Source organism: Oncorhynchus keta, chromosome 35, assembly GCF_023373465.1.
Source record: "Oncorhynchus keta strain PuntledgeMale-10-30-2019 chromosome 35, Oket_V2, whole genome shotgun sequence".
NCBI lineage: Eukaryota > Metazoa > Chordata > Actinopteri > Salmoniformes > Salmonidae > Oncorhynchus > Oncorhynchus keta.
The window spans coordinates 5035947-5180125 of NC_068455.1; the positions used below are offsets into that span (position 1 = coordinate 5035947).

At 44.4% G+C, this 144179-nt stretch overlaps 3 protein-coding genes, 1 long non-coding RNA gene, 1 pseudogene and 3 gene segments (V, D, J or C); 5 read left to right on the plus strand and 3 right to left on the minus strand.

Annotated features, from left to right (window-relative positions):
• Window positions 1-4681: 4681 nt before the first annotated feature.
• On the minus strand, window positions 4682-43049 carry LOC127915622 (pleckstrin homology domain-containing family D member 1-like). Its single transcript, XM_052495842.1, is given in 16 exon segments — window positions 4682-4785; window positions 4788-4844; window positions 5080-5223; window positions 7989-8036; window positions 8039-8132; window positions 9917-10049; window positions 13094-13110; window positions 13563-13736; window positions 13912-14005; window positions 15180-15327; window positions 15548-15639; window positions 17040-17116; window positions 19712-19801; window positions 19974-20067; window positions 39388-42738; window positions 42862-43049. Coding segments are annotated over 15 exon segments (1521 nt in total). The 5' UTR covers window positions 39543-42738; window positions 42862-43049.
• Window positions 43050-47393: 4344 nt separating this feature from the next.
• Window positions 47394-70534, minus strand: LOC118380384 (zinc transporter ZIP9-like). Its single transcript, XM_052496110.1, has 7 exons — window positions 69381-70534; window positions 68025-68133; window positions 59996-60202; window positions 58662-58730; window positions 56716-56801; window positions 49062-49196; window positions 47394-48876 (listed from the first exon to the last, which is right to left on the minus strand). Exons 1-7 carry the CDS (start codon window positions 69480-69482, stop codon window positions 48640-48642), a joined length of 945 nt encoding a protein of 314 aa, XP_052352070.1. The 5' UTR covers window positions 69483-70534; the 3' UTR covers window positions 47394-48639.
• Window positions 70535-80154: 9620 nt separating this feature from the next.
• On the plus strand, window positions 80155-81162 carry LOC127915623 (T cell receptor beta variable 18-like). The segment is given in 2 exon segments: window positions 80155-80619; window positions 80804-81162. Coding segments are annotated over 2 exon segments (408 nt in total).
• Window positions 81163-85623: 4461 nt separating this feature from the next.
• Window positions 85624-88409, minus strand: LOC127915746 (uncharacterized). Its single transcript, XR_008091947.1, has 2 exons — window positions 88303-88409; window positions 85624-86702 (listed from the first exon to the last, which is right to left on the minus strand). It is a non-coding gene; the product is annotated as an uncharacterized LOC127915746 (long non-coding RNA).
• Window positions 88410-90374: 1965 nt separating this feature from the next.
• On the plus strand, window positions 90375-91467 carry LOC127915740 (T cell receptor beta variable 18-like; annotated as a pseudogene).
• A 19176-nt stretch (window positions 91468-110643) lies between these two features.
• On the plus strand, window positions 110644-111328 carry LOC118369109 (T cell receptor beta variable 14-like). The segment is given in 2 exon segments: window positions 110644-110790; window positions 110953-111328. Coding segments are annotated over 2 exon segments (375 nt in total).
• A 26387-nt stretch (window positions 111329-137715) lies between these two features.
• LOC118369110 (T cell receptor beta variable 9-like) lies at window positions 137716-139189 on the plus strand. The segment is given in 2 exon segments: window positions 137716-138669; window positions 138836-139189. Coding segments are annotated over 2 exon segments (387 nt in total).
• Window positions 139190-140777: 1588 nt separating this feature from the next.
• The window catches only part of LOC127915743 (M1-specific T cell receptor beta chain-like), a 37512-nt gene continuing 34110 nt past the window's right edge, over window positions 140778-144179 (plus strand). Inside the window, exons 1-4 of the mRNA XM_052496161.1 lie at window positions 140778-140837; window positions 141016-141167; window positions 143466-143570; window positions 144076-144134. Of these exons, the coding sequence (XP_052352121.1) occupies window positions 140789-140837; window positions 141016-141167; window positions 143466-143570; window positions 144076-144134 (365 nt within the window). The 5' untranslated portion in view covers window positions 140778-140788. The remainder of the gene's footprint in view (window positions 140838-141015; window positions 141168-143465; window positions 143571-144075; window positions 144135-144179) is intronic.

Below are 144179 nucleotides of genomic sequence, written 5' to 3' on the forward strand. Positions count from 1 at the left end.
AACTATGTCCTACAGAACACTACAGTTACCAAGAGAACTATGTCCTACAGAACACTATGTAACTATGTCCTACAGAACACTACAGTTACCAAGAGAACTATGTCCTACAGAACACTACTGTTGCCAAGAGAACTATGTCCTACAGAACACTACAGTTACCAAGATAACTATGTCCTACAGAACACTACTGTTGCCAAGAGAACTATGTCCTACAGAACACTACAGTTACCAAGAGAACTATGTCCTACAGAACACTACAGTTACCAAGAGAACTATGTCCTACAGAACACTACAGTTACCAAGAGAACTATGTCCTACAGAACACTACAGTTACCAAGAGAACTATCTACAGAACACTACAGTTACCAAGAGAACTATGTCCTACAGAACACTACTGTTACCAAGATAACTATGTCCTACAGAACACTACAGTTACCAAGATAACTATGTCCTACAGAACACTACAGTTACCAAGAGAACTATGTCCTACAGAACACTACTGTTGCCAAGAGAACTATGTCCTACAGAACACTACAGTTACTAACTATGTCCTACAGAACACTACAGTTACCAAGATAACTATGTCCTACAGAACACTACTGTTGCCAAGAGAACTATGTCCTACAGAACACTACAGTTACCAAGAGAACTATGTCCTACAGAACACTACTGTTACCAAGAGAACTATGTCCTACAGAACACTACAGTTACCAAGATAACTATGTCCTACAAAACACTACTGTTACCAAGATAACTATGTCCGACAGAACACTACAGTTACCAAGATAACTATGTCCGACAGAACACTACAGTTACCAAGAGAACTATGTCCTACAGAACACTACAGTTACCAAGATAACTATGTCCTACAGAACACTACTGTTGCCAAGAGAACTGTCCTACAGAACACTACAGTTACCAAGATAACTATGTCCTACAGAACACTACAGTTACCAAGATAACTATGTCCTACAGAACACTACTGTTGCCAAGAGAACTATGTCCTACAGAACACTACTGTTGCCAAGAGAACTATGTCCTACAGAACACTACAGTTACCAAGAGAACTATGTCCTACAGAACACTACAGTTACCAAGAGAACTATGTCCTACAGAACACTACTGTTGCCAAGAGAACTATGTCCTACAGAACACTACAGTTACCAAGATAACTATGTCCTACAGAACACTACTGTTACCAAGATAACTATGTCCGACAGAACACTACAGTTACCAAGATAACTATGTCCGACAGAACACTACAGTTACCAAGAGAACTATGTCCCCTACAGAACACTACAGTTACCAAGAGAACTATGTCCTACAGAACACTACTGTTGCCAAGAGAACTATGTCCTACAGAACACTACAGTTACCAAGATAACTATGTCCGACAGAACACTACAGTTACCAAGATAACTATGTCCTACAGAACACTGACCTAATGTAGGGGGTCATGTAGGGTTCTCATATAGGGGTCTAATGTAGGGGGTTATATAGGGTTCTAATGTAGGGGGTCATATAGGGGTCTACTGTATAGTACCAGACCAGAACAAGGCCTCGTTTAGGGTTAGGGTTATAGAGCTATAGAGTATTATACAAGACCAGAACAAGGCCTCGTTTAGGGTTATAGAGCTATAGAGTATTGTACCAGACCAGAACAAGGCCTCGTTTAGGGTTATAGAGCTGTAGAGTATAGTACCAGACCAGAACAAGGCCTTGTTTAGGGTTATAGAGCTATAGAGTATAGTACCAGACCAGAACAAGGCCTCGTTTAGGTTATAGAGCTGTAGAGTATTATACAAGACCAGAACAAGGCCTCGTTTAGGGTTAGGGTTATAGAGCTGTAGAGTATAGTACCAGACCAGAACAAGGCCTTGTTTAGGGTTATAGAGCTATAGAGTATAGTACCAGACCAGAACAAGGCCTTCTTTAGGGTTAGGGTTATAGAGCTGTAGAGTATAGTACCAGACCAGAACAAGGCCTCGTTTAGGGTTATAGAGCTGTAGAGTAAAGTACCAGACCAGAACAAGGCCTCGTTTAGGGTTATAGAGCTGTAGAGTATAGTACCAGACCAGAACAAGGCCTCGTTTAGGGTTAGGGTTATAGAGCTGTAGAGTATTGTACCAGACCAGAACAAGGCCTCGTTTAGGGTTAGGGTTATAGAGCTGTAGAGTATAGTACCAGACCAGAACAAGGCCTTGTTTAGGGTTATAGAGCTGTAGAGTATTGTACCAGACCAGAACAAGGCCTCGTTTAGGGTTAGGGTTATAGAGCTGTAGAGTATTATACAAGACCAGAACAAGGCCTCGTTTAGGGTTAGGGTTATAGAGCTGTAGAGTATAGTACCAGACCAGAACAAGGCCTTGTTTAGGGTTATAGAGCTGTAGAGTATTGTACCAGACCAGAACAAGGCCTCGTTTAGGGTTAGGGTTATAGAGCTGTAGAGTATAGTACCAGACCAGAACAAGGCCTCGTTTAGGGTTAGGGTTATAGAGATGTAGAGTATAGTACCAGACCAGAACAAGGCCTTGTTTAGGGTTATAGAGCTGTAGAGTATTATACAAGACCAGAACAAGGCCTCATTTAGGGTTAGGGTTATAGAGCTGTAGAGTATAGTACCAGACCAGAACAAGGCCTTGTTTAGGGTTATAGAGCTGTAGAGTATTGTACCAGACCAGAACAAGGTCTCGTTTAGGGTTAGGGTTATAGAGCTGTAGAGTATAGTACCAGACCAGAACAAGGCCTCGTTTAGGGTTATAGAGCTGTAGAGTATTGTACCAGACCAGAACAAGGCCTCGTTTAGGGTTAGGGTTATAGAGCTGTAGAGTATTGTACCAGACCAGAACAAGGCCTCGTTTAGGGTTATAGAGCTGTAGAGTATTGTACCAGACCAGAACAAGGCCTCGTTTAGGGTTATAGAGCTGTAGAGTATTGTACCAGACCAGAACAAGGCCTCGTTTAGGTTAGGGTTATAGAGCTGTAGAGTATTATACAAGACCAGAACAAGGCCTCGTTTAGGGTTAGGGTTATAGAGCTGTAGAGTATTATACAAGACCAGAACAAGGTTTAACACAGCTTTAATAACAAGGCATTTTGTTTCATTACTACAACAATATTAAGTTTTGCTGCCCAAATACATGAGGACATCTTTCCACAGGGCCACGTGTTGAGTAATATTGGTTAATCTTTTCCACAGGGCCACGTGTTGAGATATATTGTTTGTGTTGTCTTGCCAACTCCTATGGTCATTACCTAGCCTGGTCCCAGATCTGTGTGTGCTGTCTTGCCAACTCTTATGGTCGTTACCTAGCCTGGTCCCAGATCTGTGTGTGCTGTCTTGCCAACTCCTATGGTCATTACCTAGCCTTGCAGTGTGTGTGTGTGTGTCGACTTGCAGTGTGTGTGTGTGTGTGTCGACTTGCAGTGTGTGTGTGTGTGTCGAACTGCAGTGTGTGTGTGTGTCGACTTGCTGTGTGTGTGTGTGTGTGTGTGTGTGTGTGTGTGTGACTTGCAGTGTGTGTGTGTGTGTCGACCTGCAGTGTGTGTGTGTGTGTCGACTTGCAGTGTGTGTGTGCCGACTTGCAGTGTGTGTGCCGACTTGCAGTGTGTGTGTGTCGACTTGCAGTGTGTGTGTGTGTGTGTGTGTGTGTGACTGTGTGTGTGTGTGTGTGTGTGTGTGTGTGTGTGTGTCGACTTGCAGTGTGTGTGTGTGTGTGTGTGTGTGTGTGTGTGTGTGTGTGTGTGTGTGTGTGTGTGTGTGTGTGTGTGTGTGTGTCGACTTGCAGTGTGTGTGTCGACTTGCAGTGTGTGTGTGTGGGTCGACTTGCAGTGTGTGTGTCGACCTGCAGTGTGTGTGTGTGTGTGTGTGTGTCGACTTGCAGTGTGTGTCGACCTGCAGTGTGTGTGTGGGTCAACTTGCAGTGTGTGTCAACCTGCAGTGTGTGTGTGTGTGTCAACTTGCAGTGTGTGTGTCGACCTGCAGTGTGTGTGTGTGTGTTGACTTGCAGTGTGTGTGTGTGTTGACTTGCAGTGTGTGTGTGTGTCGACCTGCAGTGTGTGTGTGTGTGTGTGTCGACTTGCAGTGTGTGTGTGTGTCGACTTGCAGTGTGTGTGTCGACCATATGGTTGATTTACAATTTAATTCCTATTTTAAAGGGTACATCTTTGGGGTTACCCAGGGTCAGGTTTAAGGCTTCTGCCTGTACTGTACTGTAAACCATCACATTGTCATATCGTGTTGGTTCAATAACTACATGCATTATTTTTCCGACCGTCCTCCAAGCTGTAGGACAGTAAATAGAGCTGCTGTATCTTTAACAATAAACATGAATTTTGTTTGAATAAAAATATTTTGCATAAAAGTATTGTAATGCAGTTTGAACACAACCAGGCTGTTGAAGAGATGACATCATATTGAAGAGATGACATCATATTGAAGAGATGACATCATATTGAAGAGATGACATCATATTGAAGAGATGACATCATATTGAAGAGATTACATCATATTGAAGAGATTACATCATATTGAAGAGATGACATCCTAAAGATAATCCCGACCCAGCTACAACACCGTGGGAGCAGACGACAGGACTTGACACTATTACACTCTCACACACACACACACACACACACACACACACAATCCCTCCTCCCGCACCATCCCTCCCTATCTCTGTCAGTCATCTTTCTTGGCGGAGGTCTCCTGGTCGTGGCGTGTGATGATCTTGTAGACGCTCTTCCTGAAACAGCTGTCGGAGGTCAGTCGCCGGGCAGTCTCCTCAGGTCCTCCATGCTGGCGCCATCGCCACGGGCAACCACGAATGACTGGGAGTGTTTCACTGCAGAGGAAAAGACATGAGTGTGTGTGTGTCACAGGAAGTTGGTGGCAACTTAATTTGGGAGGACGGGGTTGTGGTAATAACTGGAGCGGAATGAGTGGAATGGTATCGAACACATCAAACACGTGGTTTCCATGGTTTCCCTGTGTTTGATGCCATTCCATTCACTCCGGTCCAGACATTATTATGAGCCGTGCTCGACCTCAGCAGCCTCCATGCGTATGTGTGTACTCACACCAGTGGTGTTTGGAGGCGCGTCTCTGGATCCGACAGCTCTTAATGCGTCGTGCTGTAGCCTTGTGGAGATACACAGCATTCTTCATTATAGAAGGGAGCTTGGCCTCGATCTCTGCAGCACAGATACACTCCTCAAAGAACCCTGGGTGAAGAACACACACACACACACATATCCCATGTAGCTATACTGGACAAAAATTACAAAAACACGTAAAAGGTTGGTCCCATGTTTCATGAAATAAAAGATCCCAGAAATGTTCAAGAGTTTGTGCACAAATATGTTTACATCAAATATGTTGTTGTTGGTGAACATCGCTGTTAGTGAACATTTCTCCAAGATAAGACAGCTGTGTGTGGTGTGGCATATCAAGAAGCTGATTAAACACATTTTGGGCTGGGGACAAAAAAAAGGCCACTCTAAAATGTGCAGTTTTGTCACACAACACAATGCCACAGACGTCTCAAGTTTGGGTGCAGCAAGCAATTGGCATTTCTCTACCATAAGCCGCCTCCAAACGTTACTTTAGACAATTTAGCAGTACGTCCAACCGGCCTCAAAACTGTAGACCTCATATAACCACGCCAGCCCAGGGCACATACGGCTTCTTCACCTGCGGGATCGTCTGAGACCAGCCACCTGGTCAGCTGATGAAACTGTGGGATGGTCTGAGACCAGCCACCCAGACAGCTGATGAAACTGTGGGATGGTCTGAGACCAGCCACCCAGACAGCTGATGAAACTGTGGGATGGTCTGAGACCAGCCACCTGGTCAGCTGATGAAACTGTGGGATGGTCTGAGACCAGCCACCTGGTCAGCTGATGAAACTGTGGGATGGTCTGAGACCAGCCACCCAGACAGCTGATGAAACTGTGGGATGGTCTGAGACCAGCCACCCAGACAGCTGATGACACTGTGGGATGGTCTGAGACCAGCCACCCAGACAGCTGATGACACTGAGGGATGGTCTGAGACCAGCCACCCAGTCAGCTGATGAAACTGAGGGTTTGTACAACCAAAGAATTGTCTCAGGGAAGCTCATTTGCGTGTTCGTCGTCCTCGCCAGAGTTTTGACCTGACTGCAGTTCGGAGTCGTAACCGACTTCAGTGGGGAAATGATCACCTTCGATGGCCACTGGCATGCTGGGGAAGTGTGTTCTTCACGGATGAATCCCAGTTTCAACTTTTATTGAGCAGATGTCAGACAGCTTATATGGCGTCGTGTGAGTTAGCTGTTAGCTGATGTCAACGTTGTGAACAGTGTGCCCCATGGTGGCGGTGGGGTTATGGTATGGGGCAAAGCTACGGACAATGAACAGAATTGCATTTTATCGATGTCAATTTGAATGCACAGAGATACCGTGACGGGATCCTGAGGCCCATTGTCATTCATCCACCACCATCACTTCATGTTTCAGCATGATAATTCACAGCCCCATGTCACAAGGATCTGTACACAATTCCTGTAAGCTGAAAATTTCCCAGTTCTTCCATGGCCTGCATACTCACCAGACATGTCACCCATTGAGCATGTTTGGGATGCTCTGGATCGACATGTGCGACAGAGTGTTCCTGTTCTTGCCAATATCCAGCAACTTCGCACAGCCATTAAAGAGGACTGGGACAACATTAAACAGGCCACAATCAACAGCCTGATCCACTCTATGCGAAGGAGAAGCGTTGCAAAGGAATGAGATACTGACTGGTTTTCTGATCCAGGTACCTGTGACCAACAGGGCCCTGATCTGTTTCACCTGTCTCTGTGTTTGTCTCCACCCCCCACCAGGTGTCTCCCCCCGTTATTCCCTGTGTATTTATACCTTAGTTTTCGGTTTGTCTGTTGCCAGATCGTCTTGTCCCGTCAAGTCCTACCAGCGTGTCCCCGTGTTTCCTGTGATCTAGTTTTTGTTTTCCCCCGTCTTCCCAGTTCTGACCTTTCGGCCTGTCCTTAACCTGATTCTGCCTGGTGTCCTGACTCTGATTTGGATTACGACTCTTTGCCTGCTGTCCTGTACCTGCCTGACTCTGATTTCTGCTGTCCTGTACTATAAAAAAAACAGACTCGTACTATCCACCTCCTGTATTTCAACCTGGGTCTTAGCCTGAGTTGTGATAACAGACGTATATCTCCATTCCCCATCATGTGAGATCCATAGATTAGGGCCGAATTAATTCATTTCAATTTGACTGATTTACTGTAAACTCAGTAACAATATTTTAAATTGTTGCGTTTACATTTTTGTTCAGTGTAGTTATGTTCCTCGCAGCACTCAGTAGTTGCTAGGACACTAAATATGACAGAAATAATATACTGTAGCAATAACTTGTTCTACCCAGGAGGAGGCAGGACAACTACACACATTATGAATTATCCTGGGTTAACTGAACCCTTTATGAATTATCCTGGGTTAACTAAACCCTTTATGAATTATTCTGGGTTAACTGAACCCTTTATGAATGATCCTGGGTTAACTGAACCCTTTATGAATGATCCTGGGTTAACTGAACCCTTTATGACTTATCCTGGGTTAACTGAACCCTTTATGACTTATCCTGGGTTATGACTGGGTTAACTGAACCCTTTATGAATGATCCTGAGACCCTTTAGAATATCCTGGGTTAACTGAACCCTTTATGACTTATCCTGGGTTAACTGAACCCTTTATGAATGATCCTGAACTGAACCAGTGATGTTTATGGCTGTGTGTTTATCTATGACTGTGTGTGATTTAGATGTGTTGTAAAGTGGCTGTTCCACTGTGTCATAAGGTGTATGTTTGTGTGTGCGTGAGCGTGCTAAATGACTTAAATGTGCGTGCGTGCGTGCGTGCGTGCGTGCGTGCGTGCGTGCGTGCGTGCGTGCGTCGTGCGTGCGTGCGTGCGTGCGTGTGTAGTAAGTGTAACTCACTCCTGAGGTTGTTGACGTCTCCCTTCATCTTGTCATCCTTCTCTTTGAGCGTTCCAGAGAGCTCAGACCTTTCTCCAGGTTCCGTAGAGCCTCCTCAGCCTGCTTCAACCTCCGCTCCAGCTCCATACGAGACTCAATCTCCACCTGGGACACAACAGGAGGTCAGGGCCCGTATTCACAAAGCATCTCAGAGTAGGAGGCCTGATCTAGGATCTGCCTTTTGGATAATTATGTCTTCTGTGACTAGGGGGCAGTATTTTCATTTTTGGAAAAATAACGTTCCAGTAGTAAACGGGATAATTTGTCAGGACAAGATGCTAGAATATGCATATAATTGACAGCTTAGGATAGAAAACACTCTAAAGTTTCCAAAACTGTAAAAATATTGCCTGTGAGTATAACAGAACTGATATTGCAGGTTGAAAGCCTGAGAAAATCCAATCTGGAAGTGCCTCATGTTTTGAAAGCGTTGCGTCCCTATTGAGCAGCGAATGGGCTATCAACCAGATTACTTTTCTCCGTATTCCCCAAGATGTCTACAGCATTGTTACGTAGTTTTACACATTTATGTTGAAGAATAAACGTAAGTGGCAACATTGTGCAACTGGTCACCTGATGGCTCCCAGAGTGATTCTCGAGTAAAATACAGAGGTAGCCATTATTCCAATCGGTCCTACTGAAAAACCAATTGTCCCGTTGGATATATTATCGAATAGATATTTGAAAAACACCTTGAGGATTGATTATAAACAACGTTTGCCATGTTTCTGTCGATATTATGGAGCTAATTTTGAATATTTTTCAGAGTTTTTGCGACTGCAATTTCCGGCCGATTTCTCAGCCAAACGTGAAGAACAAACGGAGCTATTTCGCCTACAAAAATTATATTTTTGGAAAAAGGAACATTTGCTATCTAACTGGGAGTCTCGTGAGTGAAAACATCCGAAGCTCATCAAAGGTAAACAATTTAATTTAATTGCTTTTCTGAATTCCGTGACCAAGTTACCTGCTGCTAGCTGGACAAAATGCTATGCTAGGCTATCGATAAACTTACACAAATGCTTGTCTAGCTTTGGCTGTAAAGCATATTTTGAAAATCTGAGATAACAGGGTGATTAACAAAATGCTAAGCTGTGTCTCAATATATTTCACTTGTGATTTTCATGAATAGGAATATTTTCTAGGAATATTTATGTCCGTTGCGTTATGCTAATTAGTGTCAGTCGATGATTACGCTCCCTCATGCGGGATAAGGGAGTCACTATTAATTAACAATGAAAAATAAAATCTCTTCATGAGACTCCCAGTTAGATAGCAAATGTTCCTTTATAGCTCCGTTTGTTCTTCAAGTTTGGCTGAGAAATCGGCCGGAAATTGCAGTCACGAAAACGGCAAAAATATTCCAAATTAGCTCCATAATATCGACAGAAACATGGCAAACGTTGTTTATAATCAATCCTCAATGTGTTTTTCAAATATTTATTCGATAATATATTGTCCATCGGGACAATTAATTTTTATTTTTTTATTTTTCAGTAGGACCAATTGGAGTAATGGCTACCTCTGTATTTTACGCGAGAATCTCTGGGGGCATCAGGTGACCACTTGCGCAATGTAGCCGCTACGGCTATTCTTCAATATAAATGCGTAAACTATGTCACAATGCTGTAGACACCTTGGGGAATACGTAGAAAGCGTAAGCTGGTTGATAGCACATTCACAGCTCAATAGGGACTCATTGGAACGCAGCGCTTTCAAAATATGGGGCACTTCTGGATTGGATTTTTCTCAGGCTTTCGCCTGCAACATCAGTTCTGTTATACTCACAGACAATATCTTTACAGTTTTGGAAACGTTAGAGTAGCTCTGGTTAAAAGTAGTGCACTATGTAGGGAATAGGGTGCCATTGGAGAGGCAGTGTGGTTTACCTTGAGTTCCACCTCAGTTTGCTTCTTGTCCACAGTGAGCTGTGTGAGGGACTGCTGTAAAGTCCTGGACTGACAGGAGTAGAACTCTCTTTCCTGTTGCAGAACTGTGGCACGCTGCTCATTCTCTGTTTGCCTGCAGGGGGAGCCAGAGAACACAGACAGTCATGTTAAACTGTGTCACGCTGCTCATTCTCCGTTAGCCTGCAGGGGGAGCCAGAGAACAGACAGTCATGTTAAACTGTGTCACGCTGCTCATTCTCCGTTAGCCTGCAGGGGGAGCCAGAGAACACACAGTCCTGTGCACCCTCGACTTGCACGCACACACATAGTCTGTCAGAGGTACAAAACACACACACACACAGTAACATACAGCTAGAGCGCGCACACACACATTGCCAGACACACAGTTGGAGGAAAGGTACTGTGCATACTAACACAATCCTGCAGTCCCCATCCACAGCAGGTCAATACTAGGCTAAGTGTTTAAAAGCCTTCCGCCCTGGGCATTTATATCGCTTACCTCTTACCCAACCTCTTACCTAATGAAGGAATTTGGTAGGATAATGTATCACAAGGGGATGTTAACCTCTTCAACCTATGGGGGCGCTATGTCATTATTGGATAAAAAACGTGCCCGTTTTAAGCGCAATATTTTGTCACGAAAAGATGCTCGACTATGCATATAATTGCCAGCTTTGGAAAGAAAACACTCTGACGTTTTCAAAACTGCAAAGATATTATCTGTGAGTGCCTCAGAACTGATCTTACAGGCGAAACCAAGATGAAACTTCAAACAGGAAATGAGCTGATTTTTGACGCTCTGTTTTACTATCGTCTCCTTATATGGCTGTGAATGTGCTGTGAACGAGCTTATGCGCTCTGCCGTTCGTCCAAGATGTCTGCAGCATTGTGACGTGTTTGTAGGCATATCATTGGAAGATTGACCATAAGAGACTACATTTACCTGGTGTCCCGCCCGGTGTCCTGTGTCGAAATTATTGCGTAATCTGTAGGTCCACGCGCGTTCCATATTCTTCAGAAGAGAAAGTCAACTGCCACGAAGGATTTATCGTCGATAGATATGTGAAAAACACCTTGAGGATTGATTCTAAACATCGGTTTGCCATGTTTCTGTCGATATTATGGAGTTAATTTGGAAAAAAGTCAGTGTTTTAATGACTTATTATTTTTTCTTTTTTTCTTACCCAAACGCGATGAACAAAACGGAGCGATTAGTCAACACAAATAATATTTTTTGTAAAAACGGAGCATTTGCTATCTAACTGAGAGTCTGCTCATTGAAAACATCTGATGTTCTTCAAAGGTAAATGATTTTATTTGAATCCTTTTCTGGTTTTTGTGAAAATGTTGCCTGCTGAATGCTAACGCTAAATGCTACGCTAGCTATCAATACAGTTACACAAATGCTTGTTTTGCAATGGTTGAGAAGCATATTTTGAAAATCTGAGATGACATTAACAAAAGGCTAAGCTTGAGAGCAAATAGATTCATTTCATTTCATTTGCGATTTTCATGAATAGTTAACGTTGCGTTATGGTAATGAGCTTGAGGCTGTAGTCACGATACCGGATCCGGGATGGCTCGACGCAAGAAGTTAATATCAGACACAAGCACAAGCAATGATCTGTTATAGGACAGAAGAAAGTCGTTCTGTAGGTCCTAATTTCCAGGGAATGCCCTGTGGGAAATTACAGAGGGCCTTGTTGCAGAGCTCTGCATTGGGGACACTTGATTGAGAGACATCCTCATTAGGCTTCACGGTGGAGCTCTGCAGCGAGGCCCTTCATTGAGAGAAACCCTCAATAGGCTTCACCATGGGGCTCTTCAATGTGACTCCGCCTTGAGAGATACCCACATTAGGCCTCACTGCGGAGCTCTGCAGTTGGGCCCGCCATTGACAGATACACTGCATTTTTTTTATACAACACTCATGTCTTTGGCATCATTAAACTGAAGATTAATTATTATTATGTGATTAAACTACTTAATCATGTAAATGTAATTAACAAGGAAGTCGGGGAACCAAGGAAAATATTCAGATTACAACGTTAGAATTTTCCTAATATAACTTTCAGATATTTTAATAGTCTTAGTCTTCTGATTAATGAATTATTCATAGTCTCATTCCAAACGTCGTAAATTGTTGGGTATCTGCACGAACCCAGTCTTCACTATGAGTTATCCATTTATCAATTGTCTTACATAATTTATTTATTAACTAACTAAATCATCACAGAAAGGCATAAACAAACAGTAGATGGTTACAAGGAAATGAAAGCAGATGTGCCCTAGTGGGTTAAACCGGCATCGTGGCTTGATGTACAAAAGGGAAGTGGGGGTCAACTGAGTTAAGACGACACACAGTTGATAATTATAACAATTGAAATGCTAATAAATTGCGCATGAACGCTCACTCATTCGGGAATAATTAATAATTAATAATGCAATCAATATATATATTTACGCTCAGTGTGTCATTGTGATCTCTGTTGAAAAGTTTATTTCTGTCGGAGAGTTTGTCCGCCCTCTCTCTCTCTCTGCCGTGGTTAGAATGGATAGTTCAGAGTAACATTCATTCGTGTTGTTATAGAATAGATGTTTCGGCGGTTGTCGGTCTTCACGTTCAATGATACCAAATTCCTAGCTGCAGACTAGTAATTAATATCAAAGACTTGTTCTTATTCTGTCGGTATCAATAGTCTAAGAGTTTAACCACGTGGGATGGTTAAAAGATTCAGCAATCTACTCAAACCTTATTTCCCTCTGTGATAGAGGTACTGGTTTGTTCTCAACCCTTAGCCCTCTAGTAATGGAGGTAAGCTGGTCTGAAATGGGAAAACCCAGGTGTTTTCTTCGGAACATAGAAAGGGGCTGTTATACAACAATTAGATGTAAGCCTCATAACTGAGAATGTTGTATAAACAGGATTATGGTAATGTGGCTGTATTGTCCCTCATAGGTTTCACAAAATTGTACCAAACGGACCAGTTCGTAGCTCGTTACTTCACCGATCTTTTATACCTTCTCCAGAATATAAATGTTGTTCGGACCACTAGTTCTGTGAGGTGGAAGAAATTCCTTTGTTCTCTCTATGAAAACTCTCTCTCTCTCTCTATACTGTCTGGCCATGAGGAAGATTCTCCTCTAGAAATGTACAACCTCTCTGACAGAGCCTGGTGTAAGGAGTATAGAGAGGGAGATGGTGCTCACTGTACCCAAAGAGGGCAACGTCATGACAACACTCATGCCCTCTGGTCAACACCAGTTTCCCATCACATCCTGATCCCAGTTACTGGTGCTTGTCGTTGGTTTGTCTGTTGAGGAATCAATGCACTTTTCCACTTTAATGGTTTTTCTCACCCTCATTAAACTCTTAGGCGGCCACAGGGTAGTCAGCTGTGATCAGACACAGGCAGGCTAACTTTCTGAAGGCGGACCAGCCGGCCCGGTCACATTCAGGCTGAATCTGAGGTCAGATCCTCTCTAATTTATCTGCTGCTTAATGTGTCTTTTATATGGTAGGATAATTATTATTATTATTTTTTACCAACTTATGAACTTTTCACACAAGACTGGACAAAAATAAGATCCATGTTCCTGGTCCTCTCACCTCTCCTCAGCCTGCTCCTTCTCTCTGCAGTTCCCTCATCTGCTCTTCAATGTGTCTCAGCTCCGATCGCAGTCCCGTGTCACCAGGCTGCACCTCCTGCTCCTCGTCCTTCTCTGGATGCTCAGCCCCCTGCTCAAGCTCCTTCTCCCTCAACAACTCCAGGGTTCGCTGCTTCTCATGGGACAGCTCCTGGAGGACCAGATCATGGATGTAATGAAGGTGTGTGTGTACCTGAGTGTGTGTGTGTGTGTGTGTGTGTGTGTATGTGTGTGTGTGTGTGTGTGTGTGTGTGTGTGTGTGTGTGTGTGTGTGTGTGTGTGTGTGTGTGTGTGTGTGTTTTTCTCCTCAAGTTCATTTTAAATACCTCAATAGATTTCTGAAGAAGTGTTGTTAAACTGTTCAGCTCCTCTTTTTCAGACTCCACACCTTTCAGAGACTGTGCTGTGCCGTCCAAGTCCCTGTCAACAACACGGTACACCACACAGTGTAATAGCAACACTCTCCACACTGAGAGCATCAAACCCACAGCAGATGGACCTGAGGATCAGAGTCTTAAGGCTAAGAGTTTTCACAGCAGTTTAGTTAACGCAGTGGATAAAGACGGAGATACGAGCTACATTCCTTATATTAAATGCACTTTAAAAGTATTACATGCATCTTTCTTACTCATATGTGGGGATTACTGTATATTATTATTACTGTATATTATTATTACTGTATATTATTATTACTGTATATTATTATTACTGTATATTACTTAATACTATATTTAATTTATTACTGTATTTAATTTATTACTGTATATTATTATTACTGTATATTATTATTACTGTATATTACTTAATAATATATTTAATTTATTACTGTATTTAATTTATTACTGTATATTATTATTACTGTATATTACTTAATACTGTATTTAATTTATTACGGTATATTATTACTATATATTACTTATTACTGTATTTTATTATTACTGTATATAAATTAATGTATTTTATTTATCACTTTATTACTGTATATTATTTATTATTGTACATTATATGTTACTGTATATTATTTAAAACTAAATTATTTATTTCTGAAAAGTATTTATTACTGTATTTATTTATTTATGTATATTATCTATTACTGTATATTATTTATTACTGTATTCATTTATGTATATTATTTATGTATGTATATTATCTATTACTGTATATTATTTATTACTGTATTTATTTCTGTATATTATTTATTTATGTATATTATTTATTACTGTATATTATCTATTACTGTATATTATTTATTACTGTATTTATTTATTACTGTATATTATCTATTACTGTATATTATCTATTACTGTATATTATTTATTACTGTATATTATCTATTACTGTATGTTATTTATTACTGTATTTATTTATTTCTGTATATTATCTATTACTGTATGTTATTTATTACTGTATATGATTTATTACTGTATATTATTTATTACTGTATATTATCTATTACTGTATATTATTTATTACTGTATATTATCTATTACTGTATATTATCTATTACTGTATATTATTTATTACTGTATATTATTTATTACTGTATTTATTATTGTAAATATCCCAGTTTATGTTCTCCATAGCTCTCTCTTACAGTTTGATCTGATCCTGCTCTGCTCTAAGCTCCATCACCAGCTCCTCAAACTTCTGCTTCTCCTCCTCCAGAACCAGGTTCAGACGTTCCAGATGCTCCTTCTGTTCTCGCTGCAGGCTCAGTTCTTCTGTCTCCTCCATCAGCTTGTCTGGGGTGACAAAACAGCCTGATCACTTGTTGTATATGGCCATTGTCTCCATGTGGGACTGTAAGCATCAAAACTAAAGAACAAAATTACTTTCAGCCCCTCGGACCTGCCACCCTGACCCATACCTGCCCATGTCCCCTTTCACCCATTCCCTCCTCTCTCCCCTGAACCAGGCCTTATGCCTCCTGCCTACCCATGCCTCCACAGTCCCTCTTCTTACCCAGGTACTCTTGCTTCTCCTTGGCCAGCTGCAGTCCCTGGGCTTCCAGGCTCTCTATCATGGCTTCTCCCAGTTGGGCGTTCTTCCAGGTGCTGGAGGTTTTAGACACTAGATGTTTAACAGCTTTAACACAGCATGTGGCCATATAGGTTTTATACAGCATGATCACCACCAGTACCACACAACAGTAGGTCACATATTCCACTATACAATTGCAGACCTGTGCAGCTCCTCCATGCATGTTTGAAGAGACTAAAGTCCCCCTCTAAGGTGGACCCTTTACTTAGAGTTAGACTTATAGACTTAACCCCTGCTGCCCCTGATAAGACAGTTAGTGGGGTCAGTTGGATTTAAAGAGGCAGTGTGGTCAGTTGGATTTAAAGGGGCAGTGTGGTCAGTTGGATTTAAAGAGGCAGTGTGGTCAGTTGGATTTAAAGAGGCAGTGTGGTCAGTTGGATTTAAAGAGGCAGTGTGGTCAGTTGGATTTAAAGTGGCAGTGTGGTCAGTTGGATTTAAAGAGGCAGTGTGGTCAGTTGGATTTAAAGAGGAGGTGTGGTCAGTTGGATTTAAAGAGGCAGTGTGGTCAGTTGGATTTAAAGAGGCAGTGTGGTCAGTTGGATTTAATTGCCAAGAATAGACTGACGAGTTTCAGAAGAAAGTCCTTTGTTTCTGGCCATTTTGAGTTTGTAATCGAACCCACAAATGCTGATGCTCCAGATACTCAACTAGTCTAAAGAAGGCCAGTTTTATTGCTTCTTTAATCAGGACAACAGTTTTCAGCTGTGCTAACATAATTGCAAATGGGTTTTCTAATGATAAATTAGCCTTTCAAAATTATAAACTTTGATGAGCTAACACAACGTGAGTGATGGCTGCTGATAAATGTAGATATTCCATAAAAAATCTGCCATTTCCAGCTACAATAGTCATTTACTACATTAACAATCTCTTCACTGTATTTCTGATCAATTTGACGTTATTTGTTTACAGTTGCAGTTTGTACAGCTAGATTTAAAGAGGCAGTGTGGTCAGTTGGATTTAAAGAGGCAGTGTGGTCAGTTGGATTTAAAGAGGCAGTGTGGTCAGTTGGATTTAAAGAGGCAGTGTGGTCAGTTGGATTTAAAGAGGCAGTGTGGTCAGTTGGATTTAAAGAGGAGGTGTGGTCAGTTGGATTTAAAGAGGCAGTGTGGTCAGTTGGATTTAAAGAGGCAGTGTGGTCAGTTGGATTTAAAGAGGCAGTGTGGTCAGTTGGATTTAAAGAGGCAGTGTGGTCAGTTGGATTTAAAGGGGCAGTGTGGTCAGTTGGATTTAAAGAGGAGGTGTGGTCAGTTGGATTTAAAGAGGCAGTGTGGTCAGTTGGATTTAAAGTGGCAGTGTGGTCAGTTGGATTTAAAGAGGCAGTGTGTAGTTTCAGTTTGTTTACAGTTACATTTAAAAAGGCAGTTTGAACAGCTAGATTTAAAGAGGCTTTATGTCGTAAATAGTGACTCACACTCTGCCAGACTCCTGCAGCATCTCCAGCCACTGGTTTTGTTCTGCCTCATTCTCTGCAGCCAGGACAATGTTACCCTGAGGGAGTAATAGAGCATCATCACATGATAATATACAATAGCATACATTATCATCACATGATAATATACAGTAGCATACATTATCATCACTAGATAATATACAATAGTATACATTATCATCACATGATAATATACAGTAGCATACATTATCATCACATGATACACAGTAGCATACATTATCATCACTAGATAATATACAGTAGCATACACTATCACTAGATAATATACAGTAGCATACATTATCATCACTAGATAATATACAGTAGCATACATTATCTTCACATCATGCATATATCCTGTGTGGCTCAGTTGGGCATGACACTCATAATGCCAGGATTGTTGGTTCGATTCCCACGGGGGACCAGTACGAACAACAACAAAACAGTATGAAATCATATGCACTGAATAAGAGACTGCTAAATTACAAAAATGTAATTTAAAAAAAGATTACATCACAAACAGTAGCGTGCATTATCACATGAGATATACAGTAGCATGCATTATCACATGAGAAATACAGTACTATGCATTATCACATTGGATATATCGTAGTGTGCATTATCACATGAAATATACAGTAATGTACATTATCACATGAGATATACAGTAGTGTGCATTGTCACATGAGATATACAGTAGCACACATTATCACATGAGATATACAGTAGTACAGTAGCATGCATTGTCAAATGAGATATACAGTAGCATGCATTATCACATGAGATATACAGTAGTACAGTAGCATGCATTGTCACATGAGATATACAGTAGCATGCATTATCACATGAGATATACAGTAGTACAGTGACATACATTATCGCATGAGATATACAGTAGTGTGGATTATCACATGAGATATACAGTAGCATGCATTATCACATGAGAAATGCAGTACTATGCATTATCACATGCGATATACGGTAGTGTGCATTATCACATGCGATATACAGTAGCATGCATTATCACATGAGATATATACAGTAGCATGCATTATCACATGAGATATACAGTAGTGAGCATTATCACATGAGATATACAGTAGCACACATTATCACATGAGATATACAGTAGCACACATTATCACATGAGAAATACAGTACTATGCATTATCACATGAGATATACAGTAGTGTGCATTATCACATGAGATATACAGTAGTGTGCATTATCACATGAGATATACAGTTGTGTGGATTATCACATGAGATATACAGTACTATGCATTATCACATGAGATATACAGTAACATACATTATCACATGAGAAATACAGTACTATGCATTATCACATGAGATATACAGTAGTGTGCATTATCACATGAGATATACAGTACTATGCATTATCACATGAGATATACAGTAGTGTGCATTATCACATGAGATATACAGTACTATGCATTATCACATGAGATATACAGTGGTGTGCATTATCACATGAGATATACAGTAGTGTGCATTATCACATGAGATATACAGTACTATGCATTATCACATGAGATATACAGTAACATACATTATCACATGAGATATACAGTAGTGTGCATTATCACATGAGATATACAGTACTATGCATTATCACATGAGATATACAGTAGTGTACATTATCACATGAGATATACAGTAGTGTGCATTGTCACATGAGATATACAGTAGCACACATTATCACATGAGATATACAGTAGTACAGTAGCATGCATTGTCAAATGAGATATACAGTAGCATGCATTATCACATGAGATATACAGTAGTACAGTAGCATGCATTGTCACATGAGATATACAGGAGCATGCATTATCACATGAGATATACAGTAGTACAGTGACATACATTATCGCATGAGATATACAGTAGTGTGGATTATCACATGAGATATACAGTAGCATGCATTATCACATGAGAAATGCAGTACTATGCATTATCACATGCGATATACGGTAGTGTGCATTATCACATGCGATATACAGTAGCATGCATTATCACATGAGATATATACAGTAGCATGCATTATCACATGAGATATACAGTAGTGAGCATTATCACATGAGATATACAGTAGCACACATTATCACATGATATATACAGTAGCACACATTATAACATGAGATATACAGTAGTGTGCATTATCACATGAGATATACAGTAACATACATTATCACATGAGAAATACAGTAGCACACATTATCACATGAGATATACAGTAGTGAGCATTATCACATGAGATATACAGTAGCACACATTATCACATGAGATATACAGTAGCACACATTATCACATGAGATATACAGTAGTGTGCATTATCACATGAGATATACAGTAACATACATTATCACATGAGAAATACAGTACTATGCATTATCACATGAGATATACAGTAGCACACATTATCACATGAGATATACAGTAGCACACATTATCACATGAGATATACAGTAGTGTGCATTATCACATGAGATATACAGTAACATACATTATCACATGAGAAATACAGTACTATGCATTATCACATGAGATATACAGTAACTGCCTGATAAATACAGAGATGTAGATTTCAAGTGTCTATTATTAAAAAGTTTATATTACTGTCTAAGTGCTTACAGTGAAGTCGGCATGATTTATAACCATGGCGAATGGCATGCCCTGGTCTTCCTTCGGATCCACAACACAGCCTCCTAAAGGGATCACACCCTGGGACAGACAGGATGAATACAACATAATGCATCAACTTCTCATAGTTGTGGTATATATATATATATATATATATATATACACACACACGTCATCATACATATGAGATATAATGTGAGAATATTGCAGACCTTTTGAGGTTAACACATGCACCATGTTGAGTAAAGCTCACCTTGGGGTGGATGTTAAAGTGTTTGTTGGTCTCGAAGCTTCTCTTCTCATTCTCCGCATAGTAGAGCAGGAAACTGTCTTTGATGATGAAGAATCTAGGAGGATGGAGAAAGTGTCATTAGTTGGAGGAGAATGAGGTACGGCAAAACTGGGCTAAAAAAGGGGCAGATAGACAGGCAAGCAGAGGCCAATAGACTGCATCCTGACTGGATCATTCTGGATTACTATGTACTGTAGGTTAAAAAAAACAACCAGGCAAGCACCAGCCTAGATAACCCACGCCACCAAGTCATACTAGCAGAGTCTGACAGAGGTTTACTAGATAACCCACAACACCAAGTCATACTAGCAGAGTCTGACAGAGGTTTACTAGCTAACCCACAACACCAAGTCATACTAGCAGAGTCTGACAGAGGTTTACTAGCTAACCCACAACACCAAGTCATACTAGCAGAGTCTGACAGAGGTTTACTAGCTAACCCACAACAGCAAGTCATACTAGCAGAGTCTGACAGAGGTTTACTAGCTAACCCACAACAGCAAGTCATACTAGCAGAGTCTGACAGAGGTTTACTAGCTAACCCACAACACCAAGTCATACTAGCAGAGTCTGACAGAGGTTTACTAGCTAACCCACAACACCAAGTCATACTAGCAGAGTCTGACAGAGGTTTACTAGATAACCCACAACACCAAGTCATACTAGCAGAGTCTGACAGAGGTTTACTAGCTAACCCACAACACCAAGTCATACTAGCAGAGTCTGACAGAGGTTTACTAGATAACCCAAGTCACCAAGTCATACTAGCAGAGTCTGACAGAGGTTTACTAGATAACCCAAGTCACCAAGTCATACTAGCAGAGTCTGAGAGAGGTTTACTAGCTAACCCACATCACCAAGTCATACTAGCAGAGTCTGACAGAGGTTTACTATCTAACCCACAACACCATGTCATACTAGCAGAGTCTGACAGAGGTTTACTAGATAACCCAAGTCACCAAGTCATACTAGCAGAGTCTGACAGAGGTTTACTAGCTAACCCACAACACCAAGTCATACTAGCAGAGTCTGACAGAGGTTTACTAGATAACCCAAGTCACCAAGTCATACTAGCAGAGTCTGACAGAGGTTTACTAGCTAACCCACAACACCAAGTCATACTAGCAGAGTCTGACAGAGGTTTACTAGCTAACCCACAACACCAAGTCATACTAGCAGAGTCTGACAGAGGTTTAACTAAGTCGTGTCTTTACGATCATTAACTGAAGACGTATAGTTTTTATCAAAGATTCTCTGTAATTAGCATTTCGTGATGAACTAATCAGGCAAATGTAATTAATTAGGAAGTTGGGGCACCAAGGAAAATATTCAGATTACAAAGTTATAATTTTCCTAATATAACTTTTCAGATATTTTAATATCTGATCAATTAGTCTTCTGATTAATGACTTATTCTTTATTTTACCTCACGTTAGTCTCATTCCAAACGTTGTAAATTGTTGGTTATCTGCACGAACCCAGTCTTCACTATGAGTCATGCATACATCAATTGTCTTAAATAATGTATTTACTAACTAAGTAATTCACAGAAATGCATAAACAAACAGTAGATAGTTACAAGGAAATGATAACGAGTTTCCCTAGTGGGATAAACCGGCATCGCGGCTAGGTGTACAAAAGGAAAGTGGGGGTCAACTGAGATAAGACAACACACAGATGATAATAATAACAATTGAAATGCTAATCCTTTTCACATGAACACTCACTCATTCAGGAACAATTGCAATCAATACATATATTTACGCTCAGTGTGTCGTCGGGTCTCTCTCTCTCTCTCTCAGAGTGACATTCATTCATATCGTTATAGAATGGATGTTTCGGGGGTTGTCGTTCTTCGCGTTCAATGATACCGAATTCCTAGCTGCAGACTAGTAATTAATATCAAAGACTTGTTCTTATTCTGTCAGCATCGATAGTCTAAGAGTTTAACCACATAGGATGGTTAAAAGATTCTGCCATCTACTCAAACCTTGCCCCTCTCGTTATCGAGGTAAGCTGGTCTGCAACCTTTGTCCTCTCGTAATTGAGAGAAACATGGTCTGTTGAGAAATTCTCACGGTGGGAGTTTTATTTGGAAGAGCAGAAAAGGCTGTCTCATGACACCAGGTCCTAACTGTGCTCATGGGGGCGTGCCAGTGACTTAAGTGAAACTTTACACAGAAATACAATTCTCTCACATTACATCATTACATAGCATCCCATAATTTCACAAATAGTTTAATCCTTCCTCAATCATCCTGTACAACAATTAGATGTAAGCCTCATATCTGAAGCTATTGTATAAACAGCATTATGGTAATGTGGCCGTATCGTCTCCCATGTGTTTAAAAAAATTGTACCAAACGGACCAGTTCGTAGCTGGATTCTTTACCGATCTTTTATACCTTCTCCAGAACATAAATGTTGTTCGGACCTCAAGTTCTGTGAGGTGGAAGAAATTCCTTTGTTCTCTATGAAAACTCTACTCTCTCTCTATACTGTGGCCATGAGGAGATAATCTCCTCCAGGAATTTACGATCTCTCTCTGACCACAGCAGCCTGGGTGTAGGAGACAGGGGGGGGTAGGGGGATGGTGCATAGAAAAGGGCTGGTTATGTAGCTATAATGAACAAAAATGTAAACACAACATGTAAAGTGTTGGTTTCATGAGCTGAAATAAAAGTTTGCAGAAATGTTCAATATGCACAAAAAGCTTAGTTCTCTCAAATTTTCCGCCCTAATTTCTTTACCTCCCTGTTAGTGTGCATTTCTCCTTTGCCACAATAATCCACCTGACAGGTGTGTCATATCAAGAATCTGATTAAACAGCATGATCATTACACAGGTGCACCTTGTGCTGGGGGACAATAAAAGGCAACTCTAAAATGTTAAGTTTTGTTACACAACACAATGCCACAGATGTCTCAAGTTTTGAGGGCGTGTGCAATTGGCATGCTGACTGCAGGAATGTTAATTTCTCTACCATAAGCCGCCTCCAACGTTGTTTTAGAGAATTTGGCAGGGTATGTTCAATTGGCCTCACAACCGCAGACCATGTGTAACCACGTCAGCCCAGGATCTCCACATCTGGCTTCTTCACCAGCGGGATCCCCTGGGTGAGTGGGGTGCTCAGGAGTAATTCATTTTGTGGGGAAAAACTGATTCTGATTGTCTGGGCCTGGCTCCACCCACACCTGCACCTCTGCTCAGTCGTAGATTAGGGCCTAATCTATTTATTTCAATTGAGTGATTTCCTTATATGAACTGTAACTCAGTAAAATCGTTGAAAATGTTGCATGTTGCGTTTATATTTTTGTTCTGTATTTATTATGATAATCATTATCACTATCATCGTTAGCATAGCTGCCGTTAGCTAGCCAGCTACCCAACTTGCTAGAGTTACCTAAATAGCTAGCTACCTAGATAGCTCACGTTAGCCTGTCTCAATACTCGGATTTGGCTTGGAAACACGATAATATATATATTTTTAAAGAGAGAAGAATACTTAGTAAGAAAACCTTTTATCATCGTTGTGAGGTCCCCAGATTGACTTCAGATGCAGTAGAACTTTAGCCAGCTAACTAAGATGAATGGAACCACCGTATTTTAGCTAGCTAACATTAGCATTGCTAGCAATTTGCTAGTAACAGTAATGGAAACATGGCCATCTTTTTAAAAATACATTTGACAACATCATATGGTAATGTTGTTTCCTACTAATTATTTGTCTACTTTAGCAATGTCATTGTATTTCCAATCTCGAGCCAGTCAGTCTACATCGCATAGAAGTAGCTTCCAAATGAGATTTCTCTCATTTCTCGAGCTATGATTATATTTGAGGGATGTAGACAATCGTCAACCCTGTTTTTCTGTCAGACAGTGCACAGTTGGGTGCCAGATTTATCCCCTTGTCAGGAACAGATGACCAGAAGGAGCAAAGGTAATGTGACTGCAATGGTCATGAACAGATGCCAGATTGCAATGGTCATGAACAGATGCCAGAGACCTACCAGAAGGAGAAGAGGTAATGTGATTGCAATGGTTTTAGCGACCAACTAAAAATAATTTCATTCACTTTTCACTTGCTGTTTTTACAGCTTGTCAGGCAAGACCTCAGAATAAAAGTGTCATGCCACAGAAGTATCCTTGTGACACCTCCTCCATTGTTGCCAGAGTCTCCCTCGACTCCTATGATAGAAGTACCGTTGTGACACCTAGCCTGATGGAACCAGCCTGATCACCATATAATGTCCAGGGTATAACCTAGCCTCAAATCAAATCAAATCAAATCAAATCAAATTTATTTCAAATCAAATCAAATCAAATTTATTTATATAGCCCTTCGTACATCAGCTGATATCTCAAAGTGCTGTACAGAAACCCAGCCTAAAACCCCAAACAGCAAACAATGCAGGTGTAAAAGCACGGTGGCTAGGAAAAACTCCCTAGAAAGGCCAAAACCTAGGAAGAAACCTAGAGAGGAACCGGGCTATGTGGGGTGGCCAGTCCTCTTCTGGCTGTGCCGGGTAGAGATTATAACAGAACATGACCAAGATGTTCAAATGTTCATAAATGACCAGCATGGTCGAATAATAATAAGGCAGAACAGTTGAAACTGGAGCAGCAGCAGTCAGGTGGAATGGGGACAGCAAGGAGCCATCATGTCAGGTAGTCCTGGGGCACTGTCCTAGGGCTCAGGTCCTCCGAGAGAGAGAGAAAGAAAGAGAGAATTAGAGAGAGCATATGTGGGGTGGCCAGTCCTCTTTGGCTGTGCCGGGTGGAGATTATAACAGAACGTGGCCAAGATGTTCAAATGTTCATAAATGACCCAGCATGGTTGAAAAATCAAATCAAATTTTATTTGTCACATACACATGGTTAGCAGATGTTAAATGCGAGTGTAGCGAAATGCTTGTGCTTCTAGTTCCGACAATGCAGTGATAACCAACAAGTAATCTAACTAACAATTCCAAAACTACTGTCTTATACACAGTGTAAGGGGATAAGGAATATGTACATAAGGATATATGAATGAGTGATGGTACAGAGCAGCATACAGTAGATGGTATCGAGTACAGTATATACATATGAGATGAGTGTGTAGACAAAGTAAACAAAGTGGCATAGTTAAAGTGGCTAGTGATACATGTGTTACATAAGGATGCAGTCGATGATGTAGAGTACAGTATATACATATGCATATGAGATGAATAATGTAGGGTAAGTAACATTATATAAGGTAGCATTGTTTAAAGTGGCTAGTGATATATTTACATAATTCCCATCAATTCCCATTATTAAAATGGCTGGAGTTGGGTCAGTGTCAATGACAGTGTGTTGGCAGCAGCCACTCACACTGTTAGTGGTGGCTGTTTAACAGTCTGATGGCCTTGAGATAGAAGCTGTTTTTCAGTCTCTCGGTCCCAGCTTTGATGCACCTGTACTGACCTCGCCTTCTGGATGATAGCGGGGTGAACAGGCAGTGGTTCGGGTGGTTGATGTCCTTGATGATCTTTATGGCCTTCCTGTAACAACGGGTGGTGTAGGTGTCCTGGAGGGCAGGTAGTTTGCCCCCGGTGATGCGTTGTGCAGTCCTCACTACCCTCTGGAGAGCCTTACGGTTGAGGGCGGAGCAGTTGCCGTACCAGGCGGTGATACAGCCCGCCAGGATGCTCTCGATTGTGCATCTGTAGAAGTTTGTGAGTGCTTTTGGTGACAAGCCGAATTTCTTCAGCCTCCTGAGGTTGAATAGGCGCTGCTGCGCCTTCTTCACGACGCTGTCAGTGTGAGTGGACCAATTCAGTTTGTCTGTGATGTGTATGCCGAGGAACTTAAAACTAGCTACCCTCTCCACTACTGTTCCATCGATGTGGATAGGGGGTGTTCCCTCTGCTGTTTCCTGAAGTCCACAATCATCTCCTTAGTTTTGTTGACGTTGAGTGTGAGGTTATTTTCCTGACACCACACTCCGAGGGCCCTCACCTCCTCCCTGTATGCCGTCTCGTCGTTGTTGGTAATCAAGCCTACCACTGTTGTGTCGTCCGCAAACTTGATGATTGAGTTGGAGGCGTGCGTGGCCACGCAGTCGTGGGTGAACAGGAGTACAGGAGAGGGCTCAGAACGCACCCTTGTGGGGCCCCCGTGTTGAGGATCAGCGGGGAGGAGATGTTGTTGCCTACCCTCACCACCTGGGGGCGGCCCGTCAGGAAGTCCAGTACCCAGTTGCACAGGGCGGGGTCGAGACCCAGGGTCTCGAGCTTGATGACGAGCTTGGAGGGTACTATGGTGTTGAATGCCGAGCTGTAGTCGATGAACAGCATTCTCACATAGGTATTCCTCTTGTCCAGGTGGGTTAGGGCAGTGTGCAGTGTGGTTGAGATTGCATCGTCTGTGGACCTATTTGGGCGGTAAGCAAATTGGAGTGGGTCTAGGTGGAGGTGATATGGTCCTTGACTAGTCTCTCAAAGCACTTCATGATGACGGAAGTGAGTGCTACGGGCGGTAGTCGTTTAGCTCAGTTACCTTAGCTTTCTTGGGAACAGGAACAATGGTGGCCCTCTTGAAGCATGTGGGAACAGCAGACTGGTATAGGGATTGATTGAATATGTCCGTAAACACACCGGCCAGCTGGTCTGCGCATGCTCTGAGGGCGCGGCTGGGGATGCCGTCTGGGCCTGCAGCCTTGCGAGGGTTACAACGTTTAAATGTCTTACTCACCTCGGCTGCAGTGAAGGAGAGACCGCATGTTTCCGTTGCAGGCCGTGTCAGTGGCACTGTATTGTCCTCAAAGCGGGCAAAAAGTTATTTAGTCTGCCTGGGAGCAAGACATCCTGGTCCGTGACTGGGCTGGATTTCATCTTGTAGTCCGTGATTGACTGTAGACCCTGCCACATGCCTCTTGTGTCTGAGCCGTTGAATTGAGATTCCACTTTGTCTCTGTACTGACGCTTAGCTTGTTTAATAGCCTTGCGGAGGGAATAGCTGCACTGTTTGTATTCAGTCATGTTGCCAGACACCTTGCCCTGATTAAAAGCAGTGGTTCGCGCTTTCAGTTTCACGCGAATGCTGCCATCAATCCACGGTTTCTGGTTAGGGAATGTTTTTATCGTTGCTATGGGAACGACATCTTCGACGCACGTTCTAATGAACTCGCACACCGAATCAGCGTATTCGTCAATATTCCCATCTGACGCAATACGAAACATGTCCCAGTCCACGTGATGGAAGCAGTCTTGGAGTGTAGAGTCAGCTTGGTCTGACCAGCGTTGGACAGACCTCAGCGTGGGAGCCTCTTGTTTGAATTTCTGCCTGTAGGCAGGGATCAGCAAAATGGAGTCGTGGTCAGCTTTTCCGAAAGGGGGCGGGGCAGGGCCTTATATGCGTCGCGGAAGTTAGAGTAACAATGATCCAAGGTTTTACCACCCCTGGTTGCGCAATCGATATGCTGATAAAATTTAGGGAGTCTTGTTTTCAGATTGGCTTTGTTAAAATCCCCAGCTACAATGAATGCAGCCTCCGGATAAATGGTTTCCAGTTTGCAAAGAGTTAAATAAAGTTCGTTCAGAGCCATCGATGTGTCTGCTTGGGGGATATATACGGCTGTGATTATAATCGAAGAGAATTCTCTTGGAAGATAATGCGGTCTACATTTGATTGTGAGGAATTCTAAATCAGGTGAACAGAAGGATTTGAGTTCCTGTATGTTTCCTTCATCACACCATGTCCCGTTAGTCATGAGGCATACGCCCCCGCCACTCTTCTTACCAGAGAGATGTTTGTTTCTGTCCGCGCGATGCGTGGAGAAACCCGTTGGCTGCACCGCCCTGGATAGCGTCTTCCCAGTAAGCCATGTTTCCGTAAAGCAAAGAACGTTACAGTCTCTGATGTCCCTCTGGAATGCCACCCTTGCTCGGATTTCATCAACCTTGTTGTCGAGAGACTGGACATTGGCAAGAAGAATACTGGGAAGTGGTGCGCGATGTGCCCTTTTTCGGAGTCTGACCAGAACACCGCCGCGTTTCCCTCTTTTTCGTAGTCGTTTCCTTGGGTCGCTGCAAGCGATCCATTCCGTTGTCCTGTTTGTAAGGCAGAACACAGGATCCGCGTCGCGGAAAACATATTCTTGGTCGTACTGATGGTGAGTTGACGCTGATCTTATATTCAGTAGTTCTTCTCGACTGTATGTAATGAAACCTAAGATGACCTGGGGTACTAATGTAAGAAATAACACGTAAAAAACAAAAAACTGCATAGTTTCCTAGAACGCCGAAGCGAGGCGGCCATCTCAGTCGGCGCCGGAACCAGCCTGATCACCATATAATGTCCAGGGTATAACCTAGCCTGGTGGAACCAGCCTGATCACCATATAATGTCCAGGGTATAACCTAGCCTGAAGGAACCAGCCTGATCACCATATAATGTCCAGGGTATAACCTAGCCTGATGGAACCAGCCTGATCACCATATAATGTCCAGGGTATAACCTAGCCTGCTGGAACCAGCCTGAGCACCATATAATGTCCAGGGTATAACCTAGCCTGGTGGAACCAGCCTGATCACCATATAATGTCCAGGGTATAACCTAGCCTGGTGGAACCAGCCTGATCACCATATAATGTCCAGGGTATAACCTAGCCTGGTGGAACCAGCCTGATCACCATATAATGTCCAGGGTATAACCTAGCCTGATGGAACCAGCCTGATCACCATATAATGTCCAGGGTATAACCTAGCCTGATGGAACCAGCCTGATCACCATATAATGTCCAGGGTATAACCTAGCCTGATGGAACCAGCCTGATCACCATATAATGTCCAGGGTATAACCTAGCCTGATGGAACCAGCCTGATCACCATATAATGTCCAGGGTATAACCTAGCCTGGTGTGAACCAGCCTGATCACCATATAATGTCCAGGGTATAACCTAGCCTGGTGGAACCAGCCTGATCACCATATAATGTCCAGGGTATAACCTAGCCTGGTGGAACCAGCCTGATCACCATATAATGTCCAGGGTATAACCTAGCCTGGTGGAACCAGCCTGATCACCATATAATGTCCAGGGTATAACCTAGCCTGGTGGAACCAGCCTGATCACTGAGTTCACCATATAATGTCCAGGGTATAACCTAGCCTGGTGGAACCAGCCTGATCACCATATAATGTCCAGGATATAACCTAGCCTGATGGAACCAGGCCTGATCACCATATAATGTCCAGGGTATAACCTAGCCTGGTGGAACCAGCCTGATCACCATATAATGTCCTGGGTATAACCTAGCATGGTAGAACCAGCCTGATCACCATATAATGTCCAGGGTATAACCCAGCCTGATGGAACCAGCCTGATCACCATATAATGTCCAGGGTATAACCTAGCCTGATGGAACCAGCCTGAGCACCATATAATGTCCAGGGTATAACCTAGCCTGATGGAACCAGGCCTGATCACCATATAATGTCCAGGATATAACCTAGCCTGGTATGAACCAGCCTGATCACCATATAATGTCCTGGGTATAACCTAGCCTGGTGGAACCAGCCTGATCACCATATAATGTCCAGGGTATAACCTAGCCTGATGTAACCAGCCTGATCACCATATAATGTCTAGGGTATAACCTAGCCTGATGGAACCAGCCTGATCACCATATAATGTCCAGGGTATAACCTAGCCTGGTGGAAACCAGCCTGATCACCATATAATGTCCAGGGTATAACCTAGCCTGGTGGAACCAGCCTGATCACCATATAATGTCCAGGGTATAACCTAGCCTGGTGGAACCAGCCTGATCACCATATAATGTCCAGGGTATAACCTAGCCTGGTGGAACCAGCCTGATCACTGAGTTCACCATATAATGTTCAGGGTATAACCTAGCCTGGTGGGAACCAGCCTGATCACCATATAATGACCAGGGTATAACCTAGCATGGTAGAACCAGCCTGATCACCATATAATGTCCAGGGTATAACCCAGCCTGGTGGAACCAGCCTGATCACCATATAATGTCCTGGGTATAACCTAGCCTGGTGTGAACCAGCCTGATCACCATATAATGTCCAGGGTATAACCTAGCCTGATGGAACCAGCCTGATCACCATATAATGTCCAGGGTATAACCTAGCCTGGTGTAAACCAGCCTGATCACCATATAATGTCCAGGGTATAACCTAGCCTGGTGGAACCAGCCTGATCACCATAGAATGTCCAGGGTATAACCTAGCCTGGTGGAACCAGCCTAATCACCATATAATGTCCAGGGTATAACCTAGCCTGATGGAACCAGCCTGATCACCATATAATGTCCAGGGTATAACCTAGCCTGATGGAACCAGGCCTGATCACCATATAATGTCCAGGGTATAACCTAGCCTGATGGAACCAGGCCTGATCACCATATAATGTCCAGGGTATAACCTAGCCTGGTGGAACCAGCCTGATCACCATATAATGACCAGGGTATAACCTAGCATGGTAGAACCAGCCTGATCACAATATAATGTCCAGGGTATAACCCAGCCTGGTGGAACCAGCCTGATCCCCATATAATGTCCAGGGTATAACCTAGCCTGGTATGAACCAGCCTGATCACCATATAATGTCCTGGGTATAACCTAGCCTGGTGTGAACCAGCCTGATCACCATATAATGTCCAGGGTATAACCTAGCCTGATGGAACCAGCCTGATCACCATATAATGTCCTGGGTATAACCTAGCCTGATGGAACCAGCCTGATCACCATATAATGTCCAGGGTATAACCTAGCCTGATGGAACCAGCCTGATCACCATATAATGTCCTGGGTATAACCTAGCCTGATGGAACCAGCCTGATCACCATATAATGTCCAGGGTATAACCTAGCCTGATGGAACCAGCCTGATCACCATATAATGTCCTGGGTATAACCTAGCCTGGTGTGAACCAGCCTGATCACCATATAATGTCCAGGGTATAACCTAGCCTGATGGAACCAGCCTGATCACCATATAATGTCCTGGGTATAACCTAGCCTGATGGAACCAGCCTGATCACCATATAATGTCCAGGGTATAACCTAGCCTGATGGAACCAGCCTGATCACCATATAATGTCCAGGGTATAACCTAGCCTGGTGTAAACCAGCCTGATCACCATATAATGTCCAGGGTATAACCTAGCCTGGTGGAACCAGCCTGATCACCATATAATGTCCAGGGTATAACCTAGCCTGGTGGAACCAGCCTGATCACCATATAATGTCCAGGGTATAACCTAGCCTGGTGGAACCAGCCTGATCACCATATAATGTCCAGGGTATAACCTAGCCTGGTGGAACCAGCCTGATCACTGAGTTCACCATATAATGTTCAGGGTATAACCTAGCCTGGTGGGAACCAGCCTGATCACCATATAATGACCAGGGTATAACCTAGCATGGTAGAACCAGCCTGATCACCATATAATGTCCAGGGTATAACCCAGCCTGGTGGAACCAGCCTGATCACCATATAATGTCCTGGGTATAACCTAGCCTGGTGTGAACCAGCCTGATCACCATATAATGTCCAGGGTATAACCCAGCCTGGTGTGAACCAGCCTGATCACCATATAATGTCCAGGGTATAACCTAGCCTGATGGAACCAGCCTGAGCACCATATAATGTCCAGGGTATAACCTAGCCTGATGGAACCAGCCTGATCACCATATAATGTCCAGGGTATAACCTAGCCTGATGGAACCAGCCTGATCACCATATAATGTCCAGGGTATAACCTAGCCTGATGGAACCAGCCTGATCACCATATAATGTCCAGGGTATAACCTAGCCTGGTGGAACCAGCCTGATCACCATATAATGTCCAGGGTATAACCTAGCCTGGTGGAACCAGCCTGATCACCATAGAATGTCCAGGGTATAACCTAGCCTGGTGGAACCAGCCTAATCACCATATAATGTCCAGGGTATAACCAGCCTGATCACCATATAATGTCCAGGGTATAACCTAGCCTGGTGGAACCAGCCTGATCACAATATAATGTCCAGGGTATAACCTAGCCTGGTGGAACCAGCCTGATCACCATATAATGTCCAGGGTATAACCTAGCCTGGTGGGAACCAGCCTGATCACCATATAATGACCAGGGTATAACCTAGCCTGGTGGAAACCAGCCTGATCACCATATAATGTCCAGGGTATAACCCAGCCTGGTGGAACCAGCCTGATCACCATATAATGTCCAGGGTATAACCTAGCCTGGTGGAACCAGCCTGATCACCATAGAATGTCCAGGGTATAACCTAGCCTGGTGGAACCAGCCTGATCACCATATAATGTCCAGGGTATAACCTAGCCTGGTGGAACCAGCCTGATCACCATATAATGTCCAGGTTATAACCCAGCCTGGTGGAACCAGCCTGATCACCATATAATGTCCTAGGTATAACCTAGCCTGGTGGAACCAGCCTGATCACCATATAATGTCCAGGGTATAACCCAGCCTGGTGGAACCAGCCTGATCACCATATAATGTCCAGGGTATAACCCAGCCTGGTGGAACCAGCCTGATCACCATATAATGTCCAGGGTATAACCCAGCCTGGTGGAACCAGCCTGATCACCATATAATGTCCAGGGTATAACCCAGCCTGGTGGAACCAGCCTGATCACCATATAATGTCCAGGGTATAACCTAGCCTGATGGAACCAGCCTGATCACCATATAATGTCCAGGGTATAACCTAGCCTGGTGGAACCAGCCTGATCACCATATAATGTCCAGGGTATAACCTAGCCTGGTGGAACCAGCCTGATCACCATATAATGTCCAGGGTATAACCTAGCCTGATGGAACCAGCCTGATCACCATATAATGTCCAGGATATAACCTAGCCTGGTGGAACCAGCCTGATCACCATATAATGTCCAGGGTAGAACCAGCCTGATCCCCATATAATGTCCAGGGTATAACAGCCTTGATAGCCTGGTGGAACCAGCCTGATCACCATATAATGTCCAGGGTAGAACCAGCCTGATCCCCATATAATGTCCAGGGTATAACCCAGCCTGATGGAACCAGCCTGATCACCATATAATGTCCAGGGTATAACCTAGCCTGATGGAACCAGCCTGATCACCATATAATGTCCAGGGTATAACCCAGCCTGGTGGAACCAGCCTGATCACCATATGATGTCCAGGGTATAACCAGCCTGGTGGAACCAGCCTGAACACCATATAATGTCCAGGGTATAACCCAGCCTGATGGAACCAGCCTGATCACCATATAATGTCCAGGGTATAACCTAGCCTGGTGGAACCAGCCTGATCACCATATCATGTCCAGGGTATAACCTAGCCTGGTGTAAACCAGCCTGATCACCATATAATGTCCAGGGTATAACCCAGCCTGGTGGAACCAGCCTGATCACCATATAATGTCCAGGGTATAACCCAGCCTGGTGGAACCAGCCTGATCACCATATAATGTCCAGGGTATAACCCAGCCTGATGGAACCAGCCTGATCACCATATAATGTCCAGGGTATAACCCAGCCTGGTGGAACCAGCCTGATCACCATATAATGTCCAGGGTATAACCTAGCCTGGTGGAACCAGCCTGATCACCATATAATGTCCAGGGTATAACCCAGCCTGGTGGAACCAGCCTGATCACCATATAATGTCCAGGGTATAACCTAGCCTGGTGGAACCAGCCTGATCACCATATAATGTCCAGGGTATAACCCAGCCTGGTGGAACCAGCCTGATCACCATATAATGTCCAGGGTATAACCTAGCCTGGTGGAACCAGCCTGATCACCATATAATGTCCAGGGTATAACATAGCCTGGTGGAACCAGCCTGATCACCATATAATGTCCAGGGTATAACCCAGCCTGGTGGAACCAGCCTGATCACCATATAATGTCCAGGGTATAACCTAGCCTGGTGGAACCAGCCTGATCACCATATAATGTCCAGGGTATAACCCAGCCTGGTGGAACCAGCCTGATCACCATATAATGTCCAGGGTATAACCTAGCCTGGTGGAACCAGCCTGATCACCATATAATGTCCAGGGTATAACCCAGCCTGATGGAACCAGCCTGATCACCATATAATGTCCAGGGTATAACCTAGCCTGATGGAACCAGCCTGATCACCATATAATGTCCAGGGTATAACCAGCCTGATCACCATATAATGTCCAGGGTATAACCCAGCCTGGTGGAACCAGCCTGATCACCATATAATGTCCAGGGTATAACCAGCCTGATCACCATATAATGTCCAGGGTATAACCTAGCCTGATGGAACCAGCCTGATCACCATATAATGTCCAGGGTATAACCCAGCCTGGTGGAACCAGCCTGATCACCATATAATGTCCAGGGTATAACCAGCCTGGTGGAACCAGCCTGATCACCATATAATGACCAGGGTATAACCCAGCCTGCTGGAACCAGCCTGATCACCATATAATGTCCAGGGTATAACCTAGCCTGGTGGAACCAGCCTGATCACTATATAATGTCCAGGGTATAACCCAGCCTGGTGGAACCAGCCTGATCACCATATAATGTCCAGGGTATAACATAGCCTGGTGGAACCAGCCTGATCACCATATAATGTCCAGGGTATAACCCAGCCTGGTGGAACCAGCCTGATCACCATATAATGTCCAGGGTATAACCTAGCCTGGTGGAACCAGCCTGATCACTATATAATGTCCAGGGTATAACCTAGCCTGGTGTAAACCAGCCTGATCACCATATAATGTCCAGGGTATAACCTAGCCTCATGGAACCAGCCTGATCACCATATAATGTCCAGGATATAACCCAGCCTGGTGGAACCAGCCTGATCACCATATAATGTCCAGGGTATAACCTAGCATGGTAGAACCAGCCTGATCACCATATAATGTCCAGGGTATAACCTAGCCTGGTGGAACCAGCCTGATCACCATATAATGTCCAGGGTATAACCCAGCCTGGTGGAACCAGCCTGATCACCATATAATGTCCAGGGTATAACCTAGCCTGGTGGAACCAGCCTGATCACCATATAATGTCCAGGGTATAACCTAGCCTGGTGGAACCAGCCTGATCACCATATAATGTCCAGGGTATAACCCAGCCTGGTGGAACCAGCCTGATCACCATATAATGTCCAGGGTATAACCAGCCTGATCACCATATAATGTCCAGGGTATAACCCAGCCTGGTGGAACCAGCCTGATCACCATATAATGTCCAGGGTATAACCTAGCCTGGTGGAACCAGCCTGATCACCATATAATGTCCAGGGTATAACCTAGCCTGGTGGAACCAGCCTGATCACCATATAATGTCCAGGGTATAACCCAGCCTGGTGGAACCAGCCTGATCACCATATAATGTCCAGGGTATAACCTAGCCTGGTGGGAACCAGCCTGATCACCATATAATGTCCAGGGTATAACCTAGCCTGGTGGAACCAACCTGATCACCATATAATGTCCAGGGTATAACCTAGCCTGATGGAACCAGCCTGATCACCATATAATGTCCAGGGTATAACCTAGCCTGGTGGAACCAGCCTGATCACCATATAATGTCCAGGGTATAACCTAGCATGGTAGAACCAGCCTGATCACCATATAATGTCCAGGGTATAACCTAGCCTGGTGGAACCAACCTGATCACCATATAATGTCCAGGGTATAACCTAGCCTGGTAGAACCAGCCTGATCACCATATAATGTCCAGGGTATAACCTAGCCTGATGGAACCAGGCCTGATCACCATATAATGTCCAGGGTATAACCAGCCTGGTGGAACCAGCCTGATCACCATATAATGTCCAGGGTATAACCTAGCCTGGTGGAACCAGCCTGATCACCATATAATGTCCAGGATATAACCTAGCCTGATGGAACCAGCCTGATCACCATATAATGTCCAGGGTATAACCTAGCCTGGTGGGAACCAGCCTGATCACCATATAATGTCCAGGGTATAACCTAGCCTGATGGAACCAGCCTGATCACCATATAATGTCCAGGGTATAACCCAGCCTGGTGGAACCAGCCTGATCACCATATAATGTCCAGGGTATAACCCAGCCTGGTGGAACCAGCCTGATCACCATATAATGTCCAGGGTATAACCCAGCCTGGTGGAACCAGCCTGATCACCATATAATGCCCATATAATTCTGTTTTACATTTTTAATAAACTGAGGGATCTTACAGATAATTGTAAATGTGGGTTACAGAGATGAGGTAGTCATTCAAAAATCATGTTAAACACCATTATTGCACACAGAGTGAGTCCATGTAACTTATTACGTGACTAGTTAAGCACATTTTTACTCCTGAACTTATTTAGGCTTGACATAACAAAGGGTATGAATACTGATTGAATCAAGACATTTCAGCTTTTCATTTTTTATTAATTTGTAAAATATTTGATAAAACAGAATTTCAACTTTGACATTATGGGTTATTGTGGGTAGACCAGTGATGAAAAAAAAAATACAAATCTACATTTGATCCAAACAAAATGTGTAAAAAGTCGAGGGGTGTGAATACTTTCTGAAGGGAAAGCAGTATCTGCACATTAGCTATGATGTCTTTGTTTAATGCCGATACGGCGTGGAATGTTTTATTGATGCGATAGTGCTATTCTGTGTAAGGCTAAGTGGTACGTGGGGATCCAAGGACAAACAGGACTCGGTTGTTCCGATTGTTGATCATAGATAGCACTTAATGTAGTGCGGGAAAATCATGATGGATCTGAGCCAAGGGTTTGACTGTGAGCTTTTATCATGGCAGAAGTAGAGCACAACAGATTATTCTATTTGGGGGGACGAAGACAGTACTGAACTTGGAAGAGACCCGATCCCACAGCAGCCCAGTTGTCAGAGAGGAAATGGAACCATATTGTAGTTACTCAACAATACTCCACATATTGTAGTTACTCCACAACACTAACCTGATTGAACATTACATATTGTAGTTACTCAACAATACTCCACATATTGTAGTTACTCCACAATACTCCACATATTGTAGTTACTCCACAATACTAACCTGATTGAACATTACATATTGTAGTTACTCAACAATACTCCACATATTGTAGTTACTCAACAATACTCCACATATTGCAGTTACTCCACAATACTAACCTGATTGAACATTACATATTGTAGTTACTCAACAATACTCCACATATTGTAGTTACTCAACAATACTCCACATATTGTAGTTACTCCACAATACTAACCTGATTGAACATTACATATTGTAGTTACTCAACAATACTCCACATATTGTAGTTACTCAACAATACTCCACATATTGTAGTTACTCCACAATACTAACCTGATTGAACATTACATATTGTAGTTACTCAACAATACTCCACATATTGTAGTTACTCCACAACACTAACCTGATTGAACATCAGATATTGTAGTTACTCCACAATACTCCACATATTGTAGTTACTCAACAACACTAACCTGATTGAACATTACATATTGTAGTTACTCAACAATACTCCACATATTGTAGTTACTCAACAATACTCCACATATTGTAGTTACTCAACAATACTCCACATATTGTAGTTACTCCACAATACTCCACATATTGTAGTTACTCCACAATACTAACCTGATTGAACATTACATATTGTAGTTACTCCACAATACTCCACATATTGTAGTTACTCAACAATACTCCACATATTGTAGTTACTCAACAATACTCCACATATTGTAGTTACTCCACAATACTAACCTGATTGAACATTACATATTGTAGTTACTCAACAATACTCCACATATTGTAGTTACTCAACAATACTCCACATATTGTAGTTACTCAACAATACTAACCTGATTGAACATTACATATTGTAGTTACTCAACAATACTCCACATATTGTAGTTACTCCACAATACTAACCTGATTGAACATTACATATTGTAGTTACTCAACAATACTCCACATATTGTAGTTACTCAACAATACTCCACATATTGTAGTTACTCCACAATACTCCACATATTGTAGTTACTCAACAACACTAACCTGATTGAACATAACATATTGTAGTTACTCAACAATACTCCACATATTGTAGTTACTCAACAATACTCCACATATTGTAGTTACTCCACAATACTCCACATATTGTAGTTACTCCACAATACTAACCTGATTGAACATTACATATTGTAGTTACTCCACAATACTCCACATATTGTAGTTACTCCACAATACTCCACATATTGTAGTTACTCAACAATACTCCACATATTGTAGTTACTCCACAATACTCCACATATTGTAGTTACTCCACAATACTAACCTGATTGAACATTACATATTGTAGTTACTCCACAATACTCCACATATTGTAGTTACTCCACAATACTCCACATATTGTAGTTACTCCACAATACTAACCTGATTGAACATTACATATTGTAGTTACTCCACAATACTAACCTGATTGAACATTATGTCCTGAATACAAAGTGTTATGTTTGGGGCAAATCAAACAAAAACAAATGACTAAATACCACTCTTCATATTTTCAAGCATGGTGGTGGTGGCTGCATCATGTTAAGAGTTTTTCGGGGATGAAAATGCACAGGCCAAATCCTAAGGGAAAACCCAGTTCAGTCTGCTTTCCAACAGACACTGGGAAACAAATGGCTGTCTAGCAATAATCAACAACCAAATTTGACAAGAGTTTGAAGAATTTTTTTAAGAATCATTTGCAAATATTGTACCATCAAGGTGTGCAATGTTCTTAGAGATTTACCCAGAAAGACCCACAGCGGTGGTTGTCGCTGCCAAAGGTGAATCTAACATCTATCGAGGGGGATGAACACTTATCTAATCAAGATATATTCGTGTTTTTTAACCTCAGGGACTATGCTGTTGTCTAAAATGCCTTTTTTTTGTACACGATTGAAGTTGTTCATCTGTAAACCAAAGTTAACATTGTCATTCCCCCCTTCTATATACACTGCCAGTACTTGTGTCACCATGTCAGGCCCTACCTACTGCTAGGTAGAAATAACTAGGCAGGCCATACCTACTGCTAGGTAGAAATAACTAGGCAGGCCCTACCTACTGCTAGGTAGAAATAACTAGGCAGGCCCTACCTACTGCTAGGTAGAAATAACTAGGCAGGCCCTACCTACTGCTAGGTAGAAATAACTAGGCAGGCCATACCTACTGCTAGGTAGAAATAACTAGGCAGGCCATACCTACTGCTAGGTAGAAATAACTAGGCAGGCCCTACCTGCTGCTAGGTAGAATTAACTAGGCAGGCCCTACCTGCTGCTAGGTAGAATTAACTAGACAGGTGATAATGCCCTACCTGCGGGACCACTTGGCGGAGGACCGTCCGAAGGGCCTCTTCCAGAGCACCCCATGCAGCTGCACCTTGGTGCTAATGTCCAGCACTTCAGAGTCTGTCTGATCCATGGATGTCCAGTAGGAGAAGAGAGAGGGTTTGGAGGACGAGGAGAACATCGCTAACCCTCCTAACCCTTCCACAGAGGGGCGTGGAGTTGGACAAAATATCAATGGAACAAAAATAGAAATGAGGAATTAGGAAGTACACACACACACACACACCCAATAACACACACACACACACAAACACACACAGTTGTGGACACGACACACACTCACAGACAAAGTAACACACACATCCTGATACCAAACTCAGCGGGGTGGAATGATCAAGCTGCCAATACATCAGCATCAGCTGGAGGCAGACTACTGGACAGAGAGGAGGGGCAGAGAGGATGAAGAGAGAAGGGTGAGGGAGGGCAGGAGAGAGAGTGGGGGAGGGCAAGAGAGAGAGAGAGAGAGAGGGCAGGAGAGAGAGAGAGTGGGGGAGGGCAGGAGAGAGAGAGAGTGGGGGAGGGCAGGAGAGAGAGAGAGTGGGGGAGGGCAGGAGAGAGAGTGAGGGCAGGAGAGGAGAGAGAGTGAGGGCAGGAGAGAGAGAGTGAGGGCAGGAGAGAGAGAGTGAGGGCAGGAGAGAGAGTGAGGGCAGGAGAGAGAGTGAGGGCAGGAGAGAGAGAGTGAGGGCAGGAGAGAGAGAGTGAGGGCAGGAGAGAGAGAGAGAGTGGGGGAGGGCAGGAGAGAGAGAGAGTGAGGGCAGGAGAGAGAGAGAGAGAGTGGGGTAGGGCAGGAGAGAGAGACAGGGCAGGAGAGAGAGAGGGGGGGCAGGAGAGAGAGTGGGGTAGGGCAGGAGAGAGAGGGCAGGAGAGAGAGAGAGAGGCAGAGAGTGAGAGAGAGCGGCAGAGGCTTTAGAAATTAGTTTTAGTAAATCTGTTGCTAGGTCAATACATCCCTGTCATCTATCTCTCTCTCTCTCTCTGAGCAGCTTCCTGTAGAGAACAAAGTAGGGCAGGCATGTATCCCAAATGGCACTATTCTAATGTTGACCAGGGCTCGTAGGAGTGTAAACTGATGCTTGACAAGAACACGCACACTCTACTTTCTAGCAAAGAGCATGTTACATAGTAAAATGGAGATTGCGATATGCTATGGGTAAACTTACTGTGGTGTTAAAGATGTATACATCTGAATGGTTATAGCATGTATGCATATTTAGTGTGTGTGTTTTAATGGACAGGGTGTTCAAATCTATATGTCTCTGCAGCCATCCTATATGACCGCTATGGGGATTTGATGATGTTGATGAGGACAAGGCTGGAGATCACTCTGTCATGCTGATTGAGTTTGAATAACAGACTGGAAGCTTCAAAAGGAGGGTTGTGCTTGGAATCATTGTTCTTCCTCTGTCAACCATGGTTACCTGCAAGGAAACACGTGCCGTCATCATTGCTTTGCACAAAAATGGCTTAAAAGGCAAGGATATTGCTGCCAGTAAGATTGCACCTAAATCAACCATTTATCAGATCATCAAGAACTTAAAGGAGAGCGGTTCAATTGTTGTGAAGAAGACTTCAGGGCGTCCAAGAATGTCCAGCAAGCGCCAGGACCGTCTCCTAAAGTTTATTCAGCTGTGGGATCGGGGCACCACTAGTACAGAGCTGCTCAGGAATGGCAGCAGGCAGGTGTGAGTGCATCTGCACACACAGTGAGGTGAAGGCTTTTGGAGGATGGCCTGGTGTCAAGAAGAGCAGCAAAGAAGTCACTTCTCTCCAGGAAAAACATCAGGGACAGACTGATATTCTGCAAAAGGTACAGGGCTTGGACTGCTGAGGACTGGGGTAAAGTCATTTTCTCTGATGAATCCCCTTTCCGATTGTTTGGGGCATCCGGATAAAAGCTTGTCTGGAGAAGACAAGGTGAGCGCTACCATCGGTCCTGTGTCATGCCAACAGTAAAGCATCCCTGAGACCATTCACGTGTGGGGTTGCTTCTCAGCCAAGGGAGTGGGCTCACTCACAATTTTGCCTAAGAACACAGCCATGAATAAAGAATGGTACCAACACATCCTCCGAGAGCAACTTCTCTCAACCATCCAGGAACAGTTTGGTGACGAACAATGCCTTTTCCAGCATGATGGAGCACCTTCGACACAAGGCAAAAGTGGTAACTAAGTGGCTCGGGGAACAAAACATTGATATTTTGGGTCCATGGTCAGGAAACTCCCCCGACCTTAAAACCATTGACAACTTGTTGTCAATTCTTAAAGATGCGGGTAAACAAAAATCCACAAATTCTGACAAACTCCAAGAATTGATTATGCAAGAATGGGCTGCCATCAGTCAGGATGTGGCCCAGAAGTTAATTGAATGGGCTGCCATCAGTCAGGATGTGGCCCAGAAGTTAATTGAATGGGCTGCCATCAGTCAGGATGTGGCCCAGAAGTTAATTGAATGGGCTGCCATCAGTCAGGATGTGGCCCAGAAGTTAATTGAATGGGCTGCCATCAGTCAGGATGTGGCCCAGAAGTTAATTGAATGGGCTGCCATCAGTCAGGATGTGGCCCAGAAGTTAATTGAATGGGCTGCCATCAGTCAGAATGTGGCCCAGAAGTTAATTGACAGCATGCCAGGGCGGATTGCAGAGTTCTTGAAAAAGAGGGTCAACACTGCAAATATGGACTCTGCATCAACTTCATGTAATTGTCAATAAAAGCCTTTGACACTTATGAAATGCTTGTAATTATACTTCAGTATTCCATAGTAACATCTGACAAAAACATCTAAAGACACTGAAGCATCAAACTTTTGGCCACAACTGTACATACCGTAGGCTTAATGACAGCGGTGGAGAAAGTACCCAACTGTCATACTTGAGTAAAAGTAAAGATACCTTAATAGAAAATGACTCAAGTAAAAGTCACCCAGTAATATTCTACTTGAGTAAAAGTCTAAAAGCATTTGGTTTAAAATATACTTCAGTATGAAAAGTCAAAAGTATAAACAATTTCAAATTTCTTAACATTTATGGCACCAGAACACATAGGTAGGGCCTGCCTTTCAACATGGGTGTCCTGGTCACGTCTGGTGTGGGTGGACCAAATCAACCTGCGTGTCCTGGTCACGTCTGGTGTGGGTGGACCAAATCAACCTGCGTGTCCTGGTCACGTCTGGTGTGGGTGGACCAAATCAACCTGCGTGTCCTGGTCACGTCTGGTGTGGGTGGACCAAATCAACCTGCGTGTCCTGGTCGCGTCTGGTGTGGGTGGACCAAATCAACCCGCGTGTCCTGGTCGCGTCTGGTGTGGGTGGACCAAATCAACCTGCGTGTCCTGGTCACGTCTGTTGTAGGTGGACTAAATCAAGGGTGTCCTGGTCGCGTCTGGTGTGGGTGGACTAAATCAAGGGTGTCCTGGTCGCGTCTGGTGTGGGTGGACCAAATCAACCCGCGTGTCCTGGTCGCGTCTGGTGTGGGTGGACCAAATCAACCTGCGTGTCCTGGTCGCGTCTGGTGTGGGTGGACCAAATCAACCCGCGTGTCCTGGTCGCGTCTGGTGTGGGTGGACCAAATCAACCTGCGTGTCCTGGTCGCGTCTGGTGTGGGTGGACCAAATCAACCCGCATGTCCTGGTCACGTCTGTTGTAGGTGGACTAAATCAAGGGTGTCCTGGTCGCGTCTGGTGTGGGTGGACTAAATCAAGGGTGTCCTGGTCGCGTCTGTTGTAGGTGGACTAAATCAAGGGTGTCCTGGTCGCGTCTGGTGTGGGTGGACTAAATCAAGGGTGTCCTGGTCGCGTCTGGTGTGGGTGGACTAAATCAAGGGTGTCCTGGTCGCGTCTGGTGTGGGTGGACTAAATCAAGGGTGTCCTGGTCGCGTCTGGTGTGGGTGGACTAAATCAAGGGTGTGGGTGGACTAAATCAAGGGTGTCCTGGTCGTCTGGTCTGGTGTCCTGGTGGACTAAATCAACCTGGGTGTCCTGGTCGCGTCTGGTGTGGGTGGACCAAATCAAGGGTGTCCTGGTCGCGTCTGGTGTGGGTGGACTAAATCAAGGGTGTCCTGGTCGCGTCTGGTGTGGGTGGACTAAATCAAGGGTGTCCTGGTCGCGTCTGGTGTGGGTGGACTAAATCAAGGGTGTCCTGGTCGCGTCTGGTGTGGGTGGACTAAATCAACATGGGTGTCCTGGTCGCGTCTGGTGTGGGTGGACCAAAGCAACCCGCATGTACTGGTCACGCCTGGTGTGGGTGGACTAAATCAACCTGTGCACGATGGCGGACGAGCGGTACGGTCAGCACGTAAGGTTTAGTAACCGGGTGGTAGCCCGCTAGTGGATGGCTATTTAGCCTCTCTGTGTTAGTGGTGGCTGTTTAACAGTCTGATGGCCCTGAGATAGAAGCTGTTTTTCAGTCTCTCGGTCCCAGCCTTGATGCACCTGTACTGACCTCGCCTTTTGGATGATAGCGGGGTGAACAGGCAGTGGCTCTGTGGTTGATGTCCTTGATGATATTTTTGGCCTTCCTGTGACATCGGGTGCTGTAGGTGTCCTGGAGGGCAGGTAGTTTGCCCCCGGTGATGCGTTGGGCAGACCTCACCACCCTCTGGAGAGCCCTGCGTGGCCAGTTGTGGGATAGCTCAGGGGTGGGTTTGATCTGGCCAGGACAGGTGACCAAACAGTCAGAGTCGGGACACATTGACACCCATTCATTTTTATTTATTTAAATAAATCATAAAAACACAGTTTTGCAACAGATTGAACTTTTCACTATCAACAGATGGAAAAATGTCAGACTCCTTATGGAATGATCACATGACCCGAAGCATGATGTCTACTGCTAACCCCTGATGCCCCTCAACTCTCTCACACACACACACACACACACACACACACACACACACACACACACACACACACACACACACACACACACACACCTTTCGACTAGAACCAAGAAGCTTCAAGAGATATTATTATTTATTATTACATTACTATTTCACTAAGAACCAGTAGGGAGAATATCCCTTTAGAACAGACTTAGTTTGGTTCCGTGAAATCTCGTGAATAAAAAAAAAAACCTGTCTGCAGCTGAAGGTACTGCACGCACAACCACCTCCACAACCACAGAAGAAGAGAAGAGAGAGGGAATAACTGGGCCCAAAATCTGTCTTCTCCAGCAGGTGGTGTTTCGTATAAAAATGTTTCACTCACTAAACCAGGAGATTTTGTACAGAGGTTAATGAGTGTTAAATTTGGCTTAAAACAACAACAACAAAAAATATATAAGGCTTATTTTCAACGTGTGGTTTATTTGATCGAATAGGGGCATTGAGTGGCATCTCTTTCAATTGTTAGAGATGCCACTCAACCACCTGGTCAATATAATGGATAACTCTCGTGTGGGTAGACACGGAACACCAGAGCTCACAAAATGAACATGCTTATTGCTGAGATTTTATAACATTGATAAAACGACAGAAGATAAATTAAAAGCAAATCGAAAAAAAAAAAAGAAAAAAAAACCTAAAGTCATTACATCACAACTGCTGTTTTGTTTGACCCAAATGCAAATAACTAAGTCCCTCTTCACAGACAGACACTAGGTGATCCAGACAAAGCTATGAGTCTGAACATCTACCGACGACTGTCTGTTGGTCTACACTCCATGTTACTGGTCCCTCAGTTCAGAGTTCATTATAATGCATCCCTTGGTCTGACTACTAACTGAACAATGTCAAGTACCCTAAAATCACCCAGTCCTCCACCATTAAATAGACCAGTACCCAGGCCTCCACCATTAAATAGACCAGTACCCAGGCCTCCACCATTAAATAGAGCAGTACCCAGTCTACCACCATCAAATAGACCAGTACCCAGTCTACCACCATCAAATAGACCAGTACCCAGTCTACCACCATTAAATAGACCAGTACCCAGGCTTCCACCATTAAATAGACCAGTACCCAGGCCTCCACCATTAAATAGACCAGTACCCAGGCCTCCACCATTAAATAGACCAGTACCCAGTCCTCCACCATTAAATAGACCAGTACCCAGGCCTCCACCATTAAATAGACCAGTACCCAGGCCTCCACCATTAAATAGACCAGTACCCAGTCTACCACCATCAAATAGACCAGTACCCAGTCCTCCACCATTAAATAGACCAGTACCCAGTCTACCACCATCAAATAGACCAGTACCCAGTCTACCACCATCAAATAGACCAGCACCCAGTCCTCCACCATTAAATAGACCAGTACCCAGGCCTCCACCATTAAATAGACCAGTACCCAGGCCTCCACCATTAAATAGACCAGTACCCAGGCCTCCACCATTAAATAGACCAGTACCCAGGCCTCCACCATTAAATAGACCAGTACCCAGTCCTCCACCATTAAATAGACCAGCACCCAGTCTACTACCATTAAATAGACCAGTACCCAGTCTACCACCATCAAATAGACCAGTACCCAGTCTACCACCATCAAATAGACCAGTACCCAGTCTACCACCATCAAATAGACCAGTACCCAGTCTACCACCATCAAATAGACCAGTACCCAGGCCTCCACCATCAAATAGACCAGTACCCAGTCTACCACCATCAAATAGACCAGTACCCAGTCTACCACCATCAAATAGACCAGTACCCAGTCCTCCACCATCAAATAGACCAGTACCCAGTCTACCACCATTAAATAGACCAGTACCCAGTCTACCACCATCAAATAGACCAGCACCCAGTCTACCACCATCAAATAGACCAATACCCAGTCTACCACCATTAAATAGACCAGTACCCAGGCCTCCACCATTAAATAGACCAGTACCCAGGCCTCCACCATCAAATAGACCAGTACCCAGTCTACCACCATCAAATAGACCAGTACCCAGTCCTCCACCATCAAATAGACCAGTACCCAGTCTACCACCATCAAATAGACCAGTACCCAGTCTACCACCATCAAATAGACCAGTACCCAGTCCTCCACCATCAAATAGACCAATACCCAGTCTACCACCATTAAATAGACCAGTACCCAGGCCTCCACCATTAAATAGACCAGTACCCAGTCTACCACCATCAAATAGACCAGTACCCAGTCCTCCACCATCAAATAGACCAGTACCCAGTCTACCACCATCAAATAGACCAGTACCCAGGCCTCCACCATTAAATAGACCAGTACCCAGGCCTCCACCATTAAATAGACCAGTACCCAGGCCTCCACCATCAAATAGACCAGTACCCAGTCTACCACCATCAAATAGACCAGTACCCAGTCTACCACCATCAAATAGACCAGTACCCAGGCCTCCACCATTAAATAGACCAGTACCCAGGCCTCCACCATTAAATAGACCAGTACCCAGTCTACCACCATCAAATAGACCAGTACCCAGTCTACCACCATTAAATAGACCAGTACCCAGTCTACCACCATCAAATAGACCAGTACCCAGTCTACCACCATCAAATAGACCAGTACCCAGTCTACCACCATCAAATAGACCAGTACCCAGTCTACCACCATCAAATAGACCAGTACCCAGTCCTCCACCATCAAATAGACCAGCACCCAGTCTACCACCATCAAATAGACCAGTACCCAGTCCTCCACCATTAAATAGACCAGTACCCAGGCCTCCACCATTAAATAGACCAGTACCCAGTCCTCCACCATCAAATAGACCAGTACCCAGTCTACCACCATCAAATAGACCAGTACCCAGTCCTCCACCATCAAATAGACCAGCACCCAGTCTACTTGTCATCAAGTAGACCAGTAGCTATCCTGCAATCACTCAGGAAAACAGGTCTGAAGAGAACCACATTTTAAACAAAACGTGAAAGAAAGCAGGGTAATTCATGGGTTGATATAAGTTGAGATTTTATGGTGTATAGAGGCTGGTCCTGGGGCCAGGGCTTTCATTACAGTGTATAATTTAGAGGCTGGTCCTGGGGCCAGGGCTTCCATTAGTGTATAATTTAGAGGCTGGTCCTGGGGCCAGGGCTTCCATTACGGTGTATAATTTAGAGGCTGGTCCTGGGGCCAGGGCTTCCATTACAGTGTATAATTTAGAGGCTGGTCCTGGGGCCAGGGCTTCCATTACGGTGTATAATTTAGAGGCTGGTCCTGGGGCCAGGGCTTCCATTACAGTGTACAATTTAGAGGCTGGTCCTGGGCTTCCATTACAGTGTATAATTTAGAGGCTGGTCCTGGGGCTTCCATTGTGAGGCTGAAGCAAGACAATCATCCTTCAAGCCGTTTACCCAACAAGGTGGCGGGGATCTTCCTTTTGTTATCAATTGAACTGCAGATTTCCCCTTTAATAAGCCTCAGTTAACAGGTTTGCTCGAGTCTGTGGACAGCAGTCTTATAGACAACATGTCTCTCAGATGTCCAATGTCCTTTTAACAGTACGGTAGATTAATAAATAGCCTATAGATCAGGCCAAAAGTCATAGAAGTGCAACTACTCACATGTAAACTTCTAATTAGTTACTGATTGCACTAGCAAGAATTTAAATATAGACCACATTTAATCCCACAGTAAGAACACCCGAGTGTCAGAGTGCTCAACGTTCGCACATAAACAATGCTCTGAAAAGTGAGAGTGAAAAAATCACTCTGGATTTAAAACCTTTACTTTTACTGCAAGATGTCACAACTATCTCTTCATTTCTCACAGCCCAGTCCTCAGCAACAAAACAAAAGCAGGTACATTAACATGAGTTCGGGAGTTGACAGTTCATTTGTAGCACTGAAACAGGATACAACAATGACCAACTCCCCTGCTGTCTGTAAAGCCTACCTAGAGAGACCCCCCCCCCCCAAAAAAAAAAATTTGAAAAATAAATGTCTGCTTAAAAGAAGCAGAAACCATGGTAGCAGTCTTGTCATCAGTATCAGCAGATAGCACTTCCTTTAGAGTGTTGAACAAGTGGGAGGTCCTTATTACTATGGTTATGACATCATCATCCCTTTGTGTTGTCCAGCGCGGTTCCGATTCCACCCGCAGGTCGTTGTCCCGGCAACGAAGGACACAACAACCGCAATCCAACCAAATCAGAAGTCCATCAATAGAACAGGTACATAAGACATTTGAGATGTGTGATAGAGATGTCTGTTAGGCTGCTTTCCCTCTAAACCCACTCTTCCTCTCTTTACATCCCTCCTTTCCTCTCCTCCCCTCGGGCTCCTCTGTGTCTACTAGCGGTGTGTGTCTAGTGGTGGTGTCCCACAGACAGCACCAGCGGTAGCAGACAGCCCAGAACCAGAGCCCCAACCTCCACCTTGCTCAGTCCCTTCGCTGCTTCCTTCCCCGGTGTGGGGGAGTGGCTGTGTCCGGTCCCGCCCACCTCAGGCAGAACGTGTACGGTGGCAACATACAGGAAGGTCCCGGCAGAAAACAGCATGGCCACCCCTGTGGCGTTCACGTTGGACAGTGCCTCTTTACTGCTCTGGAGGTAGAGAGGACAAAACAATTGGGGGTAATTAGAATAGGGAGGGGGTTGGCTGGGTATTGGGGAGGGGGGTGGAAGGGGTAGTGGGGAGAAGGGGTAGTGGGGAGAAGGGGTAGTGGGGAGAAGGGGTATTGGGGAGGTGGTAGTGGGGTATTGGAAGAGACCATAGACAACCAACTGACCTGGCTGAGTCCTACGAAGGTAACCATGGCGAGGACAGGTGCTGCCAGGGCGAAGGCCAGCAGGTGTTTACGGATCCGATTCCTCTCCAGACCAGCATGCATCAGGAAAGAGACCAGGCCAAAAGCTGCTGGGGCCTGGGAGGAACGAAAGAGACAGGGTCCTTCTGTAGCTCAGTTGGTAGAGCATGGCGCTTGTAACGCCAGGGTAGTGGGTTCGATTCCCGGGACCACCCATACGTAGAATGTATGCACACATGACTGTAAGTCGCTTTGGATAAAAGCGTCTGCTAAATGGCATATATATATATAATTACGAGAGGAATTACAAAGAACAGACACACCTACAAATATAGATGGAGTGTATAAACATTAAGAACAGCTGCTCTTTCCATGAAAGACTGACCAGGTGAATCCAGGTGAAAGATATGATCCCTAATTGATGTCACCTGTTACATCCACTTCAAATCAGTGTAGATGAAGAGGAAGAGACATGTAGATGAAGGGGAGGAGACGGGTTAATTAAGGATTTGTAAAATCAGGAGAGTAGGTGGATTAGGGAGCTGACTAGTGGTGGCTATTCAGCAGTCTGATGGTCTGAGGGAAGAAACTATTAGCCAGTCTGACATGATGCTCCTGCGCTGCCCGTGTCTGAGTGAAGGAAGTGGGGAGAACAGGCCTTGGCTCGGGTGGTTGAAGTCCCTGATGATCTTCTTGGCCTTCCGGCGACACCTGGTGATGTAGTTGTCCTGGAGGGCAGGTGGTGAGCAGGGAATGGAGCGTTGGGCTGAGCGTAGCGCCATGCGGTCTGCGATGGTGGAGTTACTATACCAACAGCCCCTGAAGAACACCGACGGCCCTCGGGGACAGAACACATTTCTTCAGCATCCTGATCTTGAGTAGTCGCTGTCCTGCCTTCTTCGCCACAATGTCAGTGCGCTTTGATATTTCAGCTCCTCGGAGACGTGTTCGCAGAGGAACTTGAGGAGGGAAAAAAGAAGCTTGACGAAGGCTTCGAGGCCGATATGTAAAACGTATTAAAGAGCAGTGTTACTATCAAAAGCAGTGTGCGGGTTTCTTATTTTCTCTCACTTTATTCAACTGTTATCAAGCACCTGCAAAAAAAGATCGCTCAGATGTGCGAATGCCTTTTGAATTACGCCCGTTGATGAGAATGGAGGCGAGCCCGACATGGTTCCTCCTGAAGTCCACAATCTTCTCCTTTGTTTTGCTGAGGTCGAGGGTGAAGATGTTGACCTGGCACCACGCTGTCAGAGTATCTACCTCCTCCCAGTTAAATAAAAATAAATGTTTTTTTTAAAGTTGGAACTGTGTCATGGGTATACTGGGAGTACAGGATTTCACCCTTGTGGGGCCCCCGTGTTGAGAATCAGTGTCGAGGTAGTAATGCTGCATAGACGGGAAGTCCAGTCCAGGACAGTTGCATAGACAGGAAGTCCAGTCCAGGACAGTTGCATAGACAGGAAGTCCAGTCCAGGACAGTTGCATAGACAGGAAGTCCAGTCCAGGACAGTTGCATAGACAGGAAGTCCAGTCCAGGACAGTTGCATAGACAGGAAGTCCAGTCCAGGACAGTTGCATAGACAGGAAGTCCAGGAAGTCCAGTCCCAGGGCCATGAGCTTTGTGGTGAGTTTAGAGGGCATTATGGTATTAAAGACTGAGTTGTCGTCCATGAACAGCATCCTCACATATTCCTTTTATCCAGGTGGGTAAGGGCAGTGTGTAGTGCTTCAAATTTCCCAGCGGCCTAAAAAAATATCCATTCCTTTCGGTCAAAGCGGCCGTTGTGCTGAAAATTATCATTATAATTCCCTTCTCCCGGCTGCCAAATTGCTACACTTCTTTTATTTATTTTATTTAACGAGGCAAGTCAGTTAAAAACAAATTCTTATTTACAATGACGGCCAGACCCGGACAATACTGGGCCAATTGTGCGCCACCCTATGAGACTCCCAATCACCATCAGAAGCAGGACACACCGGAGCTCAAGTTCGAGTCTCATAGCAAAGAGTCTGAAAATAAGATATTTTTTTCCTTTGTAATAAATGTGCAAAAATGTATAAAAAAAAAGAAAAGTTTTTCGCTTTGTCATTATGGGGTATTGTGATGTCATTATGGAGTATTGTGATGTCATTATGGGGTATTGTGATGTCATTATGGGGTATTGTGATGTCATTATGGGTTATTCTGATGTCATTATGGGTTATTCTGATGTCATTATGGGTTATTCTGATGTCATTATGGAGTATTGTGATGTCATTATGGGTTATTCTGATGTCATTATGGAGTATTGTGATGTCATTATGGGGTATTGTATGTAGATGGATGAGGAAAATGTTTTATTTAATCAATTTTTTAAATAAAACTAACGTAACATGAGGAAATAGGTGTCTGAATACTTTCCCGATTAAAAGTCTAATTAACGTTTGTGTACATTTATATACACTTTCATACAATCTTAACAGAATAGCTAGTGTTTTCCAGATTTTCAAATCAATTTAAAATGGGCTTTTTTGGTTAATGACCTTGTTGCTCTAGCAGATGGGCCTTGTTGCACAGGCAGATTGGGCCTCTTTGAAAGCCAAATGAAAATGAGCAAAATCTTTAAACCAGTTTGGCAGTTTGTCTCCCTGTCGGAAGAGAGAGCCGGATCATGCAGATCTCCCCACCACACAAACATGTGAGATGGCTGAGTTTGGGGAAGGTGCTTAAAAGGGTGTGGCACCTGAAGTCGGAGATTGCAGAGTTTTTATTTTTATTTTTTATGAAAAGAAAATGTGGATTTCCCTCAACTGCAAGATAAAGAATGGTTGGTTGATTTTGCCTTCCCAGTGGACATCATGGCCTCATGAATGAACTGAAGTCCAAAATACAAGGGAAGGAAGGACCTTGTCAAAGCCTTTAAGGGAAAATTACTCCTCCTGACCCACCTTCTGACACTACTAGTCTGTTCCCTATCAGATGACACTACTAGTCTGTTCCCTATCAGATGACACTACTAGTCTGTTCCCTATCAGATGACCTTCTGACACTACTAGTCTGTTCCCTATCAGATGAGTCTGTTCCCTATCAGATGACACTACTAGTCTGTTCCCTATCAGATGACACTACTAGTCTGTTCCCTATCAGATGACACTACTAGTCTGTTCCCTATCAGATGACACTACTAGTCTGTTCCCTATCAGATGACACTACTAGTCTGTTCCCTATCAGATGACACTACTAGTCTGTTCCCTGTCAGATGACACTACTAGTCTGTTCCCTATCAGATGACACTACTAGTCTGTTCCCTATCAGATGACACTACTAGTCTGTTCCCTATCAGATGACACTACTAGTCTGTTCCCTATCAGATGACACTACTAGTCTGTTCCCTATCAGATGACACTACTAGTCTGTTCCCTATCAGATGACACTACTAGTCTGTTCCCTATCAGATGACACTACTAGTCTGTTCCCTATCAGATGACACTACTAGTCTGTTCCCTATCAGATGACACTACTAGTCTGTACCCTATCAGATGACACTACTAGTCTGTTCCCTATCAGATGACACTACTAGTCTGTACCCTATCAGATGACACTACTAGTCTGTTCCCTATCAGATGACACTACTAGTCTGTACCCTATCAGATGACACTACTAGTCTGTTCCCTATCAGATGACACTACTAGTCTGTACCCTATCAGATGACACTACTAGTCTGTTCCCTATCAGATGACACTACTAGTCTGTTCCCTATCAGATGACACTACTAGTCTGTTCCCTATCAGATGACCTTCTGACACTACTAGTCTGTTCCCTATCAGATGACACTACTAGTCTGTTCCCTATCAGATGACCTTCTGACACTACTAGTCTGTACCCTATCAGATGACACTACTAGTCTGTTCCCTATCAGATGACACTACTAGTCTGTTCCCTATCAGATGACACTACTAGTCTGTTCCCTATCAGATGACACTACTAGTCTGTTCCCTATCAGATGACACTACTAGTCTGTTCCCTATCAGATGACCTTCTGACACTACTAGTCTGTTCCCTATCAGATGACACTACTAGTCTGTTCCCTATCAGATGACACTACTAGTCTGTTCCCTATCAGATGACCTTCTGACACTACTAGTCTGTTCCCTATCAGATGACACTACTAGTCTGTTCCCTATCAGATGACACTACTAGTCTGTTCCCTATCAGATGACACTACTAGTCTGTTCCCTATCAGATGACACTACTAGTCTGTTCCCTATCAGATGACACTACTAGTCTGTTCCCTATCAGATGACCTTCTGACCCTACTAGTCTGTTCCCTATCAGATGACACTACTAGTCTGTTCCCTATCAGATGACACTACTAGTCTGTTCCCTATCAGATGACACTACTAGTCTGTTCCCTATCAGATGACACTACTAGTCTGTTCCCTATCAGACGACACTACTAGTCTGTTCCCTATCAGACGACACTACTAGTCTGTTCCCTATCAGATGACACTACTAGTCTGTTCCCTATCAGATGACACTACTAGTCTGTTCCCTATCAGATGACACTACTAGTCTGTTCCCTATCAGATGACACTACTAGTCTGTTCCCTATCAGATGACACTACTAGTCTGTTCCCTATCAGATGACACTACTAGTCTGTTCCCTATCAGATGACCTTCTGACACTACTAGTCTGTTCCCTATCAGATGACACTACTAGTCTGTTCCCTATCAGATGACACTACTAGTCTGTTCCCTATCAGATGACACTACTAGTCTGTTCCCTATCAGATGACACTACTAGTCTGTTCCCTATCAGATGACCTTCTGACACTACTAGTCTGTTCCCTATCAGATGACACTACTAGTCTGTTCCCTATCAGATGACACTACTAGTCTGTTCCCTGTCAGATGACCTTCTGACCCTACTAGTCTGTTCCCTATCAGATGACACTACTAGTCTGTTCCCTATCAGATGACAGTACTAGTCTGTTCCCTATCAGATGACAGTACTAGTCTGTTCCCTATCAGATGACACTACTAGTCTGTTCCCTATCAGATGACCCTACTAGTCTGTTCCCTATCAGATGACACTACTAGTCTGTTCCCTATCAGATGACAGTACTAGTCTGTTCCCTATCAGATGACAGTACTAGTCTGTTCCCTATCAGATGACACTACTAGTCTGTTCCCTATCAGATGACAGTACTAGTCTGTTCCCTATCAGATGACCTTCTGACACTACTAGTCTGTTCCCTATCAGATGACCTTCTGACACTACTAGTCTGTTCCCTATCAGATGACCTTCTGACACTACTAGTCTGTTCCCTATCAGATGACAGTACTAGTCTGTTCCCTATCAGATGACAGTACTAGTCTGTTCCCTATCAGATGACACTACTAGTCTGTTCCCTATCAGATGACACTACTAGTCTGTTCCCTATCAGATGACACTACTAGTCTGTTCCCTATCAGATGACACTACTAGTCTGTTCTCTATCAGATGACACTACTAGTCTGTTCCCTATCAGATGACACTACTAGTCTGTTCCCTATCAGACGACCATCGGGAGAAGTACACATCACTGCTGTTACACTTGGAGTAAAACAAACATACAGTCAATAATACAGTAGAAACAAGTCTTTATACAATGTGAGCAAATGAGGTGAGATAAGGGAGGTAAAGGCAAAAAAAGGCCATGGTGGCAAAGTAAATACAATATAGCAAGTAAAATACTGGAATGGTAGATTTGCAGTGGAAGAATGTGCAAAGTAGAAATAAAAATAATGGGGTGCAAAGGAGCAAAATAAATAAATAAATAAAATAAATACAGTAGGGAAAGAGGTAGTTGTTTGGGCTAAATTATAGGTGGGCTATGTACATGTGCAGTAATCTGTGAGCTGCTCTGACAGTTGGTGCTTAAAGGGAGATAAGTGTTTCCAGTTTCAGAGATGTTTGTAGTTCGTTATTGGCAGCAGAGAACTGGAAGGAGAGGCGGCCAAAGGAAGAATTGGTTTTAGGGGTGACCAGAGAGATATACCTGCTGGAGCACGTGCTACAGGTGGGTGACGCTATGGTGACCAGCGAGCTGAGATAAGGGGGGACTTTACCTAGCAGGGTCTTGTAGATGACATGGAGCCAGTGGGTTTGGCGACGAGTATGAAGCGAGGGCCAGCCAACGAGAGCGTACAGGTCACAATAGTGGGTAGTATATGGGGCTTTGGGGACAAAACGGATTGCACTGTGATAGACTGCATCCTATTTGTTGAGTAGGGTATTGGAGGCTATTTTGTAAATGACATCGTCGAGGATTGGTAGGATGGTCACTTCACTTCTCACACTGATTGAGTAGTTTAAACGTAATGTTGAGCTCTCTCGCTCTCTCTCTCGCTTTCTTGCGTTTTTGTTCATACCCGTTCAGAGTTCTGTCCGTGGTCCTGAATGCACAGTGTACTTTTCCCTCCACGTGGTTCAATGTTTAATCATGAAAATAACTACCAAAAGGAGAACATGGATGTGGTTTATTTCATGTTAAACAAGTAAAATAAGTAGCCTATCTGGACGTGATTTACAGTGTATATATTTACAGTATATATATATATATTTACAGTATATATATTTACAGTATATATATATGTATATATATATATATATATATATATATATATATATATATATATATATATATATATATATATATATATATATATATATATATATATATATATATATATATATATATATATACACATATTTACATACATATACATACATATACATATATATATATATATATATATACTGTAAATATATATATATATATATATATACTGTAAATATATATATATATATATATATACTGTAAATATATATATATATATATATACTGTAAATATATATATATATATATATATATATATATACATATATATATATATATATACTGTAAATATATATATATATATATTTACATATATATATATACTGTAAATATATATATATATATATATATATATATATATATATATATATATATATATATATACAGTAATATATATATATATATATATATATATATATATTTACAGTATATATATATATATATATATATATATATATATATATATATATATATATATATTTACAGTATATATATTTACAGTATATATATATATATATATATATCTGTCAGTCATACACATGATGGATGATTCTGGCCAACGATGGTAAAAATATACTCTAAATGTGGCCATCCGTGGAAAATAATTGTCCAGGCCTGCTCTAGAAGCACGTCACGATGATGGAAGCTACGGGTCGGAGGTCATTCTGTTTTCTGTACATTTCCCAGGGATGTTCATACCTGTACGGAAGCTTTCAATATACTACGCATCACGAATTCACTGAAATGCTTCGATTATGTAGGCAGTTACATGAAAACTGAGTTGAATTGGTTTAACTAACTCCTAGTGCCATCAACTTGGCAGGCTTTTCTCACGAGGGTGGGTGGGGCACGTCACGTTGTGTTTAAAGAGACAGAGGATCCGATGTGGAAGGAAGGAGGCTGTGAAACAACACCTTATCATTACATCCACGCTGAGATGGACCGCTGAAAACACAAGATGGCAGATAAACAAGATGAACTGTCACTGTACCTTGTGAAGCATGATGGCCACAAAGACAATGAGCTGAACACTGGTCTGGGAAGTTGAAGCCGCTGCTCCGAGAGCCACTCCGTCAGCTGGAAGATCAGAAACACCTTTATTTAACCGGCACACTGTGCAAAACATTAAGAACACCTGCTCTAAAGTTGGGTAAAATTAGACGAACATTCGTTCTTTATATTAATGTAGTGTAGGCTATGCTGCAGCAAATGTAGACCTAACTGTCGTAATAAAAAAAAAAAAGTTACAATGATGAGATGATCGGTCTACAGGCATTGTGAACTACTGCTCCACACTGAGACGGTCTGCCTGTCCTCCACACCGAGACGGTCTGCCTGTCCTCCACACCGAGACGGTCTGCCTGTCCTCCACACCGAGACGGTCTGCCTGTCCTCCACACCGAGACGGTCTGCCTGTCCCTCCCTCCACACCGAGACGGTCTGCCTGTCCCTCCCTCCACACCGAGACGGTCTGCCTGTCCCTCCCTCCACACCGAGACGGTCTGCCTGTCCCTCCCTCCACACCGAGACGGTCTGCCTGTCCCTCCCTCCACACCGAGACGGTCTGCCTGTCCCTCCCTCAACACCGAGACGGTCTGCCTGTCCCTCCCTCCACACCGAGACGGTCTGCCTGTCCCTCCCTCCACACCGAGACGGTCTGCCTGTCCCTCCCTCCACACCGAGACGGTCTGCCTGTCCCTCCCTCCACACCGAGACGGTCTGCCTGTCCCTCCCTCCACACCGAGACGGTCTGCCTGTCCCTCCCTCCACACCGAGACGGTCTGCCTGTCCCTCCCTCCACACCGAGACGGTCTGCCTGTCCCTCCTTCCACACCGAGACGGTCTGCCTGTCCCTCCCTCCACACCGAGACGGTCTGCCTGTCCCTCCCTCCACACCGAGACGGTCTGCCTGTCCCTCCCTCCACACCGAGACGGTCTGCCTGTCCCTCCCTCCACACCGAGACGGTCTGCCTGTCCCTCCCTCCACACCGAGACGGTCTGCCTGTCCCTCCCTCCACACTGAGACGGTCTGCCTGTCCCTCCCTCCACACAGAGACGGTCTGCCTGTCCCTCCCTCATTTAACAGTTCCATCTGTTCATAGACATTTATAATAATTTGAATCCGTTTCTCTCAGTTATTTATCCCGTAAAAAAGGGAGTGGTTTTGGGCAGTAAATCCCAGTAACCGGGTTCCCTCCATTCAATCCTAACAGACTGACCAGGTGAATCCAGGTGAAAGATATGATCCCTTATTGATGTCACCTGTTAAATCCACTTCAATCAGTGTAGATGAAGGGGAGGAGACATGTAGATGAAGGGGAGGAGACATGTAGATGAAGGGGAGGAGACATGTAGATGAAGGGGAGGAGACAGGTGGTTAAAGAAGGATTTTTAAGCCTTGAGACAATTGAGACATGGGTTGTGTTCGTGTGTCATTTAGAGGGTGAATGGGGAAGATAAAATATTTAAGTGTCTTTTGAACGGGGTTTGATAGTAGGTGCCAAGGCGCACCGGTTTGTGTCAAGAACTGCAACGCTGCTGGGTTTTTCCACGCACAACAGTTTCCCATGTGTATCAAGAATGGTCCACCACCCAAAGGACATCCAGCCAACTGGACACAACTGTGGGGAAGCATTGGAGTCAACATGGACCAGAACCCCTGTGGAACGGTTTCGACACCTTGTAGAGTCCGTTCCCAGACTAATTGAGGCTGTTCTGAGGGGAACTCAATACTAGGAAGGTGTTCCTAATGTTTAGTATAGTCAGTGTATATGTACCAGGAATTTGACCTAATGAATAAAACAGAATATACACCCAAAATAATTGACAATCCACATACAGTACGTACAGTAGATAGTATGCAGAATCCAGCTACAAGCCTCCATAGACTTCCACTGTCTCTTCTTCCTAAAACACTGCATCAAGGAGCCATCTTACCTGCTGCATGGACCACTAGTCCCAAGGTGGTGGTGATCTTGGAGCTGGCAACCCTCGCAGACTCTGGATCTAAACACACACACACACACCAAATCAGTCAGTCAGTCAGACACACACACACACCAAGTCAGTCAGTCAGACACACACACACCAAGTCAGTCAGTCAGACACACACACACACACCAAGTCAGTCAGTCAGACACACACCAAGTCGGTCAGACACACACACACACCAAGTCGGTCAGTCAGACACACACACAAGTCAGTCAGTCAGACACACACAAGTCGGTCAGTCAGACACACACACACACCAAGTCGGTCAGACACACACACACACCAAGTCAGTCAGTCAGACACACACACACCAAGTCAGTCAGTCAGACACACACCAAGTCGGTCAGTCAGACACACACACACCAAGTCGGTCAGACACACACACACACCAAGTCGGTCAGTCAGACACACACCAAGTCGGTCAGTCAGACACACACCAAGTCGGTCAGTCAGACACACACCAAGTCGGTCAGTCAGACACACACACACACATACCAAGTCAGTCAGACACACACACACATACCAAGTCAGTCAGACACACACACACATACCAAGTCAGTCAGACACACACACACACCAAGTCGGTCAGTCAGTCAGACACACACACACATACCAAGTCAGTCAGACACACACACACACACCAAGTCGGTCAGTCAGACACACACCAAGTCGGTCAGTCAGTCAGACACACACACATACCAAGTCAGTCAGACACACACACACACACCAAGTCAGTCAGACACACACACACCAAGTCAGTCAGTCAGACACACACACACCAAGTCGGTCAGTCAGTCAGACACACACACCAAGTCAGTCAGACACACACACACACACCAAGTCGGTCAGTCAGACACACACCAAGTCGGTCAGTCAGACACACACACACACACCAAGTCAGTCAGTCAGACACACACACCAAGTCAGTCAGACACACACACACACCAAGTCAGTTAGTCAGACACACACACACCAAATCAGACAGACACACCAAGTCAGTCAGTCAGTCAGTCAGAGACAGACAGACAGTGTGTCCAGCCAGACTGACCATCAGCACTGCTGTGTGTGCGTGTGTGTGTGTGTGTGTAGACTGACCGTCAGCACTGCTGTGTGTGTGTGTGTGTGTGTGGAGACTGACCGTCAGCACTGCTGTGTGTGTGTGTGTGTGTGTAGACTGACCGTCAGCACTGCTGTGTGTGTGTGTGTGTGTGTGTGTGTGTGTGTGTGTGTGTGTGTGTGTGTGTGTGTGTGTGTGTGTGTGTGTGTGTGTGTGGACTGACCGTCAGCACTGCTGTGTACGTGGGCGCTTCCGATCTGGTCGACCAGCAGCATGAAGACGAACCCCAGGACCAGAGAAACCCCGATGTAGGCATGGAGGTGCTCGTGGCTGTGGCTGTGCTCCCCACTGACCCCCAGAACTGCATCCACACCTTCCCTGGGCTCAGACACCCCCACCCCCTCCACCTGGCCAGGGGCGTGGTGCACACCTACACAGAGAGAGAGACTGAGACTGAGACCCTAACCCAGATAGTAGAGACTGAGACCCTGACAGTAGAGACAGAAACCCTAACCCAGACAGTAGAGACTGAGACCCAGACAGTAGAGACAGAGACCCAGACAGTAGAGACAGAGACCCAGACAGTAGAGACAGAGACCCTAACAGTAGAGACTGAGACCCTAACAGTAGAGACTGAGACTCAGACAGTAGAGACAGAGACCCAGACAGTAGAGACTGAGACCCTAACAGGAGAGACTGAGACCCTAACCCAGATAGTAGAGACTGAGACCCTGACAGTAGAGACAGAAACCCTAACCCAGACAGTAGAGACAGAGACCCAGACAGTAGAGACAGAGACCCAGACAGTAGAGACAGAGACCAAGACAGTAGACAGAGACCCAGACAGTAGAGACAGAAACCCAGACAGTAGAGACAGAGACCCTAACAGGAGAGACTGAGACCCTAACCCAGACAGTAGAGACAGAAACCCTAACCCAGACAGTAGAGACCCTAACAGTAGAGACAGAGACCCTATCCCAGACAGTAGAGACAGAAACCCTAACCCAGACAGTAGAGACCCTAACAGTAGAGACAGAGACCCTAACCCAGACAGTAGAGACAGAGACCCTATCCCAGACAGTAGAGACTGAGACCCTAACAGTAGAGACAGAGACCCTAACAGGAGAGACTGAGACCCTAACCCAGACAGTAGAGACAGAGACCCTAACCCAGACAGTAGAGACCCTAACAGTAGAGACAGAGACCCTAACCCAGACAGTAGAAACAGAGACCCTATCCCAGACAGTAGAGACCCTAACAGTAGAGACATAGACCCTGACAGTAGAGACAGAGACCCTGACAGTAGAGACAGAGACCCTAACCCAGACAATAGAGACAGAGACACTAACAGGAGAGACTGAGACCCTAACAGTAGAGACAGAGACCCTAACAGTAGAGACAGAGACCCTGACAGTAGAGACAGAGACCGTAACCCAGACAGTAGAGACAGAGACCCTGACAGTAGAGACAGAGACCCTAACCCAGACAATAGAGACAGAGACACTAACAGGAGAGACTGAGACCCTAACAGTAGAGACAGAGACCCTAACAGTAGAGACAGAGACCCTGACAGTAGAGACAGAGACCGTAACCCTGACAGTAGAGACAGAGACCCTTTCCCCAGACAGTAGAGACTGAGACCCTAACCCAGACAGTAGAGACTGAGACCCTAACCTAGACAGTAGAGACTGAGAGCCCAACCCAGACACTAGAGACTGAGAGCCCAACCCAGACAGTAGAGACTGAGAGCCTAACCCAGACAGTAGAGACTGAGAGCCTAACCCAGACAGTAGAGACAGAGCCTAACCCAGACAGTAGAGACCGAGACCCTAACCCAGACAGTAGAGACCGAGACCCTAACCCAGACAGTAGAGTCCGAGACCCTAACCCAGACAGTAGAGTCCGAGACCCTAACCCAGACAGTAGAGACCGAGACCCTAACCCAGACAGTAGAGACCGAGACCCTAACCCAGACAGTAGAGACCGAGACCCTAACCCAGACAGTAGAGACCGAGACCCTAACCCAGACAGTAGAGACCGAGACCCTAACCCAGACAGTAGAGACCGAGACCCTAACCCAGACAGTAGAGACCGAGACCCTAACCCAGACAGTAGAGGCCGAGACCCTAACCCAGACAGTAGAGACCGAGACCCTAACCCAGACAGTAGAGACCGAGACCCTAACCCAGACAGTAGAGACCGAGACCATAACCCAGACAGTAGAGACCGAGACCCTAACCCAGACAGTAGAGACCGAGACCCTAACCCAGACAGTAGAGACTGAGACCCTAACCCAGACAGTAGAGACTGAGACCCTAACCCAGACAGTAGAGACTGAGACCATAACCCAGACAGTAGAGACTGAGACCCTAACCTAGACAGTAGAGACTGAGACCCTAACCCAGACAGTAGAGACTGAGACCCTAACCCAGACAGTAGAGACTGAGACCCTAACCCAGACAGTAGAGACTGAGACCCTAACCCAGACAGTAGAGACTGAGACCCTAACCCAGACAGTAGAGACTGAGACCCTAACCCAGACAGTAGAGACTGAGACCATAACCCAGACAGTAGAGACTGAGACCCTAACCTAGACAGTAGAGACTGAGAGCCCAACCCAGACAGTAGAGACAGAGACCCTAACCTAGACAGTAGAGACTGAGACCCTAACCCTGACAGTAGAGACAGAGACCCTTACCCAGACAGTAGAGACTGAGACCCTAACCCAGACAGTAGAGACTGAGACCCTAACCTAGACAGTAGAGACTGAGAGCCCAACCCAGACAGTAGAGACTGAGAGCCCAACCCAGACAGTAGAGACTGAGAGCCTAACCCAGACAGTAGAGACTGAGAGCCTAACCCAGACAGTAGAGACAGAGCCTAACCCAGACAGTAGAGACCGAGACCCTAACCCAGACAGTAGAGACCGAGACCCTAACCCAGACAGTAGAGTCCGAGATCCTAACCCAGACAGTAGAGTCCGAGACCCTAACCCAGACAGTAGAGACCGAGACCCTAACCCAGACAGTAGAGACCGAGACCCTAACCCAGACAGTAGAGACCGAGACCCTAACCCAGACAGTAGAGACCGAGACCCTAACCCAGACAGTAGAGACCGAGACCCTAACCCAGACAGTAGAGACCGAGACCCTAACCCAGACAGTAGAGGCCGAGACCCTAACCCAGACAGTAGAGGCCGAGACCCTAACCCAGACAGTAGAGACCGAGACCCTAACCCAGACAGTAGAGACCGAGACCCTAACCCAGACAGTAGAGACCGAGACCATAACCCAGACAGTAGAGACCGAGACCCTAACCCAGACAGTAGAGACCGAGACCCTAACCCAGACAGTAGAGACCGAGACCCTAACCCAGACAGTAGAGACTGAGACCCTAACCCAGACAGTAGAGACTGAGACCCTAACCCAGACAGTAGAGACTGAGACCCTAACCCAGACAGTAGAGACTGAGACCCTAACCCAGACAGTAGAGACTGAGACCCTAACCCAGACAGTAGAGACTGAGACCCTAACCCAGACAGTAGAGACTGAGACCCTAACCCAGACAGTAGAGACTGAGACCCTAACCCAGACAGTAGAGACTGAGACCATAACCCAGACAGTAGAGACCGAGACCCTAACCCAGACAGTAGAGACCGAGACCCTAACCCAGACAGTAGAGACCGAGACCCTAACCCAGACAGTAGAGACCGAGACCCTAACCCAGACAGTAGAGACCGAGACCCTAACCCAGACAGTAGAGACCGAGACCCTAACCCAGACAGTAGAGACCGAGACCCTGACCCAGACAGTAGAGACCGAGACCCTGACCCAGACAGTAGAGACCGAGACCCTGACCCAGACAGTAGAGACCGAGACCCTAACCCAGACAGTAGAGACCGAGACCCTAACCCAGACAGTAGAGACTGAGACCATAACCCAGACAGTAGAGACTGAGACCATAACCCAGACAGTAGAGACTGAGACCCTAACCCAGACAGTAGAGACTGAGACCCTAACCCAGACAGTAGAGACTGAGACCCTAACCCAGACAGTAGAGACTGAGACCCTAACCCAGACAGTAGAGACTGAGACCATAACCCAGACAGTAGAGACTGAGACCCTAACCCAGACAGTAGAGACTGAGACCCTAACCCAGACAGTAGAGACTGAGACCCTAACCCAGACAGTAGAGACTGAGACCCTAACCCAGACAGTAGAGACCGAGACCCTAACCCAGACAGTAGAGACCGAGACCCTAACCCAGACAGTAGAGACCGAGACCCTAACCCAGACAGTAGAGACCGAGACCCTAACCCAGACAGTAGAGACTGAGACCCTAACCCAGACAGTAGAGACGGAGACCCTAACCCAGACAGTAGAGACTGAGACCATAACCCAGACAGTAGAGACGGAGACCCTAACCCAGACAGTAGAGACGGAGACCCTAACCCAGACAGTAGAGACTGAGACCATAACCCAGACAGTAGAGACTGAGACCCTAACCCAGACAGTAGAGACTGAGACCCTAACCCAGACAGTAGAGACTGAGACCCTAACCCAGACAGTAGAGACTGAGAGCCTAACCCAGACAGTAGAGACAGAGCCTAACCCAGACAGTAGAGACCGAGACCCTAACCCAGACAGTAGAGACCGAGACCCTAACCCAGACAGTAGAGTCCGAGATCCTAACCCAGACAGTAGAGTCCGAGACCCTAACCCAGACAGTAGAGACCGAGACCCTAACCCAGACAGTAGAGACCGAGACCCTAACCCAGACAGTAGAGACCGAGACCCTAACCCAGACAGTAGAGACCGAGACCCTAACCCAGACAGTAGAGACCGAGACCCTAACCCAGACAGTAGAGACCGAGACCCTAACCCAGACAGTAGAGGCCGAGACCCTAACCCAGACAGTAGAGGCCGAGACCCTAACCCAGACAGTAGAGACCGAGACCCTAACCCAGACAGTAGAGACCGAGACCCTAACCCAGACAGTAGAGACCGAGACCCTAACCCAGACAGTAGAGACCGAGACCCTAACCCAGACAGTAGAGACCGAGACCCTAACCCAGACAGTAGAGACCGAGACCCTAACCCAGACAGTAGAGACTGAGACCCTAACCCAGACAGTAGAGACTGAGACCCTAACCCAGACAGTAGAGACTGAGACCCTAACCCAGACAGTAGAGACTGAGACCCTAACCCAGACAGTAGAGACTGAGACCCTAACCCAGACAGTAGAGACTGAGACCCTAACCCAGACAGTAGAGACTGAGACCCTAACCCAGACAGTAGAGACTGAGACCCTAACCCAGACAGTAGAGACTGAGACCATAACCCAGACAGTAGAGACTGAGACCCTAACCCAGACAGTAGAGACCGAGACCCTAACCCAGACAGTAGAGACCGAGACCCTAACCCAGACAGTAGAGACCGAGACCCTAACCCAGACAGTAGAGACCGAGACCCTAACCCAGACAGTAGAGACCGAGACCCTAACCCAGACAGTAGAGACCGAGACCCTGACCCAGACAGTAGAGACCGAGACCCTGACCCAGACAGTAGAGACCGAGACCCTGACCCAGACAGTAGAGACCGAGACCCTAACCCAGACAGTAGAGACCGAGACCCTAACCCAGACAGTAGAGACTGAGACCATAACCCAGACAGTAGAGACTGAGACCATAACCCAGACAGTAGAGACTGAGACCCTAACCCAGACAGTAGAGACTGAGACCCTAACCCAGACAGTAGAGACTGAGACCCTAACCCAGACAGTAGAGACTGAGACCCTAACCCAGACAGTAGAGACTGAGACCATAACCCAGACAGTAGAGACTGAGACCCTAACCCAGACAGTAGAGACTGAGACCCTAACCCAGACAGTAGAGACTGAGACCCTAACCCAGACAGTAGAGACTGAGACCCTAACCCAGACAGTAGAGACTGAGACCCTAACCCAGACAGTAGAGACTGAGACCCTAACCCAGACAGTAGAGACTGAGACCCTAACCCAGACAGTAGAGACTGAGACCCTAACCCAGACAGTAGAGACTGAGACCCTAACCCAGACAGTAGAGACTGAGACCCTAACCCAGACAGTAGAGACTGAGACCCTAACCCAGACAGTAGAGACTGAGACCATAACCCAGACAGTAGAGACTGAGACCCTGACCCAGACAGTAGAGACTGAGACCCTGACCCAGACAGTAGAGACTGAGACCCTAACCCAGACAGTAGAGACTGAGACCCTAACCCAGACAGTAGAGACTGAGACCCTAACCCAGACAGTAGAGACTGAGACCCTAACCCAGACAGTAGAGACTGAGACCCTAACCCAGACAGTAGAGACTGAGACCCTAACCCAGACAGTAGAGACTGAGACCCTAACCCAGACAGTAGAGACTGAGACCCTAACCCAGACAGTAGAGACTGAGACCCTAACCCAGACAGTAGAGACTGAGAGCCTAACCCAGACAGTAGAGACTGAGACCCTAACCCAGACAGTAGAGACTGAGACCCTAACCCAGACAGTAGAGACTGAGACCCTAACCCAGACAGTAGAGACTGAGACCCTAACCCAGACAGTAGAGACTGAGACCCTAACCCAGACAGTAGAGACTGAGACCCTAACCCAGACAGTAGAGACTGAGACCCTAACCCAGACAGTAGAGACTGAGACCCTAACCCAGACAGTAGAGACTGAGACCCTAACCCAGACAGTAGAGACTGAGACCCTAACCCAGACAGTAGAGACTGAGACCCTAACCCAGACAGTAGAGACTGAGACCCTAACCCAGACAGTAGAGACTGAGAGCCTGACCCAGACAGTAGAGACTGAGACCCTAACCCAGACAGTAGAGACTGAGACCCTAACCCAGACAGTAGAGACTGAGACCCTAACCCAGACAGTAGAGACTGAGACCCTAACCCAGACAGTAGAGACTGAGACCCTAACCCAGACAGTAGAGACTGAGACCCTAACCCAGACAGTAGAGACTGAGACCCTAACCCAGACAGTAGAGACTGAGACCCTAACCCAGACAGTAGAGACTGAGACCATAACCCAGACAGTAGAGACTGAGACCCTAACCCAGACAATACAGTGCCTTGCAAAAGTATTCACCCCACTTGGTGTTTTTCCTATTTTGTTGCATTACAACCTGTAATTTAAAGTGATTTTTATGTGGATGTAAACATCCCACAGAGCACCATTAAATCCATTATTAAAAATTGGAAAGAATATGGCACCACAACAAACCTGCCAAGAGAGGGCCGCCCACCAACACTCACAGAACAGCCAAAGAGAGCATTAATCAGAGAGGCAACAAAGATACCAAAGATAATCATGAAGGAGCTGCAAAGGTCCATAGTGGAAATGATAGTATCTGTCCATAGGACCACTTTAAGCCGTACACTCCACAGAATTGGGCTTTACGTTAGAGTGGCCAGAAAAAAAACATTGCTTAAATAAATAAATAAGCAAACACATTTGGTGTTTGCCAAAAGGCATGTGGGAGACTCCCCAAACATATGGAAGAAGGTACTCTGGTCAGATGAGACTAAAATTGAGCTTTTTGGCTATCAAAGAAAATGCTATATCTGGCACAAACGCAACACTTCTCATCACCCCGAGAACACCATCCCCACAGTGAAGCATGGTTGTGGTCGCATCATGCTGTGGGGATGTTTTTAATCAAGTGTAATGTAGGATACGACTGAAATTTTGCAGGTGAGGAGAAAGCTAGTCATGAAGCGCTGGGCATCTTGTCGTAACATGCAAGATCTGAATTAGGCCCACAGTATTATACCTACGGAGGAGCGGCTTCTATAAAGGAACTTCGAATGTCTTCGAAATTCAGAGAGTTTACTTCACTAACGTTGGACCAGGGCCAGCTAACGTTGGACCAGAGCTAGCTAACGTTGGACCAGGGCTAGCTAACGTTGGACCAGGGCTAGCTAACGTTGGACCAGGGCTAGCTAACGTTGGACCAGAGCTAGCTAACGTTGGACCAGGGCTAGCTAATGTTGGACCAGAGCTAGCTAACATTGGACCAGAGCTAGCTAACATTGGACCAGAGCTAGCTAACGTTGGACCAGAGCTAGCTAACGTTGGACCAGAGCTAGCTAACGTTGGACCAGAGCTAGCTAACGTTGGACCAGAGCTAGCTAACGTTGGACCAGAGCTAGCTAACGTTGGACCAGTATAAAGGGAATAGGGTTCCATTTGGTATGCAGATTGAGTCTCACCCTCCAGGACCTCCTCGTACAGGGCATGGACCCCCTCGGGGATGATGACAGCCAGGGCAGTACCACACAACAGCCCTGCTCCCAGGACCGTCACCAGCTTCAGCTTCTCCTGCAGGACCGGACAACCAGGACAAAGGGTTCATCAGCAGGACAACCAGGACAGGGGGGGTTCATCAACAGGACAACCAGGACAGGGGGGTTCATCAGCAGGACAACCAGGACAGGGGGGGTTCATCAACAGGACAACCAGGACAGGGGGGTTCATCAACAGGACAACCAAGACAGGGGTTCATCAACAGGACAACCAGGACAGGGGGTTCATCAACAGGACAACCAGGACAGGGGGGGTTCATCAACAGGACAACCAGGACAGGGGGGTTCATCAACAGGACAACCAGGACAGGGGGGTTCATCAACAGGACAACCAGGACAGGGGGGTTCATCAACAGGACAACCAGGACAGGGGGGTTCATCAACAGGACAACCAGGACAGGGGGTTCATCAACAGGACAACCAGGACAGGGGGGGTTCATCAGCAGGACAACCAGGACAGGAGGGTTCATCAGCAGGACAACCAGGACAGGGGGGTACATCAACAGGACAACCAGGACAGGGGGTTCATCAACAGGACAACCAGGACAGGGGGGTTCATCAACAGGACAACCAGGACAGGGGGTTCATCAACAGGACAACCAGGACAGGGGGGTTCATTAACAGGACAACCAGGACAGGGGGGTTCATCAACAGGACAACCAGGACAGGGGGGTTCATCAGCAGGACAACCAGGACAGGGGGGTTCATCAACAGGACAACCAGGACAGGGGGGTTCATCAACAGGACAACCAGGACAGGGGGTTCATCAACAGGACAACCAGGACAGGGGGGTTCATCAACAGGACAACCAGGACAGGGGGGTTCATCAACAGGACAACCAGGACAGGGGGGGTTCATCAGCAGGACAACCAGGACAGGGGGGTTCATTAACAGGACAACCAGGACAGGGGGGTTCATCAACAGGACAGGGGGGTTCATCAACAGGACAACCAGGACAGGAGGGTTCAACAGGACAGGGGAGGGGTAGGTCAACACATTAACTTTGGCCTCGGAATAGCAATTATTAGGCTAGCTAACATCACTGAAGATGTAGAATTGCATGTTACGGTTAGAACAGTCTGATTGATACACTAAAATCAGATCAAATCTTATGTCACATACACATGGTTAGCAGATGTTAATGCGAGTGTAGCGAAATGTGTGCCTTTATATGCATAGTAATCTTAGTAGCTAAGGACTTCGGCTGAAGTCTCCACTTCAAGTTCAATTTGGTCACGCAGCAAAGTTTTGAGTGCTACTCACCTCTGAGAAGTTGACAGCCAGAGGAATGGTTCCGGACACATAACATCCCACTAGCATTGCCAGGGACAGCAGGCTGATCGAAGTGAAGTCGTCCATAGACATAATTGTAGCTGTACTTTGCTATGCAACAATTAGCCTGACTATTGGAAAGTGGTAGCTAGAGCGGTAAACAGACTAGTCTGAATCCAGAAACTGACTAGATAGATAGGTTGGCAAGCTTGATTGCTAGACAGATAACGCCAAGTATTAAAAAAAAAAATAACAAGACATCAAAAGGTACTTCTCTTTTCCCACTAGCACTGCCTTTGGTGATAAATACTTTGTTGAGGGAAAATTTAACGTGATGTGTCGTCTCACCTAACTATCTTAAAACAAATTCATGAATTTTAAGTCGCTCTTATACTTAACGATGTCAAAACAATCATTGATCACAAGAATCGCCTTCGCAGCAATGATAGATAACTAAAACTAAACTAAATCTGTAGAGGTCTAAACAGCCAAGTGGTCAGTTCTGCTAAATAACTCTACAATTTAACCACTACGGCATTGACATTGAACACGGTTGTTTATGCAATCATGTCAATCTAGCTAATCTGCTTCTTACTTTTGCAGAAATCTAAACATCATCTAGTAGTAGCTACTGTAACGTTAGCAAAATTAGATAGCCTACTAGGCTAACCCTCTTCCCTCACAAAGTATTGTTGCCTACAGTTGACACGTTGTCATCTCTAGAAAGTGTATTGCCCATATCGTACTCTTCAATGTAGCTATTTTATTTATTTTTGAATAATTTTTGAGCAAAACTAACTGCACTTAGCTATTATTCTTTATAGCTATCTAGCTCGAAATGTTTCTGCCAAATGTAGCACTTCCGGGTAACGCTCATTGTTCACGCCACGTAAACGTGCCACGTACAAAATCTGCATTCTTTCTCTGTTTACTTTTCTTCTCTGACTTTGTGGACCGATACAGCAGATGTTTCAAACATAAACCATTGTATTACATGTTTTAAAAAAAAAGTACAACTGTTTCAGCTGGTTGTTGTTCATCTTTTCTTCGAAGTAGTCAGATATGTCTTCTCTCTCCCTCAGCCCCATCTCCGCCAGGGGGCGCTTCTGTTGACGGACTGTTAGCGTACCCTTATGGAGAAGGTGGCGAACTCCCACTACTACAACTTTACAAATATATATATAAAAAAAAGCGTATTTAACGATATAATTTTCTATGGCCTTTAATCAACAGGGTAAGTCATTAGAACACATACTATTTTGCCATAATGACATGCACCCTTATGCGTCAAACACAGAAGAATGGGTTGTTAAAATACTCTTACATCAAAACTCCTGAGTGGAGCAGCGGTCTAAGGCACTGCATCTCAGTGCTAAGGCATCACTACAGACACCCTGGTTCGAATCCAGGCTGTATCACAACCTGGCAGTGATTGGAAGTCCCATAGGGCAGTGTACAATTGGCCCGGTGTTGTCTGGGTTAGGATTTGGTCAGGGTAGGCTTTCATTGTAAATAAGAATGTGTTCTAAACTGACTTGACCTATTTAAATTAAGGTTACATTAAAAAATATATAATTAAAGTATCTTTCATCATGTGACTTCCTCATCTCTGACTGACTGTGATGAGTGACATCATGTTAGTTCTTCTGATTCCCTCTTGTAAAAACATTCCCATTGACAACCTGTGTACCTGTCCACTATGATAATGACAATATTATGAGTGAAGAAAAAAAATCGGCTTTTTTTTCTTAGTTAAAATGTGTACTATCTGATCATTATCTTACATTCTATCCTGTGCTATGCATAACTCATGAATGCGTTTCTCAAGGTTTAACTCATGTTTGTAGTCCCCCTCTAAAGGCCTGTCTCTGAAGCAGCCTCCTGGTAAAGTTGGGGAAACGAGTCAATCTAAGTTAAGTTCAAGACAACACCACCAAGACTGGCATGTACTACTGGACAAGTGGACTAACTCTGCATCTTCTGTTAGAAACATTTAAATTTGTCCCTGTCCATGTAGGTCAATTCCCCTGAGGGAAAAGGGTTAAAACGGTTTTATTTCACCAAAATAGTTATTTAATTCAAACCAACTTTACAATGTATACTTTCTCTAACTGGTTCAATGTGTGTCTCTCAGTACCTTCTTCATTTGGCCATGCAGTGTTGATGGTAGATGTAGAGGCTGAAGGCTTCAGGTATAGACCCCTACCCTCCAGGTATAGACCCGTACCCTCCAGACTCAGCTGTCTCTCAGTACCTTCTTCATTTGGCCATGCAGTGTTGATGGTTGATGTAGAGGCTGAAGGCTTCAGGTATAGACCCCTACCCTCCAGGTATAGACCCCTACCCTCCAGGTATAGACCCCTACCCTCCAGGTATAAACCCCTACCCTCCAGGTATAGACCCCTACCCTCCAGGTATAGACCCCTACCCTCCAGGTATAGACCCCTACCCTTCAGGTATAGACCCCTACCCTCCAGGTATAGACCCCTACCCTCCAGGTATAGACCCCTACCCTCCAGGTATAGACCCCTACCCTCCAGACTCAGCTGTCTCTCAGTACCTTCTTCATTTGGCCATGCAGTGTTGATGTAGAGGCTGAAGGCTTCAGGGAAGACAGGAGAGGAACCTCTCTGACTCTTGTCTGTGGATGAGACGCAGCTGTCTCTCAGTGTACCAGTGCAACATACAGGGTACCCAGTGAACCCTGCACCTGGGGCCCTGAAAACAAAAACACTTATAGAAACAATCAGGCACAGAGCTGCGGAGGGTGTGTGTGTGCGCGTGCGTGCGTGCGTGGACGTGTGTGTGTGAGTGGGTGTGTGGGTGGGGGTGTGGGTGGAAAATGAAAAGTTAGTTTCCTTGTATCTTGTGTATTGTATACTACTATATATGCTTGTCACGTTCCTGATTGGTCTAATCTAATTGTATTGTTATATTGACAAAGGAAACAATACAAATTAGAATAAAACAAAATAGCTGTCAAAACTAATGGCAAAAAATAGCCATTGATGTAACACACAAACTGAATGAGGTATAGACCCCTACCCTCCAGGTATAGACCAGTTTAGACCCCTACTCTCCAGGTATAGACCAGTATAGACCCCTACTCTCCAGGTATAGACCCCTACCCTCCAGGTATAGACCCCTACCCTCCAGGTATAGACCCCTACCCTCCAGGTATAGACCCCTACCCTCCAGGTATAGACCAGTATAGACCCCTACCCTCAAGGTATAGACCAGTTTAGCCCCCTACCCTCCAGGTATAGACCAGTATAGACCCCTACCCTCCAGGTATAGACCAGTTTTGCCCCCTATCCTCCAGGTATAGACCCCTACCCTCCAGGTATAGACCAGTTTAGCCCCCGATCCTCCAGGTATAACCCCCTATCCTCCAGGTATAGACCAGTTTAGCCCCCTATCCTCCAGGTATAACCCCCTATCCTCCAGGTATAGACCACCCCAGGTGCAAGTACAGAGCTCTCCCTTTCAAATCTAAGAGAGTAGCTTCTGGATTTGTGTCAATATCCATCAAACTCCTTAACTCTTGAAAGGTTTGATTTGTATTTGTTTATACTGTATATGTGTATACCCTGGAATAGCATAGAATGCTTCTAATGCCTTATGCTGTGGCCTACCTGTTCTAGTGTTCTATGTTGTTGTTATATATTAAGTACCATTCATCACCACACATTAAAGTTCCCTCCCAGGAATAAAAGCTATTAGAATTGAATTGAAGAGGTGGAGGTAGAACACATCTGTCTCTGTCTGCTGCGGGGCCTAATCCAGCTGACTCCTCCTACCTGATGGAAGATAAGGAACTGTGCCTCTATAGTCATTGTGATGTCACTTCCTGACTCCTCCCTTGTTCGTGTAGCCTATTCACAGCCAGTGTGTTCCAGAACGGCCACCTCTGTTACAACATAGAGTTTTAGTTGTCACCCAGGGCCGGATGCTGTAGCTGCAGCTGATATATTAGTCGCACATTACAAGACTAGTAAAACCTTTTCACAGATACAAATTACAACTATATGATCATTTATTTTGTTCTCATCATGATCCTTGTGGTCTTCTTAGTCTGCTCTCTATATCTGCCATGGACCAGGGGTGAGGAGAATAGTGAGATGAGAGAGATTGATATTGGACTGATGGTTTTCCCAGTGTTAAATACTTGACCCTCTCCTCGTTCTGTTCGTTTCCTTTCTCTTGCTGTTCCTCTCTCTCTCTCTCTCTCTCTCTCTCTCTCTCTCTCTCTCTACCTCTCTCCCTATTTCCCTCTGTCTCTCTCAATTAAATTCAATTCAAAGGGCTTATCTCTCTCTCTTTACAGGTTCCTCTGCACATAAAGTTCACCAGTCTCCGTCTGCTCTTATCAAAAACCACGGAAGCTCTGTTGATCAGGAGATCCACTGTTCACACTCTATCGCCAACTATGATCGCATGCTCTGGTACAAACAAGACATAAACGGGACTCTCAAACTACTAGGATATCTCAATCTGAATTTTGCCTATTCAGAAGAATATGTGAAAGGGAAGATCCGTATCCAGGGGGATGGCCGTAGTTATGGAAACTTCTCTGTCTCTGGTCTGAAGCAGGAAGACAGTGCTGTTTATTTCTGTGCAGTATTACCACAGTGCTGTAGACTCCCTACTACCTCTACAAAAACCCTCCTCTGTCTGGGCCCCCTCTCTCTCTCTCTCTCTCTCTCTCTATTTCTCTCAATTCAAATGAGCTTTATTGGCATGGGAAAAGTGTTTACATTGCCAAAGCAAGTCAAATAAACAATAAACAAAAGTGAGAATTAAACTAATTTAACAACATCAGGAAAAAAAAATAGGAAATGAACAGTAAACATTGCACTCAAAAAGCTTTAAAAAAAAATATAGACATTTCAGGTGTTATATTATCAGTTAGCAATGTGCAAATAGCTGTAGTATGAATAGTAGGGGAAGATAAATAAACAGATACATATTGGTGTTGTTTACAATGTTGTTTATTCTCTTTATTATTTATTGGTAACAACACCTTGCAGCTGTGATGGCACATTGTGGTATTTTGTGTGAGTTCATTAATGTTTTATTTATTTTATGAGGCAAGTCAGTTTCAGAACAAATTCTTATTTTCAATGACAGCCTAGGAACAAGGGAGTTAACTGCCTGTTCAGAACGACAGATTTGTACCTTGTTAGCTCGGGGATTTGTACTTGCAATCTTGCAGTTGCTAGTCCAATGCCCTAACCACTAGGCTACCCTGCCTCCCCAAATGTTGGATTTATTTTCAAAATTCTTTGTGGGTCTGTATGATCTGTGGGAAATATGTGTCTCTAATATGGTCATACATTTGGCAGGAGGTTAGGAAGTGCAACTCAGTTTCCACCTCATTTTCTGGACAGTTGGCACATATCCTGTCTCTTCTTGGGAGCCAAGCGACCTCTCTCAATAGCAATGCTCACTGAGTCTGTACATAGACAAAGCTTTCCTTAAGTTTGGTTCTCTCTCTCTCTCTCTCTCTCTCTCTCTCTCTCTCTCTCTCTCTCTCTCTGTCTCTCTGTCTCTCTCTGTCTCTCTCTCTCTCTCTCTCTCTCTCTCTCTGTCTCTCTCTCTCTCTGTCTCTCTCTCTGTCTCTGTCTCTCTCTGTCTCTCTCTCTGTCTCTCTCTCTCTCTGTCTCTCTCTCTCTCTCTCTCTCTCTCTCTCTCTCTCTCTCTCTCTCTCTCTCTCTCTCTCTCTCTCTCTCTCTTGCTGCACACCTGTAGATAACATCTAGGGCAAGAGAGAGACATCATCTCAGGTAAGAATAGGAATCCATTGGTGACCTGTTTCAGGAAGTTATGCATATGTTGCATGTCACTACATCACAATGTAATGCCTTCTGGAACGTGAACTTTCATGTGCTTTAAGAACAAACTTGAATGCCATGTTAGAGCATTGGACTAGTAACCGAAAGGTTGCAAGTTCAAATCCCCGAGCTGACAAGGTACAAAATCTGTCGTTCTGCCCTTGAACAGGCAGTTAACCCACTGTTCCTAGGCCGTCATTGAAAATAAGAATTTGTTCTTAACTGACTTGCCTAGTTAAATAAAGGTAAAATGTTAAAAAAAAAAAAAAATGTAAATCTGTATATACGAATAAACATTTTTAAATTGCGAGTTTGTTTAGCCACCAAAAAAAGACAGGAACCTTCCTGCTAGTCATGATTGGCTGAGATAATGGTTGGGCTGAACGTGACAAGAGATGAGTTTGGATTGGTTTGCCATGTAAGCATGCTTCTGACTATAACATGAGCTGCTTAGTATGTGTAGATAGTCCTTGCTACCGTAGCTTTTTTTCCGAAAGATATAAGATTAGCCACGGAGAGCTGCAAAAGTGTTCTTACTGTTCTCAACAACATTGCTGCCCTGAATTTAGCGGGCGCTATCGACAAATATCAATGGGACAATGGACTACTTTCTGCACACGGTCGGTGTGAACCGGAGTGACTTGACACATCGGGCCAAACAAGCAGTAGCTACAAACTAAACGGAAACGACATCGTACTTCGTTAGAGTGGTTCCAGTCTGCCGTGAAGCATCCATCCATGTATACAGGTAAGATAGTCTAGCTAGCTACATTTTCAGATATTACCAAAAATCAATCACAGGTGTTGATTGGGAGAGCTAGCTAAGACAACAACGGGTAAGACAACAACAGCTAATCAGCTAAGACAACAACAACAGGTAAAATGGAGATGAAAGAGCAGAGAGGGTCAGTTAACTACACACAGGGCCTGAGTTCGGGGGCTGGGGCCGACAGATAAACAACAAATAAACAAAATGGAGTACTGTGATTAATGGACAGTCCAGCAGGCATCAGCTTTGTAGCCAGGTGATCATAGGGTCCAGTGAACAGCAATAGATGGAACAGGGAAGCCACTGGGTAGTCGACACTACCTAGCAAGCTGGAGACACAGCTTTTAAAGTTAGCAGACTGGGGCTAGTAGAAGCGCCTGCTCCGACGTCTGGCAAAGGCCGGTTGAGGGCACAGCGGATGGAGTTACGTCGGCAGACCAATTGTGGTGGAACGGCGGGGCTTCGTGTCGGCAAAGGGTCCAGGCCAGTTGGCGAAAGAAGTATTGTGGTTGTAGTAATTTAGTTTGCTATCCGTGAGATGCGCCTGGCTCACGGCAAACTGGTGCTAGCTTCAGGACAGGGGCGTTAGCCAGTTTAGCCTCTCGGTAGCAGCTAGCATGCAGCGATGATCCGATGCAAAGTTCCAGAGCTTACTGCAAGCATCCGGTGGACTAGTGTAGTTCATGCAGTGTTGGGGAAGATTCGGGAGGCATCAGCTGTGTAGCCAAGTGATCACTGAGCGGGCCGGGAGGTGGGCCACTCTTTATCACTTTATCACAGTACTACGTCACACCAGAAGAATGTCTGCCTGCTTGAATGCCAACAACTCAGATACACATTAAGACATGAAATGACCCATGGCATCGATAGGACCTCACTCAGAGATAAAATAATATAACATTCAGGATGGGTGAATATTTCCTTTTAACCATCAATCAACTCAAATCAAAATCAAATCAAATTTATTTATATAGCCCTTCGTACATCAGCTGATATCTCAAAGTGCTGTACAGAAACCCAGCCTAAAACCCCAAACAGCAAGCAATGCAGGTGTAGAAGCACGGTGGCACTCCCTAGAAAGGCCAAAACCTAGGAAGAAACCTAGAGAGGAACCAGGCTATGTGGGGTGGCCCGTCCTCTTCTGGCTGTGCCGGGTGGAGATTATAACAGAACATGGCCAAGATGTTCAAATGTTCATAAATGACCAGCATGGTCAAATAATAATAAGGCAGAACAGTTGAAACTGGAGCAGCAGCATGGCCAGGTGGACTGGGGACAGCAAGGAGTCATGTCAGGTAGTCCTGGGCATGGTCCTAGGGCTCAGGTCAGTTGAAACTGGAGCAGCAGCATGGCCAGGTGGACTGGGGACAGCAAAGAGTCATCATGTCAGGTAGTCCTGAGGCATGGTCCTAGGGCTCAGCGAATATCTGCCTGCTTGAATGCCAACAACTCAGATACACATTAAGACATGAAATGACCCATGGCATCGATAGGACCTCACTCAGAGATAAAATCATAGAACATTCAGAATGGGTGAATATTTCCTTTAACCATCAATCAACTACCTCCAGATATCAGTGCACCAGATCTCCCTCTCTGCTCTACTAAACCCAGCTTCCTGTCCCACATAGACTCCTCCTGCAGGGTTCATCTCAGGTCTCTGATGTTTTAGATGTTCTCATAAGGAGGCAGCATCCCTCTATAAGATCACTGAGATGAGTTGATGAGAAGCCTCCTCTAATTCATGTGGAGAGGTTTGTCTGTCTCATTCTTTCTGTCTCCTTAACAGTGAGTCAACATGATCAGAATTCTTATCTCCATCACCATGGGTTACACAGCCTGGGCTGCAGGTATTCAGAGCATTGATTTCATCAACTAATAATATCCTTATTTGATTGGTTTTCATGTTTCAAGTGGATATGTTTCTATATCTGTTGTTTCACCTCTCTCTCTCTCTCTCTCTCTCTCTCTCTGTCTCTCTCTCTGTCTCTCTCTCTGTCTCTCTCTCTGTCTCTCTCTCTCTCTCTCTCTCTCTCTCTCTCTCTCTCTCTCTGTCTCTCTGTCTCTCTCTCTCTCTCTCTCTCTCTCTCTCTCTCTCTCTACAGGTTCTTCTCTCAGTAACCAGGTTCACCAGGGACCTGCATCTCTGTACAAGAACCAGGGAGAGTTGGCTAAGATGGAGTGTTCACATAGTATATCAAGCTATAATCGTATCCTCTGGTACAAGCAGTCCAACTACAGAGAATTTGTGTTTTTAGGATACCTTTATGTGAAAACTGGATTTCCTGAGGCTGGATTTGATATAGAAGGAGATGCTAATGCAGGTGGTACCAGCACTTTAACCATCAATCAACTAACTCCAAATAGCAGTGCTGTGTATTACTGTGCTGCTAGTTTACACAGTGCATCAGATCTCACTCTCTGCTCTACAAAAACCTCCTCCCTGGTGTACTGTAGACTAATCACACCTGTATTAACATCACACTGTATCTGACTCTGATTCAATGCCAAAACACTCACCAGCTGGTCTAACAGAAAGGGGAGGTTCCCTCTGATATACAGGAGACCATGATACAGTATGGTATGATATCATGTCTTTCCTGTAGGTGGAGTTACAGCTCAACTAATCCATGTGGACTCATCAGACACAGTACCACAGTAAACTATGGTGTGTAGTAAGGAGTCTGAGAGTTGAAGATCCATGTCCTTTTGAATGTTCATCATGAATGTGGAACACCATACTGTGGTATCAGCAGGTGGAACACACTCTCCCCAGCTACAACACCATACTGTGGTATCAGCAGGTGGAACACACTCTCCCCAGCTACAACACCATACTGTTGTATCAGCAGGTGCAACACACTCTCCCCAGCTACAACACCATACTGTGGTATCAGCAGGTGGAACACACTCTCCCCAGCTACAACACCATACTGTGGTATCAGCAGGTGGAACACACTGTCCCCAGCTACAACACCATACTGTGGTATCAGCAGGTGGAACACACTCTCCCCAGCTACAACACCATACTGTGGTAGCAGCAGGTGGAACACACTCTCCCCAGCTACAACACCATACTGTGGTATCAGCAGGTGGAACACACTCTCCCCAGCTACAACACCATACTGTGGTAGCAGCAGGTGGAACACACTCTCCCCAGCTACAACACCATACTGTGGTAGCAGCAGGTGGAACACACTCTCCCCAGCTACAACACCATACTGTGGTATCAGCAGGTGGAACACACTCTCCCCAGCTACAACACCATACTGTAGTATCAGCAGGTGGAACACACTCTCCCCAGCTACAACACCATACTGTGGTATCAGCAGGTGAAGCTGCTCTGATAAATCTCCCATGATGGGGTAAACCTATAGACTGATAGCAGATGTCTTCGACCGCTGCCCCACTAGGGAGGCTCACTCCAAAACGTTCTTAATGTTTATCAATTGCCTTGCTCAAACGTATCAAAATACTAAAATACTACACAGGACTCTTAAAGAATTTAATTGAAATGTTGATTGTATTTTTTGATCACAGAGACAATGAGAAAATATGGGGAAAAAATAATGAAATGCACGAGCCCCAAGTAATACATTTGGGCCAGATTAATCGGCCGAGATCAATCCCCACATCCTAGCCATACGTAATATGTGACATTATATACTTTCGGGGAAAATAGACTTTTCCAAGGCATTCAACACCATTGAACATTCCCTACTCATTCAAAAACTGTCTGAAATGGGCCTGGACAATAAGTCTTGCAAATGGTTTAAGAGCTATCTGACAGACAGGACACAATGTGTGCGTTCTGATGGTGTTGAGTCTAGTTTCCTGGATATTAGGTGTACCACAGGGGTCAGCATTGGGACCAGTTCTTTTTACTATTCATATGAATAATATTGGTCTTTGTATTAAATCCCTTCATATTTTTCTGTATGTAGATGATATGGTTATGTATGCCATAGCACTGATTGCTAATTAGGGCAAGGTGTCCCGGGACAAAGCCGACAACATCCAGTGAAATTGGAGGGCGCGCAATTCAAGTAAATATTTATAATATTAAACATACATGACCATACGAGTGTATTATATCATTTAAAAGCGTAACTTCTTGTTAATCTAACTGTATTGTCAGATTCCAAAAATAATTTATGGCGAAAGCATACCATGCAATTGTCTGTTGATTTCCAAAACCCCATTATTTTCCCCCTTCATTTCTCCCATAGCAATGGTCAACAAACCAGAGGTAGAAAATGCTGACTCATTTCAGTGTTTTAGGACTACAAGCTCCCGAGCTCTATAGGATAGAATATAATATGTAAAGAGCTGATGGTCTCATCATGGACTGTAGGGGGACCTCTAACTTTAATAATGTGAATGTCTCTACAGTCTGAACCACTAATTAGCATGATGTATTCAGATCATCAGTCCCTCCCACTTCACTGACATGTTGAATATGGTGGAACCTGCCGTGGTCTACTGATTGTCATCTATTCATCTATGTGACACTCCTCTTGTTTTATATACATTGATACCAGACTCTTTCCAGCACTCTCACATATAACGTGATCAAACATGTTCACATTTCTCTTCTCTGTTACTGTCTCACTGCTCTGTGCTGCAGGTACAGTTTCATAATGTTTCATTCATTTATTTTGTTTAAAGTTAAGAACATAATTCTTATTTACAATGAAGGACTTCTCTAGTTATTGATATTGATGTTTCCAAGCATATGTTCCTGAGTCTTGATGTATTCAGGTCTAACTGTACCTAACTCTATTGATTTCATTCTCACTGTGTCCTTACAGGTCTTGTTGAGGGGAGTGAAGTCACTCAGACACCCAACATACTCTGGGAACTCAAAGAAAGTGATGCTCAGATTAACTGCAGCCACACTAAGGGATCTACCTACACCCAGATGTACTGGTACAGACAGCTTCCAGGAGAGGGAATGAAGCAGGTAGTTTACACAAGTAGTTATAGCGATCCAGAATATGGAGACTTCAGTAAAGACAAATATCCAACTGTTAAGGCTGTAGCTGAGAGTGGATCTTTCACAGTGAAGAAGTTGGAGACAGGAGACAGTGGAATGTACTTCTGTGCTGTGAGTGAACACAGTGATACAGACAACAAGCACAGCTGCACAAAAACCCCAGTATTTCAATAGGATATAATATAACATGTAAAGAGATGGTCTCATCACATACTGTAGGGGGACCTCTAACTCTAGTTCTTCTAATGTCTGATGGTCTCATCACATACTGTAGGGGACCTCTAACTCTAGTTCTTCTAATGTCTGATGGATTCATCACATACTGTAGGGGGACCTCTAACTCTAGTTCTTCTAATGTCTGATGGTCTCATCACATACTGTAGGGGGACCTCTAACTCTAGTTGTTCTAATGTCTGATGGTCTCATCACATACTGTAGGGGGACCTCTAACTCTAGTTCTTCTAATGTCTGATGGTTTCATCACATACTGTAGGGGGACCTCTAACTCTAGTTCTTCTAATGTCTGATGGTCTCATCACATACTGTAGGGGACCTCTAACTCTAGTTCTTCTAATGTCTGATGGTCTCATCACATACTGTAGGGGGACCTCTAACTCTAGTTCTTCTAATGTCTGATGGGTTCATTGTCATGATCATGTAATCAGTCATGTTCACAGTGAGGTCCTATCAGCAAGCTTTACAGTACAGGCTTCCTGACACTCCCTCTAACACTGTCACTATCCACCACCCTGAAGGAAACATGCTACTACAACAGCCAATCTCCTTTCACCTCAGAGCTTCATCCAGGAGACACTCATATCACATCATCATCGTCTTCCTCAGCATATTCATCATCTTCATCATGATGTTCAGAGTTCTGATTCACCTGGCAGCTCTACCACTCTGGGTGACAGGTATTACATCACGATGAGAAGCCTAACGATACAATGAATGTCATCAAACTGAATAAAACTTTCTCTTGCATCTTTCTCACCTTCTCTCCTCTCTCCGTCTCTCCTCTCTTTCTCTGTCACCTTCTCTCCCCTCTCTCTCCTCTCTCTCTCTCTGTCCACAGGGCAGTTGTTTAGTAGCATGGTTCATCAGAGGCCTGTGGCACTAACAGAAGGTCCTGGAGGAAACGTTCAACTCACCTGCAGCCATACGATCCCTAACTACTACGTGATACTATGGTACAAACAGTCAGCAGGAGACACTGCTATGAAACTCATTGGTTATGCAAATTACAAGTTAATAACCATGGAGAAATAATTTGAAAAGCACTTCAATGTGAGTGGAGACGGTGGGAAAGAGGCTTATCTTCATCTAGTGAGTCTGAGAGGACCTGAACACAGTGCAGTTTATTACTGTGCAGCCAGCCAACACAGTGATGTAGACTTCCTCCTGTTCTCTACTAAAACCCTGTCTGATGGTAATATTAGACCACGGCTCAGAACACCTGCATCTGAGGTTTGACTTTGACTCAGTGCCAATGAATAAACACAGATGGATGATGGCATAAGGTGATATCTGTCCTGGTACAGTATACCAGTATTTACAGTTTGTCACCACTCATTAACACACATTATGCAATGTTACAATGTCAAATTCCATTACTTCATTTCTATCTATATAAAAATAGAAATCTTTTAATGATATAGATACCGGTATGTTCCACAATACACCTTTAAGTTGAACAGGAGACCTGTAGGTGAACAAGGGATCTGCTTGAATATCAACACAAGTTCTGACGTCAAAGTGATGTCATTTCCTTCCTCTCCGGCAGCTCAGTTCAGCTCCCCTTCTCTATTGACTTGTTCTCCTCTCCCCCCTATGGGCTCTGGTCTAAAGGAGTGCCCTAGAAAGGGAATAGGGTGCCATTTGGGATGCTGACATACATTTGACACTCCCACTATCTGAAACCCCTTTCTCCTTGTCCATGTGACTCTTCTCTCCAGAACCATCAACATGATCAAGCTTCTCATACATGTAGCAACTCTACCACTATGGGTGACAGGTACTAAATCCCTCATGAAAGATAGATTTTACTACTGAAATATATTGCTGTCAATATGCTGAGTAATACTGTATATTTCTTCATATGGTCTGTTTTCATCCACAGGGCTGTCACAAACAGACAAAGTTCACCAGACTCCTACTGCAATACTAAAAGGACCTGAAGACAAAGTTAATCTCACCTGCAGCCACACTGTTTCAAGTTACGACATGATACTGTGGTACCAACAGTCAGCCCAAAACACTGGTCTGAAACTCATTGGGTATGTGAGATACACCAGTCCAACGGTGGAAGATTCCTTTAAAGGGCGTTTTGATGTCAGTGGAGATGCTGCAGCTAATAAAATGGCATATCTACATTTTCCCAAAGTGACAGAAGCTGAAGACAGTGCAGTGTATTTCTGTGCTGCTAGTGAAGCACAGTGTTTCACTATACCCTCTCTCCTCTACAAAAACCCTCTCTGATCCTCTCATATAATACTGACTACAGCTCTATACACCTGCACCTGTCTTCAACCACTTCAACAACACTTTGCTATGAACCATTTGATATCAACCAGATGGTAATGATACTGTTATAAGTGGCTAGTTTATATAGTTTAGGTATGGGTGCCTGGACCAGGGCCGGTGGTATTGGAGGGCCCTACGGGGCCTGAGGCAGGGCCGGTGGCATGGGAGGGCCTTAGGGGGTCTGAGACAGTGCCGGTGGCATGGGAGGGCCTTAAGGGGTCTGAGACAGGGCCGGTGGTATTGGAGGGCCTTAAGGGGTCTGAGACAGGGCCGGTGGCATGGGAGGGCCTTAAGGGGTCTGAGACAGGGCCGGTGGCATGGGAGGGCCTTAAGGGGTCTGAGACAGGGCCGGTGGTGTTGAAGGGCTCTAGGTGGCCTGGGCTATGGAATGTGGTATGGGAGGCACCTAGGGAGCCTGGGCCAGGCTGAGTGGTAGAGACCTGAGGATGGCTGAGTGGTAGAGGCCTGAGGATGGCTGAGTGGTGGAGACCTGAGGATGGCTGAGTAGTAGAGACATGAGTATGGCTGGGAGGAGGTCTCAGAGGCATGTTGAGTTGGACTAGGCGCTCCGCAGTAATCTAAAACAATGATAACTATCCTAAACAACAATACACAAGGAATGTTGACATTTGAGAGAGACATAAAGCGAGGCACAAAGCAATCACAAGTGTTTATTGGGAGAGCTAGCTAAGACAACGACGAGTAAGACAACAGCAGCTAATCAGCTAAGACAACAACAACAGGTAAAATGGAGATGAAAGAGCAGAGAGGGTCAGTTAACTACACACAGGGCCTGAGTTGGAGGCTGGGGCCGACAGATAAACAACAAATAAACAAAATGGAGTACTGTGATTAATGGACAGTCCAGCAGGCATCAGCTATGTAGCCAGGTGATCATAGGGTCCAGTGAACAGCAATAGATGGAACAGGGATGACGCTGGGTAGTTGTTACTACCTAGCAAGCTGGAGACACAGCGTTTAAAGTTAGCAGGCCGGGGCTAGTAGAAGCACCTGCTCCCACGTCTACTACCTAGCAAGCTGGGGACACAGTGTTTAAAGTTAGCAGACTGGGGCTAGTAGAAGCACCTGCTCCCACGTCTACTACCTAGCAAGCTGGGGACACAGCGTTTAAAGTTAGCAGGCCGGGCTAGTAGAAGCACCTGCTCCGACGTCTACTACCTAGCAAGCTGGGGACACAGCGTTTAAAGTTAGCAGACTGGGGCTAGTAGAAGCACCTGCTCCCACGTCTACTACCTAGCAAGCTGGGGACACAGTGTTTAAAGTTAGCAGACTGGGGCTAGTAGAAGCACCTGCTCCCACGTCTACTACCTAGCAAGCTGGGGACACAGCGTTTAAAGTTAGCAGGCCGGGCTAGTAGAAGCACCTGCTCCGACGTCTACTACCTAGCAAGCTGGGGACACAGCGTGTAAAGTTGGCAGACTGGGGCTAGTAGAAGCGCTTGCTCCGACTTCTGGCAAAGGCCGGTTGGGGGCACAGCGGATGGAGTTACGTCGGCAGACCAGTCGTGGTGGAACGGCGGGGCTTCGTGTCGGCAAAGAGTCCAGGCCAGTTGGCGAAAGAAGTATTGTGGTTGTAGTAATTTTGTTTGCTAGCCGTGAGATACGCCTGGCTCACAGCTAACTGGTGCTAGCTTCAGGACAGGGGCGTTAGCCACTATAGCCTCTCGGTAGCAGCTAGCTAGCAGCGATGATCCGATGCAAAGGTCCAGAGCTTACTGCAAGGATCTGGTGGACTAGTGTAGTTCATGCAGTGTTGGGGAAGAGTCCGGAAGGCATCAGCTGTGTAGCCTGTGATCACTGAGCGGGCCGGGAGGTGGGCCACTCGTTATCACTTTATCACAGTACTACGTCACACCAGAAGAATGTCTGCCTGCTTGAATGCCAACAACTCAGATACACATTAAGACATGAAATGACCCATGGCATCGATAGGACCTCACTCAGAGATAAAATAATGTAACATTCAGGATGGGTGAATATTTCCTTTTAACCATCAATCAACTCAAATCAAAATCAAATCAAATTGATTTATATAGCCCTTCTGTAACGTCGTTCGTCTGTTGAATGAAGAACGTCGGACCGAAATGCAGCGTGTAGGTTACTCATGACTTTAATGAACAGAATAGCGGTGCATGAAATAACTGAAATACAAAAACAACAGAACGGAACGTGAAACTAATTACAGCCTATCTGGTGACTACAACACAGAGACAGGAACAAACACCCACAAAATACAAAGCGAAACTCAGGCTGCCTAAATACGGTTCCCAATCAGAGACAACGATAAGCACCTGACTCCAATTGAGAATCGCCTCAGGCAGCCAAGCCTAACACCCCTAATCAGCCGCGATCCCAAATATTACAAACCCCAATACGAAACACAACATATAAACCCATGTCACACCCTGGCCAACCTAAACATATAACAAAAACACAAAATACAATGACCAAGGCGTGACACCTTCGTACATCAGCTGATATCTCAAAGTGCTGTACAGAAACCCAGCCTAAAACCCCAAACAGCAAGCAATGCAGGTGTAGAAGCACGGTGGCTAGGAAAAACTCCCTAGATAGGCAAAAACCTAGGAAGAAACCTAGAGAGGAACCAGGCTATGTGGGGTGGCCAGTCCTCTTCTGGCTGTGCCGGGTGGAGATTATAACAGAACATGGCCAAGATGTTCAAATGTTCATAAATGACCAGCATGGTCGAATAATAACAAGGCAGAACAGTTGAAACTGGAGCAGGAGCACAGTCAGGTGGACCGGGAACAGCAAGGAGTCATCATGTCAGGTAGTCCTGGGGCACGGTCCTAGGGCTCAGGTCCTCCGAGAGAGAGAGAAAGAAAGAGAGAATTAGAGAGAGCATATGTGGGGTGGCCCGTCCTCTTCTGGCTGTGCCGGGTGGAGATTATAACAGAACATGGCCAAGATGTTCAAATGTTCATAAATGACCAGCATGGTCGAATAATAGTAAGGCAGAACAGTTGAAACTGGAGCAGCAGCATGGCCAGGTGGACTGGGGACAGCAAGGAGTCATGTCAGGTAGTCCTGGGGCATGGTCCTAGGGCTCAGGTCAGTTGAAATTGGAGCAGCAGCATGGCCAGGTGGACTGGGGACAGCAAGGAGTCATCATGTCAGGTAGTCCTGGGGCATGGTCCTAGGGCTCAGGTCCTCCGAGAGAGAGAAAGAAAGAAGGAGAGAATTAGAGAACGCACACTTAGATTCACACAGGACACCGAATAGGACAGGAGAAGTACTCCAGATATAACAAACTGACCTTAGCCCCCCCGACACAAACTACTGCAGCATAAATACTGGAGGCTGAGACACTGTGGCCCCATCCGAGGACACCCCCGGACAGGGCCAAACAGGAAGGATATAACCCCACCCACTTTGCCAAAGCACAGCCCCCACACCACAAGAGGGATATCTTCAACCACCAACTTACCATCCTGAGACAAGGCTGAGTATAGCCCACAACGATCTCCTCCACGGCACAACCCAAGGGCGGGGCGCCAACCCAGACAGGATGACCACAGCAGTGAATCAACCCACTCAGGTGACGCACCCCCTGCAGGGACGGCATGAGAGAGCCCCAGTAAGCCAGTGACTCAGCCCCTGTAATAGGGTTAGAGGCAGAGAATCCCAGTGGAAAGAGGGGAACCGGCCAGGCAGAGACAGCAAGGGCGGTTCGTTGCTCCAGAGCCTTTCCGTTCACCTTCCCACTCCTGGGCCAGACTACACTCAATCATATGACCCACTGAAGAGATGAGTCTTCAGTAAAGACTTAAAGGTTGAGACCGAGTTTGCTTCTCTGACATGGGTAGGCAGACCGTTCCATAAAAATGGAGCTCTATAGGAGAAAGCCCTGCCTCCAGCTGTTTGCTTAGAAATTCTAGGGACAATTAGGAGGCCTGCGTCTTGTGACCGTAGCGTACGTGTAGGTATGTACGGCAGGACCAAATCAGAGAGATAGGTAGGAGCAAGCCCATGTAATGCTTTGTAGGTTAGCAGTAAAACCTTAAAATCAGCCCTTGCTTTGACAGGAAGCCAGTGTAGAGAGGCTAGCACTGGAGTAATATGATCAAATTTTTTGTTTCTAGTCAGGATTCTAGCAGCCGTATTTAGCACTAACTGAAGTTTATTTAGTGCTTTATCCGGGTAGCCGGAAAGTAGAGCATTGCAGTAATCTAACCTAGAAGTGACAAAAGCATGGATTAATTTTTCTGCATCATTTTTGGACAGAAAGTTTCTGATTTTTGCAATATTACGTAGATGGAAAAAAGCTGTCCTCGAAATGGTCTTGATATGTTCTTCAAAAGAGAGATCAGGGTCCAGAGTAACGCCGAGGTCCTTCACAGTTTTATTTGAGACGACTGTACAACCATTAAGATTAATTGTCAGATTCAACAGAAGAACTACCTCCAGATATCAGATCTCCCTCTCCTGTCCCACATAGACTCCTCCTGCAGGGTTCATCTCAGGTCTCTGATGGTTTAGATGTTCTCATAATGAGGCAGCATCCCTCTATAAGATCACTGAGATGAGTTGATGAGAAGCCACCTCTAATTCATGTGGAGAGGTTTGTCTGCCTCATTCTTTCTGTCTCCTTAACAGTGAGTCAACATGATCAGAATTCTTATCTCCATCACCATGGGTTACACAGCCTGGGCTGCAGGTATTCAGATCATTGATTTAATCAACTAATAATATCCTCATTTGATTGGTTTTCATGTTTCAGGTGAATATGTTTCTATATCTGTTGTTTCACCTCTCTCTCTCTCTGTCTCTCTCTCTCTCTCTCCGTCTCTCTCTCCAGGTTCCTCTCCGAGTAATCAGGTTCACCAGGGACCTGCAGCCCTGTACAAGAAACAGGGAGAGTTGGCTAAGATGGAGTGTTCACATAGTATATCAAACTATAATCGTATCCTCTGGTACAAGCAGTCCAACTTCAGAGAAATTGTGTTTTTAGGATACATGCAATTGAAAACTGGATTTCCTGAGGCTGGATATGAAATAGAAGGAGATGCTAATGCAGGTGGTACCAGCACCTTAACCATCAATCAACTAACTCCAAATAGCAGTGCTGTGTATTACTGTGCTGCTAGTTTACACAGTGCATCAGATCTCACTCTCTGCTCTACAAAAACCTCCTCCCTGGTGTACTGTAGACTAATCACACCTGTATTAACATCACACTGTATCTGACTCTGATTCAATGCCAAAACACTCCCCAGCTGGTCTAACAGAAAGGGGAGGTTCCCTCTGATATACAGGAGACCATGATACAGTATGGTATGATATCATGTCTTTCCTGTAGGTGGAGTTACAGCTCAACTAATCCATGTGGACTCACCAGACACAGTACCACAGTTAACTATGGTGTGTAGTAAGGAGTCTGAGAGTTGGAAGATCCATGCCCTTTTGAATGTTCATCATGAATGTGGAACACACTCTCCCCAGCTACAACACCATACTGTGGTATCAGCAGGTGGAACACACTCTCCCCAGCTACAACACCATACTGTGGTATCAGCAGGTGGAACACACTCTCCCAGCTACAACACCATACTGTGGTATCAGCAGGTGGAACACACTCTCCCCAGCTACAACACCATACTGTGGTATCAGCAGGTGGAACACACTCTCCCCAGCTACAACACCATACTGTGGTATCAGCAGGTGGAACACACTCTCCCCAGCTACAACACCATACTGTGGTATCAGCAGGTGGAACACACTCTCCCCAGCTACAACACCATACTGTGGTATCAGCAGGTGGAACACACTCTCCCAGCTACAACACCATACTGTGGTATCAGCAGGTGAAGCTGCTCTGATATATCTACCATGATGGGGTAAACCTATAGACTGATAGACCGCTGCCCCACTAGGGAGGCTCACTCCAAAACGTTCTTCAGCATGTTTATCACACTGCCTTGCTCAAACGTATCAAAATACTAAAATACTACAGGACTCTTAAAGAATTTAATTGAAATGTTGATTGTATTTTTTGATCACAGAGACAATGAGAAAATATGGGGAAAAAAATAATGAAATGCACGAGCCACAAGTAATACATTTGGGCCAGATTAATCGGCCCGAGATCAATCCCCACATCCTAGCCATACGTAATATGTGACATTATATACTTTACGTGGAAAATAGACTTTTCAAGGCATTCAACACCATTGAACATTCCCTACTCATTCAAAACTGTCTGAAATGGGCCTGGACAATAAGTCTTGCAAATGGTTTAAGAGCTATCTGACAGACAGGACATAATGTGTGCATTCTGATGGTGTTGAGTCTAGTTTCCTGGATATTAGGTGTACCACAGGGGTCAGCATTGGGACCAGTTCTTTTTACTATTCATATGAATAATATTGGTCTTTGTATTAAATCCTTCATATTTTTCTGTATGTAGATGATATGGTTATGTATGCCATAGCACTGATTGCTAATTAGGCAAGGTGTCCCGGGACAAAGCCGACAAACATCCAGTGAAATTGGAGGGCGCGCAATTCAAGTAAATATTTATAATATTAAACATACATGACCATACAAGTGTCTTATATCATTTAAAAGCGTAACTTCTTGTTAATCTAACTGTATTGTCAGATTCCAAAAATGATATATGGCGAAAGCATACCATGCAATTGTCTGTTGATTTCAAAACCCCATTATTTTCCCCCTTCATTTCTCCCATAGCAATGGTCAACAAACCAGAGGTAGAAAATGCTGACTCATTTCAGTGTTTTAGGACTACAAGCTGGCCAGCTCTATAGGATAGAATATAATATGTAAAGAGCTGATGGTCTCATCATGGACTGTAGGGGGACCTCTAACTTTAATAATGTGAATGTCTCTACAGTCTGAACCACTAATTAGCATGATGTATTCAGATCATCAGTCCCTCCCACTTCACTGACATGTTGAATATGGTGGAACCTGCCGTAGTCTACTGATTGTCATCTATTCATCTATGTGACACTCCTCTTGTTTTATATACATTGATACCAGACTCTTTCCAGCACTCTCACATATAACGTGATCAAACATGTTGACATTTCTCTTCTCTGTTACTGTCTCACTGCTCTGTGCTGCAGGTACAGTTTCATAATGTTTCATTTATTTAACCAGGAAAGTTAAGAACATAATTCTTATTTACAATGAAGGACTTCTCTAGTTATTGATATTGATGTTTCCAAGCATATGTTCCTGAGTCTTGATGTATTCAGGTCTAACTGTACCTAACTCTATTGATTTCATTCTCACTGTGTCCTTACAGGTCTTGTTGAGGGGAGTGAAGTCACTCAGACACCCACCATACTCTGGGAACTGAAAGACAGTGATGCTCAGATTAACTGCAGTCACACTAAGGGAGCTACCTACACCCAGATGTACTGGTACAGACAGCTTCCAGGAGAGGGAATGAAGCAGGTAGTTTCATTACTCCCAGTTATCAACCAGAATATGGGACTTCAGTAAAGACAAATATCCAGCCAGAAAGGCTGTAGCTGAGAGTGGATCTTTCACAGTGAAGAAGTTGGAGACAGGAGACAGTGGAATGTACTTCTGTGCTGTGAGTCAACACAGTGATACAGACAACAAGTACAGCTGCACAAAAACCCCAGTATTTCAATAGGATGTAATATAACATGTAAAGAGATGGTCTCATCACATACTGTAGGGGGACCTCTAACTCTAGTTCTTCTAATGTCTGATGGGTTCATCACATACTGTAGGGGACCTCTAACTCTAGTTCTTCTAATGTCTGATGGTCTCATCACATACTGTAGGGGACCTCTAACTCTAGTTGTTCTAATGTCTGATGGTCTCATCACATACTGTAGGGGGACCTCTAACTCTAGTTGTTCTAATGTCTGATGGTCTCATCACATACTGTAGGGGACCTCTAACTCTAGTTCTTCTAATGTTTGATGGTCTCATCACATACTGTAGGGGGACCTCTAACTCTAGTTCTTCTAATGTCTGATGGTCTCATCACATACTGTAGGGGGACCTCTAACTCTAGTTCTTCTGATGTCTGATGGTCTCATCACATACTGTAGGGGGACCTCTAACTCTAGTTCTTCTAATGTCTGATGGTCTCATCACATACTGTAGGGGGACCTCTAACTCTAGTTCTTCTAATGTCTGATGGTCTCATCACATACTGTAGGGGACCTCTAACTCTAGTTCTTCTAATGTCTGATGGTCTCATCACATACTGTAGGGGACCTCTAACTCTAGTTCTTCTAATGTCTGATGGGTTCATTGTCATGATCATGTAATCAGTCATGTTCACAGTGAGGTCCTATCAGCAAGCTTTACAGTACAGGCTTCCTGACACTCTCTAACACTGTCACTATCCACCACCCTGAAGGTGCTACTACAACAGCCAATCTCCTTTCACCTCAGAGCTTCATCCAGGAGACACTCATATCACATCATCATCGTTCTTCCTCAGCATATTCATCATCTTCATCATGATGTTCAGAGTTCTGATTCACCTGGCAGCTCTACCACTCTGGGTGACAGGTATTAAATCACAGTGAGAAGCAAAACGATACTACGAATGTCATCAAACTGAATAAAATATCCTTTCTCAGTCCATCTTCCTCAGGCTTCTCTCCTCACTCTCTCTCCTCACTGTCACCTTCTCTAACCTCTCTTCACCTCCCTCCCTCGCTCTGTCCAAGTTGTTTAAACATGGTTCATCAGAGGCCTGTGGCACTAACAGAAGGTCCTGGAGGAGACGTTCAACTCACCTGCAGCCATACGATCCCTAACTACTATGTGATACTATGGTACAAACAGTCAGCAGGAGACACTGCTATGAAACTCATTGGTTATGCATATACCAAGTCAATAACCATGGAGAAATCGTTTGAAAAGCACTTCAATGCAGACGGTGGGAAAGAGGCTTATCTTCATCTAGTGAGTCTGAGAGGACCTAACACAGTGCAGTTTATTACTGTGCAGCCAGCCAACACAGTGATGTAGACTTCCTCCTGTTCGCTACTAAAACCCTGTCTGATGGTAATATTAGACCACGGCTCAGAACACCTGCATCTGAGGTTTGACTTTGACTCAGGGCCAATGAATAAACAGATAGATTACAAATTCATAGCGACCAAGACTGTATTTAAAAGTGTATATTTCATAGTGAAGAAGTTGGAGGCAGGAGACAGTGGCAGGTACTTCTGTGCTGTGAGTCAACAGAGTGATACTGACGACAAGTACAGCTACACTAAACCCCAGTGTTGATATAATATATACAGCTGTACTAAACCCCAGTGTTGATATAATATAACAAGTACAGCTGTTAAACCCCAGTGTTGATATAATATAACAAGTACAGCTGTACTAAACCCCAGTGTTGATATAATATAACAAGTACAGCTACACTAAACCCCCAGTGTTGATATAATATAACAAGTACAGCTACACTAAACCCCAGTGTTGATATAATATAACAAGTACAGCTACACTAAACCCCAGTGTTGATATAATATAACAAGTACAGCTACACTAAACCCCAGTGTTGATATAATATAACAAGTACAGCTACACTAAACCCCAGTGTTGATATAATATAACAAGTACAGCTACACTAAACCCCAGTGTTGATATAATATAACAAGTACAGCTACACTAAACCCCAGTGTTGATATAATATAACAAGTACAGCTACACTAAACCCCAGTGTTGATATAATATAACAAGTACAGCTGTACTAAACCCCAGTGTTGATATAATATAACAAGTACAGCTACACTAAACCCCAGTGTTGATATAATATAACAAGTACAGCTACACTAAACCCCAGTGTTGATATAATATAACAAGTACAGCTACACTAAACCCCAGTGTTGATATAATATAACAAGTAGCTGTACTAAACCCCAGTGTTGATATAATATAACAAGTACAGCTGAACTAAACCCCAGTGTTGATATAATATAACAAGTACAGCTGTACTAAACCCCAGTGTTGATATAATATAACAAGTACAGCTGTACTAAACCCCAGTGTTGATATAATATAACAAGTACAGCTGTACTAAACCCCCAGTGTTGATATAATATAACAAGTACAGCTGGAATGTTGATATAATATAACAAGTACAGCTACACTAAACCCCAGTGTTGATATAATATAACAAGTACAGCTGTACTAAACCCCAGTGTTGATATAATATAACAAGTACAGCTGTACTAAGCCCCACAGTGTTGATATAATATAGCCTGTACAGCTACTAAACCCCAGTGTTGATATAATATAACAAGTACAGCTGAACTAAACCCCAGTGTTGATATAATATAACAAGTACAGCTGTACTAAACCCCCAGTGTTGAACAAAAAACCCCCAGTGTTGATATAATATAACAAGTACAGTGTACTAGCCACTAAACCCCAGTGTTGATATAATATAACAAGTACAGCTGTACTAAACCCCAGTGTTGATATAATATAACAGCTGTACTAAACCCCAGTGTTGATATAATATAACAAGTACAGCTGTACTAAACCCCAGTGTTGATATAATATAACAAGTACAGCTGGCTAAACCCCAGTGTTGATATAATATAACAAGTACAGCTGAACTAAACCAAGTACAGCCAGTGTTGATATAATATAACAAGTACAGCTGTACTAAACCCCAGTGTTGATATAATATAAGTACAGCTGTAGAAACCCCAGTGTTGATATAATATAACAAGTACAGCTGTGAATATACAAGTCCAGCTACTACCCCAGTGTTGATATAATATAACAAGTACAGCTGTACTAAACCCCAGTGTTGATATAATATAACAAGTACAGCTGTACTAAACCCCAGTGTTGATATAATATAACAAGTACAGCTGTACTAAACCCCAGTGTTGATATAATATAACAAGTACAGCTGTACTAAACCCCAGTGTTGATATAATATAACAAGTACAGTTGATAAACCCCCAGTATATAATATAACAAGTACAGCTGTACTAAACCCCAGTGTTGATATAATATAACAAGTACAGCTGTACTAAACCCCAGTGTTGATATAATATAACAAGTATAAAACAATATAATATAACAAGTACAGCTGTACTAAACCCCCAGTGTTGATATAATATAACAAGTACAGCTGTACTAAACCCCCAGTGTTGATATAATATAACAAGTACAGCTGTACTAAACCCCAGTGTTGATATAATATAACAAGTACAGCTGTACTAAACCCCCAGTGTTGATATAATATAACAAGTACAGCTGTACTAAACCCCAGTGTTGATATAATATAACAAGTACAGCTGTACTAAACCCCAGTGTTGATATAATATAACAAGTACAGCTGTACTAAACCCCAGTGTTGATATAATATAACAAGTACAGCTGTACTAAACCCCAGTGTTGATATAATATAACAAGTACAGCTGTACTAAACCCCCAGTGTTGATATAATATAACAAGTACAGCTGTACTAAACTGAACTAAAACCCCAGTGTTGATATAATATAACCTAAACCCAGTGTTGATATAATATAACAAGTACAGCTGTACTAAACCCCCAGTGTTGATATAATATAACAAGTACAGCTGTACTAAACCCCAGTGTTGATATAATATAACAAGTACAGCTGTACTAAACCCCAGTGTTGATAATATAACAAGTACAGCTGTATTTATTGATATAATATAACAAGTACAGCTGTACTAAACCCCCAGTGTTGATATAATATAACAAGTACAGCTGTACTAAACCCCCAGTGTTGATATAATATAACAAGTACAGCTGTACTAAACCCCAGTGTTGATATAATATAACAAGTACAGCTGTACTAAACCCCAGTGTTGATACAATATAACAAGTACAGCTGTACTAAACCCCAGTGTTGATATAATATAACAAGTACAGCTGTACTAAACCCCCAGTGTTGATATAATATAACAAGTACAGCTGTACTAAACCCCAGTGTTGATATAATATAACAAGTACAGCTGTACTAAACCCCAGTGTTGATATAATATAACAAGTACAGCTGTACTAAACCCCAGTGTTGATATAATATAACAAGTACAGCTGTACTAAACCCCAGTGTTGATATAATATAACAAGTACAGCTGTACTAAACCCCAGTGTTGATATAATATAACAAGTACAGCTGTAGTAAAACCCCAGTGTTGATATAATATAACAAGTACAGCTGTACTAAACCCCAGTGTTGATATAATATAACAAGTACAGCTGTACTAAAACCCCAGTGTTGATATAATATAACAAGTACAGCTGTACTAAAACCCCAGTGTTGATATAATATAACAAGTACAGCTGTACTAAACCCCCCAGTGTTGATATAATATAACAAGTACAGCTGTACTAAACCCCCAGTGTTGATATAATATAACAAGTACAGCTGTACTAAACCCCCAGTGTTGATATAATATAACAAGTACAGCTGTACTAAACCCCAGTGTTGATATAATATAACAAGTACAGCTGTACTAAACCCCAGTGTTGATATAATATAACAAGTACAGCTGTACTAAACCCCTCAGTGCTGGGATATAATATAACAAGTACAGCTGTACTAAACCCCCAGTGTTGATATAATATAACAAGTACAGCTGTACTAAACCCCCAGTGTTGATATAATATAACAAGTACAGCTGTACTAAACCCCCAGTGTTGATATAATATAACAAGTACAGCTGTACTAAACCCCCAGTGTTGATATAATATAACAAGTACAGCTGTACTAAACCCCCAGTGTTGATATAATATAACAAGTACAGCTGTACTAAACCCCAGTGTTGATATAATATAACAAGTACAGCTGTACTAAACCCCAGTGTTGATATAATATAACAAGTACAGCTGTACTAAACCCCAGTGTTGATATAATATAACAAGTACAGCTACACTAAACCCCCAGTGTTGATATAATATAACAAGTACAGCTGTACTAAACCCCCAGTGTTGATATAATATAACAAGTACAGCTGTACTAAACCCCCAGTGTTAATATAATATAACAAGTACAGCTGTACTAAACCCCAGTGTTGATATAGGACAGCATATAATATGTGAAGAGGTGATGGTCTCATCTTGTACTGTAGGGGGATCTCTAACTCTACTTCTAATAATGTCTGTCTCATTTCATTGTCATGATCAGAAAGGTTCACTGTGAGGTCCTATGAACAAACATTATGGTACAGACTTTCTGACACTCCCACTAACCACCACCCTGAATAAAATATGTTACTACATCAGCCCCTCTCCTTTCACCTCAGAGCTTCATCCAGGAGACACTCATATCTCTCCTCCACTGAGGAAACATCAACATCGTCATCATCATCGTCAGTTTTTCATCAATTTGAGTCAGTCATCATGATCAGAGGTTTCATCACGTTCACCCTCTCATTGTTCTGGATCACAGGTAATAACGACATGTCTGTAGAATGTCTGTTCATCCTGAAAACACTCCCTGCTAATAGTCTTGTGTCTGATGAATCAGTCTGTTTAAATATGAATCTCTTGTTTTCTTCACAGGAAGTTCTCTGAGCAAAGTTCTCCAGGTTCCCTCAGCACTATTGGAAAGTCCCAATGTTACAGTGATAATCAAATGCAGCCATGCTATCAGTTCATACAATACTATATTGTGGTACCAGCAGTCAATAGCTGATACTAATCTGAAACTGATTGGATTTGTGTTTTATAAGAATCCAACAATTGAAGATCAATTCAAAGAGCACTTTGAAATCCGTGGAGATGGAGAGATAGAAGCATCACTTCAGCTTCTGTCAGACCCTGAAAACAGTGCAGTGTATTACTGTGCAGCCAGCCAACACAGTGATGTAGAGAACCTCCTCTTCCCTACAAAACCCTCTGATCCTTTACTCCTTAACTGTAGTGTACATCAACACCCAGTACACCTGTTATAAACCACTATAGATGTCCTGGGCACATCAACACCCAGCACACCTGTTATAAACCATTATAGATGTCCTGGGTACATCAACACCCAGCACACCTGTTATAAACCATTATAGATGTCCTGGGTACATCAACACCCAGCACACCTGTTATAAACCACTATAGATGTCCTGGGCACATCAACACCCAGCACACCTGTTATAAAAACATTATGTTCCGGTTTGTTCTACAATGCACATTTTTGTCAAACAGGAGACCTATCGGGGAACTATGCATCTGTTTTGAATATCAATGCACATCACGATGTCATTTCCTTCCCTCCGGCAGCTCAGTTCTACTCAACTCTATTGCGTTTTTCTCTTCACCCTCTTGGCTGTGGTCAAAAGTAGGGCATTATATAGGTAAGGGGGAGTGAGCTCTACAGCAGAGTCTCGCAACTCAATCGCTGGTTGAAAACTGTTTTCTGCCCTCCCAAAAGATAGAATTTGTAGATAATTGGCCCTCTTCTGGGAGTCACCCACAAACAGGACCAAGCCTGACCTGCTGAGGAGTGACGGACTCCATCCTAGCTGGAGGGGTGCTCTCATCTTATCTACCAACATAGACAGGGCTCTAACTCCCTCTAGCTCCACAATGAAATAGGGTGCAGGCCAGGCAGCAGGCTGTTAGCCAGCCTGCCAGCATAGTGGAGTCTGCCACTAGCACAGTCAGTGTAGTCAGCTCAGCTATCACCATTGAGACCGTATCTGTGCCTCGACCTAGGTTGGGCAAAACTAAACATGGCGGTGTTCGTCTTAGCAATCTCACTAGGATAAAGAGCACCTCCATTCCTGTCATTACTGAAAGAGATCATGATACCTCACATCTCAAAATAGGGCTACTTAATGTTAGATCCCTTACTTCAAAGGCAATTATAGTCAATGAACTAATCACTGATCATAATCTTGATGTGATTGGCCTGACTGAAACATGGCTTAAGCCTGATGAATTTACTGTTTTAAATGAGGCCTCACCTCCTGGCTACACTAGTGACCATATCCCCATGCATCCCGCAAAGGCGGAGGTGTTGCTAACATTTACGATAGCAAATTTAAATTTACAAAAAAAAAAAAAATGACGTTTTTCCTTTTTGAGCTTCTAGTCATGAAGTCTATGCAGCCTACTCAATCACTTTTTATTGCTACTGTTTACAGGCCTCCTGGGCCATATACAGCGTTTCTCACTGAGTTCCTGAATTCCTATCGGACCTTGTAGTCATAGCAGATAATATTCTCATCTTTGGTGACTTTAATATTCACATGGAAATGTCCACAGACCCACTCCAAAAGGCTTTCGGAGCCATCATCGACTCAGTGGGTTTTGTCCAACATGTCTCTGGACCCACTCACTGTCACAGTCATACGCTGGACCTAGTTTTGTCCCATGGAATAAATGTTGTGGATCTTAATGTTTTTCCTCATAATCCTGACTATCGGACCACCATTTTATTACGCTTGTAATTGCAACAAATAATCTGCTCAGACCCCAACCAAGGACCATCAAAAGTCGTGCTATAAATTCACAGACAACACAAAGATTCCTTGATGCCCTTCAGACTCCCTCTGCCTACCCAAGGATGCCAGAGGACAAAAATCAGTTAACCACCTAACTGAGGATCTCAATTTAACCTTGCGTAATACCCTAGATGCAGTTGCACCCTAAAAACTAAAAAACATTTCTCATAAGAAACTAGCTCCTGGTACACAGAAAATACCTGAGCTCTGAAGCAAGCTTCCAGAAAATTGGAACGGAAATGGCGCCACAACGAACTGGAAGTCTTCCGACTAGCTTGGAAAGACGGTACCGTGCAGTACCGAAGAGCCCTTACTGCTGCTCGATCATCCTATTTTTCAAACTTAATTGAGTAAAATAAGAACAATCCGAAATTCCTTTTGATGCTTTCGCAAAGCTAACTAAAAAGCAGCATTCCCCAAGAGAGGATGACTTTCACTTTAGCAGTGATAAATTCATGAACTTTTTGAGGAAAAGATTATGATTATTAGAAAGCAAATTATGGACTCCTCTTAAACCTGCGTATTCCTCCAAACCTCAGTTGTCCTGAGTCTGCACAACTCTGCCAGGACCTAGGATCAAGAGAGCCGCTCAAGTGTTTTAGTACTATATCTGCTTGGACACAATGATGAAAATAATCATGGCCTCTAAACCTTCAAGCTGCATACTGGACTCTATTCCAACTAAACTACAGAAAGAGCTGCTTCCTGTGCTTGGCCCTCCTATGTTGAACATAATAAACGGTCTCTTCCACTGATGTGTTGACCATCCACTGTACCAAACTGTTTTCAACTGTAAATATCGGTGTTCCTCAAGGTCCTCGTTTTAGGACCACTATTGTTTTCACTATATATTTTACCTCTGGGGATGTTATTTGAAAACATAATGTTAACTTTCACTGCTATGCGGATGACACACAGCTGTACATTTCAATGAAACATGGTGAAGCCCCAAAATTGCCCTCGCTAGAAGCATGTGTTTCAGACATAAGGAAGTGGATGGCTGCAAACTTTCTACTATTAAACTCAGACAAAACAGAGATGCTTGTTCTAGGTCCCAAGAAACAAAGAGATCTTCTGTTGAATCTGACAATTAATCTCAATGGTTGTACAGTCGCCTCAAATAAAACTGTGAAGGACCTCGGCATTACTCTGGACCCTGATATCATATCAAGACCATTTCGAGTACCGCTTTTTCCATCTACGTAATATTGCAAAAATCAGAAACTTTTGTCCAAAAATGATGCAGAAAAATTAATCCATGCTTTTGTCACTTCTAGGTTAGACTACTGCAATGCTCTACTTTCCGGCTACCCGGATAAAGCACTAAATAAACTTCAGTTAGTGCTAAATACGGCTGCTAGAATCCTGACAAGAACCAAAAATTTTATCATATTACTCCAGTGCTAGCCTCTCTACACTAGCTTCCTGTCAAAGCAAGGGCTGATTTCAAGGTTTTACTGCTAACCTACAAAGCATTACATGGGCTTGCTCCTACCTATCTCTCTGATTTGGTCCTGCCGTATACCTACACGTACGCTACGGTCACAAGCCGCAGGCCTCCTAATTGTCCCTAGAATTTCTAAGCAAACAGCTGGAGGCAGGGCTTTTCTCCTATAGAGCCCATTTTTATGGAACGGTCTGCCTACCCATGTCAGAGACGCAAACTCGGTCTCAACCTTTAAGTCTTTACTGAAGACTCATCTCTTCAGTGGGTTATATGATTGAGTGTAGGAGTGGGAAGGCCCAGGAGTGGGAGTGGGAAGGTGAACGGAAAGGCTCTGAGCAACGAACCGCCCTTGCTGTCTCTGCCTCCAGTATTTATGCTGCAGTAGTTTGTGTCGGGGGCTAGGGTCAGTTTGTTATATCTGGAGTACTTCTCCTGTCCTATTCGGTGTCCTGTGTGAATCTAAGTGCATTCTCTAATTCTCTCCTTCTTTATTTCTCTCTCTCGGAGGACCATGCCCCAGGACTACCTGACATGATGACTCCTTGCTGTCCCCAGTCCACCTGGCCATGCTGCTGCTCCAGTTTCAACTGTTCTGCCTTACTATTATTCGACCATGCTGGTCATTTATGAACATTTGAATATCATGGCCATGTTCTGTTATAATCTCCACCGGCACAGCCAGAAGAGGACTGGCCACCCCACATAGCCTGGTTCCTCTCTAGGTTTCTTCCTAGGTTTTGGCCTTTCTAGGGAGTTTTTCCTAGCCACCGTGCTTCTACACCTGCATTGCTTGCTGTTTGGGGTTTTAGGCTGGGTTTCTGTACAGCACTTTGAGATATCAGCTGATGTACGAAGGGCTATATAAATAAATACATTTGATTTGATTTGATTTGTAATAGGGTGCCATAGGACTCTGGTCTAAAGTAGTGCACTATATAGGGAATAGGGTGCCATAGGGCTCTGGTCTAAAGTAGTGCACCATATAGGGAATAGGGTGCCATAGGGCTCTGGTCTAAAGTAGGGCAATATAAAGGGAATAGAGTGCCATTTGGGATGCTGACATACATTTGACACTCCCACTAGATGACATGACATCTCTGACTATCTGAAAACCCTTTCTCCTTGTCCATGTGACTCTTCTCTCCAGAACTATCAACATGATCAAGCTTCTCATACATGTAGCAACTCTACCACTATGGGTGACAGGTACTAAATCCCTCATGAAAGATAGATTTACTACTGAAATATATTGCTGTCAATATGCTATTAATACTGTACATTTCATATGGTCTGTTTTCATCCACAGGGCTGTCACAAACAGACAAAGTTCACCAGACTCCTACTGCAATACTAAAAGGACCTGAAGACAAAGTCAATCTCACCTGCAGCCACACTGATCAAAGATACGACATGATACTGTGGTACCAACAGTCAGCCCAAAACACTGGTCTGAAACTCATTGGGTATGTGAGATTCACCAGTCCAACGGTGGAAGATTCCTTTAAAGGGCGTTTTGATGTCAGTGGGAGATGCTGCAGCTAATAAAATGGCGTATCTACATTTTCCCAAAGTGACAGAAGCTGAAGACAGTGCAGTGTATTTCTGTGCTGCTGGTGAAGCACAGTGTTTCACTATACCCTCTCCCTCTACAAAAACCCTCTCTGATCCTCTCATATAATACTGACTACAGCTCTATACACCTGCACCTGTCTTCAACCACTTCAACAACACTTTGCTATGAACCATTTGATATCAACCAGATGGTAATGATACTGTTATAAGTGGCTAGTTTAGATGGTTTAGGTGCACTTCCTCAGTTCTCCACCAGGAGGGAGTGTTTCCAAACACTGGGACAGTATTGGTGCCTGGACCAGGGCCGGTGGTATTGTGTGGCTGAGTGGTAGAGACCTGAGGATGGCTGAGTGGTAGAGACCTGAGGATGGCTGAGTGGTAGAGACCTGAGGATGGCTGAGTGGTAGAGACCTGAGGATGGCTGAGTGGTAGAGACCTGAGGATGGCTGAGTGGTAGAGACCTGAGGATGGCTGAGTGGTAGAGACCTGAGGATGGCTGAGTGGTAGAGACCTGAGGATGGCTGAGTGGTAGAGACCTGAGGATGGCTGAGTGGTAGAGACCTGAGGATGGCTGAGTGGTAGAGACCTGAGGATGGCTGAGTGGTAGAGACCTGAGGATGGCTGAGTGGTAGAGACCTGAGGATGGCTGAGTGGTAGAGACCTGAGGATGGCTGAGTGGTGGAGACCTGAGGATGAATGAGTGGTAGAGACCTGAGGATGGCTCAGTGGTAGAGACCTGAGGATGTCTTATTTTTCTAGACATGAGGACGTCTGAGTGGTAGATACCTGAGGATGGCTGAGTGGTAGAGACATTAGGACGTCTGAGTGGTAGAGACCTGAGGATGGCTGAGTAGTAGAGACCTGAGGATGGCTGAGTGGTAGAGACCTGAGGATGTCTTATTTTTCTAGACATGAGGATGTCTGAGTGGTAGAGACCTGAGGATGGCTGGGTGGAGACCTGAGAATGGCTGGGAGGTGGGACAAAGGTGGTATCACTTTGTTACTACCTAGCTTCCTGTTCCATCTATTGCTGTTCACTGGACTCTATGATCACCAGGCTACATAGATGATGCCTGCTGGACTGTCCATTAATCACAGTACTCCATTTTGTTTATTTGTTGTTTATCTGTCGGCCCCAGCCTCCAACTCAGGCCCTGTGTGTAGTTAACAGACCCTCTCTGCTCTTTCATCTCCATTTTACCTGTTGTTGTTGTCTTAGCTGATTAGCTGCTGTTGTCTTACCCGTTGTTGTCTTAGCTAGCTCTCCCAATCAACACCTGTGATTGCTTTATGCCTCCCAATATGTCTCTCTCAAATGTCAAAATGTCTTGAAAATTGTCTCCAGTTTCAACTGTTCTGCCTTATTATTATACGACCATGCTGGTCATTTATGAACATTTGAACATCTTGGCCATGTTCTGTTATAATCTCTACCCGGCACAGCCAGAAGAGGACTGGCCACCCCACATAGCCTGGTTCCTCTCTTGGTTTCTTCCTAGGTTTTGGCCTTTCTAGGGAGTTTTTCCTAGCCACCGTGCTTCTATACCTGCATTGCTTGCTGTTTGGGGTTTTAGGCTGGGTTTCTGTACAGCACTTTGAGATGTCAGCTGATGTATGAAGGGCTATATAAATAAATTTGATTTGATTTAGCAAGCTGGAGACACAGCGTTTAAAGTTAGCAGACCAGGGCTAGTAGAAGCACCTGCTCCGACGTCTACTACCTAGCAAGCTGGAGACACAGCGTTTAAAGTTAGCAGGCCGGGGCTAGTAGAAGCACCTGCTCCGACGTCTACTACCTAACAAGCTGGGGACACAGCGTTTAAAGTTAGCAGACCGGGGCTAGTAGAAGCACCTGCTCCGACGTCTACTACCTAGCAAGCTGAAGACACAGCGTTTAAAGTTAGCAGACCGGGGCTAGTAGAAGCACCTGCTCCGACGTCTACTACCTAGCAAGCTGGAGACACAGCGTTTAAAGTTAGCAGACCGGGGCTAGTAGAAGCACCTGCTCCGACGTCTACTACCTAGCAAGCTGGAGACACAGCGTTTAAAGTTAGCAGACCGGGGCTAGTAGAAGCACCTGTTCCGACGTCTATTACCTAGCAAGCTGGAGACACAGCGTTTAAAGTTAGCAGACTGGGGCTAGTAGAAGCACCTGCTCCGACGTCTACTACCTAGCAAGCTGGAGACAGCGTTTAAAGTTAGCAGGCCGGGGGCTAGTAGAAGCGCCTGCTCCGGCGTCCGGCAAAGGCCGGTTGGGGGCACAGAGGATGGAGTTACGTCGGCAGACCAGTTGTGGTGGAACGGCGGGGCTTCGTGTCGGCAAAGGGTCCAGGCCAGTTGGCGAAAGAAGTATTGTGGTTGTCGTAATTTAGTTTGCTAGCCGTGAGATACGCCTGGCTCACAGCTAACTGGTGATAGCTTCAGGACAGGGGCGTTAGCCACTACAGCCTCTCGGTAGCAGCAAGCTAGCAGCGATGATCCGATGCAAAGTTCCAGAGCTTACTGCAAGTATCCGGTGGACTAGTGTAGTTCATGCAGTGTTGGGGAAGAGCCCGGAAGGCATCAGCTGTGTAGCCAAGTGATCACTGAGCGGGCCGGGAGGTGGGCCACTCTTTATCACTTTATCACAGTACTACGTCACACCAGACGAATGTCTGCCTGCTTGAATGCCAACAACTCAGATACACATAAAAACAAGAAATGACCCATGGCATCGATAGGACCTCACTCAGAGATAAAATAATATAACATTCAGAATGAATAGAATCAATAGAATATTACTCAGAGAAGCACAAAACTCAAATAACATTCAGAATGGGTGAATATTTCCTTTAACCATCAATCAACTACCTCCAGATATCAGTGCATCAGATCTCCTCTCTGCTCTACTAAACCCAGCTTCCTGTCCCACATAGACTCCTCCTGCAGGGTTCATCTCAGGTCTCTGATGGTTTAGATGTTCTCATAAGGAGGCAGCATCCCTCTATAAGACCACTGAGATGAGTTGATGAGAAGCCTCCTCTAATTCATGTGGAGTGGTTTGTCTGTCTCATTCTTTCTGTCTCCTTAACAGTGAATCAACATGATCAGAATTCTTATCTCCATCACCATGGGTTACACAGCCTGGGCTGCAGGTATTCAGATCATTGATTTCATCAACTAATAATATCCTCATTTGATTGGTTTTCATGTTTCAAGTGGATATGTTTCTTTATCTGTTGTTTCACCTCTCTCTCTCTCTCTCTCTCTCTCTCTCTCTGGCTATCTCTGTCTCTCTTTCTCTCTCTCTCTCCAGTTTCTTCTCTCAGTAACCAGGTTCACCAGAGTCCTGCATCCCTGTACAAGAACCAGGGAGATTTGGCTAAGATGGAGTGTTCACATAGTATATCAAACTATAATCGTATCCTCTGGTACAAGAAATCCAACTACAGAGAATTTGTGTATTTAGGATACCTGAATGTGAAAACTGGATATCCTGAGGTTGGATTTGATATAGAGGAGATGCTAATTCAGGTGGTACCAGCACCTTAACCATCAATCAACTAACTCCAAATAGCAGTGCTGTGTATTACTGTGCTGCTAGTTTACACAGTGCATCAGATCTCCCTCTCTGCTCTACAAAAACCTCCTCCCTGGTGTACTGCAGACTAATCACACCTGTATTAACATCACACTGTATCTGACTCTGATTCAATGCCAAAACACTCACCAGCTGGTCTAACAGAAAGTATATTTTTGAACACAGATTAGATACCGTCTAAAATAATCTATAATTCCATATGTTTCCTGTATGAATGACTATAACATGACTGGCCTATGAGGATCAGCTTACTTAGGATCACAGTTCTACAGACATGGTTTCATGACACCTCACGCCCATCGTAAATATAAGGGAGCAGACGAATCCATTTTCCTTTAATGTGTGGGCTTTATATTGAATCTACCTCAGATCTATAACATGCAATACATGGACGTTATATTTAATCAGCCAACATGGTGGTAACAATGATAGATGGAATATGAAAACGAATGTCGATTTTTTTTTATGATGTTATTCACAGTTAAACGAGGACACTATAACGAAAAACATTGTAACTTGAAGAGCTATCATAATGTGATTTTTACATTATTTACATTGTGTAGAAAACATCCAGATTAAAGAGAATGATGAACTGTGAATTTAATGATATTTATTCTTTTTTTAAAATTGGTTCTAAACGAGATCATAGTAAATTCTAATACCTAATAATGAGCTACGGTCCAGGGAACACAGAGAGCGTGTCATAAAGACGGAAACGCCCCTTTTGACACGAGGGTATAAAGCAAAGTGAGATAAGAATGAACATACTAGGCTAAATTTACCACGTGCTGCAGCCGAGGTCTACGACTAGTCCTGACCCCGATATGCAACACAAGGTTGAAGACGAAGAAAATCCTCTGAACAATCAATACTATGTTAGAGTAGCTATTCTACGTAGTGTATCTAGGAACGGGAATCTAAGCAGGACCCTCCGGCTATTCTCGTCAAGTCATCGGTTGTCTCCACGGCTACCCAAGCTGGGAGCGTCGACACGGCTGATTAGCCATCCACAGAAGACCCCTCTCCCAGAATGAGTGCAAGGAAACAGACAACTAAGAGAAAGGACATTGTGACATCTTGTGGACAATCAGAGACTTACATCCAATAACGAAGTAGGCGGCCATTGTAATGGCCAATCGGTTAAAATATGACACAATGATAATAATAATATACATCCCCCCTTCCTGTGGCCTGTGCTCAGACCCTGTAATTAACCCCATGTGTCCCCTTTTTATGTGTCCTTTATCTCTAGTTTTTAGTGTGTTCAGCTGCCCTGGTCGCCTTCTCTTCACATGGTTGTCTAAGATCAAACAGACTTGTGTTTCCCCTGTGATGTGATTGATGCCTGCAATCCATCAGTTGGTCATTTGGCTGACCCCTCCTTAGACAACCTCTTTGATCTTTGTATGTCCAGCTGGTCTAGGCGTCTATGTCACCTTCCCTTCATGTAGTCTGTTTTTAGTGTTCAACTATTCTATATATCTTATGCATTTTGTCTATGTGTTATATTTGCAACCACACCATCGTAAGAACAAGGAGTCGGACGAACCTATCCCACTTCAGCGGAACTCACGAGGAAGAAGAAGAAGAAGAAGTCCAACAGAGATACTTAACAGAGACCTTCAACACGTAAATACAATACATGCATTAGACTTCTTACCCATAAGAGCGACAGTTCGGAGCAAGGTGTTAGGGCTAGAACTAAGCTTTACAAATGCATCCAAATGCTTTTCTCTCTTTCTCCCTTTAAATCTCCATCTTGCTTAAAACATCTTTGGGATAGGGGGTGGTATTTTGACGTCCGTATGAAAAGCGTGCCCAAAGTAAACTGCCTGCTACTCAGGCCCAGAAGCTAGGATATGCATATATATATATAATTGGTAGATTTGGATAGAAAACACTCTGAAGTTTCTAAAACTGTTACGATAATGTCTGTGAGGCCACTACACCACCCAATGTCACAGGAAGGCCATAAAGATAATCAAGGACAACAACCACCTGAGCCCCTGCCTGTTCACCCCACTATCATCCAGAAGGCGAGGTCAGTACAGGTGCATCAAAGCTGGGACCGAGAAACAAATTTCATCCTACCACTGATTTCAATGGCTGGCACTTTTATAATATTGGGAAATTGTGCCCGATTGCAGTTCCTAGGGCTTCCACTAGATGTCAACAGTCTTTAGAAAGAGTTTCAGGCTGGTTTATGGATAAATGAGCCAGAAATGGTTGTTTGTCTAGGTGGCTCCCATTTTGGCTGTAGTGTTTCCACTAGTGTTTCTCCGGTACATACAAGGGGAAACCAGCTAAACGGAGTTTGTATGGATATAAAAAAGGACTTTATCAAACAAAAGGACCATTTGTAATGTAACTGGGACTTTTTGGAGTGCCAACAGAAGAAGACCTTCAAAGGTAAGGCATATATTATATCGCTATTTCTGACTTTCGTGTCGCAACTCCCTGGTTGAAAATAATTTGTTATACATTTGTGTGCTTGGCGCTGTCCTCAGATAATCGCATGGTTTGCTTTCGCCGTAAAGCCTTTTTGAAATCTGACACGGCGGCTGGATTATCAAGAAGTTAAGCTCTATTATCTATCTCAACTAGTTAAGCTTTACTTTGATGTATTGCACTTGTGATTTCTTGAAAGTTTAATATTTATAGTAATTTAATTTGTATTTGGCGCTCTGCAAATTCACCCGGAAGGTGTCGTCCCACTAATCCGCAAGAAGTTAACACGTGTCATATTGTGTTGGTCCGCTATGGACCTGTCGTCATCGTACTAAGTTCTACTCAATAGCCCAGACTGTGTGTTTGTGTATCTTATGTTATCATTTAGCTTGTTAGTAAAATAAATAATCAACTCAATTGGAGTGGTACGGAATGATTAGTTAGACGCAGGTTTTGTGCAGATTTAAAGGACTATGCGACGTTCAGAATGAGAAGGATGGACTGCCATGATATCGAGATTCTGATATATTCTTTGAGTTAATTTGGAAAATAATAAACAAACTTTAACCGTGGTGCCACAGGTTACTAGGTTAATGGTTACATGATTAATTTAATTTCATAAACATAGTTAATTATTCGATAAATAGCATCTCATCATGTTAAGAATAGCAACGCCACGACAGTAGTTATAACAAACAGGTCTCTCTCTCCTCTTCTGTAACAGGTGAACTCCTCTGTTCCAGCGTTCTTCAGTTTCCATCTTCAGTATTTCAGAGTTCTGGAGAAACTGCTGTCCTGTTCACACACTGTCCCCAGCTACAACACCATACTGTGGTATCAGCAGGTGGAACACACTCTCCCCAGCTACAACACCATACTGTGGTATCAGCAGGTGGAACACACTCTCCTCAGCTACAACACCATACTGTTGTACCAGCAGGTGGAACACACTCTAGTCTCACACCATACTGATGCTCAATGGAACACACTCTCCCCAGCTAAAAAGACCAATGTAAAGGTGCCTTTATTGCAGTGACTGTTGTAAATGATCAAGTCTCACTAATATAATATAATAAATGCACCATTTTGTATTTTTTTTCACGTGGAAGGATCATTTTTCAATAAATACCCTTTTCAGTTTGTGATGTCATATCCTGTTTTTGAAATTATAATTTTTTTCAAATTCATTATCGATTTGGAAAATTTCACTTTCCATTCCTGAATTGAATCTTCCTTTCAAATTTTGAGCTGGTGGGGGCTTTTCTGTACAGCTGAATTCATTTATAGAATATCTGAGTCCCAAACGCTACCCTACACTCTATACAGTGCACCTTGACGTTAACCCAGACTGGCCCTGGTCAAAACTTACTGAACTACATAGGTTCAATCTTCTACCATAGAGAACTAACTGCATTTGGGATGCACCATTTTGTATTTCTGTTTCACGTGGAAGGATCATTACTGTAATACCCATGTTTGGATTGTGATGTCATATCCTGTTTTTGTATCTTCCTGCCATGTGAGTTCAGATCACCTCAGATGTTCATCTCGTTGATTTGGGCGTCAAATGTTACGATTTCTCATTCCATTCTTACTTATGGGTAATAAGTGTTGTAGATTCCCTCTCTGCACTACAAAAACCCTGTGTGACACAACTAAACTATTTAACAGAACACCTCCCTCACACCTGCATTGAGGTCTGGATTTGATCCGATATTCTGTAACCACAACTAGAATGAGTAGAACGGTCCTCCTCATTCAAGTCAATGATGCCATAATGGGTGGACTGGCAGCCATCCTTTCTAGACATTATATTTCTGTGACTGTGACAACGTTCTGTCGTTACATCGCTGTTGAGGTCACTTCCTGTCCCTCTTTCTCCTCTCCAGTCAGTTCAGATGAGATGTCAGTTAGTTGTTGATGTTCAGCTCAAGACTGAACATGATCAGAACCCTCTTACTCGGTTGGCTCTCAGGTAATAACAGTAATCTGACTTAGATATGGTCACTTGTTTAGATGTACAGTACGGGTATTATGTATCTTTATCTGTTACCTATGAAAAATGAAAGATAATGTCTTCTCTCCATCTCTCTCCAGGTCTCTGTCTCAGTGTTGAGGTTCACCAGACTCCCTCTGCAGTCTTCAGCAGACCTGGAGAGAATGTTCAACTCTTCTGCCAACATCAGAAAACAGACTATAGAGTGATGTTGTGGTACCAGAAACCACGAGGAGAAACAGCACTGAAACTCATTGGAAATCTGTATCATAAGAATCCAACCATTGAGAGTTCATATGAGAAGCATTTTAATATGAGTGGGGATTTGGGTGGAGGTGGCCCAAAGAATGCCTCTCTGAACATGTTCAACTTGAGACGACCCCAACACAGTGCTGTGTATTTCTGTGCTGCTAGTAAGGCACAGTGTTGCAGATTCCCCTGCCTACGCTACAAAAACCTTCTCTCATTTACCGTCTCACTAGATTATACTGAAGCATCACCTCCCTCACACCTGCACTGAGGTCTGGATTTGATTCAGTGCCAATATAATAAAACAGTACAGTTGTCTGATACCACGCCGCATTCTGTCATTACATCACTGATGAGGTCACTTCCTGTTCCTCCTCTCCAGTCAGTTCAGATGAGATGAGATGTCAGTTGGTTGTCAATGATCACTAAGTCAACATGATCACAACTCTTATCATTATCACTGTCCCACTATTCTGGATTACAGGTAATTTAAACTTCAGATATTTAGTAGTTCCCTACATTACCTATTAAACATGAAAATGTAACAATTTGCCTAAATGTGTACAAATAATTACTAATTATATGTTTTATTCAAACTTAAGAAATGGTGGTACAATCCTTTGTTATGTCCTCTGTCTCCGCCCAGGTGTCTCTCTCAGTAAATCAGCGTACCAGTCTCCCTCTACGTCTCTGGTGATGCCTAATGCCTCTGTCACACTCAACTGCAGTCATAAAATCCCCAGCTATGACACAGTCCTCTGGTACAAGCGTTCTGTGGAAGACACGGCTCTAAACCTCATAGCTTATATATACTATAAAACCCCAACAGTTGAACCCTCATATAAAGGTCACTTTGATGTGAGAGGAGATGGAGAGAACGATGCTTTCCTTCATATCCTCAAACCGAGACAAGCTGAAGACAGTGGGGAGTATTTCTGTGCTGCCAGTCTACACAGTGGTACAGAGACCTAGTCCACTCTACAAAAACCTCCATCTGACACTACATCAAAACACCTGCATTAAACCACATGAAGGAGCAGACTTCTGTTCAGATACTATCAACACCTGCATTAAACCACATGAACTAACAGACGTCTGTTCAGAGAGAGAGAGTGGGGGAGAGGAGACAGAATGAGAGAGAGAGCGAGAGAGAAAGAGACAGAGATTGGGGGGGAGCAAAAAAGAAAGAGAGATTAGAGAGAGACAAAGAGAGTGAGATCAGAGCATATGCATGGAGAAAGAGACAGAGAGAATCTAGTTTCAAGGACCAAATTAAATTGAGAGGAAAGGCAGAACAGTATTGTGATTTGAGGGTTTCCAACCTGACACAAGAGGACAGTGCAGTGTATTTCTGTGCTGCCAGAGAGCACAGTGGGGCAGATCCTGACTCAGCCCTACAAAAACCACATCTCAAATACAGTCACACCTCCACTACAGTGTTCTGAACCATATAAACATCCTCAATACTAAACATCCTCACTACTAAACATCCTCAATACTAAACATCCTCAATACTAAACATCCTCAATGCTAAACATCCTCATTACTAAACATCCTCAACACTAAACATCCTCAACACTAAACATCCTCACTACTAAACATCCTCAATACTAAACATCCTCAATACTAAACATCCTCAATACTAAACATCCTCCATAATAAACATCCTCAATACTAAACATCCTCAATACTAAACATCCTCAATACTAAACATCCTCATTACTAAACATCCTCCATACTAAACATCCTCAATACTAAACATCCTCAATACTAAACATCCTCAATACTAAACATCCTCATTACTAAACATCCTCAATACTAAACATCCTCAATACTAAACATCCTCAATACTAAACATCCTCAATATTAAACGTCCTCATTACTAAACATCCTCAACACTAAACATCCTCAATACTAAACATCCTCAATACTAAACATCCTCAATACTAAACATCCTCCATACTAAACATCCTCAATACTAAACATCCTCAATACTAAACATCCTCATTACTAAACATCCTCAATACTAAACATCCTCAATACTAAACATCCTCAATACTAAACATCCTCAATATTAAACGTCCTCATTACTAAACATCCTCAACACTAAACATCCTCAATACTAAACATCCTCAACACTAAACATCCTCAATACTAAACATCCTCACTACTAAACATCCTCAACACTAAACATCCTCACTACTAAACATCCTCAATACTAAACATCCTCAATACTAAACATCCTCCATAATAAACATCCTCAATACTAAACATCCTCAATACTAAACATCCTCAATACTAAACATCCTCATTACTAAACATCCTCAATACTAAACATCCTCAATACTAAACATCCTCAATACTAAACATCCTCAATACTAAACATCCTCATTACTAAACATCCTCAATACTAAACATCCTCAATACTAAACATCCTCATTACTAAACATCCTCAATACTAAACATCCTCAATACTAAACATCCTCAATTCTCAACATCCTCAATACTAAACCTCCTCAATACTAAACATCCTCAATACTAAACATCCTCATTACTAAACATCCTCAATACTAAACATCCTCAATACCAAACATCCTCAATACTAAACATCCTCAACACTAAATATCCTTAATACTCAACATCCACAACATCCACAACAATTTAGAGTTTTATTTTCTTCAAAATAAAGAGGCCTTTTATTTTGCAAATTCTGTTTTGTTTTATGTTATTGTTCCAATACCTTCCAGCTGATCCAGCAGAGAGCAGTAATGTTCCACTGTACTGTAAGCCGATAGGTCAGCTATAAGCTCCTCCCACCGCAGAACACTCAGAATGTGTTCTATTGTTCTACATTCTACTCATAGAGATGGAGGTCTCACAGATCCTGCTGCCCTATCATTTAAAACATGTGGCAACCTACTTGTTTCTTTTAATAGCTTTCAAATGTGTTTCCTGTCAACATACCTAGTAAAATGATTGTTCATAAACAGTATCGGGCATGACAGGCCCCATAATATTATCATTCCTGGATTTGGATTTGTTTTAGATTTTTTACTCTCAATATTATGATAGTTGATGATAGTTGATGTTCTCAGTCTGTCTCTGGTTCAATCTCATCAGAAGACCTTTCGAGCCCCACAGTGGAGGTGTCATAATTGAGGTTCTCAGTCTGTCATTGGTTCAATCACATCAGAAGACCTTTCATGCTCCACAGTGGAGGTGTCATAATTGATGTTCTCAGTCTGTCATTGGTTCAATCTCATCAGAAGACCTATAGAGCCCCACAGTGGAGGTGTCATAAGTGAGGTTCTCAGTCTGTCATTGGTTCAATCACATCAGATGACCATTATTAAGGTCTCGATTATTTTGTGAAACTCTCCTTTAATTGTGCATCGGTCGGTCAAGAGATGTTTCCTCTGTTAGGCCTACTGCTGTAGCATATGTCATGGCAGAGATTGTAAAGCAGAGCTGCCCAACCCTCTTCCTGGAGATCTACCGTCCTGTGGGTTTTCAGTCCAACCCTAATTTAACATATCTGATTCTTCTTATTAGCTGGTTCAAGTCATTAACAGTCTGATGGCCTTGAGATAGAAGCTGTTTTTCAGTCTCTCAGTCCCAGCTTTGATGCACCTGTACTGACCTCGCCTTCTGGATGGTAGCAAAGTGAACAGGCAGTGGCTCAGGTGGTTATTGTCCTTGTTGAACTTTTTGGCCTTCCTGTGACATCAGGTGCTGTAGGTGTCTTGGAGGGCAGGTAGTTCGCCACCAGTGATACGTTGTGCAGACCGCACCACCCTCTGGAGAGCCTTGCGGTTGAGGGCTTTGCAGTTACTGTAACAGATACAGCCCGACAGGATGCTCTCAGTTGTGCATCTGTAAAAGTTTGTCAGGGTTTTAGGTGACAAGCCAAAGTTCTTCAGCCTCCTGAGGATGAAGAGGCGCTGTTGCACCTTCTTTACCACACTGTCTGTGTGGGTGGTCCATTTCAGTTTGTCTGTGATGTGTATGCCGAAGAACTTAAAACTTTCCACCTTCTCCACTACTGTCCCGTCGATGTGGATAGGGGGGTGCTCCCTCTGCTTTTTCCTGAAGTCCAGTATCATCTCCTTTGTTTTGTTGACGATGAGTGAGAGGTTGTTTTCCTGACACCACACCTCCTCTCTGTAGGCCGTCTCGTCGTTGTTGGTAATCAAGCCCACTACTGTTGTGTCGCCTGTAAACTTGATGATTGAGTTGGAGGCTGGCATGGCCACACATTACATGGATGAACAGGGAGTACAGGAGGGGGCTGAGCATGCACCCTTGTGGGGTCCCAGTGTTGAGGGTCAGTGACATGGAGATGTTGTTTCCTACCTTCACCACCTGGGGGCAGCCCATCAGAATGTCCAGGACCCAATTTCACAGGGCAGGGTTGAGACCCAGTGCCTCCAGCTTAATGATGAGCTTGGAGGGGTGCTATGGTGTTGAATGCTGAGCTGTAGACAATGAACAGCATTCTTACACAGGTATTCCTCTTGTCCAGATTGGATAGGGCAGTATGAAATGTGATGGCGATTGCATCGTCTGTGGACCTATTGGGGCGGTATGCAAACTGAAGTAGTTGTAGGGTGGCAGGTAAGGTGGAGGTAAAATTATTCTTGTCTAGTCTCTCAAAGCACCTCATGATGACAGAAGTAAGTGCTGCGGTGCGGTAGTCATTTAGTTCAGTTATCTTTACCTTCTTGGGTACAGGATCAATGGTGGCCATATAGAAGCATGGTGGCCATCTCGAAGATGAAGTTATCTAAAATAAGTCAATTAAAGGAGTCTTTGGGAGAATGCGAATGCATATTTATTAAATATCTGGGATTAAATTACGGATTTCTTACACTGAAAAATGTACGACATTTGCGACAGAGGGGAAAAAGTAATACAATAATGTTATCGGGTAAATTGTATCTTTGGGTAGCATGTTCATTTAAGTAAACATATACATTGACGTTTGTTTAAAACTTATGATTAATGATTTTAGTTAAAGGGGAATCATCATTAGGTTTAGTTTATAGTTCACTTTTGAGTTTCTGAATCGGAATTAGCATAGTGAATGCTAGTTAGGAGTGTTGTGTTCTTCTGGGAATATTGATGTTTAGGTGTCTCAATTTTAGATGTTTCCTGGGATTATAATCTTGGGGAGAATGAGGCCATAAACGACCAAAATAAAACAGGTCTGCAAGTATATACAAATAAAACCATTGTTAGGACTATTTGTTTTAGTGCAAAGGTATTTTAAAGAGGCACGCTCACATATGGAACTTTATGAGTTTTTAGTTTATGAGTTTTAATTATACAAGTGAATTTTTTATTTTATGACCTATTGATCTTATCGTGACTGTCTTCTGAGGTCTGATCAGCCTCAGGGGAGAGTCATTTGTATAATGAATGTGGTCATATTGAGTTACTAGTTTTAAGGTAAATTCATTATAATGGAGTTTTGGTTGGGGGGTTAGAATTATTGTTTGAACCGCAAATGAGAAAGTGGTTCAGGATTCTGTTTTACAACATTAGCTGTGAAGTTTTTGAATGGGCTATTAATGATTTGGTATTGTAACAGAGAAAAAGTCATATTTATCATTGAGAATAAATAGGGGAAGATAAGATAGATTAAGCCAATAGGGCAGGGAATTACATAGACAAATAAGTTACAGTTTTTAGGGGTGATAAATTACTGAAGATAAGGTATTCCACACTTTGCAACACATATTAAATCCATGTTATTGTCAGATAGAATACTGAGGGTCCCCGAATGAGAGGGCTTGTTAGTGTAGGAAGGATTTTAATATGGTTAGCATTTATTAGACTTTGTTTGATTATTATACGTTTTTAAATAGTATTACATTTAACAGGAATATAGGACATCTGTGATGATTTAGGATTATTGTTAGGATTAAGATAGATTGATTAAGGAAATGTAAGGACTTTAGAGAAAAGCCGCTCATAGACATGTTTTTTCTAAAATCAGTGATTGTAGATAAAGTCAAACAGTTAGAAGCTTAGTGGAATTTGAGAGATATGAGAGAAAAGGGTTAACGGAATATATATATTTAAGAAAATATATAAGTAGCACAGATAAGTTTTTAAAGTAGATAAGAAACTTGACAGAGTATTGTTACAGGATTGACATGAATGGACGCCCAAGGGAGAATTGGACATATGGAACATTTAAAAGGGGCTCCTACATGATGATGTTAGACATTAGGATAATATATAATTTACTAAATCTTACCTAAGTCATTGTTTAAAAGTAGGCAAGGTTGTTACCTGGGCAGAGCCAGGTAACAAAGGGGGGATGGGTAAATTGTGTTTTAGGATAGGATGTGACCTACGGGATAATTAACTAATAGAAAAAAATAAACAGAACAAATGAGAAACTGTTTGTTAACCAAACCTGTATGTCCAAGATTTTATGCACTACAGGTGAAGTCACTCAATCCAGTCCCAGAGGCTTGTTGGGGGGACCATACCAAGGACTCCTGGTGACAGCTAGCTGAAAGAGCTACCCGGATTCATATCGCGGGAGGGTAAGACACCACAACACTGTCGAACAATAACAGAGTTCGAGAGGAGAACTGGAATTAACAGAATTCTGGGGGCCATCTCTCGAATGAAAAATACCTTACCTTTCCTTTCCTCACTGTTGTTGTTCATAGAAGTGAAGATGTGTCTGGCTCTTGCTAAGTGATGTGTTCTAGGGGAGAGGGTGGGGCTTCACATGGAAGCTGTTCGTCTGAGCTGTCTTATCGTGGGTGACATATTCCTGATAAAGCACGTCCTACTCGAGTATGCGGAGAGTGGTAATTTGACCCATGGTTTAGACGATGAGGATTTTGTTCCAAAATAAAAGAGATATCGGTGCAGGTTCCCATATTGATCGTGGACACAGGTCATAGCTCATTGGGAGAGAGGGCTATATGAATCCACTCACCCAGTATGGAAGAAGGTAGAGTAGAGTGGCATAAAGATACGCTTAACCCTTTAAATAGAAATGAAGGAGGATCAAGGGTTGTGGTATGGAGATGACCAGGTCTTGGTCGACACCCTAGTACGGTGTCGACCAAATGGTTTGATGAAGAATGCTTGAACTTAAAAAAATAAATTTAAAAAAAATATCCAACAAAAAAATATAGAGACCCAGAAAACCTGAGATTTCACTATTGTGAATCATTAAAACATTACAGAAATACTGTAACGACTTCCGCCGAAGTAGGTTCCTCTCCTTGTTCGGGTGGCAGTCGGAGACGCAGGTTTCCTAGCCATCATCGATCCATTTTTAATTTTCCATTTGTTTCGTCGTCTACATGTTGTGTATTTAACCCTCTGCCCCCCCATGTCCTTGTCCGGAATTGTTTATTGTAAGTGCTTGTGCACGCTATGCTGGTGTGCGTCGGGTTTTGTATCCATTGTATTGATTGTTCTGTTTACGGTGATTTTTTTGTTATTAAACTGCTTTTGCTCTCCTGCGCCTGACTTCTCTGCCGCCAGTACGCACCCCTTACAAACACACTATGGTAAAAAAAGGAACAGCACGTCAGAAATCAGCTTGGAAAACATTAAACTTGGAAAACACTAAACAAACAACAACACGAAGAGTTATCTATTCAAAATAGAGATGTATGGATAAAACACTTCTCCAATCTTATTGGCTCTTTAACAAAGAACTAACAGCAAAAACATACATGATCAAATACAAATCTTAGAATCAACTATTAAAGACTACCAGAACCCATTGGATTCTCCAATTACATTGAATGAACTGCTGGACAAAATACAAACCCTCCAACATAAAAAGGACTGTGGTGTTGATGGTATCTTCAATGAAATGATAAAATATACAGACCCCAAATTCAAATTGGCTGTACTTAACCTTTCTAGGACACACTTAACCTTTCAACCCCTCCCAACATTCCGCTGAAAAGGCAGCGCACGAAATTCAAAAATATTTTTTAGAAATATTTGACTTTTTTTATTTGACTTTCACACATTAACAAGTCCAATACAGCAAATGAAAGATAAAGATCTTGTTAATCTACCCATCGTGTCCGATTTTTAAAATGTTTTACAGCGAAAACACAACATATATTTATGTTAGATCACCACCAAAAAACACACAGCCATTTAGCCAAAGATAGGAGTCACAAAAGCAGAAATAGAGATAAAATTAATCACTAACCTTTGATAATCTTCATCAGATGACACTCATAGGACCTCATGTTACACAATAGATTTATGTTTTGTTTGGTAATGTGCATATTTATATCCACAAATCTCGGTTTACATTGGCGCCATGTTCAGAAATGCCTCCAAAATATCCAGAGTAATTACAGAGAGCTACGTCGAATAACAGAAATACTCATCATAAACTTTGATGAAAGATACATGTTTTACATATAATTAAAGATACACTGGCTCTTAATGCAACAGCCGTGTCAGATTTCTTTTAAACCCTAGTAAAAAGCAATAATCTGAGACGGCGCTCAAATATAAATAACATTTCTCCGCCATGTTGGAGTCAACAGAAATACGAAATTACATCATAAATAATCCCCTACCTTTGATTATCTTCATCAGAATACAATGCCAGGAATCCTATTTCCACAATAAATCGTTATTTTTGTTCGATAATGTGCATTGCTTATGTCAAATTAGCAACTTTAGCTAGCATGTGTAGTACATGTGTCCAAACACTGGCGCAAGTGAAGGCAAACGTCGGACGAAAACTTCAAAAAAGTTATATATAAGGTGTATGCACCAATCTGTAAGTCGCTCTGGATAAGAGCGTCTGCTAAATGACTTAAATGTAATGTAAATGTTATATTACATGTCGAATAAACTGGTCAAACTTAGTAGAGAATCAATCTTCAGGATGTTTTTATCATATATATCCAATAACGTTCAAACCGGAGCATTTCTTCATGTCTGTACAAGTAAAGGCACACATTGCCATTCCATGATTAGCGCGCGTGACTAGGAACTGGCAATCTGCCAGACCAATGACTCAAATAGCTCCCATCTGGCCCCACATCACACTAGAGGCTTCATTCCACGTTCTACTGACTGTTGACATCTAGTGGAAGGGGTATGAATTGCAAACAGATCCATAAATTACAGGGAATTGAATAGGCGATGACTTTCACATCGACCCTTTTCAGAATTCTCACTTCCTGTTTGGAAGTTTGCCTGCCGTATGAGTTCTGTTTTTCTCACATGCATAATTCAAACAGTTTTAGAAACTTCAGAGTCTTTTCTATCCAAGAGTAATAATAATATGCATATATTATCATCTGGGACAGAGTAGGAGGCTGTTTAATTTGGGCACCAATTCATCCAAAAGTGAAAATGCTGCCCCCTATCCCTAAAAAGTTAAACTTAGCATTGATGTCTTCCCCAATATTTGAAACCAAGGACTTATCACCCATATCCATATGGGTTGAGATAAATTTGACCGTGATAACTACCATGGGATTATGCGTCAACAGCAACCTTGGGAAAAAACCTCTGCATTATCATTAACAGCAGACTTGTACATTTCCTCAGTGAAAACAATTTACTGAGCAAATGTCAAATTGGCTTTTTTCCAAATTCCCATACGACAGACCACGTATTCACCCTGCACACCCTAATTGACAAACAAACAAACCAAAACATTTACATTTACATTACATTTACATTTAAGTCATTTAGCAGACGCTCTTATCCAGAGCGACTTACAAATTGGTGCATACACCTTATGACAACCAGTGGAACAGCCACTTGCATCTAAATCTTGTTGGGGGGGTGAGAAGGGGGGTGAGAAGGATTACTTACCCTTACTTACCCTATCCTAGGTATTCCTTGAAGAGGTGGGGTTTCAGGTGTCTCCGGAAGGTGGTGATTGACTCCGCTGTCCTGGCGTCGTGAGGGAGTTTGTTCCACCATTGGGGGCCAGAGCAGCGAACAGTTTTGACTGGGCTGAGCGGGAACTGTACTTCCTCAGTGGTAGGGAGGCGAGCAGGCCAGAGGTGGATGAACGCAGTGCCCTTGTTTGGGTGTAGGGCCTGATCAGAGCCTGGAGGTACTGAGGTGCCGTTCCCCTCACAGCTCCGTAGGCGAGCACCATGGTCTTGTAGCGGATGCGAGCTTCAACTGGAAGCCAGTGGAGAGAGCGGAGGAGCGGGGTGACGTGAGAGAACTTGGGAAGGTTGAACACCAGACGGGCTGCGGCGTTCTGGATGAGTTGTAGGGGTTTAATGGCACAGGCAGGGAGCCCAGCCAACAGCGAGTTGCAGTAATCAAGACGGGAGATGACAAGTGCCTGGATTAGGACCTGCGCCGCTTCCTGTGTGAGGCAGGGTCGTACTCTGCGGATGTTGTAGAGCATGAACCTACAGGAACGGGACACCGCCTTGATGTTAGTTGAGAACGTCAGGGTGTTGTCCAGGATCACGCCAAGGTTCTTAGCGCTCTGGGAGGAGGACACAATGGAGTTGTCAACCGTGATGGCGAGATCATGGAACGGGCAGTCCTTCCCCGGGAGGAAGAGGAGCTCCGTCTTGCTGAGGTTCAGCTTGAGGTGGTGATCCGTCATCCACACTGATATGTCTGCCAGACATGCAGAGATGCGATTCGTCACCTGGTCATCAGAAGGGGGAAAGGAGAAGATTAATTGTGTGTCGTCTGCATAGCAATGATAGGAGAGACCATGTGAGGTTATGACAGAGCCAAGTGACTTGGTGTATAGCGAGAATAAGAGAGGGCCTAGAACAGAGCCCTGGGGGACACCAGTGGTGCGAGCGCGTGGTGAGGAGACAGATTCTCGCCACGCCACCTGGTAGGAGCGACCTGTCAGGTAGGACGCAATCCAAAAAAAAAACAAAGGCAAAGTCTTCTCATGCTTTGTTGATTTCAATAAAGCTTTTGACTCAATTTGGCATGAGAGTCTGCTATACAAATTGATGGAAGTGGTATTGAGGGAAAGCATACGACATTATAAAATCTATGTACACAAACAACAAGTGTGTGCGGTTAAAATATGTTTACATGGCCGTGGGGTGAGACAGGGATGCAGCTTAAGCCCCACCCTCTTCAACATATATATCAACAAATTGGCGTGGGCACTAGAACAGTCTGCAGCACCTGGCCTCACCCTACTAGAATCTGAAGTCAAACGTCTACTGTTTGCTGATGATCTGGTGCTTCTGTCACCAGCCAACGAGGGCCTACAGCAGCACCTAGATATTCTGCACAGATTCTGCCAGACCTGGGCCCTGACAGTAAATCTCAGTAAAACAAAAATAATGGTGTTCCAAAAAAGGTCCAGTTGCCAAGACCACAAATACAAATTCCATCGAGACACCATTGCCCTAGAGCACACAAAAAAACTATACATACCACAGCCTAAACATCAGCACCACAGGTAACTTCCACAGAGCTGTGAACAATCTGAGAGACAAGGCACGAAGGGCCTTCTACGCCATCAAAAGGAACATAAAATTCGACATACCAATTAGGATCTGGTTAAAAAATACTTGAATCAGTTATCGAACCCATTGCCCTTTATGGTTGTGAGGTCTGGGGTCCGCTCACCAACCAAGAATTCACAAACTGGGACAAACACCAAATTGAGACTCTGCTTGCAGAATTCTGAAAAAATATCCTCTGTGTACAACGTTAAAAAAAACAAATAATGCATGCAGAGCAGAATTAGGCCGATACCCACTAATTATCAAACTCTAGAAAAGAGATGTTAAATTCTACAACCACCTAAAAGGAAGCGATTCCCAAACCTTCCATGACAAAACCATCACCTACAGAGAGATTAACCTGGAGAAGAGGCCCCTAAGCAAGCTGGTCCTAGGGCTCTGTTCACAAACACAAACACACCCCACAGATCCCCAGGACAGCAACACAATTAGACCCAACCAAATTATGAGAAAACTAAAATATGATTACTTGATACATTGGAAAGAATCAACAAAAGAACAGAGCAAACAAAATGCTTTTTGGCCATAAACAGAGAGTAAACATTGGCAGAATACCTGACTACTGTGACTGACCCAAACTTAAGGGAAGCTTTGACTACGTACAGACTCAGTGAACATAGCCTTGCTATTGAGAAAGGCCACCGTAGGCAGACATGGCTCTCAAGAGAAAACAGGCTATGTGCTCGCCGCCCACAAAATGAGGTGGAAACTGAGCTGCACTTCCTAACCTCCTGCCCAATGTATGACCATATTAGAGAGACATATTTCCCTCAGATTACACAGACCCACAAAGAGTATATATTCGGTGAAATACCACAGTGTGTCACACTTTGACCTTAGATATCTCTGTTATCTTTATATTTTGGTTAGGTCAGGGTGTGACGAGGGTGGGTATGTTAGTTTTTGTATTGTCTAGGGGGTTTTGTATGTCTAGGGGTTTTGGTAGGTCTAGTTGTTTTGGTAGGTCTAGGTATATGTAAGTCTATGGTGACCTGAATTGGTTCCCAATCAGAAGCAGCTGTTTATCATTGTCTCTGATTGGGGATCTTATTTAGGTAGCCATTATCCCTTTTGGTTTGGTGGGTTCTCATTCTATGTTTAGTTGCCTGTCTGCACTATTCGGCTTAGCATCACGGTTTAAAAAATAATCATAATAATAATTGTTTGTTCAGTGTTTCATTCGTTTAATAAAGAATGATGTACGTGATGTACATACCACACTGCACCTTGGTCTCCTCCTCACAACGATCGTGACACAATGTGCCCTCACAGCAGCAAGATTCGTGACCTGTTGACACAAGAAAAGGGCAATTAGTGACACCATTGTAAATACAACCCATATTTATGTTTATTTTATTTTCCCTTTAGTACTTTAACTTTTGTACATTGTTACAACCCTGTATATAGACATAATACGACATTTGAAATGTATTTTATTCTTTTGTAACTTTTGTGAGTGTAATGTTTACTGTTCATTTTATTATTGTTTTTTTCACATTTGTTTATTATCTATTTCACTTGCTTTGGCAATGTAAACATATGTTTCCCATGCAAACAAAGCCCCTTAAATTGAATTAAGAGAGAAGGAGAGAGCGAGAGAGAGAGGTGGGGAGAGAGAGAGGAGACGCAGAGAGAGAGAGCGGTAAAGAAGAAGATCGAGAGAGGTTATTGGGAGAGAGGTGAAAATAATATATAGAGAGACAGAGGTTAGAGAGAGAGAGAGAGAGAGAGAGAGAGAGGAGAGGAGAGAAAGATACAGAGACACAGAGAGAGAAAGAGAGAGGTGGGAGAGGTTAGAGGGAGAGAGACAGAGGTTGAGCAGAGCATATGTATCTGCCAATCAGTCACTGTGATGCAGTACTTTCCCCTTGTCTGTGTCTGTGTGAAGTTTAACACAGATAATCTGCTCTTTTCTCTCTGTAGTGCAGACAGACTGTCACCATGATCCTCGCTGTCTGTTTGGTATCACTATGTCTCACAGGTAAGACTAAGACCACAGTAATATTTTAAGGTACCAGACATTTCGTTGTCATGGAGGGCATCTGTGTTGGCAAGCAATTATGTCTCATTTGGATACATACAAACCTATTGACAATCAATTCATAGTCAATTTAGATTCACAAACATTTAATAATATCCTCTTCCTCTTCTTCCTCCCCTCTTCTCTTCCTCCTCTTCTTCCTCCTCTTCCTCCTCTTCCTCCCCTCCCAGGTTTGGGTCTAGGTACCAGAGTTGTCCAGACTCCTGCTGACTTGGTAACGACCCCAGGAGACTCCGCTGATCTCCACTGTTCTCACACTATAAAAGACTATGATGTTATCCTCTGGTACAGACAGACTCATTCTCAGGACAGACAGCTACAACTGCTGGGGTACCTTTACAGAGACAACAAAAACCTAGAATCTAGTTTCAAGGACCAAATTAAATTGAGAGGAAACGCAGAACAGTATTGTGATTTAAGTGTTTCCAACCTGACACAAGAAGACAGTGCAGTGTATTTCTGTGCTGCCAGAGAGCACAGTGGGGCAGATCCTGACTCAGCCCTACAAAAACCACATCTCAAATACAAAGTCACACCTCACACCTCCACTACAGTGTTCTGAACCATATAAACATCCTCAATACTAAACATCCTCAATACTAAACATCCTCAATGCTAAACATCCACCAAAACTCCTAAAGAACTGCAACTTTTAGGATTTATTTTCTTCAAAATCAAGAGGCCTTTCTTTTTTGCAAATTCTGTTTTGTTTCATGTTATTGTACCAATACCTTCCAGCAAATCCAGCAGAGGGCAGTAATGTTCCACTGTACTGTAAGCCGATAGGTCAGCTATAAGCTCCTCCCATCTCAGAACAAAGACATACTGTAGATCATAGAACTTTACAGCTCAGACAGACAAACAGACGGACAAACCGACAGACAGCATGATCAGAGTTCTCCTCAGAGCCACTGTCTCACTCCTCTGGCTATCAGGTGAATATAAGGTTCAGTATATCAGGTCAAGGTAAGGTTCAGTATATCAGGTGAAGGTAAGGTTCAGTATATCAGGTGAAGGTAAGGTTCAGTATATCAGGTGAAGGTAAGGTTCAGTATATCAGGTGAAGGTAAGGTTCAGTATATCAGGTGAAGGTAAGGTTCAGTATATCAGGTGAAGCTAAGGTTCAGTATATCAGGTGCAGGTAAGGTTCAGTATATCAGGTGAAGGTAAGGTTCAGTATATCAGGTGAAGGTAAGGTTCAGTATATCAGGTGAAGGTAAGGTTCAGTATATCAGGTGAAGGTAAGGTTCAGTATATCAGGTGAAGATAAGGTTCAGTATATCAGGTGAAGGTAAGGTTCAGTATATCAGGTGAAGGTAAGGTTCAGTATATCAGGTGAAGGTAAGGTTCAGTATATCAGGTGAAGGTAAGGTTCAGTATATCAGGTGAAGCTAAAGTTCAGTATATCAGGTGCAGGTAAGGTTCAGTATATCAGGTGAAGGTAAGGTTCAGTATATCAGGTGAAGGTAAGGTTCAGTATATCAGGTGAAGGTAAGGTTCAGTATATCAGGTGAAGGTAAGGTTCAGTATATCAGGTGAAGATAAGGTTCAGTATATCAGGTGAAGGTAAGGTTCAGTATATCAGGTGAAGGTAAGGTTCAGTATATCAGGTGAAGGTACATGATTACACTACCAGTTAAAAGTTCTAGAACACCTAATCATTCAAGGGTTTTTCTTTATTTTTACATCAAAACGATAAAATAACACAATTGGATCATGTAGGTACCAAAAAAGTATTATTCAAAGTACCCTTTGCCTTGATGACAGCTTTGCGCACTCTTGACATTCTCTCAACCAGCTTCATGATGTAGTCACCTGGAATTCATATCAATTAACAAGTGTGCCTTCTTAAAATAATTTGTGGAATTTATTTTTTCCTTAATGCGTTTGAGCCAATCAGTTGTGTTGTGACAAGGTAGGGGGGATAAACAGAAGATATTTATTTATATTATATTTATGTATTTTTATCTATTTGGCAAAACGGTAAATAAGAATTTGTTCTAGCCTATTTAAATAAAGGTTAAATTAAAAATTAAAACATGTAATATTATGGCAAGAAAAGCTCAAATGAGCAAAGAGAAACGACAGTCCATCATTACTTTAAGACATGAAGGTCAGTCAATAGGGGAAATTTCAAGAACTTCAAAAGTTTCTTCAAGTGCAGACCATCTATGATGAAACTGGCTCTCTCTTTGCTGCAGAAGAGAGTTACCAGCCTCAGAAATTGCAGCCCAAATAAATGCTTCACAGAGTTCAAGTAACAGACACATGTCAACGTCAGCTGTTCAGAGGACACTGTAAATCAGCCCTTCATGGTCAAATTGCTGTAAAGAAACCACTACTCAAAAGAAGAAGAAGAATACGAGACTGACTTGGGCCGAGAAACAGGAGTAATGGACATTAGACTGGTGGAAATGTGTCCTTTGGTCTGGAGTCCAAATTGGAGAATTTTGGTTCCTACCGCTGTGTCTTTGTGAGATGCAGTGGAGGTGAACGGATGATCTCCGCATGTGTATTTCACCCCATAAAGCATGGAGGAGGAGGTGTTATGGTGTGGGGGTGCATTGCTGGTGAAACTGTCTGTGATTTATTTAGAATTCAAGGCACACTTAACCAGCATGGCTACCACAGCCTTCTGCAGCGATAAGCCATCCCATCTGGTTTGGGCTTGGTGGGACTATCATTTGTTTTCCAACAGGACAATGATCCAACACACCTCCAGGCTGTGGAAGGGCTATTTGACCAAGAAGGAGAGTGATGGAGAGCTGCATCAGATGACCTAGCCTCCACAATCCCCCGACCTCAACCAAATTGAGATGGTTTGGGATGAGTCGGACCGCAGAGTGAAGGAAAAGCAGTCAACAAGTGCTCAGAATATGTGGGAAGTCAATCAAGACTGTTGGAACAGCATTCCAGGTGAAGCTGGTTAAGAGAATGCCAAGAGTGTGCAAAGCTGTCATCAAGGTTAATTAACCTCAAATATAAATAAATCTTGATTTGTTTAAAACTTTTTTGGTTACTACATGATTCCATATGCGTTATTTCATAGTTTTGATGTCTTCACTATTATTATGCAATGTAGAAAATAAAGAAAAACCCTTGAATGAGTAGGTGTGTCCAAACTTCTGACTGGTACTGAATATGTTTTGTTGTTGCTAAGCGTTATGGTCTGTACACTGAATATAAGTGTTGGTCCCATGTTTCATGAGCTGAAATAAAAGAGCACAGAAATGTTTTATACGCACAAAAAGCTTATTTATTTCAACTTTTGTGCACAAATTTGTTTACATCCCTGTTAGTGAGCATTTCTCTTTTGTTCTAAAACTTTGTGTGTTTTTTTTTCATACAAACTCATTAAAAGGTGAAATCAATCTGAGTCAAGAAGTATTCAACCCCCCTTTGTTATGCCAAGCCTGAATAAGTTCAGGAGTAAAAATGTGCTGAACAAGTCACATAATAAGTTGCATGGATTCACTCTGTGTGTAAAAAATCATGTTTAACATGCTGTTTGAATGATTACCTCGTCTCTGCACTCTCTGTACTCCACACATACAATTATCTCTAAGGTCCCACGAAGACGAGGGAGGTTTTTCAATGCCTCGCAAAGAAGGGCATCTGTTGGTAGATGGGTAAAAATAAAATAAAAAGCAGACATTGAATATCCCTTTGAGCATGGTGATGTTTTCAATTACAATTTGAATGGTGTAACAATACACCCATTTACTACAAAGATACAGGCATCCTTCCTAACTCAGTTGCCAGAGAGGAAGGAAACCGCTCAGGGATTTCACCATGAGGCCAATGGTGACTTAAAACAGTTACAGAGTTTAATGGCTGTGAGAGGGAAACACTGAGGATGGATCCACAACATTGTAGTTACTCCACAATACTGACCTAAATAACAGAGTGAAAAGAAGGAAGCCTGTACAGAAAAAAAATATCCCAAAACATGCATCCTGTTTGCAATAAGGCACTAAAGTAAAACAGCACAAAATTGGGCAAATAAATTAATTATTTATGTTTGGGCCAAATCCAACACAACACATCACATCACTTAGTACCACTCCTCATATTTTCAAGCATGGTGGTGGCTGCATCATGTTATGGGTATGCTTGTCATCGGCAAAGACTGGGGAGTTTTTTAGGATAAAAATAAATGGAATAGAGCTAAGCACAGGTAAAATCCTAGAGGAAAACCTGGTTCGGTTTGCTTTAGAAAAGAAAAGACACTGGGAGACAAATTCACCTTTCAGCAGGACAATAGCTGAAAACACAAGGTCAAATCTACACTGAAGTTGCTTACCAAGACACCATTGAATGTTCCTGAGTGGCCTAGTTACAGTTTTGACTTAAACCTGCTTGAAAATCCAGGACAAGACTTGAAAATGGCTGTCTAGCAATGATCAACAACCAACTTGACAGAGATTGAAGAATAAAACCATTTTTTTTTTAATTACAAATTTGTACAATCCAAGGGGGACAAAGCTCTTAGAGGCTTACCCAGAATGCTCTTAGAGACTTACCCAGAAATGCTCACAGCTGTAATCACTCTTAGAGACTTACCCAGAAATGCTCACAGCTGTAATCACTCTTAGAGGCTTACCCAGAAATGCTCACAGCTGTAATCACTCTTAGAGACTTACCCAGAAATGCTCACAGCTGTAATCACTCTTAGAGACTTACCCAGAAATGCTCACAGCTGTAATCACTCTTAGAGACTTACCCAGAAATGCTCACAGCTGTAATCACTCTTAGAGACTTACCCAGAAATGCACTCTTAGAGACTTACAGCTGCTAAATCACTCTTAGAGACTTACCCAGAAATGCTCACAGCTGTAATCACTCTTAGAGACTTACCCAGAAATGCTCACAGCTGTAATCACTCTTAGAGACTTACCCAGAAATGCTCACAGCTGTAATCACTCTTAGAGACTTACCCAGAAATGCTCACAGCTGTAATCACTCTTAGAGACTTACCCAGAAATGCTCACAGCTGTAATCACTCTTAGAGACTTACCCAGAAATGCTCACTGTAATCACTCTTAGAGACTTATGCTCACAGCTGTAATCACTCTTAGAGACTTACCCAGAAATGCTCACAGCTGTAATCACTCTTAGAGACTTACCCAGAAATGCTCACAGCTGTAATCACTCTTAGAGACTTACCCAGAAATGCTCACAGCTGTAATCGCTGTCAAAGGTGATTCTAACATGCAATGACTCGGGTGTGAATACTTATGTAAATTAGATATTTCTGTAAAAAATATCTGCATATAAAGATTTCTAAAAACATGTTTTCACTTTGTCATTGTGGGGTATTGTGATGTCATTATGGGGTATTGTGATGTCATCGTGGGGTATTGTGATGTCATCGTGGGGTATTGTGTGTAGATGAGTGAGACAATATATTTAATCCATTTTGAATTCAGCCTGTAAACACAACTATATGTGGAATAAGTCAAGGGGTATGAATACTTTCTGAAGGCTTTGTATTTGAGTAGAAGATTACGACAGGAGCCACATATTGCTTTTGGAAAGCCATCCCTCAGCATGACAGGTCCCGTTATCTCTTCAGAACCCATCACTCAGTGTGACAGGTCCCCTTATCTCTTCAGAACCCATCACTCAGCGTGACAGGTCCCCTTATCTCTTCTAAACCCATCAGTCTGTGTGACAGGTCCCCTTATCTATTCTAAACCCATCAGTCTGCGTGACAGGTCCCCTTATCTTTTCTAAACCCATCAGTCTGCGCGACAGGTCCCCTTATTTCTTCTAAACCCGTCAGTCTGTGTGACAGAGATGGCCGCCTCGCTTCGTGTTCCTAGGAAACTATGCAGTTTTTTTGTTTTTTTACGTGTTATTTCTTACATTAGTACCCCAGGTCATCTTAGGTTTCATTACATACAGTCGAGAAGAACTACTGAATATAAGATCAGCGTCAACTCACCATCAGTACGACCAAGAATATGTTTTCCGCGACGCGGATCCTGTGTTCTGCCTTACAAACAGGTCAACGGAATGGATCGCATGCAGCGACCCCCGCTACGTTTCCCGTAAAAGAGGGAAACGTAGCGGTCTTCTGGTCAGACTCAGGACACGGGCACATCGCGCACCACTACCTAGCATTCTTCTTGCCAATGTCCAGTCTCTTGACAACAAGTTTGATGAAATCCGAGCAAGGGTAGCATTCCAGAGGGACATCAGAGACTGTAACGTCCTCTGCTTCACCGAAACATGGCTCACAGGGAAGACGCTATCCGGGGCGGTGCAGCCAACGGGTTTCTCCACGCATCGCGCCGACAGAAACAAACATCTTTCTGGTAAGAAGAGTGGCGGGGGCGTATGCCTCATGACTAACGAGACATGGTGTGATGAAAGAAACATACAGGAACTCAAATCCTTCTGTTCACCTGATTTAGAATTCCTCACAATCAAATGTAGACAGCATTATCTACCAAGAGAATTCTCTTCGATTATAATCACAGCCATATATATCCCCCCCCAAGCAGACACATCGATGGCTCTGAACAAACTTTATTTAACTCTTTGCAAACTGGAAACCATTTATCCGGAGGCTGCATTCATTGTAGCTGGGGATTTTAACAAAGCTAATCTGAAAACAAGACTCCCTAAATTTTATCAGCATATCGATTGCGCAACCAGGGGTGGTAAAATCTTGGATCATTGTTACTCTAACTTCCGCGACGCATATAAGGCCCTGCCCCGCCCCCCTTTCGGAAAAGCTGACCACGACTCCATTTTGTTGATCCCTGCCTACAGACAGAAACTTAAACAAGAGGCTCCCACGCTGAGGTCTGTCCAACGCTGGTCCGACCAAGCTGACTCCACACTCCAAGACTGCTTCCATCACATGGACTGGGACATGTTTCGTATTGCGTCAGATAAAAATATTGACGAATACGCTGATTCGGTGTGCGAGTTCATTAGAACGTGCGTTGAAGATGTCTTTCCCATAGCAACGATAATAACATTCCCTAACCAGAAACCGTGGATTGATGGCAGCATTCGCGTGAAACTGAAAGCGTGAACCACTGCTTTTAATCAGGGCAAGGTGTCTGGTAACATGACCGAATATAAACAATGCAGCTATTCCCTCCGCAAGGCTATTAAACAAGCTAAGCGTCAGTACAGAGACAAAGTAGAATCTCAATTCAACTGCTCAGACACAAGAGGCATGTGGCAGGGTCTACAGTCAATCACGGACTACAAGAAGAAACCCAGCCCAGTCACGGACCAGGATGTCTTGCTCCCAGGCAGACTAAATAACTTTTTTGCCCGCTTTGAGGACAATACAGTGCCACTGACACGGCCTGCAACGAAAACATGCGGTCTCTCCTTCACTGCAGCCGAGGTGAGTAAGACATTTAAACGTGTTAACCCTCGCAAGGCTGCAGGCCCAGACGGCATCCCCAGCCGCGCCCTCAGAGCATGCGCAGACCAGCTGGCCGGTGTGTTTACGGACATATTCAATCAATCCCTATACCAGTCTGCTGTTCCCACATGCTTCAAGAGGGCCACCATTGTTCCTGTTCCCAAGAAAGCTAAGGTAACTGAGCTAAACGACTACCGCCCGGTAGCACTCACTTCCGTCATCATGAAGTGCTTTGAGAGACTAGTCAAGGACCATATCACCTCCACCCTACCTGACACCCTAGACCCACTCCAATTTGCTTACCGCCCAAATAGGTCCACAGACGACGCAATCTCAACCACACTGCACACTGCCCTAACCCACCTGGACAAGAGGAATACCTATGTGAGAATGCTGTTCATCGACTACAGCTCGGCATTCAACACCTTAGTACCCTCCAAGCTCGTCATCAAGCTCGAGACCCTGGGTCTCGACCCCGCCCTGTGCAACTGGGTACTGGACTTCCTGACGGGCCGCCCCCAGGTGGTGAGGGTAGGCAACAACATCTCCTCCCCGCTGATCCTCAATACGGGGGCCCCACAAGGGTGCGTTCTGAGCCCTCTCCTGTACTCCCTGTTCACCCACGACTGCGTGGCCACGCACGCCTCCAACTCAATCATCAAGTTTGCGGACGACACAACAGTGGTAGGCTTGATTACCAACAACGACGAGACGGCCTACAGAGAGGAGGTGAGGGCCCTCGGAGTGTGGTGTCAGGAAAATAACCTCACACTCAACGTCAACAAAACTAAGGAGATGATTGTGGACTTCAGGAAACAGCAGAGGAACACCCCCTATCCACATCGATGGAACAGTAGTGGAAAGGGTAGCAAGTTTTAAGTTCCTCGGCATACACATCACAGACAAACTGAATTGGTCCACTCACACTGACAGCGTCGTGAAGAAGGCGCAGCAGCGCCTCTTCAACCTCAGGAGGCTGAAGAAATTTGGCTTGTCACCAAAAGCACTCACAAACTTCTACAGATGCACAATCGAGAGCATCCTGGCGGGCTGTATCACCGCTTGGTACGGCAACTGCTCCGCCCTCAACCGTAAGGCTCTCCAGAGGGTAGTGAGGTCTGCACAACGCATCACCGGGGGCAAACTACCTGCCCTCCAGGACACCTACACCACCCGATGTTACAGGAAGGCCATAAAGATCATCAAGGACATCAACCACCCGAACCACTGCCTGTTCACCCCGCTATCATCCAGAAGGCGAGGTCAGTACAGATGCATCAAAGCTGGGACAGAGAGACTGAAAAACAGCTTCTATCTCAAGGGCATCAGACTGTTAAACAGCCACCACTAACATTGAGTGGCTGCTGCCAACACACTGTCATTGACACTGACCCAACTCCAGCCACTTTAATAATGGGAATTGATGGGAAATGATGTAAATATATCACTAGCCACTTTAAACAATGCTACCTTATATAATGTTACTTACCCTACATTATTCATCTCATATGCATACGTATATACTGTACTCTATATCATCGACTGCATCCTTATGTAATACATGTATCACTAGCCACTTTAACTATGCCACTTTGTTTACTTTGTCTACATACTCATCTCATATGTATATACTGTACTCGATACCATCTACTGTATGCTGCCCTGTACCATCACTCATTCATATATCCTTATGTACATATTCTTTATCCCCTTACACTGTGTATAAGACAGTAGTTTTGGAATTGTTAGTTAGATTACTTGTTGGTTATCACTACATTGTCGGAACTAGAAGCACAAGCATTTCGCTACACTCGCATTAACATCTGCTAACCATGTGTATGTGACAAATAAAATTTGATTTGATTTGATTTGACAGGTCCCCTTATCTAAATGGTGATTCAGACAGTGGTGATTCAGAGAGTGGTGATTCAGACAGTGGTGATTCAGACAGTGGTGATTCAGACAGTGGTGATTCAGAGAGTGGTGATTCAGACAGTGGTGATTCAGAGAGTGGTGATTCAGACAGTGGTGATTCAGAGAGTGGTGATTCAGACAGTGGTGATTCAGACAGTGGTGATTCAGACAGTGGTGATTCAGACAGTGGTGATTCAGAGAGTGGTGATTCAGACAGTGGTGATTCAGATAGTGGTGATTCAAATAGTGGTGATTCAGACAGTGGTGATTCAGGGAGTGGTGATTCAGAGAGTGGTGATTCAGACAGTGGTGATTCAGATAGTGGTGATTCAGATAGTGGTGATTCAGACAGTGGTGATTCAGACAGTGGTGATTCAGACAGTGGTGATTCAGACAGTGGTGATTCAGACAGTGGTGATTCAGAGAGTGGTGATTCAGACAGTGGTGATTCAGACAGTGGTGATTCAGACAGTGGTGATTCAGAGAGTGGTGATTCAGACAGTGGTGATTCAGACAGTGGTGATTCAGACAGTGGTGATTCAGACAGTGGTGATTCAGACAGTGGTGATTCAGACAGTGGTGATTCAGACAGTGGTGATTCAGACAGTGGTGATTCAGACAGTGGTGATTCAGACAGTGGTGATTCAGACAGTGGTGATTCAGAGAGTGGTGATTCAGACAGTGGTGATTCAGAGAGTGGTGATTCAAACAGTGGTGGTTCAGACAGTGGTGATTCAGAGAGTGGTGATTCAGAGAGTGGTGATTCAGAGAGTGGTGATTCAGACAGTGGTGATTCAGACAGTGGTGATTCAGACAGTGGTGATTCAGACAGTGGTGATTCAGACAGTGGTGATCAGACAGTGGTGATTCAGACAGTGGTGATTCAGAGAGTGGTGATTCAGAGAGTGGTGATTCAGAGAGTGGTGATTCAGACAGTGGTGATCAGACAGTGGTGATTCAGACAGTGGTGATTCAGAGAGTGGTGATTCAGAGAGTGGTGATTCAGACAGTGGTGATTCAGACAGTGGTGATTCAGAGAGTGGTGATTCAGACAGTGGTGATCAGACAGTGGTGATTCAGACAGTGGTGATTCAGAGAGTGGTGATTCAGAGAGTGGTGATTCAGAGAGTGGTGATTCAGACAGTGGTGATTCAGAGAGTGGTGATTCAGAGAGTGGTGATTCAGAGAGTGGTGATTCAGACAGTGGTGATCAGACAGTGGTGATCAGACAGTGGTGATTCAGAGAGTGGTGATTCAGAGAGTGGTGATTCAGACAGTGGTGATCAGACAGTGGTGATTCAGAGAGTGGTGATTCAGGGAGTGGTGATTCAGAGAGTGGTGATTCAGAGAGTGGTGATTCAGGGAGTGGTGATTCAGACAGTGGTGATTCAGACAGTGGTGATCAGACAGTGGTGATTCAGACAGTGGTGATTCACAGAGTGGTGATTCAGACAGTGGTGATTCAGACAGTGGTGATTCAGAGAGTGGTGATTCAGACAGTGGTGATTCACAGAGTGGTGATTCAGACAGTGGTGATTCAGACAGTGGTGATTCAGACAGTGGTGATTCAGACAGTGGTGATTCAGACAGTGGTGATTCAGAGAGTGGTGATTCAGGGAGTGGTGATTCAGGGAGTGGTGATTCAGGGAGTGGTGATTCAGACAGTGGTGATTCAGACAGTGGTGATTCAGAGAGTGGTGATTCAGACAGTGGTGATTCAGGGAGTGGTGATTCAGACAGTGGTGATTCAGGGAGTGGTGATTCAGAGAGTGGTGATTCAGATAGTGGTGATTCAGACAGTGGTGATTCAGATAGTGGTGATTCAGACAGTGGTGATTCAGACAGTGGTGATTCAGACAGTGGTGATTCAGACAGTGGTGATTCAGACAGTGGTGATTCAGATAGTGGTGATTCAGAGAGTGGTGATTCAGATAGTGGTGATTCAGAGAGTGGTGATTCAGACAGTGGTGATTCAGACAGTGGTGATTCAGACAGTGGTGATTCAGACAGTGGTGATTCAGACAGTGGTGATTCAGACAGTGGTGATTCAGACAGTGGTGATTCAGACAGTGGTGATTCAGAGAGTGGTGATTCAGACAGTGGTGATTCAGACAGTGGTGATTCAGACAGTGGTGATTCAGACAGTGGTGATTCAGAGAGTGGTAATTCAGGGAGTGGTGATTCAGAGAGTGGTAATTCAGGGAGTGGTGATTCAGACAGTGGTGATTCAGACAGTGGTGATTCAGACAGTGGTGATTCAGACAGTGGTGATTCAGATAGTGGTGATTCAGACAGTGGTGATTCAGACAGTGGTGATTCAGACAGTGGTGATTCAGGGAGTGGTGATTCAGAGAGTGGTGATTCAGAGAGTGGTGATTCAGACAGTGGTGATTCAGATAGTGGTGATTCAGACAGTGGTGATTCAGACAGTGGTGATTCAGAGAGTGGTGATTCAGAGAGTGGTGATTCAGACAGTGGTGATTCAGACAGTGGTGATTCAGACAGTGGTGATTCAGACAGTGGTGATTCAGGGAGTGGTGATTCAGAGAGTGGTGATTCAGACAGTGGTGATTCAGACAGTGGTGATTCAGACAGTGGTGATTCAGATAGTGGTGATTCAGACAGTGGTGATTCAGACAGTGGTGATTCAGACAGTGGTGATTCAGACAGTGGTGATTCAGACAGTGGTGATTCAGATAGTGGTGATTCAGACAGTGGTGATTCAGACAGTGGTGATTCAGAGAGTGGTGATTCAGAGAGTGGTGATTCAGACAGTGGTGATTCAGACAGTGGTGATTCAGACAGTGGTGATTCAGACAGTGGTGATTCAGGGAGTGGTGATTCAGAGAGTGGTGATTCAGACAGTGGTGATTCAGACAGTGGTGATCAGACAGTGGTGATTCAGAGAGTGGTGATTCAGAGAGTGGTGATTCAGACAGTGGTGATTCAGATAGTGGTGATTCAGACAGTGGTGATTCAGAGAGTGGTGATTCAGAGAGTGGTGATTCAGACAGTGGTGATTCAGACAGTGGTGATTCAGACAGTGGTGATTCAGGGAGTGGTGATTCAGAGAGTGGTGATTCAGACAGTGGTGATTCAGACAGTGGTGATCAGACAGTGGTGATTCAGACAGTGGTGATTCACAGAGTGGTGATTCAGAGAGTGGTGATTCAGAGAGTGGTGATTCAGACAGTGGTGATTCAGACAGTGGTGATTCAGACAGTGGTGATTCAGAGAGTGGTGATTCAGACAGTGGTGATTCAGACAGTGGTGATTCAGACAGTGGTGATTCAGAGAGTGGTGATTCAGAGAGTGGTGATTCAGAGAGTGGTGATTCAGACAGTGGTGATTCAGAGAGTGGTGATTCAGACAGTGGTGATTCAGACAGCGGTGATTCAGACAGTGGTGATTCAGACAGTGGTGATTCAGAGAGTGGTGATGAGACAGTGGTGATTTAGACAGTGGTGATTTAGACAGTGGTGATTCAGACAGTGGTGATTCAGACAGTGGTGATTCAGAGAGTGGTGATTCAGAGAGTGGTGATTCAGACAGTGGTGATTCAAACAGCGGTGATTCATACAGTGGTGATTCAGACAGTGGTGATTTAGACAGTGGTGATTCAGACAGCGGTGATTCAGACAGTGGTGATTCAGACAGTGGTGATTCAGAGAGTGGTGATTCAGACAGTGGTGATTCAAACAGCGGTGATTCATACAGTGGTGATTCAGACAGTGGTGATTCAGACAGTGGTGATCAGACAGTGGTGATTCAGAGAGTGGTGATTCAGAGAGTGGTGATTCAGACAGTGGTGATTCAGAGAGTGGTTATTCAGAGAGTGGTTATTCAGACAGTTGTGATTCAGATAGTGGTGATTCAGACAGTGGTGATTCAGACAGTGGTGATCAGACAGTGGTGATTCAGACAGTGGTGATTCAGAGAGTGGTGATTCAGACAGTGGTGATTCAGAGAGTGGTGATTCAGAGAGTGGTGATTCAGAGAGTGGTGATTCAGACAGTGGTGATTCAGACAGCGGTGATTCAGACAGTGGTGATTCAGACAGTGGTGATTCAGAGAGTGGTGATGAGACAGTGGTGATTTAGACAGTGGTGATTTAGACAGTGGTGATTCAGACAGTGGTGATTCAGACAGTGGTGATTTAGACAGTGGTGATTCAGGGAGTGGTGATTCAGACAGTGGTGATTCAGACAGTGGTGATTCAGACAGTGGTGATTCAGACAGTGGTGATTCAGACAGTGGTGATTCAGACAGTAGTGATGAGACAGTGGTGATTTAGACAGTGGTGATTCAGACAGTGGTGATTCAGAGAGTGGTGATTCAGAGAGTGGTGATCAGACAGTGGTGATTCGGAGAGTGGTGATCAGACAGTGGTGATTCGGAGAGTGGTGATCAGACAGTGGTGATTCAGAGAGTGGTGATTCAGAGAGTGGTGATCAGACAGTGGTGATTCAGAGAGTGGTGATCAGACAGTGGCCCAGGTCCATCTGTAACCAACCCAACACCTCCGTGGCTACGCACTGTTACCCGACTAACACTGACTATGACTACATATACTGGGACAGCCATTTCCAGGGACAGGGCCCTAAACTACTAGCCAGGTTATGAGACAGAGTTCCCAGCTGGATTACTGAGCTATGAGACAGAGTTCCCAGCTGGATTACTGAGCTATGAGACAGAGTTCCCAGCTGGATTACTGAGCTATGAGACAGAGTTCCCAGCTGGATTAGTGAGCTATGAGACAGAGTTCCCAGTTGGATCATTGAGCTATGAGACAGAGTTCCCAGCTGGATTAGTGAGCTATGAGACAGAGTTCCCAGCTGGATCACTGAGCTATGAGACAGAGTTCCCAGCTGAATCACTGAGCTATGAGACAGAGTTTAAGTCTGTATTCAAGGTGTGGAGCCCAGAGAGCCAGGAGTGCAGTAGTCTCTGACAGTACACAGGATGCAGAGAAGGGACCAGGCAGTGTATCTGTTTGCTGCCAGTCAACCAGTGAAGCAGGTTTACTGCAACTCTGTGACACAATCACATTTTGGGAGGCTGCCAAGGAGGCATTATCTGGCACCTGACTGATCTGGCCCTCTATGTGAAGATACTGTAGGCAAGATGTCTATCTGACAGGGGGAGGAACAGTCTGGCAGGATGTCTATCTGACAGGGGGAGGCACAGTCTGGCAGGATGTCTATCTGACAGGGGGAGGAACAGCCTAGCAGGATGTCTATCTGACAGGGGGAGGAATAGCCTGGCAGGATGTCTATCTGACAGGATGAGGAACAGCCTGGCAGGATGTCTATCTGACAGGGGGAGGAACAGCCTAGCAAGATGTCTATCCGACAGGGGGAGGCACAGCCCAGACATTATAACAGTTTTCAAGAGGATGTGGTGATGAATTCATCTCTCTCTCTCTACCCTGCTGTAGAAGGCAGCTGGTACTTTCAGTACAGTGTAGAAAGATGTCTCCGACAACATGTTGTCTAGGCCTTTTCTTCATCTTATTTCCATGTGAGGTTTCCTCAATCTAAATATAAATGAATATAATAGCTAACTGTATCTTACTGTATATATCTTAATATGCTTTTTTGGTGAATTCTGTATCATCCAACTATCTGATTGCCAGCTTTGATGAATTCTGAATTCATAATCACTCTCTAAACTGGCTTTTCAACAGGTCATGTAAAGTGTGTTGTGTTTCGTCAGTCTCCGTCCCTGACAGTGAAGGACGGGCGCGAAGCAGAGATCCACTGTAGCCATGATGACAGTAACCTGTTGGTGATGCTGTGGTACCAACAGAGACAGGCCAGTATGACTCTGATCGGGTACAGTTACGGCACCACTGAGCCTAACTACGAGGGTTTGTTTGAGGAGAGGTTCAGGCAGAAGAGAGAGGGAAACCTGAAGGGAACTCTCGTCATCTCCAAACTAACATTAGCAGACTCTGCTGTGTACTTCTGCGCAGCCAGTCGCACAGTGATGTGGCTTTACGTCAGCCTCTCACCAAAAACCTGACACACACACACAGGAAATCCAACGCAGGCTGCCGCTGCGGCTTTTCAAACGGTCTTATATGACATATGGTGGTTTTGTGTTAGGGCTTCAGCGACCTTGGGGGAGGGGCTTCAGCGACCTTGGGGGAGGGGCTTCAGCGACCTTGGGGGAGGGGCTTCAGCGACCTTGGGGGAGGGGCGTCAGTGACCCTGGGGGGCTTCAGTGATTCTGGGGAGGGGCATCAGTGACCCTGGGGGAGGGGGGGGCATCAGTGACCCTGGGGGAAGGGCCTCAGTGACGCTGGGGGAGGGGCCTCAGTGACCCTGGGGGAGGGGCCTCAGTGACCCAGGGGAGGGGCCTCAGTGACGCTGGGGAGGGCCTCAGTGACGCTGGGGGAGGGGCCTCAGTGACCCTGGGGAAGGGCCTCAGTGACCCTGGGGGAAGGGCCTCAGTGACCCAGGGGGAGGGGCCTCAGTGACCCTGGGGGAGGGGCCTCAGTGACCCAGGGGGAGGGGCCTCAGTGACGCTGGGGGAGGGGCCTCAGTGACCCTGGGGAAGGGCCTCAGTGACCCTGGGGGAAGGGCCTCAGTGACCCAGGGGGAGGGGCCTCAGTGACCCAGGGGGAAGGGCCTCAGTGACCCAGGGGAGGGGCCTCAGTGACCCAGGGGGAGGGGCCTCAGTGACCCTGGGGGAGGGGCCTCAGTGACGCTGGGGGAGGGGCCTCAGTGACCCAGGGGGAGGGGCCTCAGTGAGAGCCGTACTCTGTGTACAATGAGGTTGAATGTCATTCACAGAGATGATGAGTGACATGACGCATCCTATAGTCCTCCGCATATTTCAGTTCAGAAGAGTTTGTTTGTATTATGATGACATTTTGTGAAGTTTTTGTTCATTTTATTTTCGGCTGATCGGGCACAAAATGTCAGTAGCCGAAGTCTATGCCCTTTTTTCGGTGATTGGTCAAAAGTAGAGATTCTTCATCAAAGATGTTGTTTTCAATGAGAGATAACTCGTCGTCATTTAGAAATACAGCACCACACATCTTAGTTAAATGTAAAATTGCGAGACTAAAATCTCCTCTGTACAAATGTCTAAATAAATGACAGATGTATTGAGTTGTCTTAGATTAAATCTGACTATTTTGAGGAAGTGTATACTGGCTACGGCGTATCAAGATGGACAAACAGTACTATTTGTCACTTTTTTCTCATTTTTTCAAGTGAAGGTCTTCACAGAGTATGCGAGCACACTAGGGGCCAGCCAAACTGAAGCATGCTGACACAATTAGTGACCTTGAGGGAGGGGCTTCAGTGACTCAGGGGGATGGGCTTCAGTGACCCTAGGGAGGGGTTTCAGTGAACCTGGGGGAGGGGCTTCAGCGACCTTGGGGGAGGGGCTTCAGTGACAGAGGGGGAGGGGTTTCAGTGACCCTGGGGAGGGGCATCAGTGACCTTGTGGGAGAGGCCTCAGTGACCCGGGGGCTTCAGTGACTCTGGGGAGGGGCATCAGTGACTCTGGGGAGGGGCATCAGTGACGCTGGGGGAGGGGCCTCAGTGACCCTGGGGGAAGGGCCTCAGTGAGAGCCGTACTCTGTGTACAATGAGGTTGAATGTCATTCACAGAGATTTTGAGTGACATGACGCATCCTATAGTCCTCCTGAGTTGGCTGTTTCTCCTGTCCCCAAGTGAGTGTCTGAGGTTAGCTTTGTAGCTGGGATTCTTGGAGTAATTAGAGTTGTACCAACTCTTAATAGACACAGTGATGGCTTGTCTCTCTTCTTCCTCCTCTCTTCTCCTCTCTTCCTCTCCTGTCCCCTGATCCTCTCCCCTGCCCTCCTCTCCTCTCTTCTCTCTTCTCAACAGGTCAGTGTGGAGCAGCAGGCCCCATAGTGCTTCAGCCCAGACAGCTCCTCACCCTTCCTGGTAACACCACCACCTCCAGTCCAGTCACCCTGCAGTGCTCCCTGGGTCCAGGCTTCAGCATGCCCAGCTACACCATGATGTGGTACCGACAGGTCAGAGAAGTTACCAGGGCATTACACCCTGATGTGGTACTGATAGGTTAGAGAAGTTATCAGGGCATTACACATGTCGGTACTCTCTTCTGTTGTCAGATCAGTGTTGGGCAACAGTGAACTGGATTTACTGCAACTAGTCATTTAATTACATTTTGCAATAGCTTGGTGGTAGTTGAACTAAATTAAAATCTTGGTAGTGTTTTCAATAGTTAATTACTGTTTTACCATGTAGCTAACTACTGGAACTACACACTACTGTTTTACCTGGTAGCGGTGTAGCTAACTACTGGAACTACACACTACTGTTTTACCATGTAGCTGTGTAGCTAACTACTGGAACTACACACTACTGTTTTTAGAGGTGTAGCTAACTACTGGAACTACACACTACTGTTTTACCATGTAGCGGTGTAGCTAACTACTGGAACTACACACTACTGTTTTACCATGTAGCGGTGTAGCTAACTACTGGAACTACACACTACTGTTTTACCATGTAGCGGTGTAGCTAACTACTGGAACTACACACTACTGTTTTACCATGTAGCGGTGTAGCTAACTACTGGAACTACACACTACTGTTTTACCATGTAGCGGTGTAGCTAACTACTGGAACTACACACTACTGTTTTACCATGTAGCGGTGTAGCTAACTACTGGAACTACACACTACTGTTTTACCATGTAGCGGTGTAGCTAACTACTGGAACTACACACTACTGCAGGTTGGTAGGTGGAGTGGGGTGGCCAGCAGGTTGGTAGGTGAGGGGGGGTGGAGTGTCCAGCAGGTTGGTAGGTGGGGTGGGGTGGCCAGCAGGTTGGTAGGTGAGGTGGGGTGGGGTGGCCAGCAGGTTGGTAGGTGAGGTGGGGTGAGGTGGAGTGGCCAGCAGGTTGGTAGGTGAGGTGGGGTGGAGTGGCCAGCAGATTGGTAGGTGGGGTGGGGTGGGGTGGAGTGTCCAGCAGGTTGGTAGGTGGGGTGGAGAGGCCAGCAGGTTGGTAGGTGAGGGGGTGGAGTGTCCAGCAGGTTGGTAGGTGGGGTGGGGTGGCCAGCAGGTTGGTAGGTGAGGTGGGGTGGAGTGGGGTGGGGTGGCCAGCAGGTTGGTAGGTGAGGTGGGGTGGAGAGGCCAGCAGATTGGTAGGTGAGGGGGGGTGGAGTGTCCAGCAGGTTGGTAGGTGAGGTGGGGTGGAGAGGGGTGGCCAGCAGGTTGGTAGGTGAGGTGGGGTGGAGAGGCCAGCAGATTGGTAGGTGAGGTGGGGTGGAGTGGGGTGGCCAGCAGGTTGGTAGGTGAGGTGGGGTGGAGAGGCCAGCAGATTGGTAGGTGAGGGGGGTGGAGTGTCCAGCAGGTTGGTAGGTGGGGTGGGGTGGAGTGGCCAGCAGATTGGTAGGTGAGGTGGGGTGGGGTGGAGTGGCCAGCAGATTCGTAGGTGGGGTGGGGTGGAGAGGCCAGCAGGTTGGTAGGTGAGGTGGGGTGGAGTGGAGTGGGGTGGGGTGGAGTGGCCAGCAGGTTGGTAGGTGAGGTGGGTTGGAGTGGAGTGGGGTGGGGTGGAGTGGCCAGCAGGTTGGTAGGTGAGGTGGGGTGGGGTGGAGTGGCCAGCAGATTCATAGGTGGGGTGGGGTGGAGAGGCCAGCAGGTTGGTAGGTGAGGTGAGGTGGGTTGGAGTGGCCAGCAGGTCTATAGGTGGGGTGGGGTGGAGTGGCCAGCAGGTTGGTAGGTGAGGTGGGGTGGAGAGGCCAGCAGGTCTATAGGTGGGGTGGGGTGGAGAGGCCAGCAGGTTGGTAGTTGGGGTGGGGTGGGGTGGAGTGGCCAGCAGGTTGGTAGTTGGGGTGGGGTGGGGTGGAGTGGCCAGCAGGTTGGTAGTTGGGGTGGGGTGGGGTAGAGTGGCCAGCAGGTTGGTAGGTGAGGTGGCCAGCAGATTCGTAAGTGGAGTGGGGTGGCCAGCAGGTTAGAAGGTGTGGTGGCCAGCAGATTCATAGGTGGGGTGGGGTGGCCAGCAGGTTGGTAGGTGAGGTGGGGTGTCCAGCAGGTTAGAAGGTGAGGTGGGGTGTCCAGCAGGTTGGTAGGTGAGGTGGGGTGTCCAGCAGGTTGGTAGGTGAGGTGGGGTGTCCAGCAGGTTGGTAGGTGAGGTGGGGTGTCCAGCAGGTTGGTAGGTGTGGTGGGGTGTCCAGCAGGTTATAAGGTGTGGTGGGGTGTCCAGCAGGTTAGAAGGTGAGGTGGGGTGGCCAGCAGGTTAGAAGGTGAGGTGGGGTGTCCAGCAGGTTAGGTGTGGTACAATAACAAGCTTTGGTACCAACAGGTCCGCTATGGAGGCCCAGTGGAGTTCCTCATTAAGGAGTACGAGAAAACCCAGGGGCGATACAAAGAGGACCTGGACACATCGGGGAACAGGTTCATCCTGCAGGTGATGGAGAGCATCTGAGCCGGGTTCCTCTTGACGTTTCTTCTCTCTGTGTAGAGGAGAGGAGAGGAGAGGAGAGGAGAGGAGAGGAGGAGAGGAGAGGGAGAGGAGAGGAGAGGAGAGGAGAGGAGAGGAGAGGAGAGGAGAGTTTCTTCTCTCTGTGTAGAGAGGAGGAGGAGGAGGAGGAGAGGAGAGGAGAGGAGGGGAGGAGGAGGAGAGAGAGAGGAGAGGAGAGGAGAGGGAGAGGAGAGGAGAGGAGAGGAGAGGAGAGGAGAGGAGAGGAGAGGAGAGGAGAGGAGAGGAGAGGAGAGGAGAGGAGAGGAGGAGGAGAGGTTTCTTCTCTCTGTGTAGAGAGGAGGAGGAGGAGAGGAGAGAGGAGAGAGGAGAGGAGAGGAGAGGAGAGGAGAGGAGAGGAGAGGTTTCTTCTCTCTGGGTCTCGGCTGAGTTTATTTACCAGCACGTGCCGAATAAAAAGGCCTTTTTCTAAATGTGTTTTGATTGGTTGCAGATTTCTGAGCTGGTTGTGGAGGACAGTGGTGTCTACTACTGCGCTGCTAGTCACGGTGAAACAACAGCCTGAAGAGCAGTACAAATACAACACTCCTCTGTTTA

What these genes read in the sequence shown, in the direction of transcription:
- LOC118380384 (XM_052496110.1), bottom strand. Translation starts at nt 69,482, where the DNA reads ATGTCTATGGACGACTTCACTTCGATCAGCCTGCTGTCCCTGGCAATG. An exon ending in GTACGAGGAGGTCCTGGAGG is followed by an intron (nt 60,203 to 68,024) that starts GTGAGACTCAAT and finishes CTCTCTGTGTAG; the next exon opens with GTGTGCACCACGCCCCTGGC. An exon ending in CGTACACAGCAGTGCTGACG is followed by an intron (nt 58,731 to 59,995) that starts GTCAGTCCACAC and finishes GTGTGTGTTTAG; the next exon opens with ATCCAGAGTCTGCGAGGGTT.